The sequence below is a fragment of the Anabrus simplex genome, chromosome 10 (genome assembly GCF_040414725.1).
Source record: "Anabrus simplex isolate iqAnaSimp1 chromosome 10, ASM4041472v1, whole genome shotgun sequence".
NCBI lineage: Eukaryota > Metazoa > Arthropoda > Insecta > Orthoptera > Tettigoniidae > Anabrus > Anabrus simplex.
The window spans coordinates 13,410,024-13,513,317 of NC_090274.1; the positions used below are offsets into that span (position 1 = coordinate 13,410,024).

The following is a 103,294-nucleotide window of genomic DNA, read 5'->3' on the forward strand; positions in this document are numbered from 1 at the left end:
CCCTACTCTGCTTGTCATTTCATACCTTGGTCTACCCCTATCATTCTTACCACCTACACTTCCCTAAAAACCAACTGCACAAGTTCTGGGTGTCTTAAAATGTGTCCTATCATTCTATCTCTTCTTCTCGTCAAATTTAGTCAAATCGATCTCCTCTCACCTATTCGATTCAGTATTTCTTCATTCGTGTTTCAATCTATCCATTCTTCTGTAACACCACATTTCGTAAACTTCTATTCTCTTTCTTTCTGAGCCAGTTAACGTCCATGTTTCTCTTCCATACTATGCCACGCTCAGACGAAAAGCCTTCAAAAACATTTTTCTAATCCCTATATCAATATTCGAAGTGAGCAAATTTCTTTTCTTAAGAAAGACCTTCCTTGTTTGTGCTAGTCTGCATTTTATGTCCTCCTTATTTCTGCCATCGTTAGTTATTTTACTACCCAAGTAACAATATTCATCTACTTCCTTTAAGACTTAATTTCCTAATCTAATATTTCCGCATCACCTAACTTCGTTCGACTGCACTCCATTACTTTTGTTTTCGACTTATTTATTTTCATCTTGTACTCCTTACCCAGGACTCTGTCCATACCATTCAGCAATTTTCTACATCTTTTGCAGACTGAGATAAAATTACAATATCGTCGGCAATTTTCAAGGTTTTGATTTCCTCTCCATGGATTGTGATTCCTTTTCCAAATTTATCTTTTATTTCCTTTACTGCCTGTTGTATATAAACATTGAAAAAGAGGTGGAGGGGACAAACTGCAACCTTGTCTCACTCCTTTCTGAATTCCTGCTTCTATTTCAAAGCCCTCGATTCTTGTCACTGCAGACTGATTTTTTATACAGATTGAAGATAATTCTTCGTTATTTTTATTATTTGTGTGAAAGGGTCATCTGATTGGCAGATAATATGGGTTGCAATAAGGACAAACTTCCATCCGAAACAATCTAAAATTTTAAGAACTTAGAAAATAAATAAATTTTAAATTAAACACACAACAATAATTCTAAAAGTACAAAAAGTTCGTGAAATATCAATCATTGTCACAATAAGACATTCACTTGACACATTAACAGGTAATATAAATCCTAAAAGAAACTTTTGAAAAACAGTACCAGGGCAATGCATGGACCAATTCCATATCAAGACACGGTATTTAAGCTATTTATAATGAACGTTATGGAGCAGCACAAGTGGTGGTGGTGGTGGTGATTATTGTTTTAAGAGGAAGTACAACTAGGCAACCATCCTCTATATAACACTAATCAGAGGGAAAAATGGAAGGGGTCCGACACTTCGAAAAATGAAGATATCGGTCAAAGAAAGACAAGGGCCACGAAGGGCGTGAAAATGAAAGACTCCCTAGCCCTCGCAAACCTAACAGCGTCGGGGTCGGAAAAGAACAAGAGTTGACTAAGAGAGGTCGGATAGGATACGTGAAAGTGAGGAGCCTGGCACAAGTAAGTGGAAGCAATGCCAGGACTCAGCTAAGGGCCCCGTGGTCGCCAACCCACGCTCCAAAGTTCAGAGCCCCTGAGGCCCCTTTTAGTCGCCTGTTACGACAGGCAGGGGATACCGTGGGTGTTATTCTACCGCCCCCACCCACAGGGGGATTTATTCGGTGACCGTTTAAGATTCGCACCAATGTCCTCTAGCATTTCCTCTATTAAAGCTGTTCGTGTTCGCGCGTGTTTTTTTATCGAGCACTGAGCCAGTACTTCCAAATGTATTTACAATTAAGTTACGTGAATCTGTGCTCATAAAGGCAGCACTTCACCAGGAAATTGCTGAACAAAGCATCGCGGACCCGCCGAGCCGACTCGTACTTAAAATAACTTTCACGCATGAAAATGAGGTGTTGGAGAGTAAAAACGCCACTTAGACGGTCTTAGTTTATTTGAGAGACCCTGTATTTACAATTACAGACCTAAATAGCAGATCATAGAGATGGAAAGGAGAACTTGTATGTGAAGATACAGTTTAATAACTGAAATGTTATTACCTACAAAAATATTTTATTTGATGTACATTTACTAGAGAATACTTGACATTTCTAAGTTAATACGTAAATGGCTTTCAGCGATTACAAATTAACAAGATTTTAGTTTTCATCACAGTGAGGTAACAGAGACTTACGCAAATATAGATTAAGAAATAGACCCTGTACAAATTAATGAATAAAACGAACACGAAACTAACATTTTCCTGTATGAATTACGATTGTACTCTTTTTGTCTGGATTGGGTTTATCACAGCATGAGACCTTGTCCCACCGAGTTTCGGATAGCTGCCTATCTATCCCGGGCCACAACCACCTACGGCTCAGTTTGAGAAGCCTGCGTGATTCTGTCGTGTATTGTACAGTTCTCACAATTTTAAGCAGGGCCACTCGCCGGCTCGACCGTTGACCAGGTGGTAATGGTGATGCTTGTTTTAAGAAGAATTAGAACTGGATAACCATCCTCTATTAACAGTAATGGTGGTGGTGATTATTGATTTAAGGGGAAGTACAACTGCACAGCCATCCTCTATTAACACTAATGGTGGTAGTGATTATTGATTTAAGGGGAAGTACAACTGCACAACCATCCTCTATTAACACTAATGGTGGTGGTGGTTATTGTTTTAAGATGAAGTACAACTGGACAATCATCCTCTATTAACACTAATGGTGGTAGTGATTATTGTTTTAAGATGAAGTACAACTGCACAACCATCCTCTATTAACACTAATGGTGGTAGTGATTATTGATTTAAGGGGAAGTACAACTGCACAACCATCCTCTATTAACACTAATGGTGGTGGTGGTTATTGTTTTAAGATGAAGTACAACTGGACAATCCTGTATTAACACTAATGGTGGTAGTGATTATTGTTTTAAGATGAAGTACAACTGGACAACCATCCTCTATTAACAGTAATGGTGGTGGTGATTATTGTTTTAAGACGAAGTACAACTGGACAACCATCCTCTATTAACACTAATGGTGGTGGTGATTATTGTTTTAAGATGAAGTACAACTGGACAACCATCCTGTATTAACACTAATGGTGGTGGTGATTATTGTTTTAAGAGGAAGTACAACTGGACAACCATCTTCTATTAACACTAATGGTGGTGGTGATTATTGATTTAAGGGGAAGTACAACTGCACAGCCATCCTCTATTAACACTAATGGTGGTAGTGATTATTGATTTAAGGGGAAGTACAACTGCACAACCATCCTCTATTAACACTAATGGTGGTGGTGGTTATTGTTTTAAGACGAAGTACAACTGGACAATCCTGTATTAACACTAATGGTGATGGTGGTTATTGTTTTAAGACGAAGTACAACTGGACAACCATCCTCTATTAACACTAATGGTGGTAGTGATTATTGTTTTAAGACGAAGTACAACTGGACAACCATCCTCTATTAACACTAATGGTGGTGGTGGTTATTGTTTTAAGACGAAGTACAACTGGACAACCATCCTCTATTAACACTAATGGTGGTAGTGATTATTGTTTTAAGAGGAAGTACAATTGGACAACCATCCTCTGTCAACACTAATGGTGGTGGTGATTATTGTTTTAAGATGAAGTACAACTGGACAACCATCCTGTATTAACACTAATGGTGGTGGTGGTTATTGTTTTAAGAGGAAGTACAACTGGACAACCATCCTGTATTAACACTAATGGTGGTGGTGGTTATTGTTTTAAGATGAAGTACAACTGGACAACGATCCTGTATTAACACTAATGGTGGTGGTGATTACTGTTTTAAGACGAAGTACAACTGGACAACCATCCTGTATTAACACTAATGGTGGTAGTGATTATTGTTTTAAGACTAAGTACAACTGGACAACCATCCTCTATTAATACTAATGGTGGTGGTGGTTATTGTTTTAAGACGAAGTACAACTGGACAACCATCCTCTATTAACACTAATGGTGGTGGTGGTTATTGTTTTAAGATGAAGTACAACTGGACAACCATCCTCTATTAACACTAATGGTGGTAGTGATTATTGTTTTAAGATGAAGTACAACTGGACAATCCTGTATTAACAATAATGGTGGTAGTGATTATTGTTTTAAGACGAAGTACAACTGGACAATCCTGTATTAACACTAATGGTGGTAGTGATTATTGTTTTAAGATGAAGTACAACTGGACAACCATCCTCTATTAACACTAATGGTGGTAGTGATTATTGTTTTAAGATGAAGTACAACTGGACAATCCTGTATTAACACTAATGGTGGTAGTGATTATTGTTTTAAGACGAAGTACAACTGGACAATCCTGTATTAACAATAATGGTGGTAGTGATTATTGTTTTAAGACGAAGTACAACTGGACAACCATCCTCTATTAACACTAATGGTGGTGGTGGTTATTGTTTTAAGATGAAGTACAACTGGACAACCATCCTCTATTAACACTAATGGTGGTAGTGATTATTGTTTTAAGATGAAGTACAACTGGACAACCATCCTCTATTAACACTAATGGTGGTAGTGATTATTGTTTTAAGATGAAGTACAACTGGACAATCCTGTATTAACAATAATGGTGGTAGTGATTATTGTTTTAAGACGAAGTACAACTGGACAATCCTGTATTAACACTAATGGTGGTAGTGATTATTGTTTTAAGATGAAGTACAACTGGACAATCCTGTATTAACACTAATAGTGGTAGTGATTATTGTTTTAAGATGAAGTACAACTGGACAACCATCCTCTATTAACACTAATGGTGGTAGTGATTATTGTTTTAAGACGAAGTACAACTGGACAACCATCCTCTATTAACACTAATGGTGGTAGTGATTATTGTTTTAAGATGAAGTACAACTGGACAATCCTGTATTAACAATAATGGTGGTAGTGATTATTGTTTTAAGATGAAGTACAACTAGACAATCCTGTATTAACACTAATGGTGGTGGTGGTTATTGTTTTAAGACGAAGTACAACTGGACAACCATCCTCTATTAACACTAATGGTGGTGGTGGTTATTGTTTTAAGATGAAGTACAATTGGACAACCATCCTCTGTCAACACTAATCGTGGTGGTGATTATTGTTTTAAGATGAAGTACAACTGGACAACCATCCTCTATTAACACTAATGGTGGTAGTGATTATTGTTTTAAGACTAAGTACAACTGGACAACCATCCTCTATTAATACTAATGGTGGTGGTGATTATTGTTTTAAGACGAAGTACAACTGGACAACCATCCTCTATTAACACTAATGGTGGTGGTGGTTATTGTTTTAAGATGAAGTACAACTGGACAACCATCCTCTATTAACACTAATGGTGGTAGTGATTATTGTTTTAAGATGAAGTACAACTGGACAACCATCCTCTATTAACACTAATGGTGGTGGTGGTTATTGTTTTAAGATGAAGTACAACTGGACAATCCTGTATTAACAATAATGGTGGTAGTGATTATTGTTTTAAGACGAAGTACAACTGGACAATCCTGTATTAACACTAATGGTGGTAGTGATTATTGTTTAAAGAGGAAGTACAACTGCACAACCATCCTCTATTAACAGTAATGGTGGTAGTGATTATTGTTTTAAGATGAAGTACAACTGGACAACCATCCTATATTAACACTAATGGTGGTGGTGATTATTGTTTTAAGATGAAGTACAACTGGACAACCATCCTCTATTAACACTAATGGTGGTGGTGATTATTGTTTTAAGATGAAGTACAACTGGACAACCATCCTCTATTAACACTAATGGTGGTGGTGATTATTGTTTTAAGATGAAGTACAACTGGACAACCATCCTCTATTAACACTAATCAGAAAGAAACAGTGGGAGGGGTCCAACACTTCGAAAAATGAAGGTATCGGCCAAAGAAAGACAAGGGCCGGGAAGGGCGTGAAAATGAAAGATTCCCTAGGACTCGATACGTAATACCGTCGGATTAGGAAAAGAACAGTAGTGACCAAGGGAGGTCGGATAGGATAAGTGAGGAGTTCAATATATGGTGACGTGAACGCTACTGATCCACGAAATATCACTGTAATATTTGTCACAATGTGAAAGGTTATCATTGATTTACTCAAATAAAGTCTCAAATCCCAGGTAAATTAAGAAATAATGGAAATATTTAATTTTACACAATACATACTTTACTGCGTTACAAGTACAATTTCTTCTGCGTCGCACGGCTTCCGTGTTTTGTTTGTGTTTAACACAACACTTTCGTGTGTCATGTCTTTGCTCACGGTAATGCTTTGGTGTAGTGTCACTTCAACTGTCAATTGTCTAATAGTGCTGTTCCTTTAATAAAGTAATATATCTATTGGTCCAGGGATCATGCTATTTTCCGGTTGCTTCGGCACGAGATTTAGGTCTTGTAATTTCCTTATTACATGGTGATTTTCGTCGTCAAAAAAAGCGATAACATTCTTAATGTTGTTCACCTCCATTTTGCTTTTTGAACTGTCCGCGCTAGACAAATGTACAAAGATAATGAGAATCCACAGACATGGCACTTCCATTCATCGGTGCCAGCCCTGGACCTCAAGAAACAAACAAAAGACGGCGCGAGCAGCGATATGCAACATGATGGACTCCTGTTTACAGCTCGTAAATACGTATTCATATTTCCTGCTAGTAACGACGGTATTTCTTAATTTACCTGGGATTTGAGACTTTATTTGAGTAAATCAATGATAACCTTTCACATTGTGACAAATATTACAGTGATATTTCGTGGATCAGTAGCGTTCACGTCACCTATGCGCACAATTGGTAAGGTGGGGTCAAAACTGTTGCCAACATAAAAATACTGATTAAAATGTACACATTCTAAATGTATGTGAAAAGACCAAAGAACCATTCACACCGACACTCTAGAGGTTATACTTATTACACAGCCCATGTGAATGTGTTAACAAATTTTGTATGATTAATGGACAAAATGGTACTCTTGCACCAAACTCGGGAAGGAATGCAAGATCCTAAAAGATACTGATTTTCATCTTTAAGGAGGCAGGTGATTCTTCTTCTCCTTCTTCTCTTGTATCATATCCTCTTGAATGTCAACTGCTACTTGTTCTCAACAACTCGGAAATGGTTGGGGGTAGGCCTACTGAGCCCATGCCATTCTCGTAGATTCCGTAGCCCGACTTCTCCTTCCTTCAATTTTACCCGATATCAACGTATAAATAACATGACGTAACCAAGAACTTCCGTTCTTAGAACAACATAATATTTAGATGACGCTACTGGTTGCCATGGTTACAATGTTGTCGGGGAAAGTGATGACGTTAATTCGAGATAAAACAAAGACAAAAAAAAAAGTCACCTCCGTACAGGACATGAAGGCTCTTGGAGGAGTGGAAGGTAAAGGCTTCCACCGTTGTTAACCTCGGCACTTGATGGGGTAGAGTGGTTAGCTCTACGCCCGGCCGCCTTTGCCCCCAGGAATTAACCTGGTACTCACGTCCTTCCGGGCGAACCGAGCACGCCTTTACCGCCTCGGTCAGGCAGCCCCTTAAAACAAAGACATGTATTATCTGCGCACTTTTTAGTGATAGATTTACACCCTAGTGCTGAAGCGGTCGACTTTGGTTATCTTCGAGATTCGTATTGGCAACCTTTGAAACCCAAACTAAGAATCGCTTATCATCGCTGTGCGCCATCTGGCGTACACTTTAAGTACTCGTACTGTTGTTGTTTACACAGCAAAGCTAAACTATAGAATTCATGCTAGGAACACTTTTCGCAACGGGAAATGTTATATAGTATTAAATATTGTGTGTGTGTGACACAGTTGTTTGCTTAAAATAATAAAGGTTTATAAAATTCATATCGATCGATCATATTATCGATTCAATTCAGATTTCATTTCCATTCAGTTGGCAGTATTAACGGAACCCTTCTTACTTCTCCAACGAGTACAAAAATCTATCACTAAAAAGTGCGCGGATAATACATGTTAAAACCAAACTTGGCTTTATACAGGCGAACTGAAAGGGAAACCTGCCAAGGCTACTGATATGCGATCTTTATTGCCGTTGATCGTCTGACAGAAGGTGAAGGAAATGGAGAAACTAGTGAGTGATATTGAAGGTCGGGATTCACGTAGCGAAGCAGGTTGTAAAGTCAGTCTGATCAAACAATGTAGTGTTTTTTACAGTTTGCTTTACGTCGTACCGACACAGAGGTCTTATGGTGACGATGGGATAGAAATGGGCTAAACTTACGAGTGCGAAGAAAGCGGCCGTAGTCTTAATTAAGGTGTAAAAATGGAAAACCATCTTCGGGGCTGCCGACCCACGAACTCCCGAGTGCAAGCTCACAGCTGCCACTAACCGCATGGCCAACTCGCTCTGCCAATGTAATTATTATTACTCGTATAATTATTAATTTCATTTTCCTCCACTTAGACCCGGGCCTCTCAAACGCCCAAAATCTCAGGCGTGCAAACAGCGGCGCAGAGTTCCTGTGCACAGTGCATCGGTTCCACTCGGCTCGGCTCGGACCAACGCTTCGTCTCTGGGCTACTCGGCTCAGCTCGGCTCAACTCGGCTCAGATTTGGAGCGCTACGGAGGAAGTGAGGAAGAGGGAGACAGGCGTGGGGAAAAAGAGAGACAACACTATTGCTCCAAATCGAGAAGTGGGGGTCTGCACTCTGGTCAACCAAGCCAAGTCGTCTTTTGCACCGTGCACAGTGCATGCACCAGGCGCATGCACCCTGAGAGGCCCTGACTTAGACCAAACTTGTAGAAGAATACATCGTTATTTTGGGTGCCTAAGGATTAAAATATTTTCTTAGAAAAGTATTTCTTTAGATGAGATCAATAACAAGTCACTTTCCTGCAATTTTGAAGTGAGTTTTTGGCTACTTTTGCAAGAACCACGGCTTTAAAAGTTGGCATGTTAACTGTTTTTATTATTTAATATAAAATGAAAAACATCGTGTGAAAATACATGTTTAATTTTTGCGTTTTTCTCAAAGCTTGATCTCATGGCTTTGATTACTCACTGAGGTCTTTTAGAGGAAGTCTAGCTATGACAAAGGAAGATTACTAATAAATCTGTTATCGGAATACGTGTTCAAGCTGATAATCAGTTTATCTTATCTGAAAGAGTGATATCACAGCAGTTCACCTGTGCAGAGTCAACGGTAAGTACATTACTTTAGTTCACCCTTAGTTTATTAATTTAACGATAAGTAAGTGATTTGTTTTTGTATCACTATTATTTTCCTCGGTTTTAATAGGGGAAGAATTTTGCCCTGTTTGCCTTTTTTGTAAATCTTTCGTTCTGAAGCACAGCCTTCTAAGCTATAAATCTGTTCTCGGCTATCGCAAGTCTAACATCACAGTTTTATAGTGGCTGTAATTGTGTTGCCAGAAAAAAGAAGCGTTCAAACAGAATCTTCCAATTAATATAAAGAGAATGGAAGATTTGAAAAAAATGGAAGTATAAATACCGAATAAAGGGAAATTCAAAGATTCTGGAAAACCGTGTATGACTGGGATATCACTGACAGAGAGATTGGTTAAAAATATGTTCATTTCGAAATCATTTCTACGGTGTGTACTTTCATAAAGCCCGACTCCATGGCTAAATGGTTAGCGTGCTGGCCTTTGGTCACAGGGGTCCCGGGTTCGATTCCCGGCAGGGTCTGGAATTTTTACCATCATTGGTTAATTTCGCTGGCACGGGGGCTGGGTGTGTGTCGCCTACGGGAGTCAAATCAAGAGACCTGCACCTGGAGAGCCGAACATGTCCTTGGACACTCCCGGCACTAAAAGCCATACGCCATTTCATTTACTTTCATAAAAACACAATTTTCGTAATTTTTCGCAAATTTTTACTAACTGACACGTGAATCATTTTCTAGATGCATATTGTAATTCATCATATTATTGTAAGAAGCATGAGCCATGTTATGATAAAAACATCTTCATTAGTTTTTGAAATTCCGTAAGTCATGAAGTTTTAAACCAGACTAGCAACAATACTGTAATATTTATACAAACACATTATATACCTCCACTGCATTCCCAATCAATATTTAAATTTCACAAGCAACGAACGCATATAAAAGTTCTCTACGTAATTAATTATGGCCTATTCAGTTTTTCTTATTTTCCCACAGATTTACAATTCTTGACTTACGGGGTTTTAAATATAACCGATTCAATTGCATTGGGAGTACTGTTACTTACGAGACCATCAATGTACTGGCTAGTAACCAAACTGTTCCCTAAAATACATTATAATGTGCCACCTGAAATGTTACTTTCTTATCTAGAGGCACCCCGTTCCCATGCAATTCAACTTCTTGAACAGTGGAGGCCACCAGAATTTGTACGGTACTCAACAAGAGTTACGTTGGGAAACCCCGCAAATCAATGATTTTAAGAGTTTCAAAACCAGACCAAAAGTTCCTAGTGTCCTCACATTCATTCTATTCATCAGAATTACGGCATTTCTACACAGAATGTGCATCTATGTTGCAACTTTAATTTCCCTCATAACATGACAATGACGAAATGACTGACTTAAGGGGCTTTAAAAATAACCAATTCAACTGCCTGTTTCTTTCGTTTATGCCAATTCTATTTGATAGTCTTTTAGATAATTTCTTCGATTTTTGCTGTATAATTATCGAATTCTCATTCATGCAGTTTGAAAGTAAACACTACTGGAGCTTGGAATTTTAATATTAGGAAGGAACTTGTGTGTGAAGGAAGTAGCACTTTCAACAGCAGATCTGGGCTTATCAAGTGCCGCTTCTATGGAATCCTCGACGCGATCACAAAACTTTGGTCCAAACTCCCGAGGTCTTTCGCAGATTTCCAAAATATTAAGAGAAAGCTCCTGGTAGCATCGGCCAAGTATTAAATGCCAAACTGCAGCGTGCAGTTCGGGTTGAAAAACCATTGCAGTGCCTGGAAGTATTTTAGAGGATCATGCAGAAACTCCAGCTCAAGTAATTCTTGTACCACATGAAACTGTTGAAATGAAGATTTTCCATTTTGTTTCGGTTTCAGTAGAAAAAGATACTATGTAAATTTCTTCACTACACGGCAAAACATAGAACCATGGATATGTTTTGGGTTTAGAAGAGGAGAGACAGAGTAATGTTCCCCTCTTAGTAGCCTCTTACAATATGTATGGGGTACAGATAACGAATGCACTATTTCACTTCACCCACAGGGAAGAAGAAGAGTTCCTATATATGGAAAACTATAATTTTCTCTTCCTTCCCTAAAATACATAAAACGGTTATAATGTGCCACCTGAAATGTTACTTTCTTATCTAGAGGCGCCCCGTTCCCATGCAATTCAACTTCTTGAGCAGTGGAGGCCACCAGAATTTGTACGGTGCCTGGAAGTATTTTAGAGGATCATGCAGAAACTCCAGCTCAAGTAATTCTTGTACCACATGAAACTGTTGAAATGAAGATTTTCCATTTTGTTTCGGTTTCAACTTCTTGAGCAGTGGAGGCCACCAGAATTTGTACGGTGCCTGGAAGTATTTTAGAGGATCATGCAGAAACTCCAGTTTTAGTTTTTAGTTTTAATGTTTTAATGTTTCCTCATTAAAATCATTCGTCATTCCTTTGCTTACAGCTTTTTAAAAAATAATGTGACAATAATCTGCAAATAGGTTCATAGACCTGGAGGCAGATATCCTAACTAAGCTACTTTCCCCTCCCCATACATTCGCACGTTAAACGATCATTCACTAAAGTATTTTCAAGGTTCTTCTAAGGTATTCCTAGATGAGTTGAAAGATAAAATTTGGCAAACTTGCTTGTGATACTCTGTAACCAATAGAAAAGTTCTGAAAACGAAAATGTACTTATTTTAAAGGGAGGAGTGGGGGCGGGCAGGGGAGGCTATGAGGACACTCTTTATAGGTTTTATACGTCCAGCATCAGCATCCTCCAAGAACATGTCTTTCAGTCCACCAAAATGGCATCGTTCTTTCACCCATATGACGTAGACTGGTTACGGTGTCGTTTTTTGTCCACACAAAAGTGTCCACGCTAATTTCAGATAGACACCAGCCCAAAAACATATCCATGTTAAAATTTCTCTCGGCACAACAATACAACATGGTGTCACTCTGGATGAATATAGCATAACTAGTATGGTAGCTAGCTTCCAGGACAGAAGATCGTTCTTTGTGAGTGTAGATGGTGAGCGGAGTGGAAGCGGGAGTATCCGAAAGCAGCACACTTTCACCGGTGCTCTACAGCCTCATGGTGAACGATCTTCCAAGATTATTGCACGTACGCATAGCGCAATAGGCAGACGATTGAATATTTAAAGCTCTTTGAGGACTGGTGCGACGTTAACCGTGTTAAGGGACACGGAGAGTGAAATTTATTCAAAAATTGTCGAAAAATCGATTTTATGATTTTTCATTATACACTGACTGACAAAGCAAATGCAACACCAAGAAGGAGTGGTCAGAAATTTATGCCAATTGCAGGGTAGACTGACGTCACTGAGGTATGCTCATGATGTGAAATGCGCCGCTGTGCTGCGCACGTAGCGAACGATAAATGGGACACGGCGTTGGCGAATGGCCCACTTCGTACCGTGATTTCTCAGCCGACAGTCATTTTAGAACGTGTTGTCGTGTGCCACAGGACACGTGTATAGCTAAGAATGCCAGGCCGCCGTCAACGGAGGCATTTCCAGCAGACAGACGACTTTACGAGGGGTATGGTGATCGGGCTGAGAAGGGCAGGTTGGTCGCCTCGTCAAATCGCAGCCGATACCCATAGGGATGTGTCCACGGTGCAGCGCCTGTGGCGAAGATGGTTGGCGCAGGGACATGTGGCACGTGCGAGGGGTCCAGGCGCAGCCCGAGTGACGTCAGCACGCGAGGATCGGCGCATCCGCCGCCAAGCGGTGGCAGCCCCGCACGCCACGTCAACCGCCATTCTTCAGCATGTGCAAGACACCCTGGCTGTTCCAATATCGACCAGAACAATTTCCCGTCGATTGGTTGAAGGAGGCCTGCACTCCCGGCGTCCGCTCAGAAGACTACCATTGACTCCACAGCATAGACGTGCACGCCTGGCATGGTGCCGTGCTAGAGCGACTTGGATGAGGGAATGGCGCAACGTCGTGTTCTCCGATGAGTCACGCTTCTGTTCTGTCAGTGATAGTCACCGCAGACGAGTGTGGCGTCGGCGTGGAGAAAGGTCAAATCCGGCAGTAACTGTGGAGCGCCCTACCGCTAGACAACGCGGCATCATGGTTTGGGGCGCTATTGCGTATGATTCCACGTCACCTCTAGTGCGTATTCAAGGCACGTTAAATGCCCACCGCTACGTGCAGCATGTGCTGCGGCCGGTGGCACTCCCGTACCTTCAGGGGCTGCCCAATGCTCTGTTTCAGCAGGATAATGCCCGCCCACACACTGCTCGCATCTCCCAACAGGCTCTACGAGGTGTACAGATGCTTCCGTGGCCAGCGTACTCTCCGGATCTCTCACCAATCGAACACTTGTGGGATCTCATTGGACGCCGTTTGCAAACTCTGCCCCAGCCTCGTACGGACGACCAACTGTGGCAAATGGTTGACAGAGAATGGAGAACCATCCCTCAGGACACCATCCGCACTCTTATTGACTCTGTACCTCGACGTGTTTCTGCGTGCATCGCCGCTCGCGGTGGTCCTACATCCTACTGAGTCGATGCCATGCGCTTTGTGTAACCTGCATATCGGTTTGAAACAAACATCAATTATTCGTCCGTGCCGTCTCTGTTTTTTCCCCAACTTTCATCCCTTTCGAACCACTCCTTCTTGGTGTTGCATTTGCTCTGTCAGTCAGTGTAAATACACCTCTAACCTTTGCGGAACGATTAGTGATATTTTTTTCGGCACTCCACCATTTTTAAAGGGCTATCACAGGTTTTAAATGTCTGGTGCATGGACCTTTAAACGCCCTCTTCTGATAGATTTGCGTTCCATTTCTCATTGTAAGATGCGCTATACTACAATGCTCTCAGACGATGACTCTAAAACTTTCAATCATCTTGTAAGTGAAAATGTTTATGGTAGTGAGGTAACACTCAAGAAGGAGGAATGTATCAACCATGTTGCAATGAGAATGGGTACAGGCTTGAGGCAGGTAGTGCAGTCATGGAAGAAAAAAGGGGTACAGCTAGGTGGTCATGGAAAAGGAGCTCGTACCAATGCTGTCATTACAAAACTTACCAGCTACCACAGAAATGCAATTGTTAATCATATTCCTAGTGTAGGAGACATGAAAAGAGCCATATATGCCACTCTCAGTCATTGCATGTCAACAGATGACAAACCACAGCATGGCAAATGTCCCAAATAAAAGTATGGCACAAGGCATAAAGCCGCAGAGCCATGATAAAATGTCCATCAAGTTATCAGACCCATTAGTACTAAAAATAATTCCAGTCTATCAGAGGCTGGCATCTGATGAGTTATTGTCCCTATGTGTTCGAGGAGCAACACATAATCAGAGTGAGTGTTTGCATTCTCTAGTCTGGCGGAAGTGTCCGAAAGAGATTGTCATCTCGCAGAAAAGACTGAGTATTGCTGTTTGTAATGCTGTAGCAGAATTTAATATGGGATGCACTGCTAAAACTGAACTCAGGTCCTCAGCAAAACTCCCTCATGGAACACAAGAAATTGTGAAGAGACGTGATAGTGCCCGATCAGCCTCTCAAAAGAGAAAAACAGCCCGCCGCAAGACAAAGGTTCAGAAACTGAAAAAGGAGGCTGTAAACAAGAAGAAGGAAGGTGTTACTTATGGTGCAGGACATTTCTAGTTGATAAGGTAAACTGACATAGTGTAAAAACTGCTTGTTTTCATAAAAATGCATTTTTCTCCTATTTCTATTTTTGAAGATAAAATTTCCTCCTTGCAGACCAGTTTTAGTGCAAATGAGCTGTAAATTCTTATGTATGTTCTTTGATGCATGTTCTACAACTGCAAGCATTAGTTTTGCTGTTGAACAAGTGGATTGCTCAGAAAAACATTTCAAACTTCAAAAAATATTATTATTTCGAGAAAAAAAAAGTTGTATCAGAAAATTTACTATATCACAGTAAGTAATATAAAACTGTTAAAATGAATGCTTATATTAATTTGTACAGGAACAACACATCAGAAAATAATGTAATAACTGTACTAACTTTCTTAGTATTATGCAGGGGGTATTTTGAAAAGTTGCGTAATTCGAATAATGTTTTATCAATATTTCAAAAACTATTAAAGATAGGAGTATAAAACTTTGTAGTATGGTATATAGTAACTGACACATGTAGTATACGGAATTATATTAAAATAGGATAATAACTAAAGAAATTAGACCGAGCTCGATAGCTGCAGTCGCTTAAGTGCGGCCAGTATCCAGTAATCGGGAGATCGTGGGTTCGAGCCCCACTGTCGGCAGCCCTGAAGATGGTTTTCCGTGGTTTCCCATTTTCACACCAGGCAAATGCCGGGGCTGTACCTTAATTAAGGCCACGGCCGCTTCCTTCCACTTCCTAGGCCTTTCCCATCCCATCGTCGCCATAAGACCTATCTGTGTCGGTGCGACGTAAAGCAAAGAAAATAATAAATAAATAAAAAAAATTAGAAAACTCACTCCCAGTGTTCCTTAAGGTTAACGCGACGAAGGCGGTTGCCAAAATAGATCCCCTGGCACTGACTTTTAACAATACCTCCCTACCATGGCAACCCAGGACAAGATATTTGGGAATGACCCTGGATAGGAATCTTATGGTGAGATCATATTGTCCAGGCCATCGCCAGAGCGAAAGTCCGTACGTCGCGCTGTACCCTCTCTTGAGAGACAGGCATCTGCCTGTTCAACTCAAAAAAGAGGATATACCTAGCCTGCATTTAGGCCAGTCTTAATGTTCGGCTGCGAAGCCTGGGGATATATCCCCAAGACATATATTAGAACACTAAACAGGATAATATCCATTATGACCAACTCCCCACGATTCACGAATCTACGAAGACTACACACCTCCCTACAAATACCGACAATACGCAGGTTCATAGCCAAGACAGCTCTAGGTGTATTATGTCGCATCCCTGCCGGTCCTCAAGATCGCGGCGTCAACATGATTAGAAGACTTTTCCAAATTTCAAAATTGCCTACTAGGCGTAAAACCCGAGGACCGTGGCTAATGTATCAAAGATAAAAACTGACGCGTGTTAAAGTAGGGGTTTTTCATTCCGATCATGTATTTTATACATAACCGGATACGATTTCTCCCCGATAGCGAATATCTTTAAGGTCAGAAGAAACTTGCCGTAGGTGAGTTTCTCTGTTCTTATTTTTTTTAAAGATACATACATGTAAAGAGACCAGGTTTAGGTCCTGGGACATGCAGATCTATATGTGAGAACAATAATAATAATAATAATTGTTACCGAGTTTTTGTGGTAGTTAAGCATGAAAGAAGGTGCTGGGTGGTGAATAGGTCTCAAGCTACTAAAGAGAAATTAAATTTTAAAATTTAACAAGGTTATATTTTCTTTTCAAAATTAGGTAACAACAAATAGAACAGGGACTTAGTAGCCGAAATACAACTTGAAATGTACAATTACAGGGATTAAAGAATTTGGGCTTCGAGCCCTAAAAACACAATTCTTGAGCAACTAGCTCAACTTTACGATATACCAATTTCAACAAAAAGGGGCAGAAGACCCCACTCAAACCCTGGAGCCCTTGCTCCAAATTACACAGCAAAGCCTCCTCGAGGCATACAACTCTCAGTTTTAGAAAAGAGCCACTCGCTCTTAAAGTTAAGCCTCTCCCAGGCCACACCAAACTCAACTTTCAAGTTGTCCTCAAAGGACATATACACAGGGGTAAAATACCCAACCTACTGAGGTCTATTAGGTGAGAAAAGATTAATACATGACCTCTAAAATACAACTTGAGAGGAGGCGAACTTGCACTCCTAATACACTTTGCTTAAGACCTACTTGGCACTAGGCCGTTAATACAAGGGCTAATCCCATACTACAGAGGTGACTTAAAGGCAATTTACATTACATTACGGGAGAATTGGTAGAGAAAAATAAGTTCACCTCAAGACGATGTGAGTGGGAACTCGAGAGGGTTAGCACTCTCTATCCCATAATGTAGCTTTACAAGAGAATAGAAAAAAAAGTAGTTACATTTTAGGAAAAGGTTACATGATGGAAAACACTTCGAACCCGCCGCGAGAGTTAAACTGCCGACCTAGCAAGAAAAGAAGTTATTAATAGGCCATTACCTGGTAGTAGATCGCTGCCGAGGAAAGAGGCGCTTCCCGCCTCCTGCTATGTACTTAATACACTGAAAGATGGAACAGAAGTGGCCCGGAGACCCTAAAATCAGCAGTTTAAATACTCTCGCAGAAAATTCTAGGCGTTAGGGGAAAGAAAACACCCTCCCACAAAGATTTTATTGGGTAGGACCCCGCAACAGATACAAGATGGGGGAAGATACCCCTGATTGGCCAGAAATTCATTGAAGAAATTCGTGATTGGATACATTCAAAGCAAGGGGAAGAAAGGGGTAAATATTGCCAACTTAAACAATGACAGAAAGAAATTTAACAAAGAACAAACTCCTGAAATTAAATTTTCTCCAACAAAATAGTTCTTTGACTCCGCACTAGGTTGCACTATTGTTGATCTTCAGTAGTGTCCTCTAGAAGAGAAAGTTCACACTTCTTAATACAAGCAAAACAAAAGTACGTCGAAAATGACACAGTTCACAAACTCAAAATTTTCCAGGTAGTGACATCTTCAGAGAAATTTGGAAATTAAGACCGTAGACAAAGTTCAGACTTCCTCCAGAAGAGGAGTTTCAACTGGCGCAACTTTTAAATAAACAGAGTAGAGGTGTACCGCCCGGTACAGACCTCCCCCCCCAAAAGTTCCTCCAGGGGTGACACATGAAATCAGTTTGAAACAAGTTCCAAGTTATAAGGTGAATATGAAAATAGATTACAAGATTTTCAGAATGTTGTGTGATTCAGTTTCACAATTTGTTGTTGCAGGTGAAGCAAAGTCTTTAAGTTTGTAGAATTTGAATTTCTGAAGATAAACTTTTAATGCTTAAAAGTGAAGAAAAGTTTTGCGATGTCCACCAAATATTGTTGTTAAATTCCCAAATGTAATTATTGCTTATGGTGACTGTCCATGTAGTTGATGTAGATTTAGTCGGATGGCCAGACCGGCCGTTGCAGCTTGCGTCCAACGGAGGCCGCTCGGACCCCTCAAGTACCCTGAGATACCGCTCGCCCGCACTATGAGGGGAGCAGAGGTGTTGAAGTACGCCGCGCCCGCGGTGAACAGATACAGGCTGCGGGCATGTAGCAGGACGTGCGCCGCACATCAGCCTTGGCCGGGGGGAGAGCTCCGGCTCGCCGTGCACATGTCGTCCTCGCTGGAGAGGAGGGGGCCCATCCCCCTCCCCAGTCGCTGCACGGCGCTGCGCGGCTGCGGGGGCGCTGAAACATTAAAGCTAGGCGGCAGAATTGTGTTGGACTACCATCTTCTTTGAGGGTACAGGCTTGTGGAGAGGTTGAGGGGCCAGCGGCGTGTAGATATCCATGGCATTTACTATTATGAAGCCACAGTGTAAGGTGGAGCAGGAGACGGGAGCGTGGTAATGGCCGTGGCAAGAACAGGATGGCAGTTTAACGGGTCGGGGCAGGTTTTACACAAGGCTTACATCTAAAACCAAAATATTACAGAAGGGGCAGAATGCCTTAAAAGTGAAACTCAAAAAAAATATAACCTTCATATCCTTTCCAAAATAATATGGAGCAAGTTAACACAGAAATTACACCGGTTTCACCTGGGACAGGTGAACTCTAAATATCCTCTCGGTGGCTGGATTACTTAACAATAAAGTAACCGGCGTAAGAAAATCGAGAATGATACAAGGCCCATGAAATCTGGGGGCAAGCTTGCCCGCGGGAACAAAATTTTTGACCATAACCTGGTCACCTACCTTCAAAGGGGTGGGTCTCCGTCCACGATCATACCTTTCCCTAACCTTTTCATGAGACACTTTAAGATTGGCTTTAGCCTTCTTCCAAAGATCTTTGATGTTGTCCGGATCTATTGTCTCGGGCAGAATGTCACTCAGAGACCAGAGGTTAGAGAGCGGCGAGTTGGGAACAAACTTGAACATCAAAGAAGCTGGAGTAAACTTGTGAGATTCATGAACCGCCGAATTCAAAGCAAAAGCTAACCAATGCAGGTACGTGTCCCACCTGGAAGGATCTTCATGATGATAAGCAATGAGAGCGGACCTGAGATTACGGTTAACTCGTTCAGCCAGAGATGGTTGCGGGTAATAAGCAGAAGTAGTTACATGAGATATTGATAAGTCAAAACAGAATTTACGAAATAAATTAGATGTAAAAGCCTTAGCATTATCAGATACAATATATTGGCACGGACCAAAAGAAGCAAAAATAGAATTTAGGCAAGTAATGGTGGACTGAGCGGTAGCCAGCTTAGTCGGAAATAACCAAGAAAATCTTGTAAAACCATCTACACACACAAAGATGAACTTGTTGGCATTACCCTTTGACTGGGGGAAGGGTCCCACATAATCGATATACAGGCGTTCCATGGGGCGCGACGCTTGATGAGAAGACAAAAGGCCTACTTTAGTGGACATGGTGGGTTTACTGATCAAACAAGATTTACAAGCTTTTACAAGTTCTCGAATTTCACCGTCCATACCTTTCCATATGAACATTTCACGAATCTTTTCACGAGTTTTAAAGATTCCAAGATGCCCCCCCAATGGGGTCTCATGATAGTATTTGAAGATCATAGGTACAAGAACCGCTGGAACAACAACTTTCATCATCTTGTCATGCCTCGAAGGGCAACATAAAACACCATTCCTCAGAACATAAGGGACGACATGCTCCCCAGAAGAAAGGGTTTCCATTATCGGAGCCAGCGTCGGATCTTCACGTTGGTATTTCTCAATATCCCTAAAAAGCATGGGAGCATCTGTTAAGATGGCATTAACACCAGATAGTATGGACTCGGAAGGTGATGAACTGTCGACCGGTTCGTGGGTCTCTACGTCGTTATGAAACATACGGCTGAGTCCATCGGCGACAACATTTTCAGTACCTCTGATATGCCGTACATCGAATTGGAAGGCAGAAATACGGATGGCCCAACGGGCTATACGACCTGTACGACGCGGCCTACCTAAGACCCAGCTTAAGGCTTGGTTATCTGTCTCCAGGTCGAATTTGACATGTTCCAGATAGAGACGGAACTTTTCTAAGGCAAATAAAACTGCCAAACCTTCGAGCTCATAGATGGAATACTTGGCTTCTTGAGCCGACAAAGTCCTAGATGCATAGGCGATGGGGCGCCTCCCTAGTTCAGTCTCTTGAAGAAGGACTGCAGCTACCGCTGACGACGACGCGTCGGTTTGGACGATGAATTTCTTCGAGAAATCCGGCATAGCAAGTACAGGGGCATTACAGAGAGCTAATTTCAGATCTTCAAAAGCGGCTTGTTGAGAAGGTCCCCACTCGAATTTGATGCCTTTCCTACGAAGAAGGTTTAAGGGCGCCGCTCTATTAGCAAGGTTAGGAATGAACTTTCTGAAGAAATTCACCATACCAATGAATCTGGCGATACCTTTAATGTCCTTGGGAGGTTTAAAATCACGGATGGCCTGTGTTCTAGAATGATCGACAGCTACACCATCAGGTGACACAATATGCCCAAGGAAAGACATAGAGGGCTTAGCGAAGGCAACCTTGGACAACTTAACAGTTAACCCCGCCTTACGAAGGCGATCGAGAACTTCTCGCAGATGATCTAGATGCTCTTCAAAAGTCTCTGAAAATACGACGACATCATCCAAGTAGTGATATAAGTACTCAAATTTGATGTCGGAGAAGACCCTATCTAGTAGCCTAGTGAGTACAGCTGCTCCCGTGGGGAGCCCGAAAGGCACGCGGTTGTATTCATATAAATTCCAGTCCGTGGCAAACGCTGTAAGGTGTTTAGACTCTTCGGCAAGGGGAATTTGATTATAGGCCTGATTCAAGTCCAAGATAGTGAAGAACTTGGCCTTACGAAACCATGAAAAGCAAGAATGAAGGTCGGGAAGGGGCACAGATTGCAACACCACCTTCCGATTGAGAGCCCTGTAATCAATGACAGGCCTGAAGCCTCCTTGGGGTTTCGGGACTAGAAAAATAGGCGATGAATACGCCGATTTAGAGGGCCTAATAATACCATCCTTCAACATCTGATCGATGATTTCCTTCAGAGCCTTCATTTTAGGAGGAGACAGCCTATAAGGTGGAAAGCGAACAGGAATTGAATCCGTGACCTCAATTTTGTATTCAATAAGGTCAGTAACACCAAGAGAATCAGAAAACACCTCGGGAAACGACTGACACAGTTTGCGAATACTATCAGCCTGCTCCTCAGGTAGATGTCTAAGGTCTAACAACATCTCATCCTGGGTAGGCGAAATAGAAGAACACGACACAGAATTACACTTTAATAGTGGTATTTTACAACTAGAAACAAATTTGAATGTGCACGACCTAGACTGGAGATCGAGCACAAGACCAGTGTGAGAAATGAAGTCCGCTCCCAGTATGATGGGGCAAGACAAGTGTTTAGCCACGAACAGTTTAATTTTCCAGGTAAATTTAAAAATACGAATTTTGACCAGTACGGAACCAAGAATTTCTAATGGAGATGAATTAGCCGAAACATATTGAATACGAGAAGAGTCATAGACAGGTAGTTTACAAACAGATTTCAATTTCGAGTACCATACAGCCGAAATAATGGAACAAACACTGCCTGAATCTAATAGAGCTGTTATAGGCTCGTTATTTAACTCAATCTTAAGAAAAGGAACAGGTGCGGGGGTATCCGCCGCAATCCTAAGACACTCTCTGGGGCATTCAAAAAAAGAATTTGAAGAACCACGCTCTGCTACCACTTGTTACCGAGTTTTTGTGGTAGTTAAGCATGAAAGAAGGTGCTGGGTGGTGAATAGGTCTCAAGCTACTAAAGAGAAATTAAATTTTAAAATTTAACAAGGTTATATTTTCTTTTCAAAATTAGGTAACAACAAATAGAACAGGGACTTAGTAGCCGAAATACAACTTGAAATGTACAATTACAGGGATTAAAGAATTTGGGCTTCGAGCCCTAAAAACACAATTCTTGAGCAACTAGCTCAACTTTACGATATACCAATTTCAACAAAAAGGGGCAGAAGACCCCACTCAAACCCTGGAGCCCTTGCTCCAAATTACACAGCAAAGCCTCCTCGAGGCATACAACTCTCAGTTTTAGAAAAGAGCCACTCGCTCTTAAAGTTAAGCCTCTCCCAGGCCACACCAAACTCAACTTTCAAGTTGTCCTCAAAGGACATATACACAGGGGTAAAATACCCAACCTACTGAGGTCTATTAGGTGAGAAAAGATTAATACATGACCTCTAAAATACAACTTGAGAGGAGGCGAACTTGCACTCCTAATACACTTTGCTTAAGACCTACTTGGCACTAGGCCGTTAATACAAGGGCTAATCCCATACTACAGAGGTGACTTAAAGGCAATTTACATTACATTACGGGAGAATTGGTAGAGAAAAATAAGTTCACCTCAAGACGATGTGAGTGGGAACTCGAGAGGGTTAGCACTCTCTATCCCATAATGTAGCTTTACAAGAGAATAGAAAAAAAAGTAGTTACATTTTAGGAAAAGGTTACATGATGGAAAACACTTCGAACCCGCCGCGAGAGTTAAACTGCCGACCTAGCAAGAAAAGAAGTTATTAATAGGCCATTACCTGGTAGTAGATCGCTGCCGAGGAAAGAGGCGCTTCCCGCCTCCTGCTATGTACTTAATACACTGAAAGATGGAACAGAAGTGGCCCGGAGACCCTAAAATCAGCAGTTTAAATACTCTCGCAGAAAATTCTAGGCGTTAGGGGAAAGAAAACACCCTCCCACAAAGATTTTATTGGGTAGGACCCCGCAACAGATACAAGATGGGGGAAGATACCCCTGATTGGCCAGAAATTCATTGAAGAAATTCGTGATTGGATACATTCAAAGCAAGGGGAAGAAAGGGGTAAATATTGCCAACTTAAACAATGACAGAAAGAAATTTAACAAAGAACAAACTCCTGAAATTAAATTTTCTCCAACAAAATAGTTCTTTGACTCCGCACTAGGTTGCACTATTGTTGATCTTCAGTAGTGTCCTCTAGAAGAGAAAGTTCACACTTCTTAATACAAGCAAAACAAAAGTACGTCGAAAATGACACAGTTCACAAACTCAAAATTTTCCAGGTAGTGACATCTTCAGAGAAATTTGGAAATTAAGACCGTAGACAAAGTTCAGACTTCCTCCAGAAGAGGAGTTTCAACTGGCGCAACTTTTAAATAAACAGAGTAGAGGTGTACCGCCCGGTACAATAATAATAATAATAATAATAATAATAATAATAATAATAATAATAATAATAATAATAATAATAACTAGCGGCTTAGTACGAAGGACTTCTTTCCAGTTTGATTATGAATTTCAACCGATATAAGTGTGCGCCTGCTTTTCCGCCAAACTGCGCAGAGCTACAGCGCTCCATGCGAAGAGTTTGTGAAACTCGTCAGTACGAGCCACCGCCGTCTCAAAAGAGATTGAGGCGGCGGTGGTACGAGCACGGCCGACTTGATGCGTCGCGGCTGTGGTACTGTACGAGCCACGAGCGTAGGCAGCGGAAGCGACCACATTAAAAAAAAAGTCCCAGGAAGTCCGGACGTTGTGGTAATAAGCTACCGATCCTCATTCTGTGCCTTCGCCACCGCGCTAGTAGGAGAGGTGATCCCACACGCCCGCGTGTGATTTCTTAAAGCGTCGTGATGGAAATGACAGATTTTTTAATTAAATATTGACTGTTAATGAATTGTGCTCTTTACTACAGCGATGGAGCCAAGCTCTGCATTCGAGACACGAGTGGGTTCGAACCCCATCGTCGGCTATCCTGTGAATGGTTTTCTCTGGTTTTCCATTTTCACTTATAGGAAAGTAGCGAGACAGTTCCTATTAACGGGCCACAGCCGATTCTTTCCATGTCCTTAAACAATTTCATTCACCATTATTAATTTAATTTTCATCAGCTTCGGAACTGAGTTTGGAGACAGAAAGGGCGTCCGGCCATAAAAACATGCCATAAAATTTTCTTACCTCATGCCCGAGCTCTATCAAGAAACAGTAGTAGTTCATTTTCCGAAGGTCTTGAGAGGTTTCTACAACATTACCTACAACTTTTTCCAATCAATCAATCAATCAATCAATCAATCAATCAATCAATCAATCAATCAATCAATCAATCAATCAATCAATCAATCAATCAATCTGTATTTAGGACTGTCGGCAACGTGACAGATCGCCTATCGTTTGTTTATCTAGTCTTCTCTTAAATGATATCGAAGAAGTTGGAAATTTATCGAACATCTCCCTTGGTGAGTTACTCCAACCTATAATTGCTCTTCCTATAAATAAGTATTTAGCCGGCCCCGTGGTGTAGGGGTAGCGTGCCTGCCTCTTACCCGGAGGCCCCGGGTTCGATTCCCGGCCCTGTCAGGGATTTTTACCTGGACCTGGTTCGAGGTCCACTCAGCCTACGTGATTAGAATTGAGGAGCTAACTGACGGTGAGACAGCGGCCCCGGTCTCGAGAGCCAAGAATAACGGCCGAGAGGATTCGTCGTGCTGACCACACGGCCCCTCGTAATCTGCAGGCCTTCGGGCTGAGCAGTGGCCGCTTGGTAGGCCCAGACCCTTCCATGGCTGTAGTGCTATGGGGTTTCGGTGTATAAATAAGTATTTTCGCCAGTTTGTCCTGTTGAATTCCAACTTTATCTTCATATTATGATCTTTCCTATGTTTAAGAACTCAACACAAGCTTATTTGTCTACTAATGTAATTCCCTGCCGACTAGACAGCTGCTTATTCGAGCAACTTGTCTCCTTATTCTCAGCCCAAAGTGCGCAATATTTTAGTAACGCTACTCTTCTGTCGGAAATCATCCAGAACAAATCGTGCTGTTTTCCTTTGGATTTTTCCAGCTGTCGATTCAAGTAGGCCTGGTGTGGGTGCCATGCTCTACTTGCGGTCTAACCAGAGACTTGCACCTTCTCCTCTACATCCTTACTACCACCCCCTGGGTATCCTCATAACTAGGCCCGGTGACAGGATTCTCGGGCCCTTCAATTCCGGTAGACCCTCCCCCCCACACCTCTCACTTAATTTAGATCAGAACTGCAAACTTGCATGTTATTTTATAACCAGTACTTACCTGATTATCAGTCCCTGGCGGCGTAGTTTGCACCAAAAGTTGGTGTAATAATGGTGTAAAATTGGTGCAAATTTTTATCGGTGCAAACGCGACAATGGATGCACCGATTTAACACCCGTGAAAAATGCACCAAAACTGCAGCATAATGACACCACATATTTTTTCACGTTGATTTACACCATTTTCACACCAACAAAGTTGGTGCAAGAGAATGGCATGTTACACCAAAAATGAAGTACATTAATCAGACAATTTCTGCACCAAGTTCGCGCCAAAAATACACCATTTTTTTTCTTTCCACCTTCTTTATTGTTAACATCACCGTTGAATCAAATTACAATTTTTATTTTTTATTCCATTTTTTGGTCACGGGTCCCCTGCATGCCCGGACATTTGTTGCCTCTGCCGCCGGCCCTGCTCATAACCATATGAAGAGATCATTAACCTTTATTTACAGTTCCGTTTAGCCATTACCCCAGCACAGGTCCTTTTCTTTTTTTTTTAATTTGCTTTACGTCGCACCGACACAGCCAGGTCTTATGGCGCCGACGGGATAGGAAAGGGCCAGGATTGGGAAAGAAGCAGCCACGGCCTTAATGTACAGCCCCAGCGTTTGCCCAGTGAGAAAATAAGAAACCACGGAAATTCATGTTTAGGCTGCCGACAGTGGGGTTTGAACCCACTAGCTAATAGCTACGTGATCAAACCGTGCAGCCAGTTGCTTGGTAATGAAGATCTTTCTTTATATTAACACCTAGGTACTCACAGTGAGGTACTTTCACCCCATCAACACAGTAATTAAAACTGAGAGGACTTTTCCTATTAGTGAAACTTATTGAGTCCAGCTCGTGTCATTTTATTTGTATTAGAAAACACAGACGTCAATTCATACTGCCTTGCGGAATCCCCCTTTTAATCATGGGTATCACCATAAACTTTGCAACACTGAGTACTTCCATGACCCCGACGAAACTGGTGTTTGCAAGCTGTGCAATGAGCATTACAGTCGATATCACGTAATCACATGCAAAAACCGGGGATTTTCTATTGTGAACTTTTGTAATAGTGAGAAGTGACAGTACATATGACAAACTTTGTTTATACAATGCACAATTTGTGTGCTGTATCTTTATTAATTATGATGATTAATAAATTGTTTATTATTATTATTATTATTATTATTATTATTATTATTATGCTTCATCAATTCAATTCAATGCGGAGTTATGAGGCAAAAAGAGTTACGAAGAAACGCATATGAGCATTTGTATGGGAAATTTAATTCTAAATCCTGTACGCATTCCTTTGTTGGTAAGATCAACAGTTTAATCGTTATTTTGATTTTGATCGGGTAAAGCGTATGCCAGAACACAGAAAAGCATTTCTTTCCGGAGAATTAGGAATGAAATTCATATAAAAAATTTCTAGTAAATTAAATTCTAATTACACACGGAAGGCTCCACTTTTGTTTAAGAGGACTAACCATTTTTAAACCCCATGGCACTACAGCCCTTCAAGGGCCTTGACCTACCAAGCGACCGCTGCTAAGCCTGAAGGCCTGCAGATTACGAGGTGTCGTGTGGTCAGCACGACGAATCCTCTCGGCTGTTATTCTTGACTTTCTACACCGGGCCCACTATCTCACTGTCAGATGGCTCCTCAATTGTAATCACGTAGGCTGAGTGGACCTCGAATCAGCCCTCAGGTCCAAGTAAAAATCCCGGACCTGGCCGGGGCCTCCGGGTAAGAGACAGGCACGCTACCCCTACACCACGGGGCCGGCAACAACCATTAGGCAACGTATTCACTTTTAAGGATTGCAGGCGTACATTCTCCTCTGACATGCTTCGCTGACTGCTCCCCTTAAAAAACAGATTAATATTGAGTAACCTATATGTTTACCGAAAGTACCAGCTATAAACTTACCAAAGTTGAGTTCTATCGCTCCTAAATACCTCACCCCCCCCCCTCACCCCGAAAATCCCACTTTTATGCACTGATTCCATTTTTTCCATAATGTCCTGCCAAATCTAACAAACCTTCTTCTTCCTTCCTTTCTTAATCTGCTTACCCTCCAGGGTTGGTTTTTCCGTCGGACTCAGCGAGGGACCCCACCTCTACCACCTCAAGAGCAGTGTCCTGGCGTGTGAGACATTGGGTCAGGTGATACAGCTGGGGAGGATGACCAGTACCTCGCCCAGGCGGCCTCACCTGCTATGCTGAACAGGGGCCTTCATAGGGGATGGGAAGATTGGAAGGGATAGACAAGGAAGAGGGAAGGAAGTGGCCGTGACCTTAAGTTAGGTACCATCCCGGCATTTGCCTGGAGGAGAAGTAGGAAACCACGGAAAACCACTTCCAGGATGGCTGACGTGGGAATCGAATCCCCTTCTACTCATTTGACCACCCGAAGCTGAGTGGACCCTGTTCCAGCCCTCGTACCACTTTTCAAATTTCGTGGCAGAGCCGGGAATTGAACCCGGGCCTCCGGGGGTGGCAGCTAATCACACTAACCACTACACCACAGAAGCGGACTAACAAACCTTCTACGGTATATTTATCACGGTATTGTTAGGACACCTCTGTACGGAATTTGTGATTGTAGGATTTTTTTAGACAAAATGGATCCTGAAATTCCAAATTTTATTATTAAATGTTAAGTTACACACATTTAAATACAGTGTATCTCAGATTATAAACTATATACAGAAAAATTAATACACATTGTTCTTTGAAGAAGTAGTATCTACTTAATTCCAAATTTTCGTTATTATTTCAATTAAACTTCACTAAACAAATTGAACTGAAAGTTTTAAAAATTATATATTTTTCTATTTTTAAAATAATATATCAAATCAGTTTTCTGGATCGTGAGGTGTGGAGTAAAGTTTGGTACTGGTCATTGGAAGCGTGTATGATTTTACAAGTAAAGAACAAAGAATCAAACCAATTTAATTTTGATTTTACAGATACAGATTACCGTATTCGTTTAGTGAGAACTGAGAGAATATGAAATACAGGAATTAAGAACAAATGGCTGTATAGGTACATAATTAAGTACAAAAAAGGCAGCTGGTATACATCAACATCATATGTACAGTTACACATAGCCAAGAATCATTTTGCACCGCTAAATGTATAACTACCACACAACTGAAAAGTTAAATTTGGACGACCGTGCAACTTGCGGTCCTCCAAACTATGCGACAAAGCATGAAAGGTACATTCTTAATACCGCGTGCCCTGTTGATGAAAGGTAGAAGTATTATCCGCACACTTTATCTTGGTGCATTTGTGTACGGGGGTGGGGAGTAAGGAGGGAGCTGTTCCGGTATCGATAGTGCTGCCTGGTGCTGCCAACTGAATGAAAATTAAATCTGAATTGAATCGAGAATATGATCGATCGATATGAAATTCTTAAACCGTTATCATCTTAAGCCAACAACTATGTCACATACACATTATATAACATTATAAAACATTTCTCGATGCGAATCTTGTTCCTAGCATGAATTCTATACTTTGGCTTTGTTGTGTAAACAACAACAGTACTAGTACGTAAAGTTTACGCCAGATGTCGCACAACGATGCTTAAGCGATTCATAGTTTGTGTTTCAAAGGTTGCCAGTACGAATCTCGAAGATCGCCGAGGTCGACCGATTCAGCACTAGGGTGTAAATGCACGAAGATAAAGTGTGCGGATAATACTTCCCACGCTGCCGTATCGTATGCGGTTGAGTCTACTCCCATCACAACGAAGCAGATTGAAGCTTGTAAGTTTTAAGGAGGGATTCTCAATGCGCACAACATCCCAAATGGTACATGATGTCTTCTCTGTTCATAAATTTGTTTACGAGTTTCCGCACGGTCGCTGTATGTAGTGGGCGTACCCTTGGACATTGCGTTACAAATCACCTAACAACTTCACTGCAAGACTCTGCTTTCACATAATGATCGTACATAAATGTCCTTTCCTCTACTGTGTACACATGTGGAGGCATAATGAGAATTATACCCCGAAGTAACACTTCACAACTCGAGAACAGTCGGAGCGACAGATCAGCACTTTATAAGCACGGACCTGAACTGCGACGTGCGGGAATTCCCGTGCATACCCGATCAAACAATTTGGGCAACAAAGGATTTGTGCAATGTCCTGTTTGCGCAAAGTTACACGTTGCAATGGTTTGTGCAAATCTCACTTAATTTTAAAAATGTAAGTGCTTACCTTTTCATTAATTTTCTCCATTTCCTTGTCATCTTCATTGATATCGTCCATTGTGGATGTTCTCTGCATTTAAGTCTCCTGGTCTCTCAGAAAATCTATACCGGTGAAATACCATAAATTGGATACGTACACATCTTTACTTCCTGCACCGGATTTTTTGCTGCTATTGAGTTTCTTAAGTTCTCTACGGTACAAAGTACGAAGAGTATTAATTTTGGTACACACTAGGGCCCTATCTACGATGGGATCAATCTCCTTCATCTTATCTACCAGTGTCTCATACGCCGCATCCATCATATTTTTATACACCTCACCCTTCACTTTCCACAGTACAGGCAACTCGCGATAAACTGAGATGAACTCTCGTCAGAAATGCTTATTAACGTTTTTTGTTGACACTGTACTAAACCGGACTTAGATAGATACAGGAAAGGTCTTCACACGGCCAATTGTCGTCAAACACTGCCATAGACGTTCAAACCGCTTATTAAGCAGAAAGTGTTGCGCACATTATTTCGGTCTATTCCGATTTGTTTCAAACAGTTGTGCAACTAGCGAATGCGTGCCATACACCATCAAAATGTTTGTGCAAAACACACACCTTGTTGAGCAAATTTCTTGATCGTGTATGGGGGTCTTTTGATGGGAAGTGATGAATCAACGGGAGGCAGATAAGCTGAGCGCACCTGCTGGCTAACGGATGAGAGAAATTCACTGTTGTACCAGGACAGCCTATGTCCTGGCCCATATCAATCGAAAGAAACGTTATTCCAGCATAAAATATCCGTCCGACGTACGAACATTTAAGTAAAGGAATGTTCCAGCATGTGCCAGACTTCACGAGTGCACTAGGCGAAGTCAAGTGACGTCACCTGTCGCTCGAAGCTCGAAGAATTTTCTTTTCGCAAGCTTTTCAACGCCTTAACCAATTTCAACGGGACAAACGCTGAATTGTAGCGGACGTCATAAAAGTTAATCCCTGTGAATTTCGAATTAATCCATCCCATGGTTGTTGAGTTATAATAATTTAAAGTCTAAGAAAATTATGCACTCACGGTCACATGGCCAAGAGAAACCACCCCTCCCAGCGCCGGTATATATATGTCAAGGCTAACAAGCAGAGCAGCGCAGTACAAGGACGAGTACACAGATGTGTGTGAGTGAGACAGAGGAGAGACCGACCCTCGTACAGTATGTCCGCGCAGTCACGGTGAAAGTACTTGCCGTCGCGTTTCCGGAACACGACGTTATATCGCCGACAAAATTATAAAAGACGTCGCACTGTATTTAGTACATCGCGTCGCGACTACAGTCTAATTCTAAAGACATTTGAGAATATAATACGAGTGAACTTATTGAAGTGCAAATACCAAATACACTGACTGACAGAGCAAATGCAACACCAAGGAGGAGTGGTTCGAAAGGGATGAATGTTGGGTAAAAAACAGAGACGGCACGGACGAATAATTGATGTTTATTTCAAACCGATATGCAGGTTACACAATGCGCACGGCATCGACTCAGTAGGATGTAGGACCACCGCGAGCGGCGATGCACGCAGAAACACGTCGAGGTACAGAGTCAATAAGAGTGCGGATGGTGTCCTGAGGGATGGTTCTCCATTCTCTGTCAACCATTTGCCACAGTTGGTCGTCCGTACGAGGCTGGGGCAGAGTTTGCAAACGGCGTCCAATGAGATCCCACACGTGTTCGATTGGTGAGAGATCCGGAGAGTACGCTGGCCACGGAAGCATCTGTACATCTCGTAGAGCCTGTTAGGAGATGCGAGCAGTGTGTGGGCGGGCATTATCCTGCTGAAACAGAGCATTGGGCAGCCCCTGAAGGTACGGGAGTGCCACCGGCCGCAGCACATGCTGCACGTAGCGGTGGGCATTTAACGTGCCTTGAATACGCACTAGAGGTGACGTGGAATCATACGCAATAGCGCCCCAAACCATGATGCCGCGTTGTCTAGCGGTAGGGCGCTCCACAGTTACTGCCGGATTTGACCTTTCTCCACGCCGACGCCACACGCGTCTGAGGTGACTATCACTGACAGAACAGAAGCGTGTCTCATCGGATAACACGACGTTCCGCCATTCCCTCATCCAAGTCGCTCTAGCACGGCACCATGCCAGGCGTGCACGTCTATGCTGTGGAGTCAATGGTAGTCTTCTGAGCGGACACCGGGAGTGCAGGCCTCCTTCAACCAATCGACGGGAAATTGTTCTGGTCGATATTGGAACAGCCAGGGTGTCTTGCACATGCTGAAGAATGGCGGTTGACGTGGCGTGCGGGGCTGCCACCGCTTGGCGGCGGATGCGCCGATCCTCGCGTGCTGACGTCACTCGGGCTGCGCCTGGACCCCTCGCACGTGCCACATGTCCCTGTGCCAACCATCTTCGCCACAGGCGCTGCACCGTGGACACATCCCTATGGGTATCGGCTGCGATTTGACGAAGCGACCAACCTGCCCTTCTCAGCCCGATCACCATACCCCTCGTAAAGTCGTCTGTCTGCTGGAAATGCCTCCGTTGACGGCGGCCTGGCATTCTTAGCTATACACGTGTCCTGTGGCACACGACAACACGTTCTACAATGACTGTCGGCTGAGAAATCACGGTACGAAGTGGTCCATTCGCCAACGCCGTGTCCCATTTATCGTTCGCTACGTGCGCAGCACAGCGGCGCATTTCACATCATGAGCATACCTCAGTGACGTCAGTCTATCCTGCAATTGGCATAAAGTTCTGACCACTCCTTCTTGGTGTTGCATTTGCTCTGTCAGTCAGTGTATTTAACGTTCACAGAATATATCATTACGTGTAGACTTAGTTTACTTCACATGATATTGAACTTCTACAGAAACTAATGTGTAGAATTACCAGAACTCATTTCTTTTCGAGTATTGAACTGTCTTTCTTTATTCACGCCATATTAGTATACGACTTACAGTACTAATCTGGGTGAATACTAAGAACTTTTTCTGAGGTAATATGACGTTATAATAACAAGATAATCAGAAAATAATCCTTAGTGACTTAGTGATCGTGTTCAAAGACTGTGATTATAGACTATGATTTGCCTTTTTCAAGTGTGAACTTTGTAATTATGGACGTTTTCAGTAACGACTTTAAATAGTATTTCATACAGGAAGGGCTGTGATTATTCATTTGACGTCTTAAAGTTCAATTACGCCATAAACTGTGTTCAACAGTAAATGACAGTGTCAGTGATAACTACTCGCACCAAGTGAATTTTCCGTGTGCGAAAAATCACCTTAACGAGCTGCAGTTCTACACGATCCAGTTCCAGCTATCATCACCTCACCGGAGGACGTCAACATGGTGTGTTAAGGGAACATCGCCGATCCTGATTCTCCACGGAATATTCCAGACGTCCATCCTTCAACATTTGTAGCAACATTTCTTTCATTAAGTGAGTAGTAACAAACTGACTAAAATTTTCTCATTAATTTTGAACAGTGGAAACTTCAGTGCCGGGTGTGAACAAATATTTCAGAGTTCTCATAATTTCTCAGAAGTTCATCTTTTGTGATTAATTTAATTTTCAAATTTAATTTTCATATCTCACAGAAGAACTTTAGGCTTTTCAAGTGTGCTATACATCAAGGTTTACAAACTGAAAAACTGAAAAACTTTCAACAGAAATTTAAATTCTCAAGTCAATTTGCAATTACAAGTGTGTGCTCATATTTAGAAAGACTTTAGGTGGAAATCTAATACCTCGTATTCTCACATATGAAAGACTTTGGAATCAGTGATATTCATTTAATTTTCATTAACAGAATTCAGGAAGATTACGTTCAAACTTTTAATTTCAATGCCAGATTTGAGTCCAATAATCATATTGCAGGGTGAAGAATTAATAAATTGTTTTAAAAAATTAACCATCTATTATTCGCTCTGCGAGTCTATCCTACTCTGTATCGGCTCCAAAACCAAGTTCCACTCCCTGAGGTCCTACTCATGCCCTTTACCCAAGAACTTTTCCTGGTACACTGTGTAATATAAAGATAAAGTTGGTATTCAAGAGGACAAATTGGGGCAAATATTCGTTTAGAGGAAAGTGAATTGCGGGTTGGAATGATGTATCTTGGGAGATATTCCATAAATTCCCAACTTCTTTGAAATCATTAAAAAAAAGAATAAGTAAACCGTTGAGAGGGAATCTGTCACCTGAGCCACAGCCCGAAATGACCGTGGATTCATATAACCATGTTATTAAAGTTGTAGGTCACACAGCGCCGCCTCTGATGTCGTCCGAAGAGCAACAACCTGGACCAGGAGATGCTGCAATCTCTGAAACGGACTCCCGGTCTCTGAGGGGGTAAGTGGACTATCAATACACAGGTCTCTGTAAAACTTGTAAAACTAAATAACTTCATCAATGTTTCATAAATACCTCTCCTCGTACGTAATAGAGGAAAGGAAGATTAGCTATTTTCTGTCTGGTAAACACAGCCTAACCACGTGCGTATAGATCTGTGCGAAAGCATTCACCGTCGTCGGTTTTCAGAAAGAAAGAACATGTTTTCTTCAGACTCTGTGATTGTGGGGCATCCGGAATATTCTTCAAGCGTTCGTGGTATTTTATTATTTTGATAGTCATCTTCACAATTTTCCTTGTGCTGATGACCACGTGGTTTTTCACCTTACGACAATCCAGACAAGAACCAACACCATCGCCAGTTTACAATATTGAAAATATTTCCAACTTAGCGAAGCTCGGCGTTGATATGACTAAGCAATAAAAACTAAATTAATGAATACCAATCTCTGCCATCATACCCGATACGGTAAAACAATAGAAAACATACTGTAAATGATTGGGAATTGTATTCTCTAACTTTAGTTACGTAGAATTCGTTAATAGGATCAGAGAGAGAGAGAGAGAGAGAGAGAGAGAGAGAGAGAGACAGGGAGAAAACATTTGTTTACAAATCTACTGCTAGATTTTCATCTAGCTCGCCACACAAGACACGTATATTAAAATCAATCAACATTGACATCTGTTGTGAACACATTTTTATTTATATTTGGTAAGACATGGTAAATTATTTCCCTAATTATTTATTCACATAAACGTAATGGTGGATCGCGGCCACAAAGTCTGAGATGATGCTCTCCAAAATCAACATTAGATCTTTTATTTATTTTATTTATTTATTTATTTATTTATTTATTTTATTGTGACCATAACAGGTCATGAGTCACAATTATTATATGAACATTAAAAATACAAATCAAAAACAAAGACAATATATAGCTAAAATAATCTTTAAAAAAATTAATTTTAGTGACACACAAGTCACATTACTAGAAATGCAAATTATTTAGGATAATATAACTAACATTACATTACGGTGCTAATTAATTCTAATTAAAATTAGTGTAATATTTAAAACAATTATTTTAACAGGATTTCCACTTGAAATGTAATAACATGGTTTACAACATTTATACTAGTTTTTGCTTTTTTTAAATTTCTTCGTAATCTATTAAATTATATTGTGAAGTACAGTGTTACATGTCGAAGTGAATGTAGCTTCGGTCATACTAAAATGTCAACATAGGGATGTATATTATTGTAGAATCTCACTGCTTTGTTAACTGGGGAGTTCTTTATGGATTTCAGTCTTAGCCTTTGATAGAAAGAAAACATTTCTAGGACGACTTAAAAATGTGGCAAATAGAATGTTATTGACTTTGACTTCAATATATTTGAATCATCAAATAAAAAATTAATTATTTTATACAGGAAAGTTAAATCTTTGCAAATTAGTCTGTGGCGCTAGCTATTCACATCATGTTCCTTCAGTATACCTGAATAATTTATGAAGGTAATTTCCTGTGATTTTATAAGTCTTGTATTTAAAAAAATTTTGAGCACTCTCGTTAAGATTGATATTTCTTGAGGGCATTGAGTTCCAAATAATTGAGCCATACTCAAGTCTGGGCTTTACAAATGAATTAAATGAGGTTAAGAGAGTCGTTGGATGAAATACAATAAAGCCTAACATTTTCAGAGGATTATTCGTATTTTTAAAAAATATGGTCGTTAAATCTTAAATATTCTTGACGCGAAATACCCACTGTTGCGATAACTTGTGCCACGATTGATACATAGATATTTGGGAATTATTCTTTAGGCCTTCCCCATAGCTACCATTTTACCCAGCGTGAATAAAATTAATTTTAGCCTAGACGATTTCGAGTAGTGTTTTGAAAGGACTAGCGTGTGGCCACCAGAAAGGCACACCTATGCTGCCCAAGTGTTTACTTAAATACGACCAAATGTTACAGAAAGGGCCAAGCTGTGAGCAATGTGTACATCTCCTGCCCAGTCGCCCCGGACCCTGATGCCGAGGAGTACAACATGGCTCACTCTAGGAGAGGCATGGCTCTCATCTTCAATCACGCCAACTTCCGGAACTTAGCCCCGAGGAACGGAACCGACAAGGACTGCGCTGCTTTAGCGAAGGCGCTCAAACGTCTAGACTTCGAAGTCCAGGAGTACCGTGACCTCACCTGCAAGCAGCTCAAAGACAAACTAGATGAAGGTAAGACAAACAGAAGCATAACTATAGAGTCCGCCCCGCGATGTTAGTCACTTCGCGTGTGCCACGTACTGGTGCCTCGTGTTACTGTGCTTTGTTTAGCACTTACAGTACTGGTACTCGACATAGCCATCATCCTCGTTCAAACACTTGGTCCAACGGTACAACAAAAATCGATGCGGACATGGAAGAAATCTACTGATCGGCCGTATCGTCGATGAATCGCTTGCCCCTGCTTCTTGAACGGCCCGAGGGGCGAGGTCGGGGCTGTAGGGAGGATGGTCCTGTTGGCTGCGTGTCGTGCACGTTGAGAGAAGTCAACGTCGTTTTCTGTGAACTCTTACCTGAAAATGCTCCAGTGTTTCTCTGTAATTGAGATCATGCTCCTCTGGTGAGGAAACTAATTACCTAGATCCTCCATTTACGCATGGAATGGTATATTTCCAAGTCCTGAGAGGATTCAGAATTCTGCGAGATATTCTACCGTTAGGTATTCGAGACAGATGACCGTACTACAAAAGAAAGATGGCACTTCCTCATAACAGGTGGGTGCTTTTCAAATTTAGATCCCTCTGTAGATGGAGGCGGTAGAATAACACCCACGGTATCCCCTGCCTATCGTAAGAGAGGACTAAAGGGGGCTCTGAACTTGGGAGCGTGGGTTGGCGACCACTGGACCCTTAGCTGAGTCCTGTCATTTCTTCCACTTACTTGTGCCACGCTCCTCATTTTCATCTATCCTATCCGACGTCCCTTGGTCAACTCTTGTTCTTTTCTGACCCCGATGGTATTAGAGCTCTCGAGACCTCATTTTCACGCCCTTTGTGGCGCTTGTCTTTCTTTGGCCGATACTTTCATTTTTCGAAGTGTCGGATCCCTTCCATTCTTTTCTCTCTGATTAGTTTTATACACAGAAAGGTTGGCTAGTTGTACTTCCTCCTAAAATAATAATCACCACCCCTACCATACTCTAATTGACGTCTGACTGTAGACTTACACGCCCTCTCCTTTACATCCTTACAACAACCTCGAAATACCCTCATAACCATGTGAAAAGGCCCATAACCTTTCTTTACTACCTCGTTAATATGATTGCCGCAATGAACAACACCTAGGTACTTACAGTGTTCCCCGTGAGGCACTTTCAACCCATCAGCACACTAATTAAAACTGAGAGGACTTTTAGTCATGATAAAACTTAAAACATCCGTCCCGTTTACCTGCCATGTGAGGTTATAGCCCTACACTAAAGGTGCAACCTTACTCTCTCTCCCCTGTTAATACTGACGGTGGTGATTTATAGTTATCTTCTATCTGTTGGGTTCGATTCAGTGTCGCTAACCAAACAGTTTAGGGTCCCTAGTTGCCGATACGACGTCTTGCAGTTAGGGCCAATTGCAGAAACGATGACGAGTTTTAAGCCTTAGACGACGTATACCTAAACAACATCTAAGTTGGGCACGGTCTTCCATTGCATAAACAAGGTTCAGCCGGTGTTTAACTAGACATCGTTTAAAGTTTCAATATTGGCTCGAAAATGGAAATAGAAGTATCTTTCATGCAACGAGCTTTCATGCAACTCTTTGCTTGTCCCAACCAATGAAATTCGTTGGTGTGCGCGCCGAACGCCAGTCAGCTGTTTGTCTTCCTACACATTACTCAAATATGGCTAAGCATGAGCATTACTTGCCGGAGATAAGAATGTCGCTTTCGGTGGAAATAAAATTAATAGCGACACTAAAGCGACACGGCACCGCACGAGGAAATGTAGCTTTGTTTATAGTGTTGTTACAGTGAGTGTAATATAATCGTAAATAACTTCGGCGAAGGGAAGATGAAACAATAGCACTGTGTAACCGAATAAGTTGTACGGGCCATATAGATGTAGCTTGCATTCTGGAGATCATAGGTTCGAAACGCATCACCGGCAGCCCTGAAGATTATTTTCCATAGTTCCCTATTTTTACACCGGGCAAATTCTAGGACTGTTATGGCCACGGCTGTTCTTCCGCAGTCCTCCTCTTTAAACAATAATCACCACCATCACCATCAGTTGCCTTTTTCTATCTCATACTTGCCGAAAACTTATCTGAATAAGCGCGACGAGTATAAAAATCCTACATACAGCCTACTTTTTTTTAGTTTTCACTATATAAGTGAATCCCTCCCGGTTGATGTATGCGACAACCCTCTGGCGATTGAGATAAGTAATTCTGACATGTATGTAGTCGAAATGACCGATAATTCCATGGAAATTATCCCATCTATAATAAAATATATCGGTTGACAAGAATTGTAGTCAAGTTCACAGTTACCGGATTGTCCCTTTGTTAGTCTCAAGAAAAAAGTCTCTTGAATAGCGACATCATATTTTAAGCTGTATCTTCTCGTGCATTTCAAATGAATTGCTGCGATTTCGCAGCGGAAAACCCACAGAGAGACCGCCGGAATAACCTTTCTTCCCGGAATCGTCTCAACATGATTATACAAATTACATGTTTCGTAGTACATAACCTCTAATTATAAGTTAAGAACTTCATTTTCCCGTATTGAACTGAGATTCACAATTAGAATTAAAAAGGTTCAACCTATTCAATACAAAATGTGCTGTACAAGGTGTTCACAACATATTATTTATTATTACTAGTACCGGTTTCGACGCTTCATGGCGTCATCATCAGCTAGAAATCACAAAGTGGGCAGAGTACATGTCATAAAAGTTGTATAGATAATACATACATTGCAAAGTACAAATGATAGGCTGTTTTCTCATTAAAAGCTAGAAGAATGATGTGTAAAATATGGTGATATAATATAACACATAGTCTAATGAGGCAGGTGAGTATTGTACAATAAAATTAGTCTGATGAATGAGAATAAAAGTCTTCATATGATAATAAAACGATGCAGTAAAATTGTCCATTCTTCTATTGTTGTTCAATGGAGACATATATAAGTCCAGGTCCAGTGTTGTATGTGGTTGGCAAGACCATCAAATATTTGTCTAAGGCCGGGACACCTGACGTTGAGAGGTTGAATAAGGTTGATTTTTAAGGTTGTCTCAGCTCAACGTGGGTGGTGAAGCTTGTTTAGCGTGCTGGTTGTGTGTTGTGAGAAGAGTTGTGGACGAGTGCCACTTCGGCGTCTCTGAAAACCGTAAAAAGTAGTTAGTGGGACGTAAAGCCAATAAAATTAATATTTCGGGTGTATTTCCCTTTCATGGGGTACTGAATATACGAAATCGTCCACCATTTCAAAACTAAGGCAACAAACTATGTTTCATAGTTTTCATGAGGGCGAATAAATTGTTGAATCTCTCACCTTAATTTATTTTGAAGTATTCAAAATGATGTTATATCATTTTAACAGTTTTATCATATATTTTCATCTATCCAGCGAAATGAAATTTAAGAGAAAATGTTATTTGTCTAAGTGAAATTTCTACATAATCAGCCTGTTGTTCTCTTTTGTAGTAGAATATACAGTATGTGATTCTAGTCGATTATATGTGGTGCGTACTTATTGGCTAAGCGTTTTCATACGTGAAAAGTGATTTTCCCTATGATGTTACATTTATCATGTTAAATTACCACCATTTTGCATTATATTTTCGCGTTAGCCAATCCCAGCAATCCGGCTACTTCGGCCGCCATGTTTTTTAATATTACGGTCTGAGGATTGGAGTCGGTCCTGGCCTCACGCGCCGAGGAGTATACCACTGTCTACTGTCCATTTCACAACATTGTCGAGGTCCCTCTGCAGTCGTTCACAATCTTGTAACTCATTTATTAAACTGTACAAGATAACATCATCCGCAAATAGCCTTATCTGTGATTTCGTATCAATTATTACTTGCATTATCATTTAGACTATACACACACACACTCAACCGTATTTCGAAAGGTACCTTGCCTTTCTTCATTAGGAGAAAATAGAAAACGGACGCATCGATAGTTGCTAAGAGAAAGCAACAAAAAACTTAAAATTGTGCACAACGACATTAGAGATATATAGACTGCTAAACATACTCGTTACAGCGCCCCTGGTTGAAGCACAGCGAACTAACTTTTGCCTACAACTGTCATGGCGGCTGCTACTTCTTAGTCTTGACAGTTAGCCCTTATCAGTTCAATGAATTGATGAGATTATACGTTATTGCAAATTAAAGATATATTTAAGAATAAACACGACATTTTCAAACATGCTTAATGTTGCATTGATGTTATAATGAAATAAGCGCTGTGAATATGGTGAGCATTTGCTTGGTTAAAACGAGAATTACGTATGTAGAAGAATGGATAATTCGGCGTCATGCACTAACAATAAAGTCATTCGCTACAGAAAGACATGTTATGCGTGCAGCAGTTCATTGAGGAATTCACACGCGTAGAGGGAGATACCACTGCCTTTTCATGACATACCTTCAGTGTCATTCTGGTATAATTTTTGAATTTTGCTTCTTTGTCTGGTTTGTTACGTTTTATGCTTTTTGCTGCTTATGGCTACTTTCTAAGAACTGCTGTGCGACATGCAGCACATACGTCCGTTGGTTGCGGTGTACAATATCTCTACGGCATCCTTTGCCTGTCGTAAGGGGCCACTAAATGAGGTAACCCCAGATTCTAAAGTTGAGAACACCTGACCCCTGGTTGAGTGTAGCATTCCTTCCACATACGGTATCCTACCAGGTTTACCACTTTAATATTTCTACCGGACCTCTCTTGGTCAAACCTCGCCTGACTTCATTCGACTGAATTCATAGCCTACATTTATTTATGTATTTATTTATTTATTTATTTTAACCGTGCACACCTTCTCAAAGACCGTACTCCAACACACAACAACTTCTGCAGAGCCTTTTCTATGGCAGATTCAGAGGAAATAAGCATATGTTTTGCCTACAAGTGTCATGGCTGCCAGTGGTTCAAGTAGATTCAAAGATGGCCATCAGATTAGCAGTCTATATTTTTAATGTCGTTGATTGTGCATTAAGATGTAATAGGAACGCCATTTTAGCCCCGTGCTAAGGACAACGAATAGCAGCAGAAAGCATCGCATTATTATGGTTCTGATAATACGAGGGTTGAGTCATAAGTTATGGCAACTTTTTTTTCTCGCGAACAGGAGACAACACGAAAAATCTGAGATATGCATTTGGAAATATAGGGCATGTACTTATGCATAGTGCCTGAAGACAAATTCTGACTTCAGGAGATTCTCGTAGGAAAGTGACAGAACATTCTTTTATTATGGTATAGACAGCAAATACACAAGACTACGTACAAAGGACAGGTCTCCTCTGGTTACAGACCTTCGAAATAATCACCCAAGGTTTCCACTGTGCGTTGCCAGCGGTGGGGCAGGCGCTGACTACCAGTTGCTGCATGTGCATCGCTAAAGTGTAACACCTCTCTCCGAAATGCTGTTACGACGTCCTCTTTGTTGAAAGTCTCCACCCACCTCGCCACTGTTCTATAGGGCATGGCATGCACACCTAATGCTTCCCGCAGCTCTACATGGCATTGGCGCGCATTTCTACCGCGGAGAACTGCTATTTTAATATACGATCGTTGCTCCTGCTTGTTGACTTCCATTTTGTGACGTTCTCACTCACACACTGAACTTGGGGGCATGCTTAGACCCACACTGTTGTTTACATACACCATCTAGTGGCATCATACGCAAGTGCATACCGTACGTTTCCAAATGCATATCTTAGATCTTCCGTGTTGCCTCCTGTTCGCGAGAAAAAATGGTTCTCATGACTTATGACTCGACCTACGAGGTAGCCAGGATTCACTGAGGTGTTTATATAGTTTATTACACGGCATAATCACAAAAATGTTATATCATGAATAATAATTATTTTTATGACTGAGCAGCGTGTGACCTCTGCACGACATTATCGGATGATACAATAACACCACCATTTGAAGGTACTGCTGCACTAGGGCTTCAGAGGTATCAAGAGAACACAGATTCGTCTCTTCCTGTTGCAGTCGCCGACTACGATCATACGGAAGCCGACTGCCTGCTGATCGCCGTGCTCTCCCATGGCGACACGGGCATCGTACACGCGACAGATCATCCCTATCCTGTCCAGCAGCTGTGGAACCCTTTTCTGGGGGACAAATGTCGTACTTTGGCCGGCAAGCCCAAGATATTCATAATCCAGGTAAGACAGAGATATCAGCTGCACTCCAGTCACTTTTATAATTTCTTGTGGAGTAGCATCACTGAACATTGAACGTATTTGTTATTATTATTATTATTATTATTATTATTATTATTATTATTATTATTATTATTATTATTATTATTATTATTAATATTATTATATAATTATATATAATATTGTTATATAATAATATTATTAATAATAATAATAATTAATAATAATAATAACAACGATAATAATATGACCGCCTCTGTGGTGTAGTGATTAGTGTGATTGGCTGTCACCCGCGGAGGCCTGGGATCGATTCCCGGCTTTGCCACGAAATTTGAAAAGTGGTACGAGCAGTGGCGGCCGGTCAGTACGTGCTACCGGGCTCCAGCACGTAGCTTGAAACTGTGAGGAGTATTATTTATGTACAGTAAAATTATCCTGGTGCCTTTTCGTTCTGAGTACGATATGAATTTGTGTTTTGTGAAAATCAGGACGAGATCTGTCGAACACCTAGCGCCATTCTCCCGGGGAACAAGGCTCGTGCTCATGTGAAGTGAGCCCTTGCCTGTAGCTTGGAGGAAGCAATACGCAGGCGCAGCCAAGCTTGCAACACTCCCCCTAGCCGGCGGAGTATACCATAAACCGGGATCAACTTTCACTGATCCCGTTTATAGTTACTTCCTCTCCCGCAAGGGGTTAGAAGTACTCGATGTCTCCTGCTACCTTGATGTTCACGGCCGACTGGATCCCTTGCTGCGCTCCTTAGCTAGCTAGAGCGACGCATCAAGTCGGCCGTGTGATGTTGAACGTGGTAAGCGAGTCTGCCACTAGAGAGTAGCATCGTCTGGGCTCGAAAGTAAAGCGTAAGCGGAGGCAATCTATCTCACACATGCTTATTAAAATACACATCTTCCTTTTGTGTCAAAAATAAGGAATTCGTAGGTGAGTCAAAGAATCTTTGAGTGACCCTAAATGTGATCCCGCATTACAATGTAATTTACTCTGGTGAAATGAAATAGCGTATGGCTTTTAGTGCCGGAAGTATCCGAGGACATGTTCGACTCGCCAGATGCAGGTTTTTTGATTTGACTCCCGTAGGCGACCTGCGAGTCGTGATGAGGATGAAATGATGATGAAGACAACACATACACCCAATGATGGTTAAAATTCCAGACCCAGCCGGGAATTGAACCCGGGATCCCTGTGACCAAAGGCCAGCGCGCTAACCATTTAGCCATGGAGCCGGACATTTACTCTAGTAATAGGGGAGGTCTCAATGAATCAGTCGGCAGCTCTTTCAGTTGCTTTGTGCGGTTTTTAATCTCGCGGTGCGTGTTTTTTCTGTCATTGTGTTAGTGCTCAAGTTTATACGGAGATTTATCAAATTATTTATCCACTGCAGTGTATATAAAGTGAAATTAAATTAGTGTTCTTAGTGGGGATTTATATTCCCACGATTCTATTTGCACTGATGTAAGTTGCGCCATTAGGTTAGTAAAAACAATATTTCTCGAATGAATTATTTATCTCGTAGACAGTTGTCGAAGAATTCATCTGCTTCCAAATTAATGTTGTTTTTGTTTGTTCTGAGTTATAAATTGTGAGAAAAGTTGTATTATTATTATTATTATTATTATTATTATTATTATTATTATTATTATTATTATTATTACCAAGTTTGAAGTATGCGTTGTTCATCATGGCAATATGCAGATTTAAAACAGCGTATTTAGCTTGTTTTTTGTAGCACGTAGGACGATTTTTTCACGGGCCGCCACTGGGTACGAGTACTGGAACGGGGTCCAATCAGCCTCGGGAGGTCAAATGAGTAGAGGGGATTCGATTCTCTCCTCAGCCATCCTCAAAGTGGTTTTCCGTGGTAAAGAGAATAGACAAATAATTCAGACCTCGCCACGGAAAGTTGTGGCTTATAGTTCCCTTCTGTGCCACTCATACTCCGTGAGGGAAAGTAGATTAGAACGTCCTTTGTTCAGCCCCCTTTAATCCCATTTATGTCCGACTCGTTGGCTGAATGGTCAGCGTGCTGGCCTTCGGTTCAGAGGGACCCGGGTTCGATTCCCGGCTGGGTCGGGGATTTTAACCTTCATTGGTTAATTTCAGTGGCCCGGGGCTGGGTTTTTGTGCTGTCCGCAACATCCCTGCAACTCACACACCATACACAACACTATCCTCCACCACAATAATACGCAGTTACCTACACATGGCAGATGCCGCCTACCCTCATCGGAGGGTCTGCCTTACAAGGGCTGCACCCGGCTAGAAATAGCCACACGAAATTTAAAAATTACATCCCATTTATTTATGTAATTATTTATTTTGCAACTAGTTTAACGTCGCCAAAACTACGCTCCATCCTGAACATCAAGTGGGAGAATTCCCTCGTGTGTGTGTGTGTGGGGGGGGGAGGGGCGATAGAATAACACGCATGGTATCCCTCGCCTGTCGTACGAGGTGACTAAAAGGATCCCCAGGGGCTCAACTTGGGAGCGTGGGTTGGCAACCACGAGGCCCTCAGCTGAGTTCTGGCATTGCTTCCACTTACTTGTGCCAGGCTCCTCACTTTCATCTATCCTATCCGATCTCCCTTCGTCAAGTCTTGTTCTTTTCCGACCCCGACGGTATTGGAGAACTCCAGGCCTAAGGAGTCTTATTTTTACGCCCTTCGTGGCCCTTGTTTTCCTTTGTTCGATACCTTCATTTTTCGAAGTGTCGGATCCCTTCCATTTTTCTGTCTGATTAGTGGATTAGTGTTATATACTTAGTTGTACTTCCTCTTAAAACAATAATTACCACCACCACCAGTGGGAGAAAGCACGTGTTAAAGGCCATCGCATTGCGCTGTATGAAAGACACCAGACTACCGAGCCAGATCCTTTATCGTGAACTTGGCTCCGGTTCGAGACCACGGGGTGCCCTCTTGAGACGCTTCAAATATGAACTAAAACAAACCTTGAAGACGAGAGAAAAAAAATCCATAAACCTGGGAAACACTTGTCGAGGACCGTTTACTTTGGCGGCAAACTGTCTGTGCCCCAGTTCAACATTTCGAATAAGAACGCTGCAGAAATTAAGCGACAGGAACGCAAACTTCGGCAAACCCAGCCAAGATCTCCCCCGTCCCTAAGCTACACGGTGTGTCGACATATTTTCTACACAAGAATTGGCCTGTACAGTCACCGGAAGTTTAAACACTAACTGCTGTGAATTGAAGTGAACTATTAGCCAGGTAAACTCGGAAATGTGTGTCTCGTATTCCGTCTCATCACTGTAATTTATTTTCACTACTATTTACACAAGGAAAATATCTCACTTCAATCAGGACTCAACAACTCTTCTTTATTCTCTAGGAGAAACTGTACTATTCTTTTACTAAAACAAAGACATTGTTCTGCCAAAGTAATATTGCCAATTCTTTCCTCTACACGATTAACTGCCGACGACGATGAACGTCTTACTAACACGTCAAACATTTTCGGCGATTCAAGGATTGGAAAGGGCTAGGATTTGAAAAGTAGTGCGCGTGGCCTTAGCTAAATAATAGCTTGGTGTGAACATGGGAAACCACGGAAAACTATCTTTAGGGATTCTGACGATGGGATTCGAATTTAGCAAAAATTTAGCAAGAATGTTTGCGTTTCAACATGTTGCTGTGGCAGTTAATGTTCAACATGTGTTTGTTGCAGGCTTGTCGCGGTGAGGAAGTCGACAGAGGTGTGAGAGTCAGGACGCAGACGGACTCTTCCGGAGGCTACTACACCATACCAGCTCACTCCGACATCCTCGTCGCCTTTTCCACTGTGGAGGGTAAGTACTCTGCACGACAATTCCCGTCCTCGACTGAAAAGGAAACTTTCCGAAACGTCAAATGTGAAGCCGTGATCTGATCTGTCCCAGTCGCCACTGGAAATACTAACTTTTCCTCTTCTCACCATCAATAAACATTCCTGAACGGAATATCGTACTAGAGATGCTCTATCGATTGGGCACATAAACTTTCATAAACAGCATTTTATTTGCATTGGGAATTTAAATAGCATTTTCCGTTGACAATCATTGTTTACAATAAAGTGTTTAATTTTAACCTGTTCATATCATATACAATAACATAATATATTAGATATTCAGTTAACATTTTTAAACGAACATCTTTCGGCTCTTTAAGTCATCATCAGCACTGAAAAGCCTATACAATGAGTGGCCAAAAGTCACGGGAAGGGATGTCTCATTAGAAAAATGTGCCGTATATACCTCTGAGCGTTGTGGCGAGCTGTGGCGTACCTGAGCAGTTTGTCACAGACACCAGTGTAGAGAAGATGGCAACACGTCGCGAGTTAACTGACTTTGGACGTGGGATGATCATCGGCGCACGGCGCATGGATCGTAGCATTACGGAGATTACACGCTAATTCAGTTTTGAGGGTGGATCTTCGATATCGCAGAGAGAATGTCACCCCTCGCGTAAACCGCCGCACGGGAAGACCGCAGGTCTTTAAGGCTGGTGACACACGGAGCGGTTTTTGCCGAGTCGGCAGCCGCGTCGGCCGCCGCCTGTGATTGATACACAGAGCGGTTTTTGCCGACTGTGACGAAACCACTGCCTGCTCGAACTGCATCTAAAATGACTGCTTATAAGCAGTCATCGGGTGCGTATCGAGCAGGCAGTGGACAAAACACATTAGTGAGCGTGACGTTAGGTGAGGAAGCTAGCTAAAATTACCGAAAAATAAAGGATTGTTCTTATTCTTATTCCAAAAGTCTACTTACTCTATATGTCCTTTTACGTGTATATTATTGAATTTCAAAGATACTTCATGATATCTAATACAAGAATACCTACCAATGATGCAATCGCCGCGTAAATTCAGCCACGCCCGGCTAGAGCGAAGCATCAAGTCGGCCGTGATTCAGCTGAATGTAATAAATCTATGGCGCTAGAGCGCGCACAAAGTCTTCAAAACGCTCGCTGCACCGCAAGCTACACGGCAGGCCGAGTCGGCAAATCTGCCGCCTGTCGGCGAGCACCGCTCTGTCTGTTTCATCCCATCTGATACAATAGAAACATGCGCCGACTCGGCGAAAACCGCTCCGTGTGTCATCAGCCTAACGAACGGACATCACGTCGCTTCCGCAGAACCACACTGGCTCTCGACGGGCTACTGCCCAGTTGAATGTTGGGAGTCAGGAACCCAGTTCTACCAGGGCTGTAAGGAGGCAACTGCACCGCATAGGCTACACCAGCCGACGACCAATTCGTGTCCTTTTGCTGACACCTTGACACAGAGCTCAACGACGTGCATGGACCCGCTAACATCGGCAATGGACCATGGAACAGTGGCGGCGTGCGGTATTGTCCGATGAATCCCAGTTCCAGTTGTATCGAACTGATGGGCGCGTGACAGTGTGGCGTATGCCACATGAAGCTGTGGATCCTGCGTGTCAACCAGGTTGTTACCAGACGGGAGGTGGCTCAGGTCTGGTCTGAACGGCGTTCTCATGGTAACAATTAGATCCCATAGTCCGAATGTAGAGAGCGCTGACAGGTGCACGTTATGTGGGCATTCTTTCAGACCATCCGCAACCCTTTCTGGCCCTAGAGTACCCTGATGGAGATGCCATGTTTCAGCAGGATAATGCGTCATGTCATCACTCTGTGGTGGCATGCAGGTGGTTGGAGGAGCACTCCAGTGAAGTTATGACCATGGATTGGCCCTCCAGATCCCCCGATCTTAATCCAATCGAACATTTATGGGATGCTGTCGATGCTGGTATACGCTCCATGAGGCCCGCACGAACTGCACAAGACTAATTGTGGGTAGAAGTGCAAGATGCGTGGGTCCAGATCCCTTCAGAACGATCTCAACATCTTGTAGAGTCGATACCTCGCCGTATCGCTGCCGTTTGAGAGCTCGCGGAGGAGCAACTCGTTATTATCATCACATTCAGTGTCTTCTCATGACATCTGACCACTCAGTGTAATTAGATATAATTATATTGATTAGGTTAAACTAAGGTACAGAGATAATATTCTATTTAAATTAAAATTATCATAATGATGATAAGGATGATTCGTCATTAACATGTGCGCATTGTAACACCCAAGACATCCACAAGGGCTGAACAATTTAATATATACACCGTAGTTTATAATATTTCTAACCTCATTATGAGCTGTGCATTCTGGTAAACCCAATATTATTTTTGCAAAATTTATTGCCTATTAAATCTAAATCTTCACTGCTTTCTTCAATGCTCCATATAGTGCTCTGGATTTTACAAGCAAATTTAAACTATTTTTATACAGCTTATCTTCTGTATTTGGCATCTCTCTCTCCAAACATCTTGTGCTAGATAGAACTGCCAGCGCTTTCGTTCTTGCTCGTCTAATCCAGTCAATCAATCAATCAATCAATCAATCAATCTTGATCTGCATTTAAGGCAGTCGTCCAGGCAGCAGATTCCCTATGCGATGTTTTCCTAGCCTTTCCTTAATTGATTGCAAAGAATTTGGAAATTTATTGAACATCTTCCTTGGTAAGTTATTCTAATCCCTAACTCCCCTTCCTATAAATAAATATTTGCCCCAGCTTGTCCTCTTGAATTCCAAATTTATCTTCATATTGTGATCTTTCCTACTTTTAAGGACACCATTCAAACTTATTCGTCTACTGATGTCATTCAACACCATCTCTCCACTGACAGCTCGGAACATACCACTTAGTCCAACAGCTCGTCTCCTTTCTCGCCAATCTTCCCATTCCAAAGTTTAAAACATTTTTGTAACGCTACTCTTTTGTCGGAAATCACCCAGAATAAATCAAGCTGATTTTCTTTGGATTTTTCCAATTCTCGAATCAAGTAACATTGGTGAGGGTCCCATACAGTTGAACCATACTCTAGTTGGGGTCTTACCAGAGACTTATATTCCCTCTCCTTTACATCCTTACCACAACCCCTAAATACCCTCATAACCATGTGCAGAGATCTGTACCCTTTATTCCACTTACCATTGGATGTTAGTATAATTCCTTAATGCTGTATTTTATTGTCTACTTTTATTTGTGCACCATCCAACCACTACCTTACTTTTTAATAGTTTATTTTCATCCTTAGTTACCACTACTTTTCTTTTATTAATGCTAATATCTGCAATATTCAGCAGTTATTAAGATGCTGCTTTGCATACCAAGTGACACAAGTCATGTGATTCACTTTTCAGGTTATTACTCGTGGCGGAATCCGTCAGAGGGCTCTTGGTTCATTCAGGCGTTGGTGGAGGAGCTCAAGGAGAACGGAAGGAAAAGAGACCTACAGACGCTGCTGACATTTGTGGGCCGTCGAGTTGCCGTCGGAAAGATGAGCTTCGTGCCCAATGACCCGCACATGGACCAGAAAAAACAAGCGTCTGCTTTCATGTCCACCCTCACCAGACTGGTCTTCTTCCGATAACCACAATCTGATTGGTGGCGCCCGAGCCACACATCCCTCGAGACCTTTTCTTCTGGCCTCAGGAGTCTTTAAAAATACATTAATTTAATCTTCAGGGTTATCAAAAATCCAAAATTCCATCTCGTGGAGATGATGGAGGAGACTGAAATAAATGATGTTTTTGTTATAGAGTAAATACATTTATAAACCACATTAAAGGCGAACCATATGGTAACAATATTACACCTGCAAAAGAAACGACTTAAGTAAAGCCATTCACGTAAATGTACATGTGTCCCGTCGTGTGCTGCTACGCTTCTATAAATAAAAGGTGTTTTTAATTAATTCTACTTGATGCAATTTTTAATAACAACATTCCTCATTATTTTTGATTGTTTGTTATTTGTATTTTTGTTATTACTTTTACTTGTAATTTCACTTACAAATCAAAGAAATATTTATTTTAAATATGTTCTATTTTTTTAGAATCCTGTGTCTATTAATTTGATCAAAGTATTTATATATGCTTACATAAATGCCGATTTATTTGCATGATGGTCATTGCAACGCGAGTGGATACATCATGACATTCTTTGTTTTTCCAACTGGTGCGAACATGAACAAATTCCTCGGCAACGAGTTGCCTAGTTACATCAAAGTACATCTCGAACACGGCGTGTTGGATTTCTATTTCCAAATAACAGGCAATGAGTTGTCTGGTTATATGAACCTCCTAGCAAGAAAGGTACTTCACAAAACATGGCGGCATGTTCCTCTCCTCCTATATACAGCATTTCTTACCTGATTATCATCGCCTCTTTACTCTTAATTTTTAATTTAATAACGACAATCTATACATCAAGGTCGATCAAAATGTTGGCGCGGCTTTGTAATTAAATGAATTACATAAAATAAATATATTTCCGTTGACTTTTCAAGAAATGTAAGATTTTTTTCTGTGCTGTTGAGACGATTTGGAAGATTTTGGTACAAACCGCAGCTTTTCATTCCCTCTGGTTTAAGAGCTTGAGTTTTGTGAAACATGCACGTTAGCATTTTATCTATACTGTATAAAGATATGCCCAGGTATTGCCATATATCGCCTTGTCTTGAACAGCTGTCGTGGTTATATTCGGCAGGGAGAACAAACCTTCACTCGGTCTCGCTTGTCCACAACATTCTCCGTACAGACGACACACCAAGTATCTGAAAACGGATCTTAAATACTTGTCATCCCCAATCACCTGTTATTGATTTTATATTGAATTGCAATAGGTCTACATTATACTTTGATATACTGTATGATTTTCAGATTTGTGGAATGCAGAGGAACTGAAAAAAAAATGAAGCTGTTTCAAAATACGAGGTTCCCGGAAAGGTAGAAAATGTTATTACAAGCAGTAAATTTTGAAAATAACTGACAGAACTAAGATCGAAAAGTTGTCTGATTTAGGAAACTAACTTGGTATATTCTAATAACGACCCTGTTTATGTAGTGCGGCCTATAGTGATAAAATATGAGATGTTTATAACAGCAAATATGGTGAAATTTTCTATGTCTAAATCATCCACGAACAATCAGAATACTGTACTTTAATGTATGCGCAGATGTAGCTAAATATTACAACTATTGTACAAAAAGGTGTCATTTTACTTATAGCCGAATAAATAAGGCATAGCTCAAACGCAACTTTCTTTATTGCGAGCCCATACCGATGCGGAGAAAAGTTCCGCGCGCGCCCTTTCGTGTAATCAAACATCGCGCGGCCTCTCCCGGGTTAAATGAACATCTAACAAAACAGAACCAAAATGTATATTGGCTAGCCAAAAGTACGAAACACTCCACGAACTACAAATTAGCTTGGACCAAGAATGGGAAGATCTCCATAAAACTTACAGATTACTGACGAATACCGAGGCAAGAGAAGCAAGGTTTATTTTTTTCATAATATGGCATATGGGCATGTGGGGACTTACAACGAAAAGTATGACGATGTACGTCGTGCAACGACTGTCGTTGACAGTGGTGGTGGTGGTGGTGATTGTTGTTTTAAGAAGAAGTACAACTGGGCAACCATCCTACATATAACACTAATCAGAGGGAAGGAATGGAAAGGATCCGACAATTCTAAAAATGAAGGTATCCGCCAAAGAAAGACAAGGGCCACAAAGTGCGTGAAAAGGAAAGACTCCCTAGGCCTCGAGTGCTCTGATACCGCCGGGGTCCGAAAAGAACAAGAGTTGACCAAGAGAGGTCGGACAGGATAGTTGAAAGCTAGGAGCCTGGCACAAGTAAGTGGAAGCAATACCAGGACTCAGCTAAGGACCCCATGGACGCCAACCCAGTTCCCAATTTAAGAGCCCCTGGAGCCCCTTTTAGTCGCCTCTGACGACAGGCAGGGGTTACCCACCCACAGGGGGATGTCATTGGCAGTTTCTCAGTTTGTAGGGGGGCCATGATCACGTTTTATGCGAACAGAATTTCGCAATTATGAGAAGAATCTTCTTCCTTCCGTCCTTGTCTGTAGCCGCTGGGAGACGGTGGCAATATTCAATGTCCCAGTCAGGTTGAATTTCCACTCCAACTGTACCTACTATATCTAACACATTCTCATTCTTAGAGGCCGGTATGTCGGCGATTTCTAAATTATAATTCTTAGAATACTGTTCAAGATAATTGATTTGATCCTTTAAATATTATTCTGTTCTTTGAGAGCACTATTTTCAGCCTTGCTGTTGTTCACTTCGCTTGTTAAATGGTCTATGCACTGTTTTGCTGTAGCAGTTCATCAAATTTTCTGGACTGAAACTCCAATGAGCTGCAGACATCTTTCAGGATTTGCTGCATGTTGTTCACAGCTTCACGTAGGCTTGTATTGTCCGCTTTGATTTTATTCTGCTGAAAAATGTATGAAGGCGATTTAGCAGAAGTAGGGTTATGTTTGCTTTGTTTATAGTGTCACAAAATTTCCCCTGGATTTGACAGTACCGCCTTAAAAACAGCATTTGAAACACGCGCACAGTTTAAATGGAACGTTTCACTACACTTCCCGTCAAAATGTACACAATTTTCGTTCTCCTTGAGCGACACTTTGCAGGAACTGCACATGACATTGTCGGTATTAGGTACCATGATGTAATTCATGAATAATTCCTGGAATGTCCTCCTTGGAACCTGTTTCTGCCTTGAACTACCTATACATACTCTTCCATTTTTCACTAAAATTTGTATGATCGCCCATTATGCTTGCCATCATGTTGTCCTTAGCTGACATCTTTGCTAGATTCAATTTCCTAGTAAGTTCCTTCAATTTCTCTGTACCCTTATCACCGCTCCCTAGGCCACCCCGTTTCCCTGAATATACCTCCCTATATTGCTTCTAAACAAATTTCCTAACTTAAATGTACCATTGCGGTTTATATGAATGCTTGGTTGTTGATTTATACAATTTTATTCTTAATTATTTTGATTGTTAATTTTTTTAAACTAATATTTCTAATGAGGGGATTCGCATTTTTCTCAACGGTAGCGAAGACCACTAGATGTCACTCCTGCCGCCACTCGCTGTTCTCAATGCGCTTGTCCTTAGCCTACAAGTAATACAAAGCCTGCTCACTCGCAGTGCTCTCTTCAGTAAGTGTCCGCCTGGCAGTGCGCGTCTTGACCACTGCAGCGCTAGTATACCACCTCACATCCAAGGTCTGTCTAGGGAGGTTTGGTCACGCTACCACAATCCTTTGCGGTGGCGGCCATATTGGGTCTCAAATATCGTTATGTGGGCGTGCCCGATGTAATGATGCGAGTTGTTACGTGTATTTTGAAGGAAAACGGGATACTGCACCGCAAAAAATTTCTAAATAAGACAACTGATGGAATTAGTGTTTCGCTTCCCGAGAGATAAGCAGAGGAGAGCTCAGTGGGTACAAAACTGTAGGCGTGACAAATGTCAACCTACAGATAATTCGTCTTGTGCTAGGTTAGTGAAGTTATTATTCCTGAATAACAGTATATTTATATTAACGATGTTTTATATTTATAGGTCTTATGTATTTTCTTTTAGCATCATTTTGAAGAATCGCAATTTGAACTAAAGAGGGCAGATGGACGGAAACTACTCAAGTGGAATTCCATCCCAACAATTTTCAACGTCCATAATCCACCTAAGTCTTTGACATATAATAGGAAACCTCCCAAAGAAAGAGAATTGTCTTTCAAAACAAGCATGAAAAGTAACAGGAAGTGTGTAATAGTAGTATTGATGTTTATGAAAATTTCCTTTTCATGTATCCGGCTCCATGGCTAAATGGTTAGTGTGCTGGCCTTTGGTCACAGGGGTCTCAGGCTCGATTCCCCGCAGGTTCAGGAATTTTAACCATAATTGGTCAATTTCGCTGGCACGGGGGCTGGGTGTATGTGTCGTCTTCATCTTCATTTCATCCTCATTACGACGCGAAGATTGCCTACGGGAGTCAGATCAAAAGACCTGCACCTGGCGAGCTGAACTTGTCCTCAGACGCTTCTGGCACTAAAAGCCAAACGCCATTTCATTCCATTCCTTTTCATGTACAGACAGTATCATTATAACCGTACATGCAACGTAGAAATGTTTGTTCCTGTTCATTTACCAATTATAGTCACAACAAAGAATAAGCCTATCACTTCAAACCAACAATTTATGTCCAGCTGGCCATAATTACAACAATTTTATTGATAATAGCAGTCTTCTACTGTACTGTAGTTATTATTTAGAGCTAAATTTCATTCATCTTAAATGTTCTATAGAGTACATTATATGGCTGGACAAATACTTAAAGGTCACAACACTCGCTTCACTCTCACTAACCAACTACTGTAATTTAATGTACCGTAACCTAACATAATATCCTAATGTAATCCCTGAAATAGCCTAACCTAGGTTAACTCAACTGAATATCAATTGAATTTCTATTTATGATGGAATCGTGTCTACCAATGGCTTTAATTTTCTTAACCATTATTATTATTATTATTATTATTATTATTATTATTATTATTATTATTATTATTATTATTATTATTATATGCATGAATATTAGGACTCGGATAAGAGCCCCGTGGTCGACAACCCACGCTCCCTAGTTAGGAGCGCCTGACGCCCCTTTCAGTCGCCTCTTATGACAGGCAGAGGAGACCGTAGGTGTAGTTCTATTGCCCCACCCAAGGGGGAAAATATATTTTGGGTTGTGACTACGAGGCCCTTAGCTGAGTCTTGATATGGCTTTCACTATTTTAGCCCATCCGACCTCCCCTGGTCAACACTTGTTCTTTTCCGACCGCGACGGCATTAGCGCATTCGAAGCCTAGGAAGTTTTTTATTTCCACGCACTTTGTGGCCATCATCTTTCTTTTGCCGATACCTTCATTTTTCGAAGTGTTGGTCCCCTTCCATTTGTTTTCTTCTGATTAGTGTTTATAGAGGATGGTTGTCCAGTTGTAGTTCCCCTTAAAACAATAATCACCACCACCACTTTGTACTATATAGCTGCATGGGTTATCAATAAACTAGTTAAGAGTAGCTAAGAACATCACTCTTGTTGTATACGTGCAGAATACTTTTGCCTTAGAACCCAAAGAAATGCCATATGAATGGATAACAACAGTTACCATACATAATTTAATGCACTCAACTCAAGAGGCATTCGGTGTTTGTCAGCATACTGGGGTAACCTTTTAGAAACGCAGTAGATATCGGAAATTAATTTCTTAATAAAGAAAACGCTGAAGGTAATTTATTAAAACCATCGTTTTGAACTTTAAATACAGTACTTCAAGTTCAGTATTTCATGTACCGGTAATTAAAATATGACACAGGTACTGTACAGATTTCTATGTTTCTGTCAATAAGATTACGTATTTGACAGATGATATTAATAAGAAACTCAGTAAGACCAAATTGCAAGGAAGTAAAAGAGAAGAACATGAGCTTTTCTGTTGATTCTTGTTTCTCAAAAAAAGAAAAATAATTTCAGGCTCTGTTAATTATCTTCCTATTCAAATAGCTGTGAATGTATTCATATCATTTAAGTATTGTACAGTTATATATACATAACCAGTAGATGCCCAATTAATTTTTTATGAAAAAAAACAGTTGGTATTTTGTTTTTATTTCAATGTACGGTACCGAAATCCTCTAAATTCGAATACACTTGCCTTTGGTTACGCTCGCTTAAAGACCCAATATGGCGGCTCCATAAGTAGCATTCGTGACTTGACCTCCCTAGACAGACCTTGTTCACATCATTAGTCACTAGCATTACTAACGGGAGTTAAAACCAGCACAAATTTAGCTCTACACTATACTTCCTGTATATTATATACGTTACTGAGCAAAATGAGGTAGAAAATAATAAATGTTCACCTTTTAACCCTGCTAACCGGTGTTGTCCAAAGAAGATTTATAGATTTGGTCATACCAGTAATCTCATTAGAGCTCAGTGTGTCATACGCTCGTCGTACACTCTTTGCAGTTGCGTACGCGCACGTGTACTACTTTATTATAAGCGGGAACACGAAGAAAATTTTCAGTCTCCAAGTATTTTCGTTTATTTCACAGTATTATTCACCCTCTGGTGTGTTTTTTGTGCTAGGCACGTTTAAACAAAATCTATAGTAGCGGTTATATTACCCTTAGAGGTGAGTTTAAATTATAAAACCAAACCCCATGGCACTACAGCACTTGAGGGGCCTTGGTCTACCAAGCGACCGCTGCTCAGCCCGAAGGCCTGCAGATTACGAGGTGTCATGTAGTTTAAATTATAAATGATATAAAATACAGACGCATTTTCTAATCGAGGAAACATTGACGAGTGGTGGTGATTATTGTCTTAAGAGGAAGTACAGTACAACTGGGCAACCATCCCCCACTAACACTAATCAGAGGGAAAAATGGGAGGTTTCCGACACTTCGAAAAATGAAGATATCGGCGAATACAGCTAGTACCATCGGGGTCGGAAAAAACAATCGTCGACCAAGGGAGGTCGGAGATGAGCCTGGCACAATTAAGTGGAAGTAATGCCAGACTAAGCAAGGGGAACCGCACGCGCTAACTCACGTTGACGAGCATGCTTAAGTATAGGTTAAATATGAATTTTTGCATGGAATCTTCACCAAGTTTGAAATCTCCCGTAGACATAAAAATTTCACTTTGTGTTGATGCTGTAATAGGGAAAGAAGCATCTACAAATGTCACTTTGATATCTGATAGTGATATCCATGTATTGCCAGAGAGTTGACAAAATTTGCGAGATCCTGGTTTGTGTTGGTCCATGTCATGTTTAACATTGCTTCAGTCGAGTAGAATTCCACCCAAATGTCATTCCTTTTTGTCATTCTTTTTTCCAAGAGTTTCGTCCAATTGTCTGTATAAGGTAGAGCGAGTTTGCATCTTAAAGTCTTCAATTAAGGAAGGTTCCTTTGCAAGTTCGTACACCAATTTTGAGCGAGTAAGTTTGGACACACCGTTGTTTGTCTTTAGGAAATTATTCTTGACTTCTTCTAAAGTGCGGACATTGTTGTGTGTTAGCTTATACCAGGTGATCTCAATTCCATAGGTCAGAATATGGGTTAATTTTGCATGAAACAGTGCCATCGCCGTCTTCAGAGATAATCAATTTAAATTTTTGATGTCATGTATTTTTTCCATCGCTGCTGCTGCTGCTCTTAGTTTTGTGTAAGCCTAAAGGAGTTTTGTGTTGTCTGTGATATCAAACAGAGGTATTTAAAACTATTTACGGTCCATAACACCTCATGCCATATGGAGATATTCAAAATCCCTTCCTTAAGTTCATGTATACATTTTTTGTTTTGGTATTCACCTTCAGTTCGTTACATCTGCCCACTTTTCCCATGCATCTAATGCCTTTTGCAGTTAATTGGTACCATGCAAACATGTTACCATATCATTTGAATCTTCTTCTTAATTCTCAATCCGAAGATTGGTTGGCAGTAATTCTCCTCCACTCCTCTACGCAATCTATTAATCTCTTCACTTTCTCATATGAGTTTGCTCTTACATTTTCTCTGATCTGTATAAAGTATTGCAGTTTAGGTCTTCCTCTCTTGTCTTGGATAATTCCTTCCATGACATTAACCATAAAACTATTGTACCTGTAGAGCTGGCCAATTAATTGGTTTCTTCTCTTTCTTATTGTTGATAATGAAGATATTATTTTGTCTGTTCTAAGAATTTCTTCATTTGTGAGTTTTGCTGTCCATGAAATCTTTTCCATCCTCCTCCAGCACCACATCTCAAATGCCTCTAAACGTGATTGTGGACTCTTATAGCCATGTTCTTAAATTTTTAGGTTGGACAGCACTATCTGTGATGTCATCCAAAGGGCAACAACTTGTACCAGGAGATGCTGTTGTCTCTGAAACAGACACCCGGCCTCTGACAGGACCAGGAGGTGCTGTAGTCTCTGAAACAGACACCCGAACTCTGACAGGGTAAGTGGACTATCGCTGCGCAGGTCTCTGTTTAACATTTTAAACAAAATGCGTACAGGAATCTTTGATCAACACTGCTCCTTGTAGATAACACAAAAATAAATGAGTGCAGTTTTCCGACCATTGCGCCATTGCTGTAGTGTTTGTAAACAAACCTTCACAGGCTGTACTTTGCTATTATATTTCATTTTGTTTTGTAGTTTTCTGCTCGGTGCAAGTTATTTACTTTTGTATGCATATTGTTATTTGATTGATTATATACCTAGTTTTTTAGTAGAGTGTTTGTGTCTAAATATGGCATCTTCATAACGGAAAATTGGTGATGTATGACAAAATTTGTTGGGAGTTGAAAGTGATGGATCTGACTTTAAGGATATTGAGAATTAACCAACAGATTGAGAGTGGGATTCGGAATGTGTAACAGCTATTTCTTTGCATCAAATATCTTGAAGTTAAAGTGATGACGAGCCTGCTATGCAGCAATCTGTCATAATGACGTGGTCTAAGGAAACACATCCTGAGCAAGGCATGTCAATACATTTTCCCTAATATTTTCAGAATATACCTCTTAGAGTGATGAAACTTTTACTAATGCATCACAGGTATATTATTGACAATCTGCATACCTCAGTTTATTTTGACATGTTTCAGTTTTGTGTTCATATTATGAACATTTTTATTATTTTGCATTTAGGAATTACACTTTTTGAACAGACTGTACATTTTTCTGGTAAAAATATTATGCAATTTCGTGTCAACACGGCAATCCTCAGAGGATTAGCTTCATAGTTTTATTTCATGCCCCCTGTATTTTATTTAGACAAGTAGAAGCTGCCAAATATGGTTGTCACCTCACGATTCAACATTGCCAGTTAACTTCTTACAAAATTGTACAAAAACTATTTTAATCCTCCTAGTCAATACTATACTGTGTATTTTTACGTCCAATTAAGACGCAAGTTCACACGTAAATAGACATGTTTTGATCTGGCATTGGGTCATCCTCAGTAAGACATGTATAATGCATTAGAAAATAGGAAAAACACAAAATGAAATGTTAGATAAAGGGTTTTTTAAAAAGCATGATGAAAGTTAAAAACTGTGAAATGTTGATCGTTAAAACAGTCTTGAGCTTGAAGTCTTCCTGTTTCAATGCTTTTTATTGTCCTTTGGTGTGGTTCAACTGAGCTGATATACATAAGCATTATTGAAGTTGAACCGTCTGATTTTAGTCTGTGAAATGGATAATACAAATTGAATTAAGGTTGAAAAGTGGTGACTAACAGGAACAACATTTAGATTATGTTGTGAAGAATGAAAATTAACTTACGTTACGTGGCTTGTTTGTATCACCCGTGTTCGCTGAATATGGAGTCCAGCCCTAGATTGACTTGCTCCCCCAGTCGAGGTGCAAGACGTGTTGCTACAAGGAAGTGGAGTGGGGAAATGGTGCGGGACTTGCTGGAAAATGGGAGTGTGCGGAATAATGGGGACGGTGACTGAAACCAAGTGTAATAATTGTGAGTTCTTCTGTTCCTGTTTTTTTTCTACAAATGATCGGAATAAAAGTTTCTCATATTACGTTCTTTTTTTTCATTTGTCTCATTTAAGTTGAGGGTTGGGTTCTTATATGGATCCATACTGATGTAAAAATTGTGATTATAGTCTTTGTGATGGTTACTCATGGCAGTAAAACGATTATATTTTAAAGCGTTGCGATGTTCTGTATAACTTATGAGAAAGTTCCTACCAGTTTGTCCGATGTATCTTTACCCGCATCCCGGACATTACAGTTTACTGTATATATCCCAGAATTTCTGTATTTATTGCTAGTATTTACTGTGTGCAACTTAAATAATATTCTTTCACTAGTGATGCTGGTTTTGAAAGCAATTTTTAGGTTCTGTTTTCTTAGGACGTTGGTGATTATATGTATATTATTATTGCTAAATGTGAATGAGGCATATTTTTCTTTAGTTTTTGACACTTTCTTTAAAGTAGTTGTGGGCTTGTTAGTATGTTTATTGATTAGCTTATTTATAAATTTTGTGCTGAATCCATTGTTCAAAGCTATTTCACGGATGATCTTGATTTCTCTTTTCAAAATTTTGTTTGAGAGAGGGATTTTTAAAGCTCTTTCTAACATGCTATTGTAGGCAACTTTTTTTTGTGATCTTCAGGATGTATTGAATTTTGTTTAATGGTGTTAGCAGTGTAAGTTGGTTTCTGGTAAATGTTAAATGCCAGATGATCATTCTTACAACATGATAGTGTTGTGTGTAAATAATTAAGCGAGTTATTGTTCTTCATTTCCATAGTGAATATAATGTTCTGATCTAAACTGTGAGTAGTTCTAAATTTTCATTTTCTTTGTTAACGCTGCTATTATGATGGCTAGCACATCGTTTATGTAACGTGTCCAGTATTTTATAGCTTTGATCTTATCTATAATGTTTGTGTGTTCTAAGTGGTCCATTTATATGTTCGCCAAAATACTTCAGGACGGTGCTCCCATAGGTAAACCTGTCTGTTGGTAAATTTTATTCTAAAAAATGAAATAGAATTTTAATAGGCCTATGACCTGGTGTTTACATAAACGTGGACCGAATGTTTCAGCGAGAGTCAAGCTGTCAATGACTACTACTCCTACCCAGTCGCTCCGGACATGCGTGCTGAGGAGTACAACATGGCTCACTCTAGGAGAGGAGTGGCTCTGATCTTCAATCACGCCAATTTCCGGGATTTAGCCCCGAGGAATGGAACACACAAGGACTGCACTTCTTTGGCAGAGGTGCTCAAAAATCTAGACTTCGAAGTCTGGCAGCACCATGACTACACCTGCAAGGAACTGAAAAAGAAGCTAGATGAAGGTAAGTGAACAAAATACAGTAAAATACCAGTATAACAAAATTTTGGGGACCTCAGAATTTAATTTGTTACAGTGAAATTTTTTTAAATGGTACTGAAATAAATCAATTCTTAAGAACTCTCGTCTTGCTAAACCTGTTGAAGAATCTACGTTATTTCAATGTGAATTTACACATAAAAACCTTAATGCTGTATTTATTAAATAAGAGGAAAATTAGGATACATACATATATGCATGAAGTAATGATATAAATTACAGGTACTTGCAAGAAGTTTTCATTATCTCAAATTTTACCCTGTACCGGTACATTATGTCCTCGACTTTATATTTTGAAAAAGTCTGTGATTATCTTCTGAACACTCCCAGACACAAACGAATATTCAAGGCTGTCAGCAAACACTTCACTTGAATTTAACACAGATTCTGGCACATAACTTCGTGACAGAAGTAAATTCTGAAAACTACGTGCCATGTTTGTTGCCTGCACAAGAATCAAACTCTGTTGAACACTTTCAGGCGCATCTTCCTCCTTATCATCATCATACGGATTCCTATCACTTGTTTCAGAAATCGATATGTTGGAATACATGTCTTTTATGTTACTTATATGTCACTTTGTGTTACTTTCTTCTAGCTCAAAATCCTTGGTTCTGTTGCAAAATTCAATTATGTTGAGTACTGCTGTCAAAGTAAACTTAAAATGTTTCTTTAAAAAATATCTGTATAAACTTTGCCATCATATAGGTTGGACTATTGCTAAAATTTACTATTGAACTTACGGATGTGTTTATTTTATGAATTATGAATAGTGTAGTTTTATATTCTTTTGTGATATACTGGTACAGTAAAACCACATTAAGACGTTTCTACAGGGGACAACAAAAAAGAACATACTACTGAATATACGAATAAAAACTATCCAAAATACGACTTTTTCCGACACGAGAGAATTTAATGTAGTGTTTGAGGGATGTTCCGCCATTCAACACATTGCAACAATTTATTAAATTATAAGAAGACCGGTTTCGACTCCCATGGAGTCATCATCAGTTCTTGGTGAAAATTAAATTAAGGGAAATCTGATAACAATCATCATAACGAAAAAATCCATGCACCTATAGGTGGTTGCATTGAAATACATCATTGAGTTGATAGATATAACCTTGAATGCAACATACACTTGACAAGGAGAACTTGGAGCTTAGAAAGTTCCCAGTTCTGGCTCTAACAGTCTTGTGTTCATAGAACTCGGAACACTGGAATTACATGTACTGGATTGAAAATAATTACAAAACACAATAAGGACACTTATAATGGTGTGGAAAACTTGGCTCTCTAAGAGCATTCTTGGATTTGACAGTCCTGTTTCTGTCTGAAAAAGATTGGATGAAATACACACCATGAAGCAAAATGTATAAAGACATAGATCTAGTCTAAACTGTCGCGCGTTCATGTACACGGAACACTGGGAACACTTGTATTGTTTGATAACACACTCGTTCAAATGAAAACCCTTATAACCATATAAAATATTGGCGTTACTAGACCCTTTATGGGTTTGACTGTCCTGCTTCTCCTGACTAAACTAGTGAAATAAATATACATTGAATGTTAAAGATAAACTACTTGGTATTTAAAGTTCTGGTTTTTGGTTACAAAAATTGTCATGTGTTCGTGGAACACGGAATAGAACTGCTGGTCCTGCTTCTGTCTACTGGAAACTAATGCATTAACGCAGTTGAAATTAATTGATTGAAAGTTTATACACCAATGCGAAACACTTGGCACTTTAATATTCTTGGATCTGAGTAAAATAGCGTTGTATGTTTACACAACTTGGCATAGACTTGTCGAGCGGTCTTGTCACAGTCAACCAGAATATGTGAACTTTAAAAAAAAATGAAAACAGAACACAAAGACTTGTTGACTATTACAACCACACATGGTTGAAGAGCTGGGGGAACATCCTTCAATATGGAATACTTGCTATTGTAGTTGTAACTGTCGTCGCTATTGTTGTTGTAGTATGGTGATGGTATGGCCTTGGCTTATGGAAACATGCATCGAAGGTGTCTTGAGGAAAAAGAGAAAGACAGAATGAGAAACTGTTGCGTGTGTGTTTGAGTTAAAATGAAATGTTGTTTTTATTAATTTACTCACTCCGTATCCGCTCGTGCTGACCAGCCGTTTGAAAAGTGGGTTGCGATCTGTTCAACTGTGCTTGTGTTTGTGTGTGTGCGTGTGGTGCTATTGTTGGTTGGGAGAGGGGGGGGGGGGGAGGTGTGGCTTGGCTTGCTTTGGATTGGTTGAGGTGTGGAAGGGGTGTGAGAGAGAGAGAGAGAGAGGGGGGGGGGAGTGCTTTGTTGTCAAGCCGTTCTGTCTACATATAAGTCTTGATGATGAGGGGGTGAATGGCCTCGTAAAGAATGTTTTTTTTTTTCGTGGATTCCAAGTTCTCTTTGCCAAAATATGTTGCATTCAAGGTTATATCTATCAACTCAATGATGTATTTCCATGCAACCACCTATAGGTGCATGGATTTTTCGTTATGATGATTGTTATCAGATTTCCCTTAATTTAATTTTCACCAAGAACTGATGATGACTCCATGGGAGTCGAAACCGGTCTTCTTATAATTTAATAAATTGTTGCAATGTGTTGAATGGTGGAACATCCCTCAAACTCTACATTATTGGTTAAACGTGAACACGGAAATGAAGATCGTAACTTACGAGAGAATTTTACGTTGTGTATCCGCGGGTACAGTGTAAACTATATCTACCATATCTAAAGTTGAGAGGGAAGTATTATTAAAGGGTGTGAAGAACACCAAATAACAAATATGAAAACATGTGCATGGGGGCCAATAAAAATATCAAAGTTATCTAAAACAAATGTTAATAGAAGTCTTTTAATTCGGAGCAGGGGGGTTATTAAACATTATTCTCTGGACACACTCTGTGACAATGAATTGGAGATTACACTCGACCATGTGCGACTGGCAGGAATGAATTTGGCCGCCATGTTGAATCAAACAAAACTTCAACCAACGTAAGAGATCAAGTCGAAACTTGAAGGTGCGAGTCCAACATTTGCGACCTCTGTGTGCTTCAAGATGCGAATGCCCAGTCCACTTTCTGACGTTTTAATTTTGTCTTCATTAGCAAGGAATTTCACGACTTTGAAGGGATGATGTCATACTTCTTCATTATTTCTCCTTTCTTTCCTCCTTTCTCTACTTCCCAAAGTATTTTACATTTTAACTTTAAAGAAAACTGCTTTTGTGCCTTTTGATCCATGTTGGCGAAAGAGTTAACTGGCACACTAACACACACGTTGCTTCACGAACGGAAGATAAACAATGAACGCGTCATGAGTGGTGCAATACGGAGTGTAGAGATGTGAAACTGTAATGTTCATTGGTTGAATTTAAATGTGGCGTTCCTACCCAGCTAGTAGCCCTACTTCTTACGTATTGGTTACTCTGAAATACATATCCAGCTCGACCAATTGCGAACACTGTAATTCAATCTGAGCATCCCAATATTTGAAGATACTTTTGTTAATAGAACATTGGCTTTAATTTGCGTTTTATGCATAAGAATTTAATCCTACATAATGATGTTCGGTACTGGTACACCAAAAGTGAATAAGATACATGCTGTTGGGTAGGCAACCCGCTCGTCAGAATTGTAATGTGTTTTCTTACCTTCCCCTGATTTGTAATTGGGTAGTTTCGCCTGTGTGTTATATATTGTGTGCCACCTGGTATTATCTGTGTAGAGACATGTTGTGCAAAATACGTGACGATTAAAACAGGATGAATTTCAATTCTGTTTTGAAGGAAAAAGATGTTAAGCAAAAAGACTACATTTAAATTCGTTATACTGAAAGCTTGAAATTCGTTACAACGAAATATTTTAACACACATTAAATAGGGAAAGGAAAGGGGCCCAAATATAATTTTGCTATTCTGAACATTTCGTTAAACTGGTGTTTGTTGTAATAGCTTTTTTCAGTACTGCATTAGTCTTGATTAACCAACGTTCCTTGTTAGTAGAGCCCAATAAAAAATAACGATCATGTTTCAGTCAGTGTCAGAGAATACATTTTTTTTTTCACGGCTTGTGTCTACTAGTTGGTATAATACTGAATGGGCAACGCAACGCCTCCGCTATTTTGAGGCTCGAGTCTATTATCACTAATTGCTGTTGGATTGCTGTTTTGATTTCTCACTACTGTACTGTCATCACTATGTTGGCTTTATGTCTGATGAGTGGAAAAAGAAAATTTGCGAGTTCATATTAACCATATTTGCCTTTTCTGTTTAATCCAGTGAGTAATTTGTAACTAGATGACGGTAGGTCTGGACTACCCAAAAATAACTGGAACAACTTTTGGGTTGGGAAAAGTAAAGCCTTTTATCAATCAGTCATGGTGTTGCATGGCAGAAATGTCCATAGCGCTTATGGGGAGAGCCACTGGATCTGTCATAATTCCAAAATATTCAAATGCTGTTCTTTTTATAACTAAAATGTATAAACTTATCTTAATTGGAAAGGCGTTGAAGTCTAAACGGTCTGACACCATGGTTAACCTGTTTGAGTCCCGTTGGTTGAAGAAATGTTCGCCATCAGAATGTTGGTCGGCAGAGTAGGGGAGGTGGTGGTATACAATTTCTAATAATTAGATTGCGTGCCAAAGCCTGGATTATATTCCAAACCTCTCCACAGTGCTCATATGGAGTGAAGGCTGTTGATGGTGATTCGTCTGTCGGAAGGGGGGCGTTAAGCCTTGAGCAGATCCCTTGGTGCTATTCAACAGGAGTAGACTTATGTGCTGGCACCAGGTTTCCCCTTCTTCCTACTATCATATATCACGTCATTCATTTCATCTCATAAACTCCTCTGATGAGGTTGACATTAGGAAGGGAATCCGGTCATAAAAATCCTGTCACAACACATTCATCTCACGTCATACCCGACCTCATAGAGAAATGGAACATGGGTTTGGACAAACATATTCATTGAAATGACAGATTACATTTTATTCACTTAGATGCCTTCTTTTCATCTGGATGCAAGGATTTTGTCTTCTGTCTAGATGTGATTACAAATAAGTGTCATGTACAAGGACATTATTTTTATTCTATAGGGAGTGAAGCAGGCAACTTGATTCATTATGATGAAATTGAGTGGAATACAAGTTTTCTGTGGGAACTTTGTAACAAGAAAGTTCTTGTTCACAGCAGAAACAAATAGTTTCATCAGGCCTAATGTAATATGGAGTGGTGAAAGGAGGACATACTTCACATATTTTTGTCCAGGAGCTAAATTGCTCCTTTGTGAGAAATTGTTTCTGCCGCAATGCTGTGATTAAATCCTACTTTCCCATTCTCAAAAGAAACACGGATGTTTGGTAAACAGAGAGCACTTTTAGATCACCACATATTCGCCATTTATGTTCCACCTACCTCTAATCTCGAAGGGAGTAATTCCGAACCACTCTTCTGACGGTACGAATCTCGTACCAAATCAATTAACTTTGCCTGTTTAAACTGCAGGGTCTGCTTGGAGTCTTCAAGTTCAACAGTTCATAGTCTGTCTCATGACCGTGGTTTATTTTCTTCAATGCTTGAGCTTGAACTGCTGTCGCTACCAAGATCTTCAGGCCAGGAGGGAACAGGCACTTCTTACTGTGCGGAATGGGACAAATTATAGAATCCAAATTAGTGGGATATTTTAAAGCACTACCAAACAAGTAACTGCATGGTTTGGGTCACGATGCTATTGGCTTGCATTCGGGAGATAGTGGGTTTGAACCCCTCCTATCTCATCGTCGCCATAAGACCTATCTGTGTCGGTGCGATGTAAAGCAGAATTGTAAAAAATAATAATTCTTTCTCGTTATACCGATAACGTTGCATAAACAAAAAAAGCAATCTGTAGTGTGGTCTTTAGGTTCATACCACACCTTTCCTATACCAAACACCAATGACCTCAGTTTTCCATAAACCCAGTGCCTTAAATTTTTGGTACGCACATAACTTTTTATCCAAATCACCACGTGGCATGCCACAGTAAACTGCATGCATATTTATGAAAGTCTGTTATATTTCTTCTCTGTTTTTGTGGAGTATAACTAGCACATGTATAACAAAAACATCAGGGCCATTTACGCACTGACGCCGATCAGGCATTATTCATGTGGACATTCAAATTAACTGGGATTCAGAACTCTACTGGGTGTAAGCAGACCCTTTACTGAACTAAAATATTTCTTACGGCCTGTACTACGACTGTCAGATGAAGGGCCAGATACGTAGGGTGCAGTTTTTCAAACTAGAAGTTAAATATTTTCTTGTGTACTACCAACAGATTTTAACGACTGTATTATTATGCGGAAGATGTAGTAACATTTTTATTGCATTGGTAATAAGTTTACTGAAAACAGTGAAATTTAGCACTGTGGTAAACGTGTTCCCTGGTGTTTTAATTTGTTTAGCGCTATTCCTTTTGAAATTGTATTACGAAGGTAATCCCAAAAATAAGGTCTCCTCTATTTTTATAAATACAGAACTCTGTTTTTGTGGCTGTTGGTCACAATATTGTGATGAGTGTTTCCCGCGCTCGCATATAAACATGTGCACGCCATGCTGAGGCACTCAGTCTTGGCTTGGCAGCCGTTGAGAATGGATCTCCCGTTGGATCTTACCACCAAGTGCGAAGGGCATGCAGTTATTCGTTTTTTAAAATGCAAAAGGTACTGAACCTATTGAAATCCATCGCCAATTGACGGAAGTGTATCGTGAGTTGTGCATGGATGTCAAAAATGTTCGTAAGTGGTGTAGGGAGTTTGCAGTCGGTCGGACTGAAATTCACGACGAACAAAGGAGCGGGAGACCGTCAGTTTCTGTCGAGACAGTTATAAAGGTTGAGCAAATCGTGCGTGAAGATCGGCGGATCACCCTTGATGATCTCTGCACTTTGGTTCCTGAGGTTTCCCGAAGCACCGCTCACAGAATTTTAACGGAAAAGTTGAAATACCGGAAGATGTGCGCAAGATGGGTGCCATGCATGCTGACTGAAGACCACATGCGGCAACGAGTTGATTCTTCCCGCGCAGTTCTTCACTGGTTTGCAGCCGAACAGGACAACTTTTTGTACTCAATTGTCACAGGTGACGAAACCTGGACGTTCCACTTTACACCTGACACCAAGCAACAATCACGCCAGTGGCGGCATCCCTCTTCGCCAAAGCCGCGGAAATTCAAGCAAACACCGCTGGCTACTCTACTGTGAGACCTTGAAAAAACTCAGACAGGCAATTCAGAACCGGAGAAGAGGAATGTTGAGCAAGGGCGTAAACATTATCCAGGACAACTCTCGCCCGCACATCGCCCGGCAAACCGTTGCTCTCCTGCAACAGTTTCAGTGGAACGTCATTACCCACCCACCCTATAGTCCTGACTTGGCGCCCAGTGACTATCACTTGTTCCCTGAGTTGAAAGAACATTTGGCTGGAAAGCGATTCAGCACCGATGACGAGGTGGAAGATGAGGTTCACAACTTCCTGGACAGCATGGCAGTGAGCTGATATGACATGGACATACAAAAACTGTCACAGCTTCTACAAAAATGCATCGACTGAAATGGTGATTATGTAGAAAAATAGCTCAATGTTCAAGCTGTAAAATGATGTAAACCATTGTAGAAATAAACAGGTCTATGTATTTATAAAAAAAATTGAAGACCTTATTCTTGGGATTACCTTCGTACTAAGAGTCCAGTATCAGACTCTTATTAAGCTATACTATGGAAGTTCAGGTCAAAAACAGAATTAGGATTGAAATCTACACACAGGAAGAAATGTTAAAACTGAATTAACTATGCAATGAAACTCGGAAATTGTTGTAGAAAATAAAAAGACTGAAAATGTAACCTGGACGCAATAGTTAAGATTCAGATTATGTATCTTATCAAATAATTCCTACCACACGGTATAGTTTTGTTTTTTGTCTAATGCTATTTACGAGGATGCGTATTACGGTGAAAGTAACGTTTATATTTGTAATTAATGCCACTATATGCGGCGTAGGATCATTAATTTTATTATTAATTCAATTTATTGTTCCTAATTTAATAAGTAGTTACTTTCTTTTTCCAAGACATTGTTAGAATAGTAACTGGGAAGCATTTATCTCACTTTAATGTAAATACTTAGTAGCAAGTTGTTATGAAGTCAAAGGAATATAACTTATGTCCTCATTCGATGGACAAATTACCATGAACAACGTTGTATACTTTTTTCCATATGTGCGTCGCGGATAGATTTGGAATAGAACCCAAACTTTTGACATGCACTCTAATGATTAGGAAATGTGTACTATCACCTCTAGTATCCTAGCGACTAACATTTAGAAGGTTAAAAAAAAAAAAAAAAAAAAAAAGTTGGATTTGAACCCATAAATAACTGCATCGCAGCATCAGACAATGTTGCCGTAATGACTACGGCTACTTAGGAAGCTTGCTGTTGAAATGCTTGTGTGCAACTCATGTAGTCAGTAGCAACAACTTGCTAGCTTGGGAAATCTTTGAAAATTCGGTGATAATTGGACAGGAAGCATGATATATTTTATAAATATATACATAGATTACATTATAACAACTTATTTTTCGTATAGCATCATGCAGATGTAGATTCGTTTCATGTGTTGTCATCTTGATTCTTACTGTAGCATCCCCAATAGGAGCAAAGTCCCAGATAAGAGCGTGAAGTGCCTCTCCAATTTCGGCATAGCTAAACTCCCAGATTGCACATAAACGAAAGTTGTAGTATGCGTTTTCAACCAAACTTCCAGATAAATGTGCGAACTGTCACATAAATTTAAACTGCACTTTTATCTGGCTGTCATAGTTCAGGCCCTTAGGAATGACTATTTTACTAGGAAAATATTGCATCCCTCTCTTTTGTTACTGAAATTAAATTGAAGGGACCTGAAAGTTAATATAAAATCAAGAGGGTAGCCTTGGAGTGGTAATCCCTCGACTACGTGAAAAATACAAATAGATAGCAGAAGACAGGGTGTCAAGTCGGGGCTGTGGGAAGGATGATCCTGTACTTCCCATCAGAAGCACTGTAACCATTCACAGGTGCTGGCTGTGTGTGGTCTGGGGTTGCCATGGAGCAATGCGCCACTTGTCCATGTTGTTTTCCGTGAGTTGCTACTCGTAAACTCTCTAGTGTGCCGCATTCACTGTTGCTCCTCTGGCGGGGAAATCAACCCTCTAGATTCTCCTTCGCTCCATCCGCCCACGCAATGGTACATTTCCAAGTTGTGAGAAGACTCTGAATTCTGCAAGATATTCTGGTGTTAGCCATTCCAGTCAGATGACGGTGATACAGAATACGGCTCTTCCTCATAACAAGTGAGAGCTTTTCAAATTGAGAACACAATTCTGCGTTAAAACATCAGGTGATGTTAGCCCTCAGAATGTTGATGTATGCCAAGGATCTTCCTTGGGAATTTCCTGTCGTTCATTTGGTCCGCTCTATCTCAAGAGCCAAGCACTCGGGACATACTGGTGTGCAGTGGCAGTATTTGTCCTGCCGTGAAATCGACCTGGACTGATGCCGATATTCTGAGGTTTCTAACTCTGATGATTACTGATAAAGGAAATGATCTCTACTACTGAACAGTGTGCGACCTCAGTATGACGTCATCGAATGATTTGATAGCACTGCCATTTTAAGGTATCTACAGGTATCAAGAGAACACACGTTCTTCTCTTCTTTTGTAGTCGCCCGTGCCGACCACACGGACGCAGACTGTCTGTTGATCGCTGTACTCTCCCATGGTGACGAGAGTATGCTACACTCTGCGGATGATGCCTATTCTGTCCAGCAGCTGTGGAAGCCTTTCCTGGGGGACAAATGTGCCTCTCTGGCAGGCAAGCCCAAAATATTCATAATCCAGGTAAGACAGGATATCACCTGCTTTCCAATCAGTTTTATAATTTCTTATGAAATAACCAGTGAAGGGAAAAGTGCAAGAAAAAAGAAATTTGGCTGAATAACAGTTACATTTACTTCACAGAATGCCAGTCCTAAGGAAATCGCTTCGTTTGGAGGGGGATGTAATGGTACAAGAGTTTGCAAGGAAAAATATATTAGGCCTACTTCATTTTTTGTTTGTGTTTTTCTTTTAGCTACAAGAACGGCACTACGAGTATGTGGGAAGATTTGGTGATAGCCTTCATGGACATAGAGAAGGCATATGAGTGTTCATAGAAACAAGATCTAGGAAGCTATGAGGTCAAAAGCAGTAAATGAGTAGCTAGTGACAAGGATAAAAAATATGTGCAATGGAAGCGAACGCTGTATTAAAGTCGGAACTGAAAGAACTGGATGGTGTAAGTTAACAATTGGTGTACAGCAAAGAAGTGTCCTCTCACTCTACTATTTATAGTGGTGACGGATGATATAATACAGGGGGTAGTACAGACCGTTGGGGAGAGAAGAATGAAAGCAGCATTGTTTGCAAATGATCTACTAATATGAAGAAACCGTGAGAGTGAAGTGCAGGAACAGGTAAATGTACGGGAGAAATTCGTGTCATCGTATGGAATGAAGTTCTCAGTACAAAAGAGTGAAGTGCTGGTAACGACACAAAACAAGAACCAAGTGTATAATGGCACGGCATTAGGAGGGAAGCAATTGAAAAGAGCTGAAAGCTTTAAATAGCTGGGAAGTGTAATTGAAGAAAATGGAGAAAACAGGCTAGAAATCAGTGAAAGAGGAAGGTGTGCAAATGGATTCTTTAAGAATGTGGGAGGATTGATATGGAGCAGAGATGTTCCACAGAGATGTAAAGGAATTATCTACAAGACTTATTTCGTGGCAATTTTGATGTATGGATCAGAAATGTGCGTGATGAAAGTAGAAAACAAGCATTGAAAATGCAGTTTCAAAGGTGTCGAGTAGGTTTAACAAGAATGGACAGAGTAAGAAATGAGAGAGTTCGGAAATGGTAATGAGGTACCCCTACAGGGAAAGGTAGAAAAATCTAGGCTGCAGTGGTATGGACATGTTAAGAGAATGAGAGAAAAGAGGATACCAAGAAAGATGTTAGGAATGGAGTTGAAGGGAAGGAGACCTAGAGGAAGACCGACAGACAGGTGACTGAAATGTGTAAAGAAGAGCATCGAGGCAGGAGGAGAGAGCTGGACAACAGTGGCAGAAGAGAAGTGGTGGATGGAGAGGCTTATGTTCCAAGCAGACTCAGCCTGTAGTTGGAAACTGTTCATGATGATGATGGACATTTAGTGATGATCTGCATTTGGTGAAACTAAACACGATACCTTGAAACTTTCAAAATTATTTTCTCCCATACTTTTTATTTTAGTGACTTTTACGCGCTTCAGATAATTTGCCAAAAATTGTACAAAATAAATGAATCTCTAAATTCTCATTGCTAAGGTTCGACCTCTTTGGGGGGAAGTATATTTGCATTTACTGAAAAGACTTGAACGATTACCAGTGTTTACTTTTAAGAAAATGCCTAGCAATGTAGAATAAGTTTGATATCTTTTGGAAGTACTGAAAGTACCTCTTCCAGCACTGGTGAAACTACTGGTTTTGCTTTAGTAGAACTGAAAAAGTTTCCTTTGTCACCACTCATATTTTCCCCGTTTCTCCTTCCATGCAATATACAGTATTTACTTGCGTGTTTTCTTCCACTTTTAATAAAAATTTTCAGTCTGCCAACTCCCCCGATTTAAGCGGGAGATTCCCGAATTTTGGCCCTTCCTCCCATTCTCCTGATCGCAGACACTTATCTCCCAATTTTGAGAGCAGACTTGTTTGTTGTTTGAAAATACAATGTTTTTCCTCATTCTTTAAGTAGCTGGAGAGAATTGATTCTCAGTGGATACTGGCTGGGTAAATGCAGAGTGATCTTAACTCTCTTGGTGCCAGGTGGTAGTGCAAGCACTCGCCCTTTAAATTGCCAGAGCCGATCTGGTCGGCCTTTAACAATCCAGTCGGAAGTTGCCAGAGCCGATTACATCGGCCGGCTTAAAATTCTGTGATATACATAATTTTGAGGCAACCTGTAGTGACGTGCATACTTTTGTTACAACCTGTAGTAAAGGGGCTACACGTTATTGTGTGCCTGGCCTTGCTTTGGAAGTTCTAAGAGGGTGATATCCCTTTCACAAGAGTCGTTTCCTGTGTTTACAAATACCGCTAACCGGTCAGTAAGTGATTGCTCCTTGCAGTGAGTGGATTTGTGACAGGAAAATGGCATGTTGTTCACGTGATATTTTTTCAGCAGGTATTGATGACAATAAATTAATGCAGTATTTGGAACAGTGCGAAGTTAATGCGGATGATTTATCGGATAGCGATAGTGAATTTAGTTCAGAGAGTAGTGACTAAATAATACCGGACACGTCCGCGGAATCACCGCAGCTTTAGAAGAGACGTTTAATTGTGTCTAACAGCACTAAAGCTACTCTGAATATGGTGGTAGATGAAACTAGTGATAACGAATATGATGATGATGTCTCTGGAGAACATTTGTGGAAATTTGTCCCAATGAACCCGACAACATTCCTCAATCTCCTATCTCCTTCAAGGAACTTCTTGGACCTATACATGCCCTACCGTATGATTCTCCGCCCATATCATACTTCAGTTTATTTTTCACTTACTCTCTGATAAACCTTGTAGCCACATATAGTCCTCTTTCATTACGTAAATGCCGGTCTCCGCGGGCCAAGTGTAGCGTGCCTGCCTCTCACCCGGAGGTCATGGGTTCGATTCCCGCCCAGGTCAAGAATTTTCGCCTGGTCCTGAGGGTTGGTTCGAGGTTCACTCAATCTAAGTGACCCTAAGTGATTGCAATTTAGGAGATATCTGAGGGTGAGAGGGCCAACCCGGTCTGGAAAACCAAGAATAATTACTGAGAGGATCTGTCTCGCTGACCATGATTCACCTCGTAAACTGCAGGTACCGAACTGAGCAGCGGTCGCATAGTAGGTCAAAGCAAATCACGGCTTTAGTGCCATACATTTCTTAATTTCGTAAATTCTGTTGTACTGTAAAATTATTTTTCTAATATATACTACAACTGAAAACGAGAAACTATTTTTTTCTGAAAACAAAAAACTATAATATCAACTACTATTTTTTACTTATTTAATAATTCAGAGTTATTTTAATACTGTGTTGTCTGCACATAGAAAATTTGTTGTCAGTATTTGCCAAACATCGATACATACACGCAAATTTTATCGGTGAGTAAAATTGTCTTGTTTTACTAGTGACATATGTTTGAATTTTTATTTTTTACGTTTTTCTTTTTCTCGTTCAAATTAGTTATTCTATAGAATTTTATTTAGAAATACATTATACATAATTACGTATATTCTTTTGTATTGTAAATTATTTTTTAAAGTAGATATTGAGAGAGAAATTGCGAAAATATTTTTCTCTTCCTAAAAATAAACGTTATCGACAACTATAAATCAACAATGAAACGTCTTTGAATCTTTATATCTCTGCAAACCAGTCTCTTATTCTACGTAGTCGATATGTAGAAAATTTCATGCCGGTATTTGCTATACACCGGTAGAAATACGCGAATTTTAAAATACATGTATTTCCACTGAAAACGGCCTGGCACTTTACAGCAGTAGAGTGGAGGCGGAGCTCTGGCCTCTTCCAGCTGATGGTCAGCGTCCGACCAGATCGGCTCTTGGCTCCAGGAGGGTTAAATATGACAGAATTTTATCATTTCCACAAAGTAGTGCCGAGTGTGAGACACTTTTAGCGTGTTTACAAGGACAAAAGCACAGTTCAGATCAATGTACCCTGAAAAAAAAATTTAAAAAAAATATCTATTCGTCAAGGCAAATAACATAATTTAGTTCAGAATTTTTGAAGAGGTCTAAGGTAGTTATGATGAAGAGTCATATGTTCAGATACATGCAATTATGTACTGTAATAGAGCAGTATAATGTGTTAAATATTCTTCAGTTGATGCAAGTTGTGTTATAAATGATGGGTCGTAACATGTCATAGAAAGAATGTCATAGAAAGAAAGAGATCCATCTTATCAATACTAAATTTAATAATGTTTTTTTAAAACAGGACCGGTTTCGAATTATCACAAGTCATCGTCAGCTGTCATTTACATACACATTAGAATACATGTTTTAACAGTTGTATCTTACAAATAAACATGTCATGTTTGATAGACATTAGGTAGTATGTCTAGAAGTGAAATACTGCTTCTTACATCTAAGTTTAGAGGATCAAGAATATTAAAAAGATATCTATCTTTAACACATTAAAAGAATTATAACACATGATAAAATTTGTTGTTTACACCTGACCTTGAATATAGCATTAACGTTCAAGTTTTACTAGTAATAGTTCTTTAAAAGGACTTTCATATTGCGTTGTTTTTAGTCGACTAAATATGCTTAAATGTAGCCGCATGTGCTTATACAGTATACTTCTTATTAGGCTTAGACTTTGTCAAAATGAGTAATGTGAATTCGAAGTTGAAATTACAATAACAAAGTGAAATGCGTTTGAAATAATAGTAAGCTAGGTAACTGTAACCTCTGTTGAATAACTCCTGCAATTATATGCTATTTAAAATACATTTCATGCAAAGAAGACATTAGCACACTTCAATATATAAAAGTTGAAAGGTATAAGACAATCATATACGTTTTGTGAAATTCATATGAAGTATTGTTCTTTCTTCATGCGTATGTGTCAATTTCAAATGGGGTAGTATACTTTATATAAACTTTGTCAAATTAAGTAATGTGAATCTGAATTTGAGATTGCATTGAGAAATGAAATGCCAGGTAATTAAAACCTGTATTGAATGACCTCTTCAAATATATACTGTGTAAAATACATTAAATGCAACATAAGACAATGGTACATTTCAGTATGCAAGTTAAAAGGTAAGAGGCAGTCCTGCAAATTTGTAAATCTTCATATGAAGTACTGTACATGCCAAGTTCAAATGGGGCACTATTGGCCACTATTTGCTAAAGTCCAATCACTATAAACTTATATTGTCTTGTTAAATATACAGATTGAAGATGAATGTGCTGCTGGGGTTATGAAAGCTGTTGTTGTAGGTGGTTCTTTTTCGGTCTATGATACTTGCTAACTATCTGTAAAAAGTAAATGAAATCAATTAGAAGCGTATTAGAATGTTAGTGTTAAACTTGTGTGTGTGTATTGTAGAGATTACTTACTGTCGTGAGATGATTGGGAAGTGTATCGCTTGGCAGCTTGGCGTGTACTATACCGTGAACTTGTGGTATTAGTGTCTGTTGCCGTGAGGGGAATGGAGGGGTGGGGAAGGGGAGTTGCTAACTGTGTAGAGGTGGAGTTAGTCGTGTCTTTCTCCTGCGCTGTGGATTGCGCGTGGTGTTGTTTATTGACTGTTCTCAGATAATAGTTTTTTATAAAAGGGATGATTTTATTAAATAAAATATTGGTTTTATCTGTTATTTCATTAATATTATAATTAGGGTTGGCATATTGGTCTACTGTTATATATAGTTCTTCAGTAATATTGAGTAAGGGTCCTTTGGGGTTTGTGCTTAATATTATTATATCATTATCTATATTAGTAAAGTTATGTTTGTAATCAACCATGTGTTGTCCTATTGCCGAAAAATGGTTGTGTTTTATGGCATTGACGTGTTCGTTGTATCTGATAGTAAAGTTTCTGCCTGTACGTCCTATGTAGCTTGTTAGGCAGTTGTTGCAGCGGATACGGTACAATACGGAACATCATGAAATTTATTAATCAAGGGTCGTAACATATCGCAGTATGCCGTAGTCTCCTGACTTTTGTACTTTTGAAAGTTGGCACATCTGAAATGGCAAAACTCAATGGAGGAAAATGTGTGGATATTACGCGATGCATACAAAAAATTTCTGACGTTAATTGAGATATACAATTTCAAAAATTTCATTCTGTTACCAAATTAATATTTAAAAGCAAATAACTAAAATGCAATAAAGTTTGAACAGTTGTGAGACTTTTCTTCAAACACTGTGTTCTTTTCAAGTTCAAAACCGGTGGCAATGCAGGTGAACTTGATCCAGCGGTCAACCCTAGCAAGACAAACATTGCGTAATTAACATTAGGCATAAAAAGTGCACGAATCAAAATTAGCTCATTAAGTGCATAAATAAAATCAACGTACCTGTCTGTTATTCTCTGCAAATTTGTCAGTAGACAATATTCATTGGCGGAATTGTTCGTATCCATTGCGTCGTCCCACACGACATCGTCCTCCGAGCCATCCATCGCGTTAAATATTCCGGTCTTCACCATGAAGCTCGTTGTGACAGTGTCTTCTCTTAATGTTGCCCCTTCTTCTCAGTTCGAAGGAACCAGATGCCATTTGTTTCCTATAAAACCAACTGAGATTATCTTTGTATGGTGTATTCACCGAGACGACTAGTGGTGGTAAAATTGATGGTACCTCACCATTTATTATGACGAGAATGGTGTTGAGACGGGACATCCCATTTTTAACAATCTCCAGTAAATGGCCACAAAAATGGTTCAGAACAGATGAAGTAAAGCTCTAGGGCTTTGATTCCACACAACCTTCAGCCAATCTTCCATTAATCAGCTGATATTCAACCTTGTTCGTGCACTCGAACAACAATGCCAGCTGCAGTATTGCACTTCGGAAGAGTTTTTCTTTTGAGAACTAAAAAGTGTGCTACCTTACTACTGTCTGCCATAACTGCCACCATGACGGTACACCATAATTTCTCTGCGCCTGTTTTAATTAATATACTGGATACAACCTTCATATGTACTTTCGTACTTCGCAGTATATAAAAATAAACGGAAGTTTCGTCCATGGTTCCGATTTGAGAAAGAAGAAAATAATTTACTCGTTTAAGTTTGATGGTGAACTTACAAAATTTGATTACTTTGTATAATCATGCTGTAGACACTGAGGCAGCATGGTTTGTTTCTGCAGACTAAGTCTGTGTGTCTGCATAAAATGAATAGCCCATGCTGGCCTTAAATTGCGCACTTGTATTGTCACGTTTTTTTTTTGCTATGTTCTTTGCTTCCTCTGCAACATTTCTTTTGCAAGCTGTCCACTTCATGACCGTATTGATGAGTTCAATCAACAAATTAATTGAAAATACCACCTAATCGATACATTTCTTGCCTTTTGGCAGAATTAACATATTCAGGACATGTTTTGACCACTTAATGGTCATCTTCAGCTGTCTCTGAATAGCTTAGATGAAACCATTTGCATTTTCCCATGGGAAAATTGTTTAAGATTTTAATGTACTTACTATTCAAGTGGTTTCATCTAAGCTATTCAGAGACAGCTGAAGATGACCACTAAGTGGTCGAAATATGTCCTGTATATGTTAATGTTTTTATAATTCTGCCGAAAGGCAAGAAATAAAAGTATCAATTAGGTGGTATTTTAAATTAATTTGTTGATACAACATTTCTTACGATACAGCAGTTCCGTCATTTCTCATTTCTGCTACTTAGTCAAGTACTTCTTTCTCGACCTTGGGAAATTTTTCGCACTTTGGGCCACAAAACTGTCAATATGTGGATTTTGCTTTCTTTAATCCTTCTTTATGAACCCATCAGTAGCGAATTAATTTTGGTTCTACACCAAAGTCTCTTCCCACGCACTTGATTCCATTATTTTCAGCAAAATAAACAACTGTGAATTTAAACTGTGCAGTATTAATCTATTCTTTTGTCCCTGTTGCACTTCGCTTTACAACTCGCTCGTCTTGCTGCTATAAGAGATTGAATGCAGCTGTTTGTTTCCTTATCTGGTCTCGCCCGGGGGCAGGCCAGGGTAGCAGGTAATTAGAAAGGATGATTAATAGTCTTGGACTTTTCCGTTCGTAGAGGTATTTATAGATGCTTGGAATCCAGGGAACAGGCTTGATAGGTGCAAGGGGTGTCCAGTTTCTTACCAAAGATGCTCGTGGAATTTATGCAGCATGCGAAAAATGCAAGAATAATAAGATTCACAAAATAGCCCATCTGGTGGCCAGTATCATTAAGGTTTCAAATCCCTGTGGTCTGACACAGTGGTTATCTGGTACGAGTTTCTAATAACTAGATTGTGTGCCAAAAGCCTGGATTCAGTTCCAAACCCTTCTACAGTGCTCATATGGAGTGAGGGCATTTGATGCTGTTGATGATTATTCGTCTATTGTATGGAGACGTAAAGCCTTGAGCGGACCCCTTGGTGCTATTCGACTGAAGTAAAATATGTACTGGCACTGTCCCTTCCTAATATCGTATATCACGTCTTTCTTTTAATCTCATCAACTCCTCTGGTGAGGTTGACGTCAGGAAGGGCATCTGGTCTTCGTAAAAACTCATAAAATCTTCATACCCGACCCCGTAGAGAGATGCGACAAGGGTTAGACATACAGTTAGATTCACAATATACGTCCTTTAAATGTTGATGGGGAAATTATGCGAGGGGTGAGGGTATGCGCGTTTGCAAGTAAATATGCTATATGTCTATTGCTAAAAATTACGATTTTATCTCAAGAACTTTTTCACTTTACAATGGCGAAAAATTTATCTCAAGAAGTAAATTACAAGTAAAAAAAACTAAAAGTATTCCTCACAATTACTGTAATTCAATTGCTTTTACTTACTTACTCCCCAAATCCAGGAATAACATCATTGAACACATTTAATGCTACAGTTTAATAAAATTGCACATAATACAACAGTTCAGAATACCATATGGTTTCCTGGGTGTTGCAAGGACTTGGACCCCTGCAAGGACTTGGACCCCTAATGCACGATATTGACATAGAACACGAGCGTTATAAAAAGATGTATTTTTTCAAATGAAAATAATTTCGAGACAGTGCGTGCGATGATTGCTCAGTGTCTCATTTTAAAGAACAACGATCGGTGTACACAGCGACAAGAGTGTGAAAGTGGTATGATATCATTGGATGATATAATAGCACCGCCGTTTTAACACAATCAGTGTGCTGTGCCATAACAGTTTAGCTCTAGTATGTCATGTGGGTTCTCTCAGGGTGTGCACCCATATGGGAAGCAAGGAAATGTCAGGGAATTTAGGTATTTAAAAAAAACTGAAAATTCAATCTTCTGCAAGAAAAACCGGACATACTATGCTTAACTGTGTAATAGAAGCATTTTTTCTTCAGTTTTTATAATATAAATCTAGGCCAGGTCTTTTATGGCAGGAAGTGTTTGTAAAGAAAAGTTAGTAAACATAAAAAAACAAGTATGATCTCAAAAGTGAAGTAACGGATAGCATCAGTAACTGTATGGATAGTCTATAGCAAGCAGTAGCGACTACAAGCCCTGAAGGGCTATGGCCTACCAAGTGACCGCTGCTCATCCTGAAGGCCTGCAGATTATGAGGTGTCGTGTGGTCAGCACAACAAATCCTCTCGGCCGTTATTTTTGCCTTTCTAGACCAGGGCCGCCATCTCTCCATCAGATAGCTCCTCGTTTGTAATCTAGTAGGCTAAGTGGACCTCGAACCCGCCCTAAAATCCAGGTATAAATCCCTGACCTGGCCAGGAATTGAACCTGGCCTTCCGAGTAAGAGGCACGCACGCTACCCTTACTCCATGGGGCCAGCATAACAATGGTGATCCAGATGCTCCTATTTTAGTGAACATTGGATCTTATGGTTTGCATACTGTGCACAATTCATATGAAGTGGCAGCTAACGAAGCCCACTGGAATATTGCACAGTTTCTTTATGCTCTTCACTTCGTGTTTTGTTATGTTCCTGCAAGACGTGCTGATTATACACATTATTCAGGTACAAACATATTTCCTTTTAAATATTGTCCTATAAGATGGCTTGAAAAGTCAGTTTCATTGAACATGCTATAGATGTCCTACCTAATGTAGACAAATATGTGGAAGGATCAAAAAGAGACAAAATCCCAAATTGTAACAGCTTCAAAATAGTATAAACTTCCATTAAAGATGAGCTTCTTAAAGCCAAGTTGTCATTTTTATCATCAGTTGTTGGAGATTTTGAACCATTTCTAAAACAGTTTCAGACAGATCTTCAATTTCCAACACTCCCAAATGAATTGTAGCAACAATGGATAGTGTAATGAAAATGTTTATTAAGTCTGAGTTGCAGTCTTCAGGAAATGTCCTCAAAATTAATTTAGACAGTACAGAAAATCTTTTGTTTACATTTTAAGTTGACATAGGAAATGAATCTAAAGCAGCACTTCTTGGCACTCCTGGATTAAATGATAGAGATGTATTAGTGTCTTGTACAGATCATTTAAGGGGAATGGTAGCTTTGTGCAAGAATTTACTGGAGCAGTCGCCTCTGGTACATAAAATGACTGTTTTTATCCAAGTGTAGTCAAGCAACCACTACCGCTTAGCAGCATACGGCTGACCAATGCCTGTGTTGAAAATAAATGGATCTCAGGTAATGAAGCTGATCATACACAAAGGAAGTTCACTTTTGTGTGTGAGAATGATACCTTCAAAGAATTAATGAATTCTTTGTCTTCAAAAGATGAGAGGATAAATCACATTTGGCTCCTCACTGTTTTCCAAACAGCAAAATTGAAAACAGAAAAGATGACTTCCTTTCTGAAAATGATAATGATATTGTTCCATGGAAAAGCTTCACTTGATTGCGGTTTTTCTGTAAATAAGGAAGTTACAGTAGAGAACATGCTACAAAAATCCCTTGTAGCACAAAGAAGAATATATATTTCAAACCTGAGTGGAGTCGAAAAGGAAGAACACGGTCCATGTTGCATGGAATGCTCGAGCATTATATGTTAAAGAATCTCAAGAAGAAATGTGAAAATCGGAAGTTGAAATTGCATTGCAGAAAAGGAAGGGAGAGACTGCTTTGTTGCTGAAAGAATTAGAAGAAAGAAGGGCGTGATGGCAGAAGCTTGACAGTCTTTGGTGGCTATAGGTGAAGAAATTTCCTCACTGAAGTTGTAATGGTATTCCATTATTTATCTTAAAATGAATTTAATTAGACTTTTAGGTTCAACTTTACATTTTGAAATATAATGTTCATTATATTGCATTGCATGTCAAGGAATTTTAAAATCTGAATTTGGTGGGCACACTGTGCTTCAGAAGCTGTAGAGAATGTTTATGTTTCAACATGGTGCTGTGGTAGTTAATATTCAACATGTGTTTGTTGCAGGTTTCTCGCGGTGATCTATTGGACAGCGGTGTGAAAGTCAGAACAGAGACTGACTGTTCACAAGGCTCCTACACCATACCAGTTCACTCCGATATCATCGTCGTCTACTCTACTGCGGAGGGTGAGTACTCTGCACGACAATGCCCGTCCTTGACTGAACAGCAAACACTCCAAAACATCAAATGTGAAGTTTTAATCTGGCCCATAGCAGGCTACTGGCAGCATTTGTACTGGTAGTTGTGGAAAACCTGTAGCTCACATCCTTCCTTTCCAACTGAATGGATATGATGTAGGCCACCATAGCTCAATCGGTAGAGTATGTGATACAAATTCGGAAGATTGTGGGTTCAGAACCTACTAGTATCTTGTTGGTCTTTTTTGGTTCGTACTTAACATCTCTATGGCATGTACTATATATACTGAATACTACGGTACCTAATAAGTTGAAAGTTAACTTCAAATATTCTGAGACTACGGGTATCTTCAGAAATAGTATAATTTTGATTTTTAAAAGTCAAACACATCTATAAAAATGTGAATATTAAAATCTGACTTGTACTAACCCACCTGTAGTTGATTGCGTGAGAAGATTCATTTTAGGTGCTGTAGTTTGAATCATGTTATACGATATGAAATTAAAAGAGAAAATTGAAGGAGGTCGATTTGACTGTAGGAGAGAGAGAGAGATATCCACACTACACCAGTGCAGATTTCGGGGTAATTTACCTGCGTTTATTGAAAACTTCATGTCCTTCCAGTTCTTTAGAGTCCGAATAGGGAATGCTTTTTCTCAATATTACATTGAAGAAAATGGAGTATCACAGGAATGTCTACTGAGTTACACGTTGTTTCGTAATCGCCATCGACGACATAGTTCCCACGTCTGGGCTCACAGTCGTTCCATCGCTGTATGTAGACGATTTAGCTCTAAATTACAGCTCCAGAAGGATGGCGTTTGCTGAGAGACAGCTACAGCAAGCTATTACAGAGTTGACAGATGGGGCCTACAATATGGTTTATTCTCAGTGGAGAAAACCTCAGTTGTACACATCTGCCGATGTCAGATTGTGAATCCTGAACCAGAGCTCCACTTGCGAAACGGTGCCCTACCAGCAGTAGACACCTGCCGCTTCCTGGGTTTCCGTCCCCGCATCCATCAGTTGAAGGTAGCCTGCATAAAGAGACTAAATATGCTTAACTCTTATAGTACCAGGCAGCCGATTTATCGGCCATGTGAGCTGCTGCTAAAAATGCCAGGAGCTGATCTGACAGCCACGTTTTTCTTTCACCTGTATCTTCCATTCCTGCTGCATGATGGCAGCATAAGTAATACGGCCAGAAAGATTGAAGCTTTTATTCTATGGAAATATCGATAACATGCGGTATCAATAACAGTGAAGTTTTATAAAAGCTTTCTTTCTACGCATTGCTAGTTTTGCGTGTGGTAGCTATGAACTCTGCCACTCACTTCGTTGCACTTGCTTGTTATCTCACGTGTTTATAAGTTTGTTTATTTGCCTCCAATAGTGTAAAGATGGTTAACTATATGGAAAATGGTTAAAATATACAATGCATTAACATTAAGTGATTCATTAAAAGATAATTTATCGACTGATAAGTGTTGGAAGTAAAGAGGAGGTTATTGTGTATTTAACCTGCGCGGACAGAATTTTGTGAAAATTCATAATTCTCAAAAAGTACTATCAAGAATTGCATAAAATTTCAGTTTTTAATTCAAAATTAGCTTAATATTATCACAAAGGTATCATACCCCTGATGAAAATACACTATAAAACTAAAAATTAGGTAAAATATTTGAGGTTTACGTTTTTTTAAAAAATAATAAAAATTTCATACACATTTAAATGAAAAAATGAAACTTTGTTGCAATTATAGTCGTACTCACATCTTCTCTATTCATCTATGTGCTACGGAAAAAAGAGAACAGTGATTTACCTCCAAAAATATGAGTAGGGGAATGTTTTCCCTTAGTGTGTGCATTTTCATTAAAATTGTTTTGGCCTGGCATCAAAAGGGTTAAGTTTCTCAGCATCACTTCCTGGGGTGTTGACTGTGTAGTGCAATTATGTTTTTATACGGCCACAGTTCTGTCCCGAATGGACTATGGCGGTGCGGCTTATGATTCAGCATCAAGATATATGCTGAAACTGTTTAGATAGTATTCACCATAGTGGAGTTAGAGAGTTGGACTAGCTACCGGAGCTTTCCGTACTAGCCCCATTCCCAGCCTACTCGCTGAAATAATGAGTTCCACCTTTACAAATAAGACGGCTGCAGATAGTCCTTATGTACTCTGCCAAAATTTGTGAAATGCCACAACATCCAGGCTGTCATTGCATCTTTAGTACCCGATACCGCCTGACATACCAAAACCGGCCGAATGCCAGGCAGCCGGTGTTTTATATACAGTCAAAACTGGTTAAGATGTCCCTCTCTTGCGCATCATTATTCCAAAGTCCCCGTCCATGTTCTATTAATTACATGCTAAAGAAACCTGGATAGCACATATACATATTTATACATACATACATACATACATACATACATATATACATATACATATTTAATACATTTGTAACTCCCACCATAAGAAATTTAAATTAGCGTTTCCGGCCACATAGCGCCATCTACGATTAGCCTGGGTAAGCATTTGGTAGAGAACTTCATTTCACGGTCGCAGTGGGTCGGCATACAGCTGCAGGCAGCAGTCACTCTCAAGCCGGTCTTTGTTGTTGGTGTGTGTTTGTTTGGATCGTGCAACAGTAGTTCGTGCGATGTGTTGGTGCTTAACTTTACGTACGTAAGTAAATTGTGTAACAACATTTGTAAGTTAGGCCTGCTGTACGTACGCATAGTTGTTTTCAGGATATTCAGTTATGGAGAAGAAGAAAGCTAGGCAGTTGACAAACGTTGTAAAATTGAAGTTTGTTGAGAAAGCGGATGTTAATCCACACATGAACACGTGCAAATCGCCGAGATGTTGGACATTCCTACGATAACTTTAAACATAATTGTAAGCAGCGTGTATAGTTCGTGTCTCTGAGAATGTTTTTCCTTGATGTTTTATTATGTTGGTGCTCTTAAAATGTATTATTTCTTTACTTATTTCATTCATTATAATTGTAAACACTTGTTTATTTGTTTTTGTGGTAATAATTTTTATGTTCAAACCTAACCTTGAATTTTACAGTATAATTGTTTTTCATTTTTTAGCACATTCCCCCTTTATGACATTTTTGGCTGTATTTAAAATTATTTTGTCCATTTGTTGTCAAAAAAATACTTTATGGGCATTTATGCTTGTGTACTATTCATATTCAATAAATATTGCTATGCCATTGTATCCTAATCAATTAATATATAGCCTAGTGCATTTCATGGATATCTCTGAAGTGAATACCACACTTTAAGAAATTCTGTCAAGCTGTTTTCCCGTCATGTTCTCACAAACAGATAGAACAGACAAATTTAAACTGAACCTAATTTTATCCGAGATAAGAACGAAGTTTACAGGCAAAATTGTGATGTAAGTTATGTGGTTCATTTTTCAGGTCAATTTTTGGGGGAGAACCCTTCAGAGGGCTCTTGGTTCATTCAGGCATTGGTGGAGGAGTTAAAGGAGAACGGAAGGAAAATAGACCTACAGACGCTGCTGACATTTGTGAACCGTCGAGTGGCCATGGAGAAGACGAGCCGCGTGCCCAATAACAAGCTCATGGACCAGAAGAAACTAGCACCTGTCTTCACGTCCTCCCTCACCAGACTGGTCTTCTTCCGCTAACCATCATCTAGGGCGGGGGTCTCCCATTGGGGGCTCACATGCAGCCCTCGAGATCTTTTCTTCTGGCCTCGGGGGTCTTTAAAAGGATCCTTCAATTTATTCTACAGGGTGTATCCAAATTTAGTACTCATCTTCAAGGGATCATAGACTAGACCGTGGGCCGATGACCTAGATGTTAGGCCCATTTAAACAACAAGCAATGACAACAAGACTAGACCAAAACAAATCTGTTTTGGTAAATAGCCATAGGTCTGAACTGACAAAATCAGAAAATGTATTGTAAGGGTATAAATAAATTATGACTCATTCTTCAAAACCATCGATATTACATACACTGTTAAACAAACCATCATGTCAGAATGCAATTTGTCCTCTGACAACGACCAGTACGTCTACGTTACGTTTAGAGCTGGGCGAGAGATTATATGAGACTGAAATTCAATCCGAGGAAGATTTAAGACACTCAGGTGCTTGCAGATGCATACTCTTCTCTACAGCATGTATTTGAATGTGTATTACAGGAAATGGCATTGTTGTTGCAGAGTGTGTATTACATAAGAAGGATGCATTTCTGAACAGTTTTTTTTAAGATTACAATTAAATTGACATGTGATAATTCTATTCGCAACCACCTCAAGGTGTACTTCCACGATTAATTGTTTAATTAAAAGTAATATATCTGGTTTTGTCTCTTCTGTCAGCCTTGGAAGTTTGAGTAGATACTGAATTTTGATACATCTTAAATATAGAGAGGACGCTTTCTTGGGTCTGGACCTTTGGTTGGATAACTTTGTTGATGTAGTTTAAGGACTATATCCTAATTGGCTTCCAGAATTGGCATCTAGATTGGCACTCGATTCAGTTTTCAAATTGGTTCCCAAGGAAAGCTGTTCCAAACTGTACATCCTGCTCCTATAAGGGAATCCACAAAAATATAAAACCAAGTATTTTTCGTATTTGCTAATACTGGAAATGATTGGCTGATTGACCCCCACTGTATCAGCATTTTTCTTCCCATATTAATAGACTAGGTCTGTCTAAATTATCTAGGTCTGGTTAAAAGTGTCCCTTACAGTTTTGTAGTACATCAGTCAATAACTTAGTCTTTTTGTAATTGTTTCTAAATGGTCACTTAGTGTTACACGAACAGATCCAACATATTGGTTTAATGGCCGGTTTCTAGAATGACAGTTATCTGTAGATGCGTAGTTATCAGTGACTTAACATGGTGATATGTTTAAAATGAGTTTCCGAATCAACAGTTATCGGCTTCTTCACAGTTATCTGCGCAACGGCTGGTAACTGCAGCTAGTGCTGTACCTCTATGTTAGAACTGATTCCAACAAATACCGCTATGAGGCGCCACTCCATACCATTTTGTACAAGATCTTATATTAGTTTTGTAAACATTAGAAAGTGATAATGAACTGGTTATAGTATATTCACAGTCATTCGTCGTAGTTTTAACGTGCTTGGGTGTGCTGGATTCGACATTATTTTGGTTAGTACGTTTACTTCCATGTTATCACTGGCTTTAGTCACTGATTCCACTTGTATGGTGTCATCTGTCCCAGCTGTTTAGAGGTTACAATCTCCTTGGAGCATAACGCTTCTACTGTCCGATGTGTCTTCCAATACGGGAAATGAATCATCAAATAAAACAGAACTCGAATCAAACGGATTTTCGTCACGCTCAAATTGATCTTTCAGTGTACAGTAGCTATAATGTTAAGATCTCTTTCGTTAGGCTTTGAATCATGAGTCCAACCAACAGTTAGTTAACACCCAATCTGAAATTATGGAATATTTACCATTAATATTTACATTTGTATTAAATAATAAATAACTTAGGTACCGGTATGCATTTGATATAAGCCTGCTGAATAATAAATATTGATTTTTCATTACTTTTAAAAATTTTATTATATTCTTTAACCGGTGATGTGAAGTTTCATAGACTCCCAATAAACATAAAACATCTGGACTTAATTAAAAATCTTGCAGGGAGCTATAGTTTATGTCATCTTATCGCTGTCAACACACTTCACACCCTGAGTCAGGGTTAGCTCACTGTGTTCGATGAAATTCTCAAGTGGACTTCACGTCAGCAGTTACAAGAGTATTTTTGTCAATGCATGTTGCTTGGTCAGTGTAAGTAAAACATCTCAAATTACTAGTCCGTTGTAGTTATTATGAACTGCAAATTCTCAATTCGAGGAGTACATTAGGGAACTACAGTACTAATGAAAAATTGAGTGATATGGCTGTTTTCTTTTGGCTATTGGAGATCTCAGTTTATAATGCTTCCGTGTTGTCCAAGTTATGCCATGAAAGCCCGGATGAAGTGGAATTCTTGAAGGGTTTGGGATCGGATAAGTTGAAATTATATGTCAAAGAAGAATGATAAATGAGTGAGTTTCCAGAGAGATACGAGCAGGAATAAGCAACATTTTGCACGTAAGACTCGGCGTCGAGATATGGAAGAAGAACAGAAGAAACGGCAATCTAGCCGTACATATCCAGCATCCTTGAAAAAAAAAAAAAAAAAACGGCATATGCGTGTTTTAAGTAGGAGTTTTCAGTTTGTTTGCAGTCTACTAAAAGAAATCTGCAACAGTTGCAGCGAGAACAAGTGGATATCGCACCAACAGTGCAGAACTTAAGTGCCGGAATGATAGGTTCCAAAGTGTGCTGCACGTTTTCATTTATGTGATTATTTTCCTTTACGCTTGTTGTGTTCTGGATCAGTGAAACGTGATCTGTTTGGTAATTGCTGTGTATTTTTATAATTTTACTGATGACAACGATCAAGGTGAAATTTAAGATGATGTCTGCATTATTAGATTGTTGTAAGGAAAATTTAAAATAAGACCAGTTTACAAATTTTAAGGTAAATTAGTTTTGGATTCAAAATAATTTTGGAAATGAAATTTCTCCCTAGCCAAATAGTAATGTTTCTGAAGGGTGCAAATTTTTTCAGATCCACATTTTGTACCTACCATCACTACTTCAAAATTTAAGGCTTCCTACGATACTTAACAATAAAAATTATTAATACTGTACTAAATGAAAGTACTACTAAACAAGGATTACAAGAACAAGCAATAAAACATTCAGAACATGGCTGTTTGATAGGTAACGCAACAGTACCTGGCCCTTTTTAAAGGTCTTAATTTTCTTTAATTTTCTTCACACACTGTAGTTGGCCAGGTTAAAAGTTCGTCATAAAAACTCAGCGCCCGGCGTTCCACATATTTAACTAGTTTCTTAATGTCCTGTACTTTTTTTAGTCTGTATTGGCACTTTTTCACTGTAGGCTTTGTCTTGCAGCATTGCAGGAAAGGTTGTTAATTGAGGTTTCCCTTGAAGGAATTTATGTTTCACAGGTGAATCTATGAAAATTGAAGCTTCTACTACTCCTGGTTTCTTACTGACATATCTGAACTGTTTGAAAGATGCAGGGGAGATCCGGAAAGTCCTCATAGGAAGAACAAAGAAAGCATAGTTCTAGTTTTCGTTACAGTGCAATATGCAGGTCTCAGAGAAGAAAAGTCGTGATGAGTACGGGGAAAAACTAGCGCTGCCACACTAAAAGAAAGATTAAACGAAGTACGACGCTGAAAGGTAAGTTGTCAATGGACATAGTGCTTCTCTCCACCGCATGCAAGGTTATAAACAACTATTTCTAGTACAAGGAGAGGCCTCACATAATTCTTTTCTCCATCATTCAATGTGTCTCAGTCTTAACCCTTTCGCACTCAGCGTGCCGATCTATCGGCGCGAGAGGTTATGGCTAAAACGCTCACGGCGCCGATACATCGGCTCTGTCCTATTTAGGCATTTTCGTCATTTCCGTGGCTGTTAAATCGTAACAGTTGATCGTGACAGTACCTTAAAACGTTGAATTTGCGTTTTACTCTACAGATATATCCACCAGCCCTACAAAATATTTTTATTTTCGACAAATGAAATCTGTTGACCGTGAATGTTTATCTTGTGGTTATTTGAAGTTGTTAATTGCGTGGATCTGTTTTGGTTGGTTTATGAATACAACAATTTGATCTTGATATGAGTTTAGTTAAGAGTATATTTCGTTTCTTTGGTATATCGTGTGTTCGCTGTACTTCGCAAACTATAATTTTACTCCATTTCATAACTCCGTTGTTGCACGTGCTTGCGCCATCTTTTTATCGTAATGGCTAGGCCATATTCAAGGCCGAATGAGGCCGATATCCTTGAATTTTCAGATGATTTAGACAGTAATAATGACCTTCTTTTGCCGAAAGTGATTCGCATTATGTGGGAAATGACACAGTCACAGCTGCTCAGCGTGCATCGGACCGCGAGGACCTGACATCGATGACCGTTACATGTACGGTGAATAACTATGTGCCATGCTTCATGAATGAATTGCAGCACACACATCATATTGATATCAAATTAATCAGAAATAAATGTTCTTTCTTTCACGTCTAAGAGTAAAGAAGGAAGATGCAATAATGTCTGATTTTTCAGGCATTGAAAATCAAAAATTATTTTTTAAAATTTATTTTCAAAATTTAATAATTGTTTCTGGCTTTACCAATAACAGTACGTTCTAGGTATGTTCATTTCTGAAATGCTCATAGTTTCCTGTATTAGTGTGATTTATTTTATTTTAATGCGTGTTAAACTCTTTACGTGTTGATTTTTTGTAAGTTGGTTTGGAAAATGACAGAAATTAGTCTGAGTGTCTTCGAGCAAACTCCTGTATATAGGCTGAGTGCCAAAGGGTTAAATAAAAAATTAAGCAAAAATATAAAAATGGCACAATTTGACATAATGCCTCTTTGCTCTGCCTGATTCATTTGCTATTATTAATCTTACCTTCAGTTGTATTTTGAGGGCCACGGTTGCTACCTTCCCAATCTTAGCCTTTTCCCATAACTCCGTTGCTGCAACCTTCGTTAAACGAGTAGCAAAAAAAGGTTTTGTATATGAACACAAGTTTAGGAATTTCACCATAGACATGTGGTATCTTCAGTTAAATTCATTCACATAATATTGTACCTTTTTGTATTCACTGATTTTTATCACTTGTTTTAATTATATTATTACAGTATCTATGGGATAACTTCAGAAAAAGAAATCTGAAAGACATGGAGACCCAAGTGAAAGGAATGTTCCTAAAAAGAACATTATGACTTGAAATAAACCATGTCTCGGCTAGCGTATACTTTGGCTCGAGAGAAATTCTTCACTTAAGAGCTCCAACTTCACCTTCAGCCACCATCTACCACAGCATGTACCAAATTACTGAAATAACTGAATGAAGAAAGAGAACATCTGGTCAGAATTATACATGACTGATGCAGTGATAGACACAGGATGGATGCTAGCCGGATAAGAGCTCATTTAAGGACAAGATTCGCTGTGCGTGGTTTTCACTACTGAATATGCAGGACTGAAAAATATGAACTGGACAAAAAGTGTGAATGGAAGCTATGTACAAAAAATTTGACCCATATATGTGTTAACGTGCAAACAGCAGAAATGAACTCTTGACACAATTCTGCAAAGACTGACAAACATAAATTGAACGTTACGAGAAATTATTCTTATTATTGTTTGTGTATGAAATATTTTGGCCATTGCCTGCAATAAAGTTCTTATTATTAAATTATACTTTCACTTGAGTAAGCACACACTTAACTATGCCTTTTACCCTTGAAGAAAGTCTGTTGGTTCTGTGGAGATGTCTCTGATGACTGAACAAGCATGAAACATGCGGCCACACAGCTCACATCTGAAGGTGGGTGGAGGACGCGGTTGGATCTGACGTAGTTTCTGCTTTTTATGGGTTTTAATTTCATGTCTGTGACATGCCTGCTCAAACAGTGAGACACCTTCTGCAGTAGCTCTGCGCCAAAGAACACGGCAGTGCAATTTGTTCATAAATTGTCTTTCTTTTTTGTGGATTTGCAACTGCCGCGATCTCCACCTCTATATTCCTATATCACTTTACCATAGTTTATTTTGTATAGTATGGAGTCGAGTAGATATCATTAGGGTAGTGTGCATTAAGAATTTCTTGCATACTGGAAAAATATCTCTTTTTGTGTGGAAGGAGTATAGTTAAAATTAAATTTGCAAAGTTTACTTTCGCCTTCATTATTTCAAGGTCATTTGCATTGAGCAAGTAATGAATAGTTTTGAAGGTTTTGTTCTAGAAATACTCATTCGAGTAAAGTGCTGTTATGTTAGTATTAAATACATACAAACTTCCTGCTGCAATCCTCTAACTGCTTTTCCTGGAAATTTATAAATTAACTGTTGCAGATGCATCTCTTGGGTGCTTCTCTTGAAGACTCAGATTCCTTCAGTAGTTAAAAGCAATCTATTAAAGCATCTTTTTTCTCGAATACAGTATTGACTGTTCTTGATTTAAAATTGCATCTTGTGGCCTCAGAAGCAGGTATCCTTAGGGAAAAGAATGCAGGTATTTAAGACAAATTTGCAAAAATTATTCTTGCTTTCATGTTTTGCTGAGCAGCTCTCTCCATTTTGAAATTAAGTTGGTGTGCAAAGCAATGTATAAAATAGGCATTCGGGTACACTTCCTTAACTCTCGTCTGCACGCCACTGACGGCACCATTCATAACAGACGCCCCATCGAACGTCTTCTCATCCCCCGACAAGGCCCCTGTTCAGCATAGCAGGTGAGGCCGCTTGGGTGAGGTACTGGTCCTCCTCCCCAGTTTATCCCCCGACCCAAAGTCTCATGTTCGAGGATACTAATTTTGAGGCGGTAGAGGTGGGATACTCGCTGAGTCCGAGGGGAAAACTAACCCCAGCCGGCAAATGGATTAGGAAAGAAGGAAAGAAAGAAAGAGATAATAAGGTACAATTTGCATAACTTATTCAACTTCTTCTTCTTCTTCTTATTATTATTAGTATAAAAAATGTATATCGCCAAACAAGCGGCTGCGGGTCTTGGGTCACGTAGTTATCAGTTTGCATTCGGGAGATAGTGGGTTCGAACCACACTTTCGGCCGCCCTGAGGATGGTTTTCTGTGGTTTCCCTTTTTAACACCAGGCAAAGATGGGGATGTACCTTTAAGGCCATGGTCGTTTCCTTCCCACTCCTAGCTCTTTGCTCTCGCATCGTCGCCATAAGACCTATCTGTGTTGGTGCGACGTAAAGCGAATTGTTATAAAATGTATTACATTATAATAGTAAACTTGTGTCGTCATCCCGTGGCGGTGCGACACTTTTTTTTTTTCAGATACATCCGCAATAGATATGAGCTATATGTACCATTTCGACCACATACCATTGTTAAATTTCTCGCAGTACCTGGAATCAAACCTGGACCCCGAGGACGGCAGTTAATTACATAAACCGTTACACTACGAAGGCAGTTCTCTAATATACTTATTTATTCCTGTTACTAGAAATGTAGCCTAAATTGCTAGCTTTAATATTTATTATAAAAGGCCTAATGATTTGTTAGACTGTAGCAAATATAGTAGAGACAATACGTGACACTCTGCGAGATATCGAGGGACAGCGATTGGAGCTCTATCTAGCAGAGTGAGCTGAGAGTTACTGATTCTGTCATAAGAACACGTGTATATGTTTGTGAAGTTTTTGTAAGTAAATATTGTGTTTGCATATATATTCTTCCAGTTACAAAGATATTTTTATAGAAGGCCTACTTCCTACATTTCTGAACTGGGCGACCCATATTTTAACTGGCTTAAAATATAAGAAGCTTATTTTATTGTATTATTGCAGCAGTTAACCTTCAATACCGATGTGTTGTTGTAAGTGTGATCTGTGGGTTTTGATTTAATTCAGGAAAATGCATGTGCATATGTGTGTGGCTGGTTATGTTCCAAGTTACCCCATTTGGAATGCCATAATGCGTTGTCAAGCACTGAAGAAAATATGAGTGATTTAAGAAATGTGATGATGGTGCAAATTTGCTTCACCCTAATGTAATGGCAAGTATTGCTTATAGGGAAATTTTGAATATTTTTGCGGCTAAATTTATAGATTTTCTTTCTGTTAGTAGGCTTTAAGTTAAAAGGAAAATTGTCCAGCTCTTAAATGTAAATTCATTGAATCGTGTGTAAGGAATGTGCCGATATTTTTATTGACAAGTGTCCTAATGTGATGTACAATGCTTTTAAATGAGAAAAAAAAAGACAAATCTAGCCGTGAAAGTTCAGGCAGGTATGCTAAAGCTTAAAAAATAATGCATAAATGAAAGATCAAGACTTTTCACAGAAGTCCATTTCACATCTTGATTATATGTCTAATTTCAGTCTTAACATAATAACCTGTTAAATAATTCTTCATTCATGTATCCAGAATTGCTTTAGCAACTTAGAAGTTAATATTTTAGCAACACTTTCTTTCTAGATGTAATTTATTTATCCATTTCCGTGTATACATTTCCACTGATATTTGAATTTAGCGCGAATTTTCAGGTCGCGTCACTAGGAGCGCCACCGTCGAATTGTCTCCCATTTTAGCAAGGCGAAATCCGGAAGTGTCGCGTATTGTCTACTGTATTTGGCCGTAGCCTATATATGTAACTTAATTATTTAATTTTAACAGTTCACACTTATTTGATCATTTCATTACTTTGTTCACGCTTTGGTACGCTAAATTAGGCCTACTGGCAGAAAAATTAATAATAATTTTGTTGTATAGTCTGTTCTTAATGCCATTGCAACTGCTCACAGTATATGAAAACTTTTTTTAAAAATTTCGTGTGGCTATTTCTAGCCGGGTGCAGCCCTTGTACGGCAGACCCTCCGATGAGGGTGGGCGGTATCTGCCATGTGTAGGCAACTGTGTGTTATTGTGGTGGGGGATAGTGTTATGCATTGTATGTGAGTTGCAGGGATGTTGGGAACAGCACAAACACCCAGCCCCCGAGCCAATGAAGGTTAAAATCCCCGACCCGGCCGGGAATCGAACCCGCGACCCTCTGTACTGAAGGTCAGTACGCTGATCATTCGGCCAACGAGTTGGACATATGAAAACTGAGTGCTTATAGATGACAAAATATATAAATTAGCATTATTTCACAATTCGCAAGTTGTGGTAAAACTATTAATTACATGTAATCACTTTTTTTTTTTTGTTTGTTCTTGAATCCATTTTTTAATCCGAAATTCGCCTGTATCCAACACGGAAATACTGTGGGGAACGCCCAGACTTAGTCCCAGTATGGTGGTTCCATATGCGTGTCGTGACCTTGCTTTAACCCACTCGTACCTCTCTCAATGCGCTTGACATACTGTTGACCGGTATTGTCCAAAGAGCATACATAGTATTGGTCATACGCTCGTCAGATATACTCTTTTGGTAGTAATTAATTTCGTGTGGCTATTTCTAGCCGAGTGCAGCCCTTGTAAGACAGACCCTCCGATGAGGGTGGGTGGCGTCTGCAATGTGTAGGTAATTGCTTGTTATTGTGGTGGAGGATAGTGTTATGTGTGGTGTGTGAGTTGCAGGGATGTTGGGGACAGCACAAATACCCAGCCCCCGGGCCATTGGAATTAACCAATGAAGGTTAAAATCCCCGACCCGGCTGGAATCGAACCTGAAAGCCAGTACGCTCACCATTTAGCCAACGAGTCGGACGTTTTTGTAGTACTGGACCAAAGAGGATGTAACGTTTTCTTGCGAGGCCCAACAACTAACGAAGCAGAAGTAGAAGAAGAAGAATAGTCTTTTTGTATAAGTGTTCTACCCACCGCCGTCTCAATCTCTATATACTGCCTGCTCTGTGCGGCGAGAATTGCGTTTACAGCGACATTGCAGATGGCAGCACTTACCGCACCCACAGCACATGTTGGTTAAATGAGTGTTGGTCCTAACACCATTATAAAATTAAAAATAATCCTTAACATGTTACTAATTGAGAGGATAATGCACATACAGAAACTAATATTTCACATTTGAGCTTGGCTTAAGATATAGAAACGTAAAATATATAAAATCTTACCAGTTACAGTAGATATATTAGGATCATCCTATGCTGCATGGTACATACAAATTTCAGAATTTTCTCGACACGAGTAACGGAGCACCTTCTCAGTCCTTTTCTTTCTCTTATTTACCAGCAGTGGACGCAAAAAAAATGTCTATCACTATTTCGTTGACCCTTTGTTCATGATCAATTTTCAGGATACGTTTTATAGCACATAATGCAGTGCGTGCGTTCGTCATGTCATTAAATCCACCACCCAATCTCACTGAACTAAATAGAGCTTCTATTGCGTCTCCAGAAAATCATCTAATGAGAACATTAAATAACTGATTTTTTAATAGGTAAGACATACATTCCACTATAGATTTCACCGTTCGCGAGACAGCATCTGCCGTCTCATTAGTCAGACACTTCAGTTTTTCACGTTTTGATTCCAACCGAATTATTTTAACGTACTCGATGAAATCATCATTCACCCATTGTAAGTATTTTATCTGCTTGCGAATAGAAATGCACACAGTCTGGATTGTTTTGCCGAAAGGCGTTACAGTAATCATTTCTGAACTAAAAGGGATAGATCGTAGACTCTACGCCTTTAATGGAAGTAGGCAGCAGCGCTAGAGAACTTATTTGAAAGTCGGATTACAAGAAAACACAACAGTTTATTCGCTAGAGCAGGAGATTTTACAATATCTGTGCCAAATACACCTTCAACATTGACTACGCAAAGGAACTTGTCACTGGTTCGGTCGTAGAGTAGCCGTACCTAATTAGCAATTTAATCTGCGATCACTGTTACACTCCTATCTGTTGGTCTAAGACTTTTACATTCAGCTCTAAGTGTCTCCTTCACTAATTGGGAAATCCCGACAAACACCATCAACATTTTTCATTTAGGCTACCTGTCCAGAGTACTTTGTGACGGAGCTGACACTAGACCAGCAGTCCAGCCATATTCGTAACCGTTTGGGATACTATTCCCCACGCCACATAGTACCGCGTGATTTGTTCTGAGTGCCCGTATTTTGTCTTGCGAAAATTATGGATTTGATTTTTAAAACCGGTCGTTTTTCCTTTGTTCGCCTGCTTCCTTTATTTTATTCAGACGATCAATTTCTGGGTTGTCTTCGAATTGTCTCTGTAGTCTTTTAACTGTATTGTGATTAGTCATCAGCTGTTATCGCAGTCTCAGAATTCTTGATTGGAGCCTCTAATGTCTGATTTTCTGATCACTGCTGTCATTCTTACTCGTTGGAATCGTTGTTCAAATTAATTTCGTACTCGTCATCCATTGTATATCCTGCGGCTGAAGAGCTTGTTTCATCACAGATTTCTTCCGAAGAAATACCTTGTCACTGTCTGGTCTTTCGTGGAGCTATTTTTCTGGTTTGAAGGTAATGGGGATAATTCGAAGACCGACTATGCACTCTCTCTGGCTTCAATATTTTTTTCTTTTAGTTTTATCTTTTATCTTCATCTCTAAAATTCAGGCTACAATTTTCTCGAAGTCTTTACTTGCAGGGATAACAGGGATAACAGGAATCCTCACACCTGAAAAATTTGGATTTCCTGTTTTGATATACAGTGAGGAACACAACAATTAATCATTTTACAACCAGACACACACAAATAAATGCTCGATGCATACGCACTGGAAGAGAATAACGTGGGTACGGAGATAAGTTGGGTGCGTTAGCTGGCGCCCCTAGCGGAGGTTTGTGACACTAAGAGCTCACGCTGAGAAGCATGTTAAGCGCATAGCATAGAGCAGGCAGTATATAGGATTGAGACGGCGGTGGTTCTACCGTTGCCTACGAGATACACAAGGCCAGGACATAGCTACTAATTTGCCGCTGAAAAGACGGCCGACCGTGTTCACGGTTTGGCCGCTAGATGGCAGGTTTCTGTTCTGCTCTTGGTGGAATTTTAACATTGTGATGTACGGAGTAATTGTGATTTTGTGTTGATTTTATGCAATTTATTGTGCGTATTGTTTCTGTCGGTGAGAGTCCGTGAAGTTGAAAAGCATGGTGCATAGTTGTGTACCTTTATGTACTTCGGATACCTCTAAAAAGCAAGAAAATGTGACGTTCCGTAATTTTCCTTAGGAGTGCGGTTTAAGAGAGAAATGCAAGCAAGCTATTTTGAGTCACGAGTATGTAGCTTGCATTTTAATACATCAGATTTCAGCGTAAGCATATCAATCAAGGGAATTCTCCCCAACGAACTTCCTTCTGTTGTGAGTGTATATCCTGTTCACAACAGAAAAGTGTCAAACGCAGGAAGGCTCCAGCTCCAAAAAATGACGTATTGCCATCAAAATTTCGTAAAATTTCTGATTCAGATAACGATGAACATACCATATCTTCAGAGCATATAACTGATCTACGTTACCCACAAACAAAAAGAAGTAGGTACCTGCAAGTCTCGTGTCTATGTCAAGGAAAGGCTACGAGTATCTCTATTAAATCTGACCAAAAAGTAGCCTAAACCAAATTGAAAATAATGGTACGAATGGTCATTTAGGAGCTTTACTTCTGTTAGAACAAACTGAATCTTGCGGAAAGAAAAAGTGAAATACAGAGAAACGACGTCAAAGGTTTGCGTTCTGTGGCATAGGAAAGCACCTACCGGCCTTACTGCACCACATCAGAAGATGCTGAAAAATTATATAGGATTTTCTAATGGCGAAACGGGCATAACATCGCTCTTCAAACAGCGGCTTCAATACGAATGTCCAACGTCAGACGTGTGGATGAAAAGGTAGGATATAGCTTATAATTTATAACATGGTAATTAAACCCAAAGTTATTTATGACCTCAATCTCGATCACTTCTATCGGATACACTGAGCCAGAATTGGAGAAAATGGGAAGAAGTGACAAACTTGCTAATAGACTCCTCTGCTTCTTTCGTGAATTACTTATTTCGTTTAAGCAAAGTGTAAGAAATACGTTGTAGAAAGAAAGTCATATAACTGCCCTTGATCTATTTTTTATCTCACATCTGTTTGGTGTCATCTGAAATTGCTAGTTTTAATGAATTTTTATAGGTTTTCGTACTGGAACGTGTTGCAATGAGCGGCCGAGATAGCTTAGTAAATAGAACTCTAGCGGCGCTTGTCGGAAGTATCTCGAGGCCGAGTCTTGTGTCAGCACCTCCTAGGTGCTGCTAGTGTGCTGTTGTGATGTATTTCCCGGCCTTATGTATCTCGTAGGCAACAGTTCTCTTCTACTCTACGACAGTTCCCTCTTAGCAGTGCTCGTGTGCAGTTGAGTTGACAGTTGCTGTGAGGAGGTAGCGTGGACGGTATAGAGTAGTGCTTTTGCGAGTGTAATACGTAAGTTATGGGGGGGCGAACTGTACTGAAACTTTCTTTCAATGTGTGCATTGTCGCGGTTCCCATTCAACTGGCAATGTGGATTGTCCAACGCACCAACAGCAGGTCCACATTAAAAAGATAATGAGCCACCAGAATTTATCTTTCAAGGACGCTGTTCAAAAAGTCCAACCTAGGGAATATAATCTAGTGGACACTTCTCAAAATTTTCCCCCTTTAAATGGGGAGGGGCAGACTCCTACACAGTCGAATCCCCGTAAGAGGAAATTCACTCAAGTAATTTTAAAATCCCCGAGACCAGCACCAGCCCCAGGATATGATAAGGAAGGTTACCAAAATTTGGTTCGCGAGCTTCCCCGCATGGAGATGGCGGCTTCAAGACTTACACCTGTTTACGGCGGCGCAAACCGTCGGATCGAGGCACCTTTTGACGAACCTGTTGCCACGAGTAGCGCATCCATGGCGCAGCCACTTTCGTCATTTCATAGGCAAAGAGAACATCTTCAAAGTGGTCTTTATCAATCTATTCAGCAATTAGTACAATTATTGGGTGATCACCCCGCGTTAGCGCATAATGTATTCCAGTTAAGGGACAGGATTTGTAATTTTATTCAATTCTATGATCAGAATCACTCAATGGAATGCTAGAAGTCTCATGAACAAGCGTCATGAGCTATATAAATTAATACAGGAAACAGTACCTCACTTCGTAGCTATACAAGAAACTTGGTTTCATCTAGAGACTCGCATCAAGTATCCAAATTACACAGTTTTACGTAATGATGGACCCGGTTACGGGGGGGTTGCCTTTTTGGTCCACTCATCCGTGACATATAGCATCCATTTGAACATTCAGGCCATACCCCATACATATGTTATAGGATTATATTATATGCATTTTTTACTTGTGAATATCTACTGTCCTCCTGAATTTTCCATTACTGAGAGACAATGGAACCAATTCTTTCAACAATTTACTACCGAACCATATGTTTTTATCTTTGGGGACTTTAATCTTCATCACACCCTGTGGGGAGGACATTTGGATACCCTTCAAGGTACACAGTTCCTTAATGAAGTAAATAACCATGCTTTCGCTATTTTGAATGATGGCTCTCCTACGCGTTTGACTGCGCCTTCTGCCCCTCCTAGCGCAGTAGATTTAACATTGTGTAAGCGAAATATGGTGTCTATCGCTACATGGCATACTTTGAGTGATACTTATTCCAGTGATCATTTCCCTATTGTTATTACTTATGGAGTAGGCAGACCTTTTTCTCCACCCCCCCACACTGTTTCACATAACATGATTCGATCTTTAAGGAGTTTTAAACCACAAATATATACCGCCTACATTGAGGACGTGTTACAAAAAATACCGGTAAATACTTTTTCATATCAAACTTTAATGCAGATTTTAACAGCTTATATTAACCTTCATCACCCCATCAGCGCTTCACCTCCTTTATCTTCTAGAAAACCTGTGCATGTTAAGTGGTGGGATGAAGAATGCCATTTGATGATTCAAACTCGTAAAGTACTGTTTCGACAATATAGGCAGCACGCAACACCTGAGCATTACTTCCGGCTCAAACGACACATGGCACAAACCCGCCGACTTTTCCATCAAAAACGGCGTGACGCTTGGAGGGAGTTTATATCGTCCTTCACGCGCCAGGTTCCGATTGCAGACTTGTGGAATGCCATCAGGGCAATCACAAGAGTGACGCAGCACTCACCTGCCAAGACCATCCCAGGTCAAGTATTATCAGATTTTCTTGTTAGAGAAACGCCAGATTTTGTAGTGCCACAGTATGTTCCTTACCAAGACCCACTAGACACACGTTTTTCCGTATTGCTACAACCCTGCGACTATCAGGAATTAGAAGCAGTACTCCGCTCATGCTCAAATTCTTCCCCAGGTCCAGATAATGTTTCCTATCAAATGCTCCAATTACTACCTATTCGCGCAAAGAAGGTATTACTAAATAGGTATAATGATATTTTTCGCAATCACAGTACACCTGTTAGTTGGAATGAATTTTTCCTAATCCCCATTCTTAAAAACAAGCAGTTACCCACAGAGGTAAGTAATTATCGCGGTATAGTCCTCGGTTCGTGCATCCGTAAAGTGTTTCTAAAGATCTTACTTCGAAGAATCCTATGGGTATTAGAATACTATAACTTGACGCCTCGATATCAATATGCCTTTTTTAAGGGACGCAGTACATCCGATGCATTTAATAGTTTTGTTATCGATTTACTTTTAGCTCGTCATAGAAAACATAGTACCATAGCGGTTTTTCTTGATATTCAACGGGCTTATGATTCCGTACCTTTGCACATCTTATGGGAAAAACTTGCAACTCTTAAGATTCCTGAGGGATTTATTAGCATTCTCCGACAACTTCTGACTTATCGAACACTACGATTTAAATCGACGCCTTGTACACTCCAGCCCCGGCAGGTAAGTAATGGGTTGCCTCAGGGCGATATTCTGAGTGGTATTCTTTTCGCTCTTTTTATGAAAGATTTTGAAACGGTCATTTTACGTCATGCTCGCATACAGGCGTATGCTGATGATTTGTTGATTTATTGTACACACGAAGATTTACAGCTCTGTAGACAACATATTAGTCTCGCGCTTTATGAAGCTAGAACATGGTTAGAGGCCCATGGGTTAAATCTTTCCATAGCGAAATGTCGAGCAATGATATTTACACATCGCAGAACCTATGACCGATCGCCACTTGCCTTTGATCAGTATGAAATACCAGTGGTTAGCCACCATAAATATCTTGGGTTATTTATCGATCAAAAACTTACATGGAAACATCATTTTTTATATTTGCGTTCGAAGAGTGAACGGTATATTCAGGTTATACAGGCCGTAACCCGTAGGCAATGGGGGGCAGATCCCGTTGTGGTGCTATCTCTGTACAAAACCACTATTCGGACGATATTGGATTACGGATCACATATTTTCGACGTAGCATCTTCTACTAACTTACATATTCTTAACACTTGTCAATATCAAGCAATACGATCCTGTATTGGAGCTTTAAAATCCACACCTACCAATGCCCTCCTCGTTGAAGCCTGCGAAGCTCCCTTACAAGTACGTAGAAAAATACTTGCAACGAAATATTTACTTAAAAAGTTTTCATTAACAAGTCATCCTCTAATTCCGAAGTTACAGTTACTTTCGGAGTATTATTCAGTTAGGCGCCAGGGTTTAAGCAGATTGCCTGCATTGTTTCATGCATTTAATACATTAAAGTCGAAGCAGTGTACCTTAATACACAGTGCTACTTTACTACCCTATACTTTACCCTATCCGGTTTCTTATTTTAAGCCTCAAATCATTTGGCCTATGCGTAATGGCTCTACTACATTTCCTTGTCTGCAGGGGATCGAGATATGTCCAGTTAAACGAGTGAAATTTTCTCATATTCCACGAAGCATAAACATTTTTACAGATGGGGCAAAGAACATTAATGGAGTCGGTTCCGCTTATTATATACCTTCTCTAAATTTTAGTGAACAATATGGTTTGCCTAGTGACGTTTCGATTTTTACGGCGGAGCTATTTGCCATACAGCAAGCCTTACTTTTTGTTCAGCGAAAGGGATATACGCGAGCTACAATCTATACGGATTCGCTGAGTGCATTACAATCTTTGGTTTCTGATGAGTTATCCTATAATTGGTA

General features: G+C 40.0%; 2 protein-coding genes across 7 annotated transcripts; both read left to right on the forward strand.

Annotated features, from left to right (window-relative positions):
• Positions 1-9,127: 9,127 nt before the first annotated feature.
• On the forward strand, positions 9,128-50,183 carry LOC136882278 (caspase). 3 transcript variants are annotated; one of them, XM_067154832.2, is made up of 6 exons: positions 9,128-9,180; positions 33,889-33,988; positions 35,965-36,221; positions 42,218-42,393; positions 46,092-46,212; positions 49,625-50,183. In XM_067154832.2, exons 2-6 carry the CDS (start codon positions 33,915-33,917, stop codon positions 49,852-49,854), a joined length of 858 nt encoding a protein of 285 aa, XP_067010933.1. In that variant the 5' UTR covers positions 9,128-9,180; positions 33,889-33,914; the 3' UTR covers positions 49,855-50,183. The 3 variants fall into 3 exon arrangements, with proteins under 3 accessions (XP_067010933.1, XP_068085619.1, XP_067010932.1); XM_068229518.1 differs by lacking the exon at positions 9,128-9,180 and adding an exon at positions 32,883-33,076; XM_067154831.2 differs by lacking the exon at positions 9,128-9,180 and having other exon boundaries at positions 33,139-33,988.
• A 6,186-nt stretch (positions 50,184-56,369) lies between these two features.
• Positions 56,370-91,881, forward strand: LOC136882020 (caspase-1). Of its 4 annotated transcripts, XR_011018757.1 has the most exons (7): positions 56,370-56,506; positions 58,178-58,319; positions 60,936-61,189; positions 70,989-71,164; positions 82,452-82,572; positions 86,024-89,877; positions 91,353-91,881. XR_011018757.1 is itself a non-coding variant. In XM_068229445.1 (6 exons), the coding sequence occupies exons 2-6, from the start codon at positions 58,198-58,200 to the stop codon at positions 86,251-86,253; spliced, it is 903 nt and encodes a 300-aa protein (XP_068085546.1). In that variant the 5' UTR covers positions 56,370-56,506; positions 58,178-58,197; the 3' UTR covers positions 86,254-91,881. The 4 variants fall into 4 exon arrangements, 3 of the variants coding, with proteins under 3 accessions (XP_068085546.1, XP_068085548.1, XP_068085547.1); XM_068229445.1 differs by having other exon boundaries at positions 86,024-91,881; XM_068229447.1 differs by lacking the exon at positions 58,178-58,319 and having other exon boundaries at positions 56,385-56,506; positions 86,024-91,881.
• The last annotated feature ends 11,413 nt before the right edge of the window (positions 91,882-103,294 follow it).

Coding starts and splice junctions, on each gene's coding strand:
- LOC136882020 (XM_068229445.1), top strand. CDS start 58,198: ATGTCATCCAAAGGGCAACAACTTGTACCAGGAGATGCTGTTGTCTCT. Junction 61,190..70,988: donor GAAAAAGAAGCTAGATGAAG/GTAAGTGAACAA, acceptor CTTCTTTTGTAG/TCGCCCGTGCCGACCACACG. Junction 71,165..82,451: donor CCAAAATATTCATAATCCAG/GTAAGACAGGAT, acceptor TGTTTGTTGCAG/GTTTCTCGCGGTGATCTATT.
- LOC136882278 (XM_067154831.2), top strand. CDS start 33,855: ATGACCGTGGATTCATATAACCATGTTATTAAAGTTGTAGGTCACACA. Junction 33,989..35,964: donor GACTCCCGGTCTCTGAGGGG/GTAAGTGGACTA, acceptor CAAATGTTACAG/AAAGGGCCAAGCTGTGAGCA. Junction 46,213..49,624: donor CGCCTTTTCCACTGTGGAGG/GTAAGTACTCTG, acceptor TTCACTTTTCAG/GTTATTACTCGTGGCGGAAT.